Raw genomic sequence first — 127,500 nt, 5'->3', positions numbered from 1 at the left:
CAGTTGAGGAGTGACTGCTGTGGGTGTGTAATGAAACGTGGAAGCTGGGTGATCATTGTGCCGCTGTACAAAGGAAAAGGAGTAGAAATGATTATAACAGCTATGGGGGAATTATCTTTCTCAATGTGCCATGAAACGTTTATGGAAAGGGTTTAAATGGGAGATAATAATAAAAAAAAAAACAATAAAGCTGTTGCTATTAAGCAACGCCTCCGTGGTCCAGTGGTCAGCGTGCCTGGCTTCTACTCCGCGGGCCGATTTAGGAGAGGGGATGTATGGACCAGTTCTTTGCACTGAACAAGATAGTTGAAAAAGCACCCAGAGAAGGGTAGGAAACTGTTCACTGTTTTCATGAACCGATAACGCTTATGACAGGGTTGACAATTAGGGTTTATGGGATGTTATGGGAATATATGGCGTGGAAGGGTGACTAACTGAAGGTATCATTAGGCTACATAGACGTTAGTGCCTCTCTGCCAGTTAATGAGAAACTGAGTGAGTTCTGTGTTGGTGTTTGTGTGAAATCGGGGTGTGGGAAGTCACCATGGCTTTCAGTATATACATGGACGGTTGTATGAGAGATATGAAAGGCAAAGTAGGTGATTATGGTGCGGGGCTGAATTTAAGATACAAAATAGTCTGTAAAAAATTAAAAGATGCTGCAGAGAATTCTGGATAAATTTTACTTGGTGTGTAAGAGAAGAAATCTGAAAGCAATTGTAGACAAGAATAAGGTAACGGACTCTGTTACATTCATTAGAGACTAATGAACTGGAATGTTACACAACAATTACGAATACGCACAATGGAAATGAGGTACATAGAAGGAGCATGACGTGTGTAAAGATGGGATGGAGAACGAAATGATGTTGTGTATGAATTTGATGTGCGTGTTACAGCAAGGAGAGTGAATGGCGGAGTGGTTGAATGGGTGATGTATGGCTCTCTGAGGTGGTTTAGACATGTCGTGAGAATGCAAAAGGTAAGGTAAAGGTGGGGGCATACGCCATAATTGATCGTGGCCTCGGTACTAATCCCCATCACATAGGCCCTTGAGGCTGTGGCGGGTAATAGCTCATGACTCTGGATATCAACCTTACTTTGTCTATATGAAATTTGCAAATACGCACAGCCAACCCCCCCCCTTCCATCCCCCAAGTGTATATCATTGGCTAGCGCACAAACAGGTCACGCCCTTTCTCCAGCTATGCGTGATTGATTGACACTGGGTCAAGTTACATCATATCACTGGTTGCCGTGTTGGCGCGGGAGAGACCTATTTGCCAAGTTAAGTTGAACAGAGTCCGCAGCATGAATGGCGGTGTCCTGCGCAGAACACTAGCATGAAACAGTGTCAGTTTTGGCCAAAAGCAGCTCTTTTTTTTTTTTTTTTTTAAAGTTTAGATTGATTCCCTTGAGAGCAAACACAACGCTAAGAAACTCATTGTGTGCCCTGACGTGGATTAGGCACAGAGTTGTAACCCAAATAATAAAGGACAAGTAAATAGAACATGAGAGTTCAAAGCAGAACGACACAGCTACAGCTTACCCTGCTTAATAAATCCTTTGAAACGAGATAACTTCACTGAGTGTTTTATTTTTATTTTTTTGAGGGCAGTGTGTAGTTTACCACTCTCTCTCTCTCTCTCTCTCTCTCTCTCTCTATCTATCTATCTATCTATCTATCTATCTCTCTATCTCCACTTTATTTTGTCCGGAAGCAGAGACCAGTAGCCTTCAGAAGCTGTAATTAACGTCTCCAAAATTAGTGGCTAATTGTTGTGCCGCGAGGGGAGGGAAGGAACTCTCGAACCAAATCATTCTCCCTTTTTTGCTGGGCCTTGTCATGATTAAGCTGTTATAGACAGCACGCGACCTGCTGCCTCTCCCTGGGTATGTTATAGTGCTTGTATTGAAGGCATAGATGACTCAAGACAGGGAGAAGGTAGCTACGTATAGTGTTTCGAAACACACACAGTCTTTCATGTGTAGTTTTCAAGTGATAAGGAAAGAGAGATAAGAGTAGTGGTGGCGGGAGGCACGCAAGAACAGCCTGGCTTACTTGTGATAGCGGGAAATCTTGAGAGAGAGAGAGAGAGAGAGAGAGAGAGAGAGAGAGAGAGAGAGAGAGAGAGAGAGAGAGAGAGAGAGAGAGAGAGAGAGAGAGAGAGAGAGAGAGAGAGAGAGAGAGAGAGAGAGAGAGAGAGAGAGAGAGAGAGAGAGAGAGAGAGAGAGAGAGATGGGGCAGGTCAGACTGTTATGTGCTGGAGCCAGGCAGACACAAACAGAACGACAGACATGCAGACGGAGGAAGAGAGGTAGAAAAAGCCACAGCTGCAGACAGACTGAGAGGCAGACGGCACTAGGACCTGTGACTTTGTGCCTTGAACGACAGACAAGAAAGGCGATGGATACAACTTTTTCCTGTGATAATAATATCAATCAAAGCACAAAGTCAACTTGAACAGCAGGAACATACGAACAACAGCTTTCCTATTTATTTCTGACCATGGCATATATCCTCTTTGGCTACCTTCTTACGCCCTCTCACTCTCTCATTGCATGTTCAGCTTCCCCTTCCCTTCACCTCTTCGTCTCACATCTTTTTGCACCAGTCTTCCATTTGAATTGCGTGGTTTTCACCCTCTGAAGAGAGACAAAAAAATGCAAACTCGCTCCCTCCCACACACGCTCACTCTATCATGAATGTCTGCACATGATCATAAATTCATATAGGATCAGTTTTTTAACGAATTTATGCGTCGTCAAGCTTTCGTAATCCCTCCATCCATTCTCTTGCATTGCCTCGTAAATCCCTGCACTCCTACACGCACGACAGGCATTCAGAGCAGTCATACTGTTTTGTTTTCCTCCATGTACAGTATTTTTCCCTTTTCTTGCGTGTTCAACACTCAGTGGGTCATGCACGCCTTGCCGTCCTAAGTGGCCGGAAAATGTCACAATTTAATACTTTCTGAGAGCGTCAGCGACTCGTAGCCATGCACGCGAACAGGCTAAATTGCCTTCACGGCCAAGGAAAAGTGCTTTACGTTGCAGCCAAGAGAGGCAACATTGATACACGAAATTGTTCCTCAGTATAAGTTTTCCTTTAATTTAAGACTTGAAGACAGTAAAGCCGGTATTTCACGTGAACGATTTTGCTGGGAACCCAGACCTTCGGGCGGTGACTTTCGCTGAGCTGCTGTGGGAACATGACATGCACTAATTACACGAGGATGCTGCGTTTGATGGCCATTAGGCAATCTTGGTCTTAATCATGACTTTTAGCGACCGTATACTTACTTTCAAGTAGAAATAGACGTTGATTAATTTGTCAGTCATATTATGTTTTAATATAGTTATTCTTACACCGAAAACAAAAATGCATTTACATTAAATACACACCTCACCCATCCTCCCTCCCTTCCTCACCTCATCTAGATGAATGAGATAAATTTAAAAGTTGCTCAGTTGATACAAATACGGCTGGAGATTTAAGTATAATGGTTAACAGTTTTAAAAACAGAGAAGGCAGAATGTGAATGAATAACAAGCGTTCACGAGTAGTATTGTGGAGCGAAAACATTGGATTGCAAAAAACCTAATCAAAACCCAACTAGGAATAAATACGATATATGCAAAGTCCCTACCTATAAATATTCAAAGTAAATATTCAAAGTAGTATAAAGAGAGAGAGAGAGAGAGAGAGAGAGAGAGAGAGAGAGAGAGAGAGAGAGAGAGAGAGAGAGAGAGAGAGAGAGAGAGAGAGAGAGAGAGAGAGAGAGAGAGAGAGAGAGAGAGAGAGAGAGAATAGGAGAGAGAAGAGAGAGGAGAGAATGCGGGATCAAGCGAGAGCTGTTTATAAACTACTATAAATCAACTATCTATGAAGCTACATTTAAAAATTCAAAGTAGTACAAAAAAGTGGAGAGAGAGAGAGAGAGAGAGAGAGAGAGAGAGAGAGAGAGAGAGAGAGAGAGAGAGAGAGAGAGAGAGAGAGAGAGAGAGAGAGAGAGAGAGAGAGAGAGAGAGAGAGATTTACATAGATTTTGCATAGAAAATCAGACCACACATACCCCATGGTTCAGACTAGGTGTTCTGTCCTTAAACCTAAGTGATTCTACATTAATTAGATGGCTCCAAAACGTTGCATTTCAACTTTTGTTAATATTAAGTTCAAGGAAGTGACGGCTTATTCCATTCTCGCACTACAGCGTTGGTGAAGAAAAATTTGGTGCAGTCTGAATTTACTTGTCTACATTTGAATTTTATGCCATTGTTCCTCGTTCGCAAAGTGTCAGCGATCATAAACAATTTTGATCTGTCTACATTCGTGAAACCATTAAGTATTTTAAAACATTCGATCAGTTTTCCTCGGAGGCGACGTTTCTCAAGAGAGAACATGTTAAGGGTGGAAAGCCTTTCTTCGTAGGATTTTTTGCGCAAGGAAGGGATCATTTTTTTTTCCCGACGCTGAACACCCTTTAATTTAGCAATGTCCTTTGCATATTCCAAGTGGGGTCTGACTAAACTATTGTAGAGCGGGAGTATTACATCTTTATTCTTGAATAAAAAGTTTATTTTAATGAAGCCCAACATTCTGTTCGCTTTATTTGCTGCATCGATGCATTGCTGTGAGAATTTGAGGTTTGACGCGATTTTGACCCCAGGTTCTTAACGCATTGAACGCTTTTGAGTTTAACGCCTCGGACTTCTTATTTCTTGTTCCAACTTGAAGGACCTGGCACTTGTCTACGTTAAAGGGCATCTCCCATCTATCCGACCAAGCTGAAATTTTGTGCAAATCCTCTTGGAGGCTTTGCCTGTCTTCGTCAGTGAGAACCGAGTTACCAGTATCTTTGTGTCGTCTGCAAATTTACTAGTGCGATTATTGAGTCCAACATCCACATCGTTGATGTAAATAATGAAGAGCACTGGGCCAAGAACCGAGCCCTGAGGGACCCCACTAGTGACCGGCGCCCACTCTGAGTTAAATCCGTCAATCACCACTCTTTGTTGTCTGTTGCTCAACCAATTCGCGATCCATTGGTGTAATTGACCGCCAATACCTATTTGCTTTAATTTGTAAAGTAATTTATGATGTGGGGACTTTATCAAACGCTTTCTGGAAATCAAGATAGGCTATGTCTAATGATTTGGTTACGTCATAAACTGAGAAGAGGTCGTTGTAAAAGGTCAATAGGTTTGATAGGCAGGATCCTTTGTTACGGAAACCATGTTGTGAATCCCCAATTAATGAGTGACTTTCAAGGTAACTCACAATTTTGTCTAATTATGCTCTCAAGTAGCTTACCTACAACTGAAGTTAGACTAATGGGCCTGTAATTACCTGGTAATTTTTTGTCTCCTTTCTTAAAAATCGATGAAACGTTAGGCTTTTTCCAATCCGATGGGACGATTCCTTGTCGCAAGGACATATTGAATTGTGAGGGAGGAGAGTATTTCGCTCTTTTTCTCTTTGAGCAGAGTATTATATACTTTGTCAGGTCCAGGACTTTTATTTGTATTAGTGATTGGATGGCTTTAAGGACTTCATCGGTTGTTATTTCAAAGTTAGGCAATGCATGCTCAAGATTTACATTAGTACTGGTGTTGGTGGTAGTGGTTGGAAGACTGTTAGTATTAAATACCGAGGAAAAGTAATTGTTTGAGGTTTGCAATGTGTTGGCTGTCAGTCACTAGTGCACCGTCGCTGTTTGTTAAAGGCCCAATTCCACTTCTGATCGCCTTTCTGTTGTTTATGTAACTGAAGAAGGAATTCAGGTTATTTTACAGTTGGCCGCAATATTTTCTTCATATCTACGCTTTGCCTGACATATTAATCATTTTACCCGTCACCTGACATCATGATAAAGTCTAATGTTTTCGGGCGTGCTTTGTTCTTTCTTTAGCCTGTAAAACAATTTTCTCTCCTTGATTGAGTGTTTAATTTCGCTATTAAACCAAGGTGGGCTTTTATTAGTGTTACTTCGCTTCTCGCACAAAGGGACGAATGTGTTCTGCTGAGTGAGTAAATGATTTTTAAAACTTAGCCAGGCTTCCTCTACATTGCCGCCATCTGTTAGTTGCATTTGTTAGTTTTTGTCGGATTTCTACGAAGTTAGCTCTTTTGAAATTGGGGACCTTTACTTTATTTTCAGTCTCTGATGTTTGAGCTCTAATGTCGACGCGCACTAATTTATGAGCGCAAGAACCGAGGTGTTCTCCTACCGTGACATTACTGACTAGGTTATCTTGGGTCGTTATAACAAGGTCTAGTATGTTATTTTGCCGAGTTGGTTCAGAAACCATTTGGCTTAGATAATTTTATTCTAAAAAATCGATCATTCTATGTGACTCGTCTTCTGTACCAGACAGTGTCGCCCAAGAGAGAGAGAGAGAGAGAGAGAGAGAGAGAGAGAGAGACGAGACGAGACGAGACGAGACGACATTGAGGTGGGAGGAGCAGTTGAACCAGCCGGCGAATCAGGGTGAAGTGAGACGGCCGGGCTAACGTGACCGGGCTGCCTGAGAAGCAGAAAATAGCTACAGCCTATCCGCTCTAGCACCCCCTCAGGTCCATGAGCAAAGTCCCATCCGTGAGCTTTTGTTCACGGATGGGGCCTGCTGAACTAAAATCGTCCCCGTGAAATACCGCCTTAACGCGGGTTTTTCACGGGAACGATTTTGATTGAGCAGGCCCCTTCCGTAAGCAAATGCTGACAGATGGGACTCTACTCATGGACCATAGGGGGTACAAGAGCGGACAGGCTGGAGCTATTTTCTGCTTCTCAGGCAGCCTGCTCACGTTAACCCGGGCGCCTCACTTCACCCTGATTCTCCGGCTGGTTCTTATGCTCCTCCCACCTCAATGACGTCATCAGCCTCAAACACACACGCACACTCTCTCTCTCTCTCTCTCTCTCTTTTTATACTACTTCGAATATTTATAGGTAGGGACTTTGCATATATTGTTTTTATTCCTAGTTGGGTTCTGATTAAGTCTTTTGGAATCCAATGTTTTCGATCCACAGTATTACTCGTGAACGCTTGTTATTCATTCACATTCTGCCTTCTCTGTTTTTAAAACTGTTAACCATTATACTTAAATCTCCAGCCGTATTTGTATCAACTGAGCAACTCTTTAAATTCATTTCATTCATCCAGGTGAGGTGAGGAAGGGAGAAAAAGGATGAGGTGTGTTTAATGTAAATGCATTTTTGTTTTTCGGTGTAAAAATAACTTTATTAAAACATAATATGAATGACAGAAATTAATCAACATCTATTTCTACTTGAAAGTAGGTATACGGTCCATGAAAGTCAAGATCAAGACCAAGATTGCCCAGTGCCCATCAAACGTAGCATCCCCGTGTGATTAGTACATGTCATGTTTCCTCAGCAGCTCAGCGAAAGTTACCGCCCGAAGGTCCCGAGCAAAATCGTTCCCTTGAAATACCGGCTTAAGAATTTAAGAGGGTCAAGGGGAAGGGCATGAAGAGAGTCGGGTATAAAGTGTAATGATAAGAATAGTATCTGTGTGTGTGTGTGTGTGTGTGTGTGTGTGTGTGTGTGTGTGTGTGTGTGTGTGTGCATGTGAAGGTCGTCGGGCTCCATTCTTTGTAGCTTTCATCTCAGAGTTTGGTGTCCGTTTTCCTTTTCCTTCCTTCGTACTGTTGTTGCCTATTTGTTTTGAGTTCTTGCTGATGTATGTGTGCAGGCTTGCCTGCTTACTACTCGATGGAATATTATTGGTTTATATCTGGTTGGTCTCTAGGAACTAGATGGCTGCCGGCTGACTGGCGCACCTCGCTTGTATCTGCTTTCAACACGTCACCCCCGTGACTTGCGCCACCGGTGGTTCCAGCTATCGCGTGTTGCGCCGCTGGTGCCACAAATGCTTGAAAAAAAAATAACGTATAGTTTCTCTTATATACTTTTTTTTTATATGTCCTAAAGGACTTGATTCATTGAGCTCATGTTCAAATCATTAAACAATGACCAACAAAGACTATTGATTTTATTATTTTTAAGTACATAAATTTTCCCTTGAAGAAATCCAAAGAAAGAAGCATGCTTGAAAAAAATTCCTGCTTTACAAGTAGCTACGGGTATGTCACGTGACCACATACTAATAATTTCAGTCATTTGTCTCATCTTGACGCGCGTCCGTGCGGGGAAAATCTCTTTATTCCATTGAATCCGAATGTGTTTGTCATTATGAACCATGACCACCAAGACTACTGTTAGATTGGACACGTTGACTAGACTTATCATATTCATACTTCTATAGTTGAGTTTTAATGTGTGGTCAATAGATTTATCTATCTATCTATTTGTATATGTCTGTCTGTTTACCTATATTTTATCCATGTCGATATATAAAGCTATATATGCATCTCTATCTAGCTTTATATCTATCTATCTATCTACCTATCTACCTCAATGGATAAACAGTTTGCAGCATCAAGATATCTCTGAAACTACATAAACATAATCACTGTCTTCTGTCTTCATAACAGTGTTCTCATACAAGGAGTCTTCTGCTGTGGCTTTCTTTTTATATGTATGTCTTGCCCTTGGTCTGTCCTCTGTATCGTAAAAAAAAAAAAAAAAAAAAAAAAAATAGCTTCATCATTCCTTTCTCCTCGCCTGCAGAGCTCCGTGCGCTGGGCCTGGCCTACGAGGAGCTGCCGCCCATGTCCACGGTGGGGGCGAAGGGCAAGGACATAATGATCCCGTGCAAGCCGATCAGGACGGAGCAGGGCGCTGCCAACGTCACGTGGATCAGGAACGCGATGGTCATGAACGACGATCGTCGCTACGTGCTACCCAACGGAACGCTGCTCATCAAAACGGTACGTATAAGTCATCCAAGTTATACTATGAAAGTTCTCCAAGCTGCTCAGTCATCCAGGTTATGCTACGTAAGTCATTCAAGTTACGCAAGGCGTCAACGGCGCATACGTCATTTTAGGTACTACGTAAGTCATTCAAGTTATATCATGTAAATCGTCCAAGTTGTGCTACGTAAGGCATTAAAGATACGTGAGTCATTCACGGCGCCTACGTCATTCTAGATATCATGTAAGTCATTCAAATTATACGGTGTACTACGAAGTACTACGTAAATCATCCAAGTTTAACTGTGTAAGCCATTTAAGGTTGTACGTTGGTCATCCTAGTTATACGGCGTAAGTCATCTAAGGTTCTACGTGAGTCATTTCAGACATAATAGGTAAATCATGCTAGGTACGCAAGTCACCCAGCAAATGATCCGCTCATCCGCCCCTTACTCATTTCTCACCTCCTCTGCCCTTCACCCACCCATGCACGTCACCTCCCGTGTCCCTCACCCATCAAGGGGCGTAAGTCATCCAAGGAGCGTGTCGTCCCTCCATCCGCCCGTCACCAATCCATCACCTCACCTGCCCCTCACCACCCTCCTGTCACCGCCTTTGCCCCTCACATATCAAGTTACGTAAGTCATCCCGCCATCCTCCCTTTACCATCCTCGGTGACCCCAGTGCTCTCCACTCCCCATCCCCTGTGTCGCCTCTGCTCCCCGGCCTCGCATCACCAGCTGGTACTCCATTGATGACTCCTCCACATACGACCAGTCAGAAAAGGAAGTATTACCGCTCTTATCTGCTCGCTTTGATGTATTAAGTTATTTATATTTCTTTTAGACAGAAAAGTGTGTGTGTGTGTGTGTGTGTGTGTGTGTGTGTGTGTGTGTGTGTGTGTGTGTGTGTGTGTGTGTGTGTGTGTGTGTGTGTCATTCATTCGTCTTCTCTATATTCCAACTGTATTATATTTCATGCCCCTTTAGCAAGGATTATAATTTCCTTAATGTTGCTCTTTCATTCTGCTCAAATCACTTGTTTTCCTTAATTATTTATGTCTGTATTCTGTATGCATGTATGCATGTATATACATATGTATGCATGTGCATACCTTACTTTACCTCACCGGAGTACAAGTCCAATGACATCGGCGACCATGGAACGCCATTTATTCCTCTCAGATGCCATCCTCACAAAGTCTGCCACTTTCCTTCCTCCGCCAATATCTTTCAAAAGACTGTCCATGAATTTCATCCTTTGTTCACCGTTTGCTCTCACTCTTATCGCTCTCCACAAGTCACTCTCAGGACCTTTGTCTTTCTTAACATTACCCACAAACTTCAGCAGTCTGTTTTTGACACTGTTTGCCTGCTTTATGAATCCCTCTCGTGGGTTCATTCTTACTCTCAACCTCTGTCTTCTGGTTATTCCCATAATCTTTGTCTTCTTAAGAGTTTACCTTCAAACCTCTTCTCACCCATGATTCCTAAATCTCGTTTTGCAAACTCTACCTTCTTTTCAGAATACGTCCGTATATATATATATATATATATATATATATATATATATATATATATATATATATATATATATATATATATATATATTTATGTATATATATATGTATGTATATATTATATATATGTATGTATATATATATATATATATATATATATATATATCTATATATATATATATATATATATATATATATATATATATATATATACATATATATATATATATATATATATATATATATATATATATATATATATATATATATATATATGTATATATATATATATATATATATATATATATATATATATATATATATATATATATATATATATATATATATATATATATATATATATATATTGAAAATTATTCCCATTCCTTTCTCCAAAATTTAGTCTTTCCATGTCTTTCAGATCATTCATAGATTTTTACCAATACTTCGAAAATAAATATACATGGATGTCTCGCTTCTCTCTGGATGTCACCCCAGTATGTCTCCTCATCTTCTATCTTCACTGTTTCACTGTAATTGCAGTACTGTTTTCTCTCCACCCTTATGTCTTAACCATACAGTCCTATTTCCTGCAATATAACGATTTAATCAAGCCGCTCTATATCGAATGCTTTTTCAAACTCTACAGAGCAGATGTAAATATCCTTTCTCATTTCAATTGCCCTTTCTGCAAAAAAAAAAGTCAGTGAGAACATTGCATGAGTGGTCCCATTACTGGCAATCCTATTACGTAATCTGTTTCATATCCCTCTTAGAATTATTTTTCAGATACTTTAGCATATTTACACTTATGCTTCTCGTCCGATGATGTTCACGCTACGCTTTTCCTTCATCCTTTGGGAGAGTCATGAAAACTTATTCCCTCATTACTTCAGGAACATAACCCGCATCATTTATCCTACTCGCCAGATATTTTATTTTATTCGCAAGATCCTCAACCGCCTCCACCATTTCGACTGATATTTGATCCTCTCCGCAAATTTTCCTCTTTTAATTCTTCTGATTACTTTCTCTACTTCTTCCTGCAAAATTGATGGACTCTCTAATTCCCCACCCTCTCCGGCTTTTCACCTCTTGTCGCCATTCAGTTTTTTTTTTTTTTTCCCATCTCTTCAAAATATCCGATATATCCACCAATATATTTTTATGTTTATGTTTTGATAGTGAACTTCTTATAGATGTTTCCAGTTAGATCTTTGTTTTATACTTTTTGCCGTGCAACTGCATTTTATCAAGCTGTTCCATTCCGTCTTTTTTCCTCCATCTAAATCAAAAAAATTTCAGTCTTACCCCTCCCTTTTTATCTCCTCTGCCCTTCTGACACTTCCCTCCGCCACTCCCAACGCTACTTTCTGCATATTCTCCCAGATTTCCTCAATACCATCGGCTCTCTCTTCTTCTGCCTTAAAAAGATGTCAATCAATAATGCGGTGAAAGTACGGAGAGACAGAAGAGTTACTAAGCGGAGGGATATATATATATATATATATATATATATATATATATATATATATATATATATATATATATATATATATATATATATATATATATATATATATATATATATATATATAATTTAAATCATTACATATTTCACTCTTGATATAACACTTAAATCATTTTATATATAGTATATTTAATTTTTATTTAAATCATGATTCTTTTACTCTATACGTGTGTATGCGTGTATCTATATGTAGCTTTTTTAACCAGCTTTCAAACTATCTGTGATTTTACTATTAAATTAATATAAAATTAATGGTTAGTTAGTTCAAATCTCTGAGTCAAATCATTATTAATTTTCCTCTCTCTCTCTCTCTCTCTCTCTCTCTCTCTCTCTCTCTCTCTCTCTCTCTCTCTCTCTCTCTCTCTCTCTCTCTCTCTCTCTCTCTCTCTCTCTCTCTCTCTCTCTTTTTTTAATCAAGGGTATAGTACGAAGAGGAAGTGGGTTAGTGGTGAGGTACAGGTGGGGAATAGGAAAGACAGTAGGAGTGTACAGTTGTATGGTGTAGGTTCGTTGGTTGTTCTGGTGTAGTTATTGTTTATCGGGCACCTTATTTGTATACCCCCGGCGTGCTGGGGGTGTGTGTGTTTGAATTGTTTGTGTGTAGAGAGCTAAGCTAAGCTATGGCGTCACTTGTGTGAAGTGATGTGTGGGCGGTTGTTCTCGTAGTGACTTCAAGCTGCGCGGAAACCAGGGATGGACCAAGTTCGTGCTGCCATCAAGCTCCTTGACGTGGGTGTAGTTCACGTCGTCTTGCTGGTCTAGTTTCTCCCATATCTTTCCGGCGGCCTCCCGTAGCCTTGTGCTGACTAGTTGTATTCCGTGTCTGCGGTGTTGTGCTGCTGTGTTTTCCGTGTACGGGTATTTCTGTCCGGTGGCAAATCTCAGCGCTTTGTTCTGCAGCCTCTGAAGCTGTAACATCTTGGTGAGGGAAGCCATGTGTGTCGGGATGAGTGAATAGTCTAGTATAGAAAGGATCTTAGTCTTTACTACATACAGTTTGAGCCGCTCTGTGAAGTGCCAGAATCTGTTTAGAGATGTGAGGGCTGTTTTAACTTTCATGGTTTTGTCGTTGACATGTTTAACGATCAGGCCGGTGGATGTCACTGTGTGGCCTAATATCTGGCATTGTTTTTGGTGGGAGATGGTGTTGCCCTGTATTTGTATGTCATTTATTCTCTCTCTCTCTCTCTCTCTCTCTCTCTCTCTCTCTCTCTCTCTCTCTCTCTCTCTCTCTCTCTCTCTCTTTTTGCTATTGCGGCTAATTGGCTGTATGCACGCAGCCCTTATGCCGCCCAATCCCTTATCAGCGTCCGAAAATCGTCCCCTAAACGCTTGTTTGTGTTGCTGGTGGCAGGGTCATCATGTGTGCTTCCTGACTTGCACAACACCACCACGTTTCTACCGAACCCCACAACAACACCACGACCTTCCTCACCTTATGCTTTATGCCCCCACAACACCCCAGTCTTACACCCTTTGCCTCCTCTCCTACACCACCACGCCCTTTCTCACCCTATGTTTCCTGTCTTCATAACACTCCCGCCTTAAACCCTTTGCTTCCTAACCTGGCTTCACTATGCGCGTTACATGACGTTGTGCTGATATATGGTCCCACAGCGCTACCATGTGTACATCTAACTTTTCTAAACCCTTTGTTCTCGAATCTTGCCACACCATGCACTTTTGAACTCTGCTGCACCCTCTGTTTCATGACCCCACCCGAACAGCCTGTGCCTCTTTCACCATCATGTTCCTCGTGACCCCCACAACATGACTCCCTGGCCCTCCCGACCCTTCAACGCCACCCTGCATATTTCATGACCCTACCTACACCATGCGCCTCTAAACCTTGCTCTACCCTCTGCTTCATGACCCCACCCTACGGTAACAGCCTGTCTCCTACCTACACCACCACGTTCCTCATGACCTCATCCCTGGCCCTCCCGACCCCTCAACGCCACCCTGCACACTTCATGACCCGCCCACACAAACACCGAACATACGTCATATCTCACCACTTTCCTCGTAAGTTTTAACTCTGCGCCTGCTTGAAGGATTATCGAAGATGGAATGCACTTCGTAATTTTTTTATAAGACGCTGGATGCACGATGACTGAACTTCATGGTGGCGATGATGGTAGTGGTGGTCTTAGAGATATTAATCATGGAAGGCAGTGGTGGCTGAAGTGGTAAAACTGAAACTGATGGATGAGAGAGTTTGTAAGATGTAGCAGGACATGAAATAGGTGGTGGAAACATGTCTCAGAGGTGGAGAGGCGCGGAAAAAATTGGCGGGGAATAAAAAGGATGAAACAAAGAGGAAGAGAGCTGTGGAAAGCCTGTGAAGCCTAAAGATAAAAGGGATTGAATACAGGTGGACAGATGGAGGAGAGCATGTGGGATATGGAGGATGGATGTGATGAAACAGAAAGATAGAGAAGTGGAAGAGAGTCTGGAGTAGAGGCTAGGCAGTGAAAGGGATGGAACAGAGAGGTGTAGAAGTGAAGGAATGCTTGTGGAGTATGAAGTATAGAATAGGGAGGAGAGGGGATGGAATAGAGAGGAAGGGGTGGAAGAGAAGTTGTAGGGAATACGAATGAGACGGAGAGTATGGAGCAGTGACTGAGTGCATACTGGAAGAAAAGTTTAAGTGCTAAGGGAGAAGAAGGGTCTGTAATGGAAGTAGAAATTTAGGGTGTGAGCGAAGTGCTGGAGTGCTTGAGGGAGGAGGTAAAGAGACGTAGTAGTAGTAGTAGTAGTAGTAGTAGTAGTAGGAGGAGGAGGAGGAGGAGAAAGGAGTGAAACAATTGGTGGAGTGGAGTGTCTGAGGAAAGCGGTGAAGTAGAGAAGAGACGCAGGCAGTTAGTGAAGCGCAGACGAGTTTGATGTCGTTGATTGAGTGGAGGGGGCTTGAGGTAGGTGATGGAGAGGAGGCGGACTTGAGGCAGCAGCTGGAATGAATGTCTTTCAAGTAGGCGGTGGAGTGGGAAAGGGGCCGAGGCAGCTAAGTGGACCGGAAAGCCTTGGAGAAGGTTGTAGAGTGAAGCTAGACTTAAACAGGCAGTGGAGTGGAGGATCTTCGGTCAGATGGTCGAATGAGAATGAGCTGAGACTGGCATGTAAGTGATGGTAAGAAAGCGGAGGAGGAGGACTCTGAAGTACTATATATGTGTGTGAAAAGGATGAATAATTGTCAAGATTCTGAACACACACACACACACACACACACACACACACACACACACACACACACACACACACACACACACACACACACACACACACACACACACACACACACACACACACACACACACACACACACACACACACACACACACACACACACACACGCACACACATGAAAATTGTAGAAGTCAGGACATATAGAGAATCAGGTGAAGAGAAAGAAAATTAGAGCATTGGCCAGAGCACGATAGAATACACGGACACCAGGCAGAGATATGTGAAGGGCGTTAGGTAAAACCTTTGTCATGCAGTTTACTATATACCAAAAAATGATGATGATGATGATTGCCGTTGTATCTCACTGTCTGTCTTTGTTACAGGTGAATTTTTCCGACCAAGGAATGTACAGCTGCGTCCTCACCGTCGGCAACTACAGCGTCACCTCGCCATTCGTGTACCTGGTGTTAGCATGTAAGTTGATGTGTTTTACATTTTGTTTGCAAACAGTTTAAATGATCACTCTGCGTAAAGTCTAAACAAGTGCTTTTTGTGTGGTTTTCATGTAACAAATGAAGATCAGGTGGCGCAGAGTGAGAGTGGAAGGTGATTTCTAATATTTTTTATTCCTTGTGCTCTTGGACTCTAATCGTAGAGGGTAAGTTGGATCACTTTGTAGGAGGATTGTGCTCCGTGAGGATAAAGAGCTGCCTTGCCTCAAGAGTCTGACATATAGACCACCAGCAACAGGGAAGTAATGCTTTATGTTCTTAACACATCACTGAGTTTTCACAGTGTGTCTATGTCTTCCCTAAGGTGTTCATTGTAGTGAGATTAACTTATATATATATATATATATATATATATATATATATATATATATATATATATATATATATATATATATATATATATATATATATAGATAGATAGATAGATAGATAGATAGATAGATAGATAGATAGATAGATAGATAGATAGATAGATAGATAGATAGATAGATATATGGAGGAGGTGGCTGAGTGGTTAGCGTGCTGGTCCCGTGTTCGCTGCGTACTGGACGATGCAGATTCGAATTTGCCGCTACAACCTGGAAATTTTCAGCCATCACCGAGCGGCCTAAGACTAGGCACATGCTGTTCTGAAGACCACATATCAACCGGCACTCTAGAAGAATTGTCCGAGGGAAATCAAGAATGAGTTCCAGGGGGCAACATAAGCCAAGAAAAGATGGTGCCACTATAAACACTTGCCTACGCCACAATGGGCTGGGGCCGACCATCAGGCCCTACCAAGAGAGTCTACCGGCGCCACAGGCGAAAACGTAATATATATATATATATATATATATATATATATATATATATATATATATATATATATATATATATATATATATATATATATTGTTTCACCGCATAGAATGCATGGGAGGATTTGGAACCAGTGTCGTTGGGTAGTTTATTATCTCCACGAACCCCATCCCAGGCGACTATAATTTTTTAGGCGTTGTGTCGTAGGTGAGTCGTCCTTTTTATACGGTTGAGAAAACAGTTCAAGGGCAATAAACAAAAGCAAACAGAAGGAGTAACGCAAATTTCACCGCATTTTCTTGCACCATTTTCAAGAGATGTCTTTCTACCTCCCCTGATATTTCATTGTAATAGGTAATGTCAGTGGATAGTTTACTGTGTCAATGAACCTCACCCAGAGTCACGATGAGTCCTCAGGCGTTGTGTCGGGGCTGAATCCTTCCGAGGCTTAGTCCCAACATTTTCTCGGGCCATTTTTCAAAAGGTGGTTGGTTTTTCTGCATCGTGTGTGTATAAAATGCCCATCTCGCTTTACTTGTAGCCCATCACGGCCATCATGGAGCCGCCCTTCTTGTTAGCATTGTAATAGTAGCCCTGAAGCCGCTCACATCCCGCGGCCTAGCTTAGCAGCGAGTCATGTGCGTTCTTGCCTACGCCTCCTGCAGAGGTAATGACGCGGGGGTATTTAATTCTCAGGGGTAAGTACAACTTGCATCTTCGTCCGTCTAGCCGCGGCCCTTCTTGTAACTAGCAACTGAGTCTGGGCTGATATGTTCTGCGGCACAATGTTGTTTGCTGTTCCGCCTTGTCGTTCGTACTAAATAGTCTGTTATTGTCTTCAAGGGGCCTTCCCTGCAATGGCAAAGCTCATAATAGATACACGGCATAACCTGGCTTGTTTGTGGAGATTATAACACACTGCTTTCTATGTGTTCGTGCGTATGTGATTTTTTTTTGTGTGTGTGTAAGGAGGCGACACTAGAGAAAATATGCGAATTACTGCCTTGTTGACGCGTTACAGACCCTCTAATAGCGGGAAGTGAACCCCTAACTGACATGAAAGCCGTCCCAATAATCATTTATTGCTGTAAGGGGGAACATGACGCTAAGTGTGATTTTTACTGTGTGACAAGAGGAACCGAGGCTCGAGGGTGGTAGCGTCACGGCGGCACGTTAATTGATAAGGATAATCTCCTCACCTACGTGCGTGCGTGCGTGCGGGGACGTTTGCTTCCTTTATCAGTGTGGAGGTTCGTCTGTCTCACCTTCGTTACCGTCGTTTATTGATTAATGTTTGTTTATCAATTTATGAATTCATTTTTTTCATCCTTTTTATTTACTTATTTATTTTTTTTTTTTTTTACGTTCGCCTAACAATGTGTGTAATTACTGGACTGTTGTTAAGGAATGGAATCTATACACACACAAAAAAAAACAAAAAAAAACGCACACACACACACACACACACACACACACACACACACACACACACATATTTGCAACTCAATGTTTCTCTCTCATTAGCTTGCATATGTTTTACTCTTCGTCTTTTTCATCAGCGTTCCTATCAAACACTTATATCACACCTCTATCATGCAAACAACTTCTTGCCCTTTAAGCATTTCACTGTTTGTAAGAGTGGCGTGGTGTGAGTTTTCCTTAATTTGTTCAGCTCTTGCTCTGCTTCCTCCTATCGTAAGAAAATATAAATCAAACACTATAAGAGACGATTTGTTAAGGTTTCACTCTACACGAGGGAGGGGAACATGCTTTCTCCTTATCTGTGAACCCAATAACCCGCGTCTGAACTTCCTCCCTTCCCTCGGCCTGGGGTGGTCTGCCTCTCGTTACAACACATCCTTCAGCCTGACGCATTGCTCTTTTTCTTCGTAGTTCGCCTTACGTCATCACCATAACATGTACCAACTAATCTCCTTTTGGAACCTTTCTGTGTGTCCTTCCTAGGGGGTGGGGGATGGAGTGGGGGGTGATAAAAGGGTTGAGAAATATTAATCTACAGGTTGGGTGGGTCGAGTCATTAGTTGTTGTTAGAAAGAAAGTTAGGCTCCATAGATTGATTAATTAAAAGGGGGGATGGAATGATTCGTGAGAAGATGAATCGATGAATGGTTGGATGGGTAAAGATTGTAAAAAGAAAAGATAGTTGGGTAATAGTATGATACGTTGCGGGTTTTTCAATGCTTTCTTTGATCTGTTGTCTTCTTCTCCCGTGTATAAAAGAAAATCTCAGCATCGTCAACTTCTGTCATCGTCCTCCTGTAATATGTTTTCTTCTCCCGTATAGGAAAAAAATATAAACACCGTCAAGTCCAGTTATCGTCTTTTGGTCTGTTTTCTTCTCCCGAATATGAAAAAAAAAAAATATCAGCATCGTCAAATCCCGTCAACGTCCTCCCTCCCCTCACACGCCCCGCCTCAGTCTGTCTGTTCACGAGTATGACTGCATTTATATCTTGGTATTTTTTGCGGTTTTATTTTTTTCCCTAAACAAGTTGGGCAGTATACGATATGCGAGTTTGAACTCTCTAACGTCCTCTTTATTTTCTTATCGCACATATGACAACTCATGGCTATTTTTTCTTCTTTGTGATTGGTAGTGGTGATGTGCATGACACAGAAAAAACGAGAAAAAAATCGCAGAATTAGTCACCTAAAAGAACACAAAGAGTTAACACCGTTTGGGGTGAATGGGACATCCTTATCAAGAAGAAAAACATCAATAAAGTATTCATTTTCGGTGCTGTGTGTTGGCATGAGCGAGTCTCTTGGGAGAATGAAGCTCGTCCTTACGAACACACAACACCAAAAAAGAATGATATAAAAACACAACATCGAGAAATGGATAAAATGAACACATTTTATCCACCTAACGTCAACAAAGTTATAAGTGAAAAAACTCGCAGGACTAGTCACCTAAAAGAACAAATTTAACATCAAGGTGAGTCCCGTTTGGGGTGTATAAGACACGGCTTTATCAACAAGGGGAAAGGTAAAGTTGGAGGGATACGCTAAAGCTGCGCGTGGCCTCGGTCCTCATGTCCGTCACATGATCCCTTAAGCCCCACGCGGGGAATAACCAATCTCCCCGGGACGCAGGGCTATAGTGTGACATCCGGGTTACCGGAGTTACCTTCCCCAGGTATATATTTATCGATTGGCCCAAGTGGAAGGATAAACAGGTGGATGGACTGTTCACCGACTGCCTCTCCGGGATTCGAACCCAGGCCCACGGATTCTTAGCTAAGCATGCTAACTAATTTACCGCGGAGGCGTTATTATCAACAACAACAAAACAGCCAATACTTTTTTTTTTGGGGGGGGTGCGTGTTGGTATGAGTGAGTTTGGGGAGAATGAGGCTCGTTCATCTCAACACACAACACCAGAAAGTGATGTTACAAACACACAACATCAAGAAAATTAAAATATAAACACACATTATCCACCTTCAGGCCCCTTTCACACGGGGCCACTTAGCAGAGCTTCTCAGCAGCGCTGCAACAGAACTACTCACGCGCGTCGGTGGCGCTGCTAACGCACATCAGTTGTACTGCTAACGCGCGTCGGTGGCGCTGCAATCGCGCGTCAGTGGCGCTGCTATCGCGCGTCAGTGGCGCTGCAAACGCCCGACTCAGTTTTAGCAGCGCTGTTGAGAAGCGCTGATAAAGCCCCTTTCAGACGGGGCCACTTAGCAGCGCTTCTCAGCAGCGCTGCTAAAATTGAGTCGGGCGTTAGCAGCGCTACAGTCGCACCACTCACGCTCTGTTAAAATGTGACGCGGCTGCAGCTACGTGTGAAAGCTACCATTGAATGCCATGTATTGTGGCGAACAGCGCTTCTTTTTGTTGTCATCACCGACGGCGAAGACAGCCACTCAAAAGCGTCTGCAGCGCAACTTTTTGTGGTCGTGGCAGCATGTGAAAGCCTCCATTCATCTCCATTTTTTACCAGCGGCAGTTGTGCTCAGCAGCGCTGCTAAGTGGCCCCGTGTGAAAGGGGCTTTAGACTCTTAACGTCGTCAGTATATCGTATGGGTAAAATATAAATCTGGAGAGAGTGAGGCTCATCCATACCAACACAGAACACACACACAAAAACAAATGATATAGAAACACATCAAGAAAAGAAAATATTTAAAAACTCCTCACTGTCACCTTCTTCACTCATTCTCTCACCCATCCCTCTGGACCCTCACATCCTCTCACCCACCCTTACATGTTCCCCCCACCTACCCTCACCAATCCCTTCTACCCGCCCTCACCCATTCCTACATTGCCATCATTCCTTAACCATCCCTCTCTCCCACCCTCACGCCCATGGACCTACCCACGCCCTCATCCCCATTAGACCGCCCATACCGCTCTCACACCACCGCTGAGAATGACACATATGTATTCTCCCCCTTCCTTCTCTCCCTCCTTTCCTATCCTATCCACTTTGACCCTTTTATCTCGCCTTTCCATCCTCCCTATCCTTCTGCCTGCCATCCGTTTTTTTTTTTTTTTATCATTCTTCCCCTTTCCTTTCTTTCCTTCTCCCTCTTGCTCAGTCCACCTCTCATCGACTTCCATTTTTTCCCCTTCCATTTCTCCTGTTTCTTTTCTATTCATTCACCTCTTCGCTCCGCCTCAGCCCCTTCCTCCTTCCTTGTCTTCCTCATCAACCCTACCTCTCCTTTCTTCCCTTCTCATATCTTCCTACCTTTCCTCACCGTCACATTTTCGACGTTCCCACTGTTTTACTCCTCATCCATAATTCTACAGTGATTCCCTGATTAAGTAAGCCTTATTGGAGTGTTTATTTCGTTATATTCTGTATTTTCAGACTTTACGTTCTCTCAGTCGGCTCACCATGTACCTATTTTTCTTTCACCTTTGCTCCTGCCACACTATACTATTCCAGGGCTATTTTCACATCCTATCTTTCTTCTATTTCTTTTTCCCGTTCATCCACTCCTCCCCCCCTTCCCCCTCTCGCCTCTTCCCTTCCTTCCATCTACCAGCTGTCAGTCTCTTGCATTTCTCCTTCCTTCATATTTTTCGCTCGTTTTCCCGTTTTCTAATCCCTTCTCTCTCCTTCATTGAGATCAGTAGGGAATGTTATTTTAGGCTTGACTGCTATATGTGTAGGATGTGTAGTTTTTACGCACCTTGTTGATGCGGATATTGTTAGGGTTGTTGAGAGGATTGGAGGAGTGACTGACTGACGAGCATTGAAAGAACGGGAGGCAGAGAACACTTGTGTAAACTCTACGGAAACGTCGCGCCACTTAATACGTTTTATTGTATTGCTCCGAGAGAGAGAGAGAGAGAGAGAGAGAGAGAGAGAGAGGAAGTGTTGTTTTCCCCCACGTGTGCTCTGCTAATGTCTTTTTTTTCTTTTCTGACCACATCTTTATTCTTTTTTTCCTCCGTATTTATGCTTGGGAGAGCTTCGCTACGGCGTCTAATCCATAGGAGTGAGTGACTGTTAGCCGTCATGAAAAGGTGTGGCTGCAGGCAAGGGTGTCAATCAGTGTGTGTGTGTGTAATTATATTTCTCGTCTCCTTGGTGAAAAATACACAACACGCACATGCACATGCATATAATCGTGTACACACCCACCCACCCACCCACCCACACCCACCCACACACACACACACACACACACACACACATACATACACACACACACGTCTAAACGCAAACACACACAACAAAATCATTTGCCTATCTAATCGTATTCGAAGAAATACCAAAGAAAAAATGTTCCCTTTCCTCCTCGGCCTCCCCCTCCTGCTCCTACTCCTACTCCTGTTTCATTAATATGATGCCATCGTTGAAGGCGTAGCTGTACGAAGAACGATTCAAGCTACTCAACCTATTTTGCCCGGAAAAGTGACGGCTACGGAGGATTTGTCATACAAGTCAAATGGACTAAGATGAGATAACCATGCTAGGACGCCTAAGCAGGTCATACAATGACACTGTGATATTACAGAGGAAACTGTATGAGTGGTCCAAAAAAATGGATGACAAATGCAGCGTTCTATGTGTAGGAAAAAATAAACTCTAAATATACACACTGAATAACCCATTTCGAGGAGCTCCCATGAGTAAGCCTTTTGGCCACTTGGAGTCTCCTTAATTCCTTGTGTCTTCAGATACCTGAAGCTCATTAACATTAGTCACGCCTAGTTTCTCTAGCTCCAGAGTGTCCCGATTGTTAAAAATAAGGGTCTGGCAGTGAAAGAGAAGCGGTAATACAAGCATTGGGATGATTTTTTTTATCTCGAACACCTCCATCTGCAACAAACCCCATAGGAGTATCTAATATGAAACTGATTGGCTCGTTTAAGAATAACATTGACCGTTACTTCGTTGTTGCCATAAAAGTGCATTGATCGTCTCCGTACATAACTTACATTGAGCTTTAATATGTTTCGCAGGTCACTGAAATATCTGACAAATAGAGTAAATCACTAAAGCCAGGAGCCTTGTAACATCAGGCTTTCTCCTGCTTTTTCTCCCATGTTTCCATGTTTCTTCATTATCCCGGAAGCCATGCGTCACCCCGCCTCAGGGGTGGTGGCAGCACGTTGTGCCCAGGTTATCTACGGGGGTCCCGCCGCCATAGATCACCGGCTCCTGTAATAGCCTTCCGCCCGGCTTGGGAGAAGCGAGGCGACTCTGCTACTAAATGCTTTGCAACCCATTCTGTTTTTTTCCTTCTAAAGTTACTTTGATTTCATGACGGACTCTCTCCTTTACCGTCAACCCTTGTAAAACTGTTCGGTTTGGAAAAGCTGCCCTGTGTAGACCGACCAGCCTCTTACAGCCGACTCTTTATGTCCTTATGGTTTGTCCTTATCCCTTCATTGTTCGCCCCTTTCTTATTATTTTTCTTTTCATCATCATCATCATCATCTCCTCCTCCTCCTCCTCCAGCCAAAGCTTTCACTCATCACTACAACAGATGAGACGGAAATGAAAGAAAGTTGGAAGGAAAGAGAGCGAGAAGGAAAAAAGGAAGGAAGGAAGTAGGGAGAGAGCTGTAGCCGCTTACCTTCTAACAACTTTCATATGTTTGTTCAGTTGACTGTGGCGTCGTAGCGATCAGTTTCCTTCGCTCCTGCAGAAACGTGGGGATAATTTATGGCGTTGTGTCTCGAGTAGGACGCTTGACGTAGGGGCACCGGAAAGTAGTTTTTAAGGCCCTGGTGGTATATCTGCTGCTCTTCAAGGCGTTACTAGTGTTGCTGTTACACGCGGTTGAGTTGGTGGGAAGCGGACTGGCTGGCTGCATGGCGCGTGTGGGCAGCCGGGGAGAGGGAGGAGCGTGTGGTGGGGAGCTTCGAGGCTTGCCGATGTTAATAATTGTGATGGAGGTGAAGGGGGAGGGGGGGGTGGAGTAGAGATACATGTGGTGGTGAAGGAGTTGAAGGTGGATAACGAGGAGGAGAGAGTGGGATGTTTAGGGTAAAAAAAAACATACATTGAAGAAAATTATAATCAAGTCAAATAAATAACACTGGGATATTGCGTTCTCCATGCATTACTCCTGAAAAATGGTTGTTAAGCAAATAAGTGTCCTCTCCCGCAGCTCGGGTGAAGACGTGCAATTTCTTTTTGCCTTATGAGAAGAAAACATGCGTGCCGTAGCCTCACCTCGCCATAGGTCAACATCTTAAACCGACACCTCCATGTCAGGAAACGGTGGCTTGGCTGGAGGAGGAGGAGGGAGGGAGGGAGGGAGGGAGGGAGGGAAGGAAGGAGGAGGAGGAGGAGGAGGAGGAGGAAATAATAATATAATAATAAGTAAATGAAAGAGTAATGCCGCGCGGATGGAAGGCAGTGCGTTAGGGAGGGAGGAGGGGGAGAGGAGGAAGAGGCAGACAAGTGAGCCAACGCATGCAGTACACAGGACAGGATGTCAACCCACGCCGTTCTGTATAACGCTGCCCCGTGATCAATACAGCCACCGTCTGATCGCACGTCAACACCCACGATATCTCCAGCATGACCCTGAGCACACACACACACACACACACACACACACACACACACACACACACACACACACGATTGACTTTTGCATCTTTCTCTTTCCCGCTTCGCCCTACGGTTGATCAGTACTTCGGTGATATCACGCCCCGGATACTTCGATCCCTACGAGTGCACGATGCTTGTCTTGTTCAATCACAACTTCTTCCATGGCCTTTTCACCTCTTCGCCCATGATATCAACTCCTCTCATCCATTCATCTATTCCACGCCACCACGTCTCCCCTGCTATGCCCACACGACCCCTCCCACGACGCCTCCACCGCCACCACCACCATCCTCAAGACCTCCACCGCCAACCCTGCCACGTCCTCCTCTTCACCCCTCTTCCCGCTTACGACAGTTGATCTTTCATTCATCAGTCCATTCATCCCATGCCGTCACCCCCACCATGTTCTCACCCCCCCCCCCCCCCCCAACAGTTCGCTTTCTATCCAGCCAGCTAAACAGCCTATGCCACCTTCACCACCACCACTACCATAATATAGTACCATTTTGCTCCCTATGACTCCCCCATTCTCACGATAGCTCTTCCATCTGCCCATCCACCCACCCCACGCCAACACGCCTCCACTTAGCGCTTCCCACAACTCACCCACCATCCATCCAGCCAGTCAACCCACTCCGCCACCACCATCACAACGCCAGGTGTTGCTCTGCCCACAGGTTCACGGTGGTGGCCCGCAGACAACTATATCTCAGAGCAGACCACATCCGCTGTTATTATCCACACACACACACACACACACACACACACACACACACACACACACACACACACACTTCCCTGCTTATTATTACATCCAGACGTTCCTGTTCCCCTTTCCTTGTTCCGGCCTGCACACCTGGGACTCGCTTACCTTCCCTCCCAGCCACACCTGCAACACCTTGTTTCATCTACCTTAGGTCCGTGTTTGCAAGTGAATCACTATCTTTCTCTTTATATCTCCTGTACCTTAATCTCATCTCCACCGTGTATGTATGTATGTGTATCTCTTCCCTCCTTTACCCACCCACACCTGTAGCACTGTATCTTCCCACTTCTGACCCACTTTTAAGATCTTGTCAGAATCCTTCCTTTTATACCCGGCCGTAGTACCTTCGTTTTTCACCTTGTATGCATCCCTCGATAGACACCGGCTCCCTTCGCACCCCGTTGAATCTTCATCTTAATCCTGTCTCTTTTCTTACTGGCGAGTATTATTTTCCTTCTTGCATACATCAGTTCTCGTCTCCTGTTTGACTGTTACCCCTAACTAGGTAAAGGGACGGTCTGCCTTTAATCTTTCAACAATTTACCTCGCACAGACGTCGTAGAAGAGGTTGCTGTCGTTCTATTTGTGAGTCAGTTTTGTGTGAGATGAAGTTCCTTAGCGGATTATTTTGATGTATTATGGTGTGTGGTAGTTTATTGTGTTGGGCTCAGATAAATGTATTGTAGAATCTGTAACAACAAGATTCAGTTGGTAAATAATGAAGACAAAAGCATCCAAATTACACTTTTAAAGGGGTATTAGAAAAAAGTATCCCGGAACTGCACTAATGTTGCCCCCCCCCACCCCCCCTCTCTCTCTCTCTCTCTCTCTCTCTCTCTCTCTCTCTCTCTCTCTCTCTCTCTCTCTCTCTCTCTCTCTCTCTCTCTCTCTCTCTCTCTCTAGAGAGAGAGAGAGAGACACTTTTCTTGCCGCACTATCTCGAGGGAAATAATCAGTGGTGGGCACCGCTAACCGAACAGTAAGCTTCGCTCAGTTAGCTTCGCTAACTGGTAATCCACAAACTAAAACGTTAGCTTCGCTTACGCTAAACCGCTAAACTGATAAAGAAATTAGTGAAAACTAATGCTAACCACTAGCCGCTAACTTTTTTGTATGGATTTAGCTCCGGTTTAGTATTTTGGCTCTAAAACCTAAAAACAGATCTAGTGACCTGAAATTTCAACATCTTGTAGTTTAGACGTAGAGCGGTCCAGAAAGGTATAGCATGTCGAAATCAGATGATGATCAAACTGGGTGGCATGCGCTGGGTGTGTCTTCTTGACATGTGACTTCAAGTTGTAAAGGCTCGCCGTCAGTCCGTTAATGATGGCCTCCTTGGGGTGGCACATGATGCACCGGAAGTGCAAGATATTGGCGTTCGTGATATCTCTTGATTTAATTAAGGACAAAGTACTTCTCCAGGTGGGGCCACGGATTCTGGAACGTCTGGAACTCCTGGCCGTTAGCTTGAGAGTCCTCCGCCTCACCCACAGCTGCTGCCTGCTTCCTAACAGGGTCAGCATTCTCAGGCGGAACAAAAAAGTGCTCACTTTGGTCACCTTCCATGACGTCGATAACGATAAACAAGGCGACAATAATGAACGCGACTACACGGTGACAACGTCGCGGCTGAACTGAACAGAGCCCAAGCAACAAGAAGAGAAAGAAACCTCCAGTTTATCCTAAATCCGTATATTTTACACAAAATTTCCCGCAAATTTATGTATTTTTTTAACTTTTTTCCATAACTGACACTTTTTTTTTATTATTTTAAGTTTATTTCTTCCCAGGTGGAAAATATCGAATTCTTGTTATTAAATCCCGAGTTCAAAGAGTTGGAAATGGAAGATGCATTACCCTAAAATACCAAAAGTTTCCCTTGTAATTGACCAATTACCCTACTTTAAGACGTAATTTACCCAAAAGTGGAAGCCCTGAAATTATTGCGCCATGTGGCTCAACTGGTGCTGTGTCTGTCCACAACGGACATGAACAAACCTGTATGAAGTTTTTAGTGGACTTAAAGTTAGCGGAGGAGGAGGTCCGCTAACTGTTTCCAGAGTTAGCAAAAATGCTAATCAGCTAACGAAAAAGTTAGCTTCGCTAATTAGCGGTTAGCGGATTAGCGGAACCGTGCCCACCATGCACTGGAAATAATGAAGGGTAATGAACTGCGCTAGGATTAGCCGTGGAATTCGAACCCTCCATCTCTACTCTGCCTTCTTCCTGCCTTCCTTCTTCCCCGCAGAGCGATACCCCTCAAGCCTCCTCGATCTTGCCTCAGACGCCGCAGTTTAAAGGAATCGTGAACCAGTTCCTGGTTAAAAACGGAAAACTACACTTAGTATTTCCCATCAACTGCTGATCTCATACAGTAAAAATAAGTGTCATCTCGAAAAAGCCTATAATATAATTATACCAAATGAAAAGTAACTTTTTTTTCCCATAAACTAATCGAATAAAAATACAAAAAATGTTAAAGAATGTCTGCAAAGATACTGGATTTGTTTTCACATGATGAAGTCGCATACAAAGAAAGTGATTATCATAGAGTTGTCCTATACATAACCAAAGAACTTGACATTTTCTTTAAACTTAGTGAATATTCTTAAACTTCATTGGCGCCCAGGCACACAGATTTGATTAGGCTTTCATAGAAGCTGTGGACATTTTCGTGGAGGTAGTTCAACATAGCTTTGTAACATGAACGTGAAAAAAACTAATGAGAACCCGATTTATCACCTTTCCTGCCTTTGAAAATAATTATATTAGAGGAGGAAGCGTCGTAGAATAAAAGAGCTTGTAGGCTTTTACCTCTAGTAGTTTTTATCAGCACATGCATGTGCTAGAGACAGATAAACGAATAAATAAAGTAGTCGGTGAATAGAAAAATGGATGAATAAGTAGCAGCATAATTACGTCAATATTTTGTCTCCATCCACTTAACTCTTCGTGTTTCACCGAATGTCTGTGTAAGTGTCTATAAGCGTATGTGTGTGTATTTCGCCGAATTTGTGCGTGTGTGAGGGGAATTATCATTTTTGATTGTTCTAACTTCTTTAATCGTCTTTTCCTCTGGTTGTCCCTCATGCAAAAGTAATGTATACATGCATTGGCACAGATCCCTTTTTTCTCGATATCCTTTCCTGAATGTGCAATATTGTTTCAGAATCAGTAGTTTTTATTTTTTCTAATCTTACATATATGGTAAGTAAGAACAAGACGGATCATCACTTATCAGTCCCACCTTTTCAACGTGCACAGCGTTTCACTCGAAAGGGACTTGCGTTCTGATGATTTGCCTGATTTTGGTTTGCTGATGTGTTTGACCGACTGTTTGAATAGGTATGTCTCACTGTATAGCCGAGGAAACGTAAGGTGGGATACTGAAACGTGTGGAAGTCTTGCACTCAAAGGGAGGAATGACACCCCAGCTTGAACCCACCTACTGGAAGAATTCAGAATTACTCTGCAGGGGAACGACCTCACAGGCAGGCTTCGAAGACATCCCGTGGGCACTTAGCGTGGTTACGAAACTGTATCCGCTCTTCCTCTTACTCTTCTTTTTCTTCTTCCTCTTCTTTTATTATCATTATTGTTGTTGTTGTTGTTGTTGTTGTTAATAGTAGTAGTAGTAGTAGTAGTAGTAGTAGTAGTAGTAGTAGTAGTAGTAGTAGTAGTAGTAGTAGTAGTAGTAGCAGTTGCAGTAGTAGTGGTAGTAGCGGTAGTAGTAGTAGTAGTAGTAGTAGTAGCAGTAGTAGTAGTAGTAGTAGTAGTAGTAGTAGTAGTAGTAGCAGTTGCAGTAGTAGTAGTAGTAGTAGTAGTAGTAGTAGTAGTAGTAGTAGTAGTAGTAGGAGCAGTAGTAGTAGAAGTGTTCTTGTTCCTGTTTTCCTCCTCCTCCTCCTCCTCGTACTACTACTACTGCTACTACTACTACTACTACTACTACTACTACTACTACTACTTACAAAAAGATGCCTCCACCCATGTTCAATTTCCCGACACATAATCATGAAGGGCTCCATAAATTGAAGGTCATTAGCCCCAGCTCTGTTCACTAATGACTGTGGCATGCAACCATATCATTAATCCTACTTAGCACTAACTCTATACATAACATCTTATCCTCTCCTACCACTACTCCTTCCCTACTCATATCGCTCCCGACCCACCCTTATGTCACTCCACCACTGTGGCCTCACAGTCCATATTGGAAATGTCGGTGGCTTTTGGGCCAGAGTGTCTGGTGCCCCTGAGACATAGGATGGCCGACCTGAGCAGGGAGAACGAGAGGCGACACCTCATCCAGGCGACAACGTGGCTCCTTGGCTGATGCTTCTTTTCTGAGATCATTTCCGCGAGTCTTGCGTAGAAGCATCGGGCCCTGGAACCCATCCCGCCGGATGTGGTGAAGACGAGGGGAATGAAGCTGCCCTGATCCACATACTGGATTCTTTCACCGTGTACCCTTGTCTTCTGCACGTTCCTGTCGTGGGCGGCTTCCAGGGGCAGCTCACGATGACAGGCAGCCATCGGGTCGTATATGCGGATGTCCACGAATGCCTGCTGTCCGCGCACCCAGAATCCGCGTCCACCTACATCAACCCGTGCCTCATGTGAAGTATTGGCCGTCCTGTATCTAAAGCCCTATTCACACATAGGCGATCTTGGGACGTCAGCGCCACGATCCTGGTTCTTTCTGGTATCGTCGGAATTTGGTGCACTTAAGCCCGTCCCAGGGGTGTTGTAAAATTTGACACTACGCTTGTAGGAGTATTTCCCGAATGCTGGATGGAAGCTGCACAACCATAACGATGCCTGCCACACAGCTGTCCGGTTTCTGAACGATCGACGACGATCAATCTTGGAGATTTGGATTTAACGTTATTTTTAGGCGATGATTCCTGCCCGACTAGTGCCGGGCAAGAAAACGACAATAATGAACACTGCCCGATTGGTAAACCGATGCTGCTCGATCACCGGATGAATACACAACGACTCCTGACTTTTTCCCCTCCAGCAGGTATAAAACCACACCTCTGCGGCATCCCTCTACAGACCTCAGGTGAAGGCAGGAGGCGCAACACAGTTCCTACGTCAGGCCCAGTGTTCATTCGAAGTTACTCAACCATGGAGATAGTGTTGGACAGAATTTCAGGCCTATCATCAGCAGACAAGCCAGCCTACCTGGATAATTTTGTGGACGTGTGTGTGGAGCAAGCAAGATTGGACACTCTCATCCTCAAGATTCACAAGGTGAAACAGCAGGAAAAGAAGAAAGAAGAGTTGGGCGACGCACGTGTTGGGTGATGCCTTGGCATACACCTGCCGAAAGGCTTGCTCATGGACACTACGATGTTTTGCTAAAAAAACTCGCCAAATCAGACACAGAAGCCTATAAAAATTACCTTCGGGTTTATGAAGACTTCTTCAAAGAACTCCTGGGACGCATTGCACCTCGCATCGAGAAACAACACACCTTCTGGAGGCGCCCAATAGAACCTGGACTGTGTTTGGCCATTATCCTGCGATTTTTGGCAACAGGGGACGGTTACAAATCCCTAGGTTACAATTTCTTAGTGGCTCACAACACCGTCAGCCTTATAGTGCCAGAGACTTGCGAAGCAATCATCCTAGGTGCAGCAAATGGGAGTATCCTATACCTGACCAATCCTACCCATCACACACTCAATTAAATGCAGTTCAGTTTAATTCAATTCACAAAGACATAGAAGTAGGAGAAAAGACACAGAGAGGAATGAGGAAATTAATAACGGAATGTCTTTCTGAGTGTCTGAAGGACCTTCCGTTATTAATTTAAGACAAGAGTTGGAGGTTGTTATACTAGTGACACACACACACACACACACACACACACACACACACACACACACACACACACACACACACACACACACACACGCGTAACGTTGCACACAGGGGCGTCAGGAGCATAGGGTGGCAGGCAGCCACCTTGAAGAAAATATTCCAAAATACTGGCGCGGTGAGTCATTGTCGAGGACCACATGTTTAGCTGTCACTCAGCAATCGCTGAAGTGAAGGATTCGCCGGGAAGCTATCCCACGGCTGCTATGCAGCTATCGGGCAGCTATTATAACGGTCAAAATTCTTATTTTCATGCCCGATTACTGCCCAACATATCGCAATAGGTGCAAGACTACTACACGTTACCTGGAGGATCACTGCGAGTCCTGTTCGGTGCCTGAAACATTGCTGCCCGATCTTTGACAAGGTCGTCGACCACGCAGATGGTTGCCCGAAAAATAAGCGCAGCGCTTATTTTTCGTGCTCCTTGCCGACTCACCGTCCAACAGTCGTGGTGCACGGATTTCCTCAACGACGGCTAGAAGATGTGCTACGAGTATGATACCGAATGCTGCCGGAATGGCAGTCGGGCAGCTGCCGCGTTCAAATTCGTGTATGTGTGAAGGCCACTTAAGGTGTTCGTCGTCAAGGGGGAAGAGTGCCGGCTCGGTAGTGATGTGTTGGCATACCTCTCGAGCATGCTGGCTGTCAGATCCCTCACCTCATCATGTCGGATACAGGCGAAGCCTCCCTACTACTACTACTACTACTACTTTACTACTACTAACTATTACTACTACTACTACATTTATTTCTACGCCCTCTTATCACCACCGGCACTTACTCCAACACCTCGTCCACTCACCATCTATTACCATAACCTTCATATTCTATTTCGACTCTCGCCACTACCACAAACAGTTCCATTATTCTATGAGAGAGAGAGAGAGAGAGAGAGAGAGAGAGAGAGAGAGAGAGAGAGAGAGAGAGAGAGAGAGAGAGAGAGAGAGAGAGAGAGAGAGAGACTAGTTACCTATTCATCCCTTCATCCTGGAGCTTGACATTGGTGATCTGTAGGACGTTCCTTGCAGGTCTGTAGTACCTGAAGGAGCATGGTTATCATTAGAAAAATGATAAAAAAAAAGATTGGGCATAATGGAAAACTGCTTCTCAGGTGTGTGTGTGTGTGTGTGTGTGTGTGTGTGTGTGTGTGTGTGTGTGTGTGTGTGTGTGTGTGTGTGTGTGTGATCTACGTACTATTGGAAATTGTATATCATATATTCTGCATACAGTGAATAAGATTTGGCAGCGCTATGGCCAGGGAACTCCCCGAGCGGGCCCCGCCCGAACTGACTTCATGGCTAAGTCGGCCTTTAGAATCGGGCATCAAAAGTTCATAGACGTATCCAAAAGATTCCCCTCCCAAAATAAACGAGCAGTATCATGAATCAGTGGTAGCTGTAACTCAACAGTTAAAATGTTTGAAAAATTCGATTGTTTGTTCACTGGCTTCCTCTTCCTATCTGTTTTACTGAGCATTTAAGATTGAAATTCGGTTGCAGCAACCTAATTATGAATCGAGGGAATGAAGTTGACTTTTAAATTGATCTTTGGTGTTTCAAGGATGAAAAAAAAGTGCTTTACTATAACTCTCTTCTTTCCTCAGTTGTGTCGGCGTGGCAGCTTCAGCCTGAGAACAAGACGGTGGAGGAGGATCGCGCCGTCCGTCTAACCTGTCACATCGCCTCCCTGCCCGAGCCTACCTACATGTGGTTGAAGGACAATGAGACCCTGCCGGAGAATGAAACCAGGTAAGTGTAGTCTCCACGTATGCCCTTGTGTACCGTTCGTTCCTGAATGTGTGTGTGTGTGTGTTTGTGTGTGTATGTGTGGTATGTGTGTGTAATTCACCATGGCCTGATTAGATCTACTGGACTAGTCATCGCGGTGGCCGAAGTGATAGCGTACTGGACCCACATTCGCCGCGTGATGGACGACGCGGGTTCGAATCCTCACGCTACCACTCGGATTTTTCAGTCACCGCCGAGTGGCTTAAAATCACCCACATGCTGTCCTGAAGACCACCCATCAACCCGGACTCTAGAGGAAGCCGTCCAAGCGAATCAAGAACGAGTTCCGGGGGGTAGCATGAGCCAATGCAAGATGGCGCCACTATAAACACTCGCCTGCGCCAGAACGGGCTGGGCCGACCATCAGGCCCCACCTGGAAGAAGCCTTGGGCCGACCATCAGGCCCCACCGGGAAGATGCCTACCGGCGCAATAGGCAACGACGTAAAAAAAAAAAAAAAAAAAAAAAGTACATACTCTCCCGATTAAAGTAAGTCTATTATAGTCGATCTCTGGCTACTCCTAGGGCCTTCACACAAGACCCTTCATCTCCCTTGCCTTAGGGGGGACATTTACTACTTATCAGTGGAAAAATCTCGGTCACAGCTGGGCTCGAACCTCTGCCTGCCTGGCCGGAGCCGGAGCTATCGGAGGTGTGTGTGTGTGTGTGTGTGTGTCGGAGGTCTACGCGAGTATGCAGAAACGGGCGAAAGCCACAACATGTGAGGTAGATAGGCGAGAGGGTACTATAAACCTATCAAAGACCTTCCGGTGTCCTCATTTTCCGTTTTCCTAACGGCTCAGTAACACCAGAAAGCAGTTCAGCATGCTCTCTGAAGACAAATTATCTTGCTTTACACACACACACACACACACACACACACACACACACACACACACACACACACACACACACACACACACACACTTGCGAATTTATTATTTCGCAACACAGGTATGGCCAAAATCTTGCTACACTGACACCTGCGACATACAAGGACCTTCCTAAGAAATACCTTAAATAACCCTTCCCTTAGGCCTAAAGGTACAATATCTAAGGTATACTTATGTTTGGAAGGGTTTCAGTTAAGGTCGACTGAGGTGTCGGCGTCTGTAAGCCAGCCTGTGTGTAGTTAATATGTTGACGGCCACGTTGCTTGCTCGCGTTCGACAGCAGACTTTTTTACTAAGGTGTTGCCACGGAGGCGTCTCACGGTCTCACAGCTGACTGACTGCGGGCAGCTGAGCGCCTTGTGTAGCCGGACACCGGTATTTTCACCGGGTATTCCAGACTATTCTTTACATGTTTCGAAGCACGTTCCAATAGCAACTGCTAATTTCATTAAATTATTTTACTTAATGGCCTATATTAATCTCGCTTTATTTAGCAGTCATGCCTTTAGGGTAAATTACACTGATCTCTAATATAAACTGGATTGGTTGACTCCGTGCAAATCCTAAAGCCCGCAGCCGAGGAATATATGTAAAAAATTCGGCATCGACGCTCGCTGAGTGGCAGTAGCACGTGGTAAAACACTTCATTACGAAGTTACTAATTTAATGAATTTTTCTATGCCCTAGCAACTAGCTTTTTATTGCTTTATGGAAAAAAAACCCATTCATTACCCAGTCTCCATATTTGGCACAAAGCACTTCTTTATCCTGCGATTTGACTGTTACATCCTCTATATAGCATGTATGATATGTGTTTCCTTGCAAACTACTTTTTCAGTGGATTGGGAAATAACAAATGTTAATCATCATGAAATAAAACAGAAAAATGTAAGTTCTTTTCATATATTTCTTTTGGTTACCCATTAAAAAATTCTTCATATTCTAAATCTAAGATTTGAAACAGAAAACGAATCAAATTGATGAGTAACTAAAGCAGGTTCAACTAATTAACTAATTAACTAACTAACTAACTAACTAACTAACTATATATATATATATATATATATATATATATATATATATATATATATATATATATATATATATTTATTTATTATATAAAATACACGTACGTGACGTACATTGTTTTTTGCTTTTCTTGTAAACTGTAATATCTGTGTTGACTGCATTATATTCGTCATTTACACAAAAACTTCAACGTGGCCAACACGAATGATTAGGATCAAGCATCAGTATGTAGGTGATTGGTACCGTAGCCTATTATTGAAGTTCTATGCATAGCCTACATCACCCTTTTTCCAAATAAGTATGAGGAACAAATTATGAAATTATTATGGTCTTTTTAATGCTGAGCCTAATACATTCATACAACCACCCTGGCTGGCAGTTACCAGACAGAGTAAAAACTACAACACCCTTATGAGAACTGCAGCTGAGACTGTGTTGAATGAAAGAATCACAGTGTTGGCCACGTTGAAGTTTTTTGTTTTAATGACGAATATAATGCAGTCAACATAAATATTACAGTTTACAAGAAAAGCAAAAAAACAATGTACGTCACTACGTGTATTATATATGTAGTTAGTTAATTAATTGAACCTGCTTTAGTTACTCATCAAATTGATTCGTTATAATAGAGATCAGTGGTAAATTACTAAAGAGTTGATTATTAATGCAACTTCTGGGCAGTGAAGTATTGCCTTTATTGTGGAACAACTCAACCACCCAATTACCCACGGCTGCTCAGCTTCGCTTTCAGATCGCAGCTCACTTCTTAGACAACCCCTGATTCCTAACACTACCCACGGAAGATTGCAATTTTGAAATTGCAATGAACAATTTGAGGAATAAGACAATTATTTGGAGAGTTGTTCTAAATCTGTGATCTAAACTAGGACTAATTATTTTTCTTCTAATGCTCACTTTTATTGTAGTGTGAGGCACCATCCCCCAAATAATTTTATGGAGTTGCATTTAAATTAATCCTCACCTTTTATTTTTTTAAGGAAAGTGAAGCATTTTATATGCGTGTTATGCACCTGATAGGTGCCCTGCGCATTAATAATCCAGATCTAGATTTATAGCTATTCCTCACCTTTTATTTTTATTTAGCATTTTATTCTTAGATCCTCACTCTGAGGGTAATAGGTCAAGAGTGTAGCATTTATAAGGTAAGTCCTCACCCTGTCTTTAGTTTGTCAAAAGCGTACGGTAGCATGTAAACTTAGCCTAGACATCCTCACTCTGAATATAGTATATAAAGAGTGTAGCATTTTAAAGTAAAGAAGACTTATTTAGGAGGAGAAAAAGGACAAAAGCAGCGATGTAAGAAAGGCGACAAGGCCAGATGGAATATCAGGTTGGATCTTGAAAGAATGTAGTGAGCAACTTGCAGAGAAACTGCACTCCATAATGAGTGCCTCCCTGAGTGAAGGAAAGATACCGCAAGATTGGGAGAGAGCAAATATAGTACCGATTTTTAAGGAAGGCAAGAGAGAGGACCCATTAAATTACAGACCGGTATCACTCATTATAGTGTGGTTGCAAAGATTATCGTAAGATATGTGAGAGACTGGTTAAAAACAGGTGGTCGGATTTCTTAGAAAGTAAGAAAATTATCTCGGATTGCCAGTTTGGATTTAGGAGAGGGAGATCTTGCATCAACAACTTGATGTGTTACTACTCAAGGGTGACAGATTTAATACAGGAGCGAGAAGGCTGGGCGGATAGAGTGTACCTGGAATTGAAAAAGGCATTTGACAAAGTACCGCACAGAAGACTAATTTGGAAAATTAAAAATAGGGGTGGAGTGGGTGATAGACTGATTAAGTGGCTGGAGGACTTCCTAACTAACAGGGAAATGAGGATGATAATCAGAGACAAGATTTCCAACTGGTGCCCTGTGATGAGTGGAGTCCCGCAAGGTTCGGTATTGGTACCAATAATGTTTGCTGTTTATATAAATGATATGGTGGACAGAGTGTACAGCTGTGTGAGTTTGTTTGTATATGATGCAAAACTATTGAGACGTCTGAAAATGTGAAGGACTGTGAGGCATTGCATTGGGACCTGCATAGACTATGGGAGTGGAGTGGTACATGGCAAATGGAGTTCAACCTTGGGAAATGTAAGAAAATAGAGTTTGGTAGGAGAGGTAGAAGATGTGAATACGATTATAAGATAGGAAGTGAGATAATATGCAGAGGACTGGAAGAAAAAGATTTGGGAGTGACTGTCTCAGAGAACATGTCACCACACAAACACATCAACAGGATAACGGGACAAACTCTGAATTTGCTGAGGAACATAAGGACGGCATTTGTATACTTGGATGAGGAGATGATGAAGAAAATAATATTCACAATGATAAGGCCAAGGTTAGAGTATGCAGCAGTGGTCTGGTCTCCTCACGAAAAGAAGAACATAAGGAAGCTGGAAAGAGTGCAGAGAGTGGCAACTAAGATGGTACCAGAACTTCGAGATCGGACTTATGAAGAGAGACTCAATAGCATGGGGCTCACAACCCTGGAGAGAAAAAGAGAAAGAGGAGATCTGATAGTGGTGTACAGGGTGACGAGTGGAGTGGAGCATTTGGACAGAGAGGACCCGTGTGTGTGTGTGTGTGTGGAATGAGAGAGAAACAAGAGGATATGGAAAGAAGTTGAAGGCGACCACGTGTAGGCGAGATGTGAAAAAGTTTAGCTTCCCAAACAGAAGCATTGAGCTATTGAATAGAGTCAATAGACTGAAGGAGGAGGTGGTTTGTGCAAGAAACATTCATAATTTTAAGGAAAAGTTGGATAAGAGTGGATATGGATACGGGACAGCGTGAGTGGAGCTCTTGTAGTGTATGTCACAACTAGGTAAATATAACTAGGCAACTAGGTAAATACACACACACACACACACACACACACACACACCTGAGAAGCAGTTTTCCATTATGCCAAATTTTTTTTTATCATTTTTCTAATGATAACCATGCTCCTTCAGGTACTACAGACCTACAAGGAACGTCCTACAGATCACCAATGTCAAGCCCCAGGATAAAGGAATGTACAGGTAACAAGTCTCTCTCTCTCTCTCTCTCTCTCTCTCTCTCTCTCTCTCTCTCTCTCTCTCTCTCTCTCCTATACTGCTTAAAGAAACAAAGAGCGAAATAGTCTCCTCCCTCACAACCGTATTCAATATGTCCTTGCGACAAGGCATCGTCCCTTCGGATTGGAAAAAGACTAACGTGACACCGATTTTTAAGAAAGGAGACAAAAAAATACCAGGTAACTACCGACCCATTAGTCTAACTTCAATTGTAGGTAAGCTACTTGAGAGCATAATTAGAGACAAAATTGTGAGTTACCTCGAAAGCCACTCATTAATTGGGGATTCACAACATGGCTTCCGTAACAAAAGATCCTGCCTATCAAACCTATTGACCTTTTATAACGACCTCTTCTCAGTTTATGATGTAACCAAATCATTGGACGTAGTCTATCTTGATTTCCAGAAAGCGTTTGATAAAGTCCCACATCATAAATTACTTTATAAATTAAAGCAAATAGGTATTGACGGTCAAGTAAACCAATGGATCGCAAATTGGTTGAGCAACAGACAACAAAGAGTGGTGATTGACGGATTTAACTCAGAGTGGGCGCTGGTCACTAGTGGCGTCCCTCAGGGCTCGGTTCTTGGCCCAGTGCTCTTCATTATTTACATCAACGACATGGATGTTGGACTCAATAATCGCATTAGTAAATTTGCAGATGACACAAAGATTGGTAACTCGGTTCTCACTGACGAAGACAGGAAAAGCCTCCAAGTGGATTTGCACAAAATTTCAGCTTGGTCGGATAGAAGGGAGATGCCCTTTAACGTAGACAAGTGCCAGGTCCTTCAAGCTGGAACAAGAAATAAGAAGTTCGATTACGAAATGCGCGGCGTTAAACTCACAAGCGTTCAATGCATTAAGGACCTGGGGGTCAAAATCGCATCAAACCTCAAATTCTCACATCAATGTATCGATGCAGCAAATAGAGCGAACAGAATGTTGGGCTTCATTAAAAGAAACTTTTTATTCAAGAATAAAGATGTAATACTTCCGCTCTACAATAGTTTAGTGAGATCCCACTTGGAATATGCGGTACAGTTTTGGTCTCCTCACCATGCAAAGGACATTGCTAAATTAGAAGGTGTTCAGCGTCGGGCAACAAAAATGATCCCTTCCTTGCGCAACAAATCCTACGAAGAAAGGCTTTCCACCCTTAACATGTTCTCTCTTCAGAAACTTTGCCTCCGAGGAAAACTGATCGAATGTTTTAAAATACTTAATGGTTTCATGAATGTAGACAGAACAAAATTGTTTATGATCGATGACACTGTGCGAACGAGGAACAATGGCATAAAACTCAAATGTAGACAAGTAAATTCAGACTGCACCAAATTTTTCTTCACCAACGTTGTAGTGCGAGAATGGAATAAGCTCCCACCGTCAGTGGTCCAATGTAACACAATTGACTCCTTTAAAAACAAGCTCGACCGTCACTTCCTTGAACTTAATATTAACTCGAGTAGAAAAGCAACGTTTTGGAGCCATCTGATTAGTGTAGATTCACTTAGGTTTAAGGACAGACCACCTAGTCTGGACCATGGCGTCTGTGTGGTCTGATTTTCTATGTAATTTTCTCTCTCTCTCCAAAATTTACTAACAAAAACTTATTCTCAATTAGTGTTATTAATACTGCCAAAAACTAAATTATCCATGCATATTACAATGGCTCTCTGTGGATTGACAGAGACTCACCTTCGTCCCTTTGTTTCACTTAGCTGTCGGGCGGTGAACCAGTTGCTCAGCAAGGAGAATCATAGTCATGGTGGATACCTCTCCGTCGTCGCTCGTGAAGATCCTAACTATCAGCACGCCCTTCTAGCTGTCCCATCCAAGGTGTCGGCCAAAGTAGGAGAGAGGGCTGTGCTGGAGTGCATTAGTGATGATGAACACCCCTTTTTCCAGTGGTCCAGGCTAGGTTGGTTGACCTGGTATATCACATAACTGGTCCCCAAGCTTGTGCATTCATACTATTGTTATCTTTTGAGCTGCAGCACTGTTACACCCCAAGTTTCCCTGATACCTTGAAAAATAGTAAGTTATATTACCATAGATATAAGTCATAAGGAAATGAACCTGCAGCTTTTCACTCAGCTTAGACAGAGTAGCCACTTTTCATATCGTAGCATTTCATGTGAATCCTATTAAACCTGTACACCCTCTTAGTGAATTCCTGTCATGTTACGATGTCCATTACCCTTTTTGTCTGTTTCTCCTCTCCTTATAATCAAATTCATATGATTTATAATATATGTCAGTCAGATTTTTTTTCACTGAAGTAGCATTATTTTATATTCCAGATGGCATGCCCATTCCGGAGAACAGAACAAAAAGAATAGGGCAAGGGTCTCTTGAGTTCTCCAGCATCATGGAATATGACCGAGGTGTTTACAACTGTACTGCTCTAGACTTTAACAGAGAACATAGCAAGACCATGGTAATGTATCTCAAAGAGTTTACAGTTATTATTTAGTGACACGACTTGCCTGATGTGCGAGCCTCCCATAACCCTCTGGCTGCTGCATGTATCATAAGGTGGTGAAAGGTGATGTAAACCATTTTGTTCATCATATCTGCCTGTTGATACCCACACTCTTTCAGTATCCAATTTAAAACCCCATCAGGGTCTGGTGCCTTCCTTACACCATGGTTCTCTAATAGATTCTTCACTTCTTGTACTTTCACTTCAGTAACCTTTAAAATCTCTTCCTTTAAACCTGTCTCTTTTTCCATTGTCACTTTTCACTGAAAACTTGCTGAAAATGATTGTTCATTTCTTCTCGTTCCTTTGCATGTAACCAACATACACTTCCCCTTAGACTTTCAATTTACTGATCCCTCCTTTATGTTTCGTTTTACTTTGCCTTTGAGGAAAACTGATCGAATGTTTTAAAATACTTAATGGTTTCATGAAAGTAGACAGAACAAAATTGTTTATGATCAATGACACTTTGCGAACGAGGAACAATGGCATAAAACTCAAATGTAGACAAGTAAAGTCAGACTGCACCAAATTTTTCTTCACCAATGTTGTAGTGTGAGAATGGAATAAGCTCCCACTGTCAGTGGTCCAGTGTAACACGATTGATTCCTTTAAAAACAAGCTCGACCGTCACTTCCTTGAAATTAACTAGACTAGGAATGCAATGTTTTGGAGCCATCTGATTAATGTAGAATCACTTAGGTTTAAGGACAGACCACCTAGTCTGGACCATGGCCTGATGGGTGAGCCTCCCATAACCCACTTAACCACTGGGTTATGGGAGGCTCGCCCATCAGGCAAGTCAGCACTACATGTGTGGTCTTATTTTCTTTGTAAATCTATGTAAATCTTATCTCCCCCTCCGTACCGCCATGCTTACACATAACTGATCCAAGGTACTTAAACTCATTGACCTCCATTTCTTCACCATTCAAAATTATTTTGCATTCTTTTTCACATTTAATTCCCACTCTATATGGGCATACAAAATCTGCAACCTCGCTTCTACTTCGCTCACAAACCATCACTTTACTTTTGTTGACATTTGCTTTCAGCTTTCTCCTGTTTTAGACACTATCAAAAACACTGACCAAATTTTGTAGGTCACTTTCATTTTCTGCAATGAGCACCGTGTCATCAGCAAACAGTATCAAATTCAGTACCCACTTCCTTCCCTCATCGAACAGTCTTACTCCAACTTCTCCAACTTTGCCCTTAATTTCTCTAATAACACCATCCATATAAATATTGAATAACCATGGTGACATGACACACCCTTGTCTTAAGCCCACTTTTATCTCAAAATGTTCACTTGTTTCTCCAGTAATTTTGACACGTGCAGATGCATCCTCATAGAAAGACTTTATTGCACTAAGCAGTTTTCCTCCCACACCATAAATCTTTAAAACATCCCACAATTCAAGCCAATCGACTCTGTCATAAGCTTTTTCCAAATCCATGAAGGCAGCGTATAATTTCTTTCCTTTTGCTATTATTTTTTTCTACTACCATCCTGAAGGCAAATATCTGATCCACACATCCCCTTTCCTTCCTGAAGCCTCCTTGTTTTTCACTGATTTTCTCTTCTGTAAGTCTTTGCACCCTCTCTATTATGACTTTTCCATACACCTTTCTGGGTATGCTCAGGAGACTTATACCTCTATAGCTCCCATATTCCCCTCTCCTGCTCTTCCCCCTTTGAATAATAAAGTATAATGTACATGCAATCAGGTTTCCTCTTTCTTTTCTCCAAGATAGGCCTCACTCCCAAACCCAATCTTTCCAATCTCCTCATATATCATGTCTCAAGCTTGGTACCCATTTTGTTTCTTTTCTTCCTAATAATTTTCTTTCCATGAAGATATTATACCCATAGGTGGGCGTTATCGCGATAAGTTATCGTGATACTTTATCGCTGATAACAAAATTGGATTATCTACCATCCGCTACTTATTTAAATATATATCGGTATCTTCGTTACTTTTGTAACCAAACTAGCGATAATCGCTACTTTTTTTCCGCCTCTCAGAAAAAAACGTTGTCTCCCTACTGCGCATGCGTGGCCCGGTGTTGTATGAAAAAAACTTTGGGGTATGAAATATCTTCGGTGATGAGATTTCATACTTAGATCATGAAAATTAAAATACTAGGTTATTTTTTTATGCTACTCAAAAATCAATATATCATAGAGAAAAATCATTTAACTTTACCCCCAAAATGATTATTCACTGCCTCAAATTTGATATTCCATATTCGTTTGTGACCATGCCATGGTATTGAAGGCATCTGGTGTTGTGTTATTTGGTGTCCCATCGTCAATGTTTACAAACACTGGTCTCTCGTGAACTGCGCATGCTCAGACCATTAAGAGTAGACCTGTACAGTCTCACAATGCTTTTTTAACCCATTAAGAGTTGCTGGAAAGCTGAATCAAACATACAATTCCACCATCCTCACTGTTTCTAGAACGACGTACACTCTGTACATATAAATACAACTCGTACAGAGTGCTGTCCTAGTAACAGCGAGGACGGTGGTAGTTGTACTATATGTCTGATTCAGCCTTCCAGCAACTCTTTATTACGGTTTAAAAGCTTTGTGAGACTGTACAGGTCTACGCTTGCTGGTCTGAGCATGCACCGTTCATGAGAGACCAGTGTTTGTAAACAATTTTTGACGGTGGGGCCGCCAAATAACACAACACCGGTTCAGGCATTTCTAGTATTACCGTCCATATGTACGTGTCAACGTTTGGTTTTAAGGTTCTGTAAGTTTCCTAAAATACAGATAATGAAAATTTGAATTCATCAATGTTGTTCTATCTGAAATATCAATATAGTATCGTTTTCGCCTATCGGACTTATCGCTAGCTAGTATCGGAATTGTGGATTTATATCGGGTATCGGTTATCGGTTATCACCTATATTTGTGTCTCTAGTTAACGAATATCGGTTATCGCCGTTAAGGTTTTTCATTACCAGTTATCGGTTATCGGGAATAAGGTTTTCTGTTATCGTGCCCAGCTATGATTATACCACACCACGACTGCACACATCAATAATAGTTGAATCAATGACACGATCAGCTTATTAATCATATCCTCATCTTTGTAATTGATTAGGAGCTTATATGTTTCTCAAGTAATATTTATTATGTATTTTTCTGGGGACAAGATGTTTTGGAATATAACACCCAAATCCTTTTCTTCTTATGCTTTCTTAATTCGATCGCTCCCTATCTTAGAATTCACACAAGGTTTCCTGGTTCCTGTGCCCAATTAAAAAATACAAATCATGATGTTAAATTGAATTTTCCACTCTTGGCTCCAACTATTTAACCTATCAGTGTCTTCTTGCAACCTTATAGGTACAGTTCTCTCTCTCCACCACACTTCCCAGTACTGTGTGTGTGTGTGTGTGTGTGTGTGTGTGTGTGTGTGTGTGTGTGTGTGTGTGTGTGTGTATTTACCTAGTTGTATTTATCCAACTTTTCCTTAAAGCTTTGTACACTCCTTGCCGATACTACATCCTCACTCAGTCCATTCCAAACCTCTATATTTCTTTGCGGGAAGCTATATTTCTTTATGTCTCTCAAGCGTCTTTCCTTCCTCAGTTTTTTACTATGTCCTCTTGTGTTCCTGGTGGTGCTTCCTTCTTTTAGTAGTAACTCCTTGTTATCTACTTCTTCCATTTTGCTCAATAATTTATTGATTTGTATTAGGTCTCCCCCTTCTCTTCTTTGCTCTAGTGTTGGTAAGTCCATTTCCTTCAGTTTTTCCTCATATGTCAATCCCTCCAGCTCTGGAACCATTTTTGTTGCCATCCTTTGTATTCTTTCATGTTTCTTTATGTGTTTCTTCTTATGGGGAGACCACACTGCCTCCGCACATTCCAATTTTGGTCTGATCATAGTGGTAATTAATTTTCTCATTATATCCTTATCCATATAGTGGAATGCTATTCCTATATTTCTCACCATGTTATACGTATCACAGAATATCCGATTAACATGACTCTCTGGCTGTTTATTATCTAGCATTATTACTCCCAGATCTCTCTCCATGTACTTTCTTCAGTATTTCACCATCTCCCATTTATGTCCATTTTGGTCTTCCTTCACTTTTTCCTATTTCCATAACATGACATTTCTTCACATTGAATTTCATCTCCCATTCCATACTCCATTTCCAAATCTTGTTTAGGTCTTCTTGCAGAATTTCGCAGTCTTTACTGTTCCTTATGCGTCTTAGCAGTTTTGCATCGTCTGCAAACAGGCTCATATAACTATTTACTCCCTCTGGCATGTCATTAATATATACTAGGAAAAGTATTGGTGCCAATACTGATCCCTGAGGCACTCCACTCTCTACAGTCCTCCATTCTGATTTTATGTCCTTAACCACTGTTCTCATCTCTCTTCCCCTTAGGTAGCTTTCCATCCAGTTCTTCATTTTCCCTTTCAATCCTCCTGTATTTTCTAGTTTCCATAGCAGTCTTGTATGTGGAACTTTGTCGAACGCCTTCATCAGATCCAGGTAGACGCAATCAACCCATCCGTCCCTTTCCTGTATTTTATCTGTCATTCTCGAATAAAAGCTCAGTAAGTTTGTCACACATTAGCGCCCTTTTCTGAATCCATACTGTTTACTTGTGACTAAATTATGCTCTTCTAGTAATCTCGTCCATTGTTTCTTTATCACTTTCTCACATATTTTACATGCTACACTGGTCAATGATACAGATCTGTAGTTCAGGGGTTCTTCCTTCCTTCCACTTTTGTACATGGGGACCACTTCGGCCCTCCGCCACTCCTTTGGCACTACACCAGTTGTTAATGAGCATTTAATGATATCATATACTGGTCCAACCAGCTCATTCCTGCATTCTTTCAATATACGTATAACTTGAGACTCCATCCGGTCCTACTGCTTTCCTCTCTTCCAGCTCCCCCATCATTTTATATATCTCCTCTTTATTTACTGTGACTTCTTCCATATGAACATTTATCTTGTTTTCTTGTGGTTCGTTGAATTTTGACTCTTTTGTAAAAACTTGCTGGAACTTTTCGTTTAGTAGCTCAGTGATGTCTTTGGGATCTTTGATTATCACATTCCTGTCACTCAACCTTCTTATTGTTTCCCTTGGTTTGATCTTTCCATTTATGAATCTATAAAACAGTTTCAGTTGTTCCTCGCACTTTTCCACAATATCCTTTTCATATCCTTTCTCTTCTTCCCTCCTTATTTTCACATATTCATTTCTTGCTACCTTAAAATCTTCTTTATTCCTTTGGTTTTTATTTCTTTTCAGTCTTTTCCATACTTTGTCTTTTTTTTCTTTTGCCTTAGTACACTTTGCATTAAACCAGTCCTTTTTTCCTTTTTCTTTAGGTCTGTATTTTGGTACAAATTTCATAACTCCTGATTTATATGCCTCCATGAAAATATTATACTTTTCTTGCACTTCATTTGTTCCCTTTAACTCATCCCAGTCCAGCTCTCCATAATATTTCCTGAGATTTTCCACATCTGCCTTCCTATAGTTTAACCTGTTTCTTTTATATGATTCATCCCCTGCACTTCCTTCCTCCTCTGTTTCCATCTCTATTATCACGTGGTTACTCTTACCCAGGGGGCATCCATACCTTAATTCATTCATCAAGTGCATTCCCTTTGTTAACACTAAGTCCAGTCACGCCGGTTCGTCTTCACCTCTATATCTTGTATTTTCCTTCACCCATTGCATCATCAAGTTTTCCATCGTCAATCTTAATCTTTCCCCCCATGCTGTTTCACTACCTCCACTTTCAAATATCTCCCAATTTACTTTCTTACAGTTAAAATCACCAACTAATAGGACTCTTTTGTTCGCTTTGAGTAGTCTACTTAAACTCTGGATGGTATCTTCAATCATGGTCTCATATTCTTCTTTACTCCAAGACTTGTTTTTTGGTGGTGCATACATTGCTATAATCGTCAGCCTTTCTCTGTTTTTGTTCTTCAGATTTACACTCACTATTTCTGCCTTTCCTTCTCCATATACTACTGATTTTACTAATAACTCCTTCCTTGTCATTATCATAACCCCTCCACAACCTTTGCCCTTTCTATCTTTCCTCCATACATTGTAGTTACTATCAAACACTATTTGGATGACCTCATTCAGTTTAGTTTCTGTTAAGCATACAATCTTAGGCTCTTTCTCCTTCAAGTAGGCTTGTAATTCCAGTTTACTAGATATTATCTCGTCTACATTTGTATACATCACACTTAATCCCTTGTTAGTTACAATCCTGTCTCGCTTCTGGTTCCCTTGTTAGTTACAATCCTGTCTCGCTTCTGGTCTCTTTTGGCTTTTCCCTTATGTACCACTTCTTCACCCGTTTTCCCAGAATTCTCCAAAAAAATACGTCTTTCCTCTTCAGATCTTGCATTATTCCTTTCTTTGCCTCTGTTAGAAGTTCATTCCATTTCTTTCTTTCTTCTTCATTTTTGTTTTTTCTTTATATATATTTCCTTACAATCTTCTACTTCTCTTAGTTTAGTTGTTCTGTATAGTATTTCCTCCGTTACTTTCTGTGACTTCAGTCTTAGCTTAACCGGCCTTATGTGTGTGTGTGTGTGTGTGTGTGTGTGTGTGTGTGTGTGTGTTTTATGCACAAAGTAACCCACCTAAATCTGGCCCTGTAATATTTTTAAGATGTTTCACCATCTTAAGATGATATTTTGTTACTTCCACAGTTCCTTGTATGTAATTGTTCTGCAGTTAGATTCAGTGAAACAATAATCGACTACGTAAGTAGATAATGCCTGATTGGGAACTTTCATTAAGTATGCTCCAAACTTGTATTTCTTGTGTCTTCTTTATTTTGGGGCTGTGGACAAAAGATAAAAACTTAACCCACTCATGCACCATAAGTTTCCAATAAGTTTCTGTTCCACTCACCATGCATTTCTCAAGCCCGACCTGCCTTTTTTTGCCGCCGCGATACTCTACATTCCCGGACGTATTTTACCCTCACAGATATATCGTACCCCAATAAATTTGGTATCAATGGCTTCATAAAGACTTGTACTAGAACATGCTCAAATAAAAATAGAGGAAAATAAATAATACAAACTCGATTCAAGTCTCCGTATGGAGTATTGTTGACAATAAATCCTAAGTACCAACTCTTCCCCACTCGCTAGTTTGAAATTTTGTGAGCCAACTTTTTTAGCCAAATATATGTTTTGAAGCAGAATTTAGTGAGGATTCTTATGGTATCCTCAAAATCCTCATATGCCTATTAGTTCCCGAGTTACACCAAGAAAACTAATTTTTTTAAAATAATCTACAGAGTTGATGCTCCATCTCATTTTTTTTTTACTATTATGCGATGTTTTTTTTATCATTTTTAAATAAATTTTATAGCATTATATAGCTAATTTCATATGAAAAAAAGATGCCAGCTTCAAAACTACACCAACCCTTGTAGGTATCATGTGGTAATGTCGCCAATGAAGTTCCCCGAGCAATATACGCAACTTTCACTAGCCGTAACTAAGTACCGTATCTTCCCCCCTCGCTTTACGTATAACACACCACTACACTCATATAATTCACAAAACACTTGAATGTTTCTGGTGCAGGTTGTCTAGAGCCCATGCGCTCTCGGTTTAAAGGGACGGTGGGCAGAGGACACACCTCTCCCATCAGAGTAGGGTAACAACTAAAAATCACTCTGCGTTCCTCACCTATGCTCCTTAGAAAGGTTGCCATATGTTACCATTAAGAAACTTATCCCAACAAATGACACTCCCAAATTTGACGCACTTTCACCGAAAACTTAATTTTTAATCAATTTTTAAAACTCTTATGATGCGTTTCGCATCATCGTGTGCCAGGACCTTTTACCCTTGATAACACGAAACGTGTCATCATGCGCGAGAGGGTTAATTAGTGCACATTGGTCCACTGCCTATCATATATGTTCAAACAACCACTGATGTTGTGGGAGGACTGACAAGCCTGGCTGTGGCTAATTCATAATCAAGGACCGAAGCACCCAGGGATTGGCTCATAACTTAGTGTCTGACAGTTTTTTAAAGAAGCTTCTAAGTGGTGACATAATGTTTTACATTTTTTTTACCTTTCATATTTTTTTTTTTCTTTCTCTTGCTTACTTTTCTTATGTATATGTGCAGATGATCCAGCTGGATGTGTTGATACCACCCCGGATAGAGTTCTCCATGACGATCAGTTCCCGTCACGTATCTATGGCCAGCAAGATCAATAACGGCCAGTCTATACGGATCACTTGTGCTACATGGGGTAATCCCCGCCCATCCATTTCTTGGTTCAAGAATGGTGTTCTCCACTTAGAGTCAGGACGCCATCACTACACCAACAAAAACACATCCAGGGAGTTTGCTGCCGAGGACCTTTTCATTCGAATGATAATGTTTAGTGATATGGTGTGTAGCATCTATCTATTCATACCTAAGGGAAACAGATATAAATATAATAATAATTCGTACATCTTCAGGTCATTATAAATTTGTGGGTTCCTAGGATTGTCTTGCATTCATATTCTTGGGCACTATGATATAAAACTTTTCTTTAATTACTTTACTGAAATAAGGAAATACAGTCCTTTAAGCATTTCCTGACCTCATATTCTGCAGGGTTTGTATCAGTGTGTGACCAGAAATGAAGCAGGTGTGGCATCTGATGGCTTCATCCTGAAAATTGACAAGACCAACCTGCCTGCTCCACCCATTAACATCAGGGTGGTGGAAGTCCATCCTCACAACATCCGCTTGATATGGGAAGCTCCTCCCAAGAGCTCTGTCTCTGGCTACATTGTTCATTTTCTCCTAGGTAATGTATTGGAAATTTATGCTTATGTGGTATCTAAAGAAATGTGATTGATTAAAAATGCAAAAAGTTATATCAATGAAAATCCTATATGATACTGGAAACTGAATAATCAAAATATATTACCTTTCCATCTTATTTTTATCCATTTTTGCACTCCCCAGACAAAAAAAACCCGGAGGGTCAGGATCTCGTCAACAAGACTTCATTGCAGAAGAAAGAACTGAAATCCAATACCAATTACACTATCTACATCAGGTCTTTTCTCATCAAGAAAAATTCTGAAACACCTTTCATTGGTGAACCTTCAGAATACATCAGCATAAAAACTAAAGATGAATGTAATTATCATTTATCAAAGAGTGTCTCTGTAAATAGTAACCAACTAGTAATACAAATCTAGGGAATGATATGCAATTCTTGCTATAAAATCATGAAGACATTGAGGTACATGCTAGGCAAGTGAGTAAACAAACTAAGAAAGTGGAAAGACACCATCAGGTCAAGGAGAAAAACAAGTTAAAATTATGAATGAAAAAAACTATGAGGGTTAAGAAGGGGGTCTTCCTCAATTTTACCACCAAGGCAAGGAAGTCAGTAATATATATTTTTCTTATATAGTAGTTTAGTCTAGTCTAGTGCACATTTTAAGTAGTATAGTAAAGTATACATATTCCTTGCAGAAAATATTGTGAATGGGATAATTTTTGTGTTAATTTGCTGTATTTAGTTTACCCTCCAGATCCAACGGAGATGCCTCTGGTAAGGCTCATCCCAAAGTCCCCCACTGAACTGTACATGAACTGGACCCTTGAAGACTACAATAGCAACAACCCTATCATAGAACAAAAACTTCAGTATAAGGAGAAAAAAAAACACTTCCATTTACAAAAATTTTTATATGTAAATGTCACATCATATACTCTTAAAGGTATGTAGAATCACGTTTCTACAGCATATACTTGTTTTGTAAAACTAATAATTACAAAGCTGATGTTATTTATTAGTAATTTTCTGGGCTCACATGCATGATAAATTTTGAATGAGAGAAAATATAATGAAGGTCTCAGTGGAAACACACAACAAGGGACAACAACAATGCTTTCCAGGGTGTGTTTTCATAATATGCTTCATGATAATATGAGGCCGTGCGAGCGAAAACGTACAAAGCGCCATCTGGCCAAAAATGCGATTTTGTGGTATAACACTATTTTGACCCTTCCTTTATAAGCGAGGAATGTCGGTTTGTACAAAACTGCAGTGGAAATAGGCCTGGGAGTCCTTCAAAATAACCCTACATTATCACCTACGCAGTTGAAAGTGAGATAAGAAAGCAGTCATGTCGCGAAAATGTACAGAGCGCCAATAGCATCACTGCAAACGTGCAAGCTTTTCCGTCTAGCGCGTAGTGCAAACTCTTAGCATTTATTGTTTATTAGTATATTTTACGTTTTGTAACTTCCTTCATGTTCCGGATTATTATGAATATCATGAACTGTGTATGACATATTAAAAAGTTAATTAATATTGCACATCATGGATGTTTTTGAAAAACCTACTTTTTCGGACCTATATATATATTTTTTTTTATAACTGAGTACATGCCAATATTCTACATACCTTAACCTTCATTTTGGTCTTTGATTGAAGTGTCCACCTTAAAAACCAATGAAGTTATGATAATTTAAACATTGCAAAACTTTAAACGCGATTTCCCGCATTTAAAAAAATGGCGCTTTGTACGTTTTTGCTCGCACGGCCTCATATATATACTGCAAGAACATAAGGAGAAAGAGCGGGAAGAACAAAATTAGAACTAATTGTAATATTTTGAAGGTATTTCTTTATAATTCAGAGAGGATTGTACTGTTGAAGATCAGCAATTGGCAGTCATTTATATTTAGAAATGGCATTTTTTCTAAGGACTTGTATTTTTGACATGCAGTTTTTCAATACAGTTTTTTAGTTGACCATCTACTCCCCCATTCATTTTCCAATCAGAAAAAATATCTCGTTGCCTCAAAGGGAAACATTTTGTTAATGCTAATTTATTTTCAGTTTACTGAAGTACATTTGTTATTTTTCTTCTGACAGATCTTACCCCAAACAAATTTTACTCTGTGAGAGTCTTGATAGCCACCAATGCTGGGTATCCTGAACACATAATTCAGGTGCCCTGGTACCATATCAGGATGCCAAGAGGTGGCTCTAACATGCAGCTTGACACTACCTTACTTACTGTTCATCTTTCCACGTACAGTCAAAGACCCACTGAGATATTGGTAAGTAGCACGATTACATTAGTGTTCATGTTATCCAGAAAACATGTCATATACTATTAAGATTAATATACATTTCTGTGCTAAGACTATCCCCACAGGCCATGACTGTATACTTGAAGTGGGTACATCCACATTTCCCACCAATTATCAAAGTCACTTTTCAGGTAAATTGGACGCTTGATGCTTCTCTGCAAAAAGACGTCAGCCTCTACCGTGTGTTCTGCAACAATTCTGTTTCTTCCTCGCAGAATGAGCTGCAGACAACTAACACCTCCCTTATACTCACTAATCTTGGTAATTTATGCAGGGAAACACATTTCACTGCATATAATTGGAACAATATGACTACTTACATGATAATGCTCATTTCTACTCAGTGAGAGATGCTAAATATATAGTAACCTAGTATTTGGAACATATATGACTACTTACATCATATTGCTTATTTCCACTCAGTGAGAGAAGTTACATATATAGTGACCTGTTATTTGCTTGTCTTTCCCTAAGATCCAGAAAAATGCTATGCTGTCCAAGTTCAAGCAATCTTCCAAGGTAATCAAAACAGTACTGAATCTTTCCTGAAGACTCTCTGTACATTTCCTCTGTCATCTTTCCTGGTATCACAGCAGTCCAACACCAACAAGATTAAAGTGAAGAAACTGAAGGTTAGTGCTGTATTGTGCCTTTAAAGTTTAATGAATCTGGGAGCAGATGCTAAAGCTACACATGGCCTCAGTACTCATTTGAGTCACATTGGTCCTTGAGCCAGTGGTAGGATATAACCCATTACCCCAAGAGAGAGTGCCAGTGTGATGTCTGGATTACCACAGTTACCTTCCCCATGTTTCCCTAAGTACCTAGTTATCAACCATGGGCCAGATTCATCAAACATTTTTTGAGACCTCGTTAATAAGTCTTCTGGTAACTATCTACTACAAATGCTCTTGATCTTTAGGCGGCTTCGATGGTGATGAATGAAGTGGCGGCCAGAGCCACCAAAACAGGAGTGTTTGAAATGGACAGGTTTACCAGAAGATTTAATCATGACTTGTCTTGTAGATGGTTTGATGATTCCAGCTGCAGCATGAAAGGGAGGAGGAGCTGGGTGCCCAGACTTGGATTCAAACCCAGGCTCATAGATTCGTAACTAGGCGTGCTAACACAACATCATGGAAGCACTAATGTAACTGAATTTCCACTTTCCCTGACATCCACATGACCTCTATGTGTTACAAAAACACAGACACAAAATCAGAGCTGGGATTCTGTAGAAAAAATCTACCACCGGTATCGGTAGTCGGTAGCGAGCCGCGTCCAATCGGTATCGGTAGATCGGTAGATTTTTCAGAAATCTACCGATCGGTATAGATTCGGTATCGGTAGATTAAAAAACTCTATAATTATATAATAAAAAAATGCTTTTAAAGGCCCATAACACACTTTTTAAGTTATTTCTCTCTTATTTCGGTTAACTTAAGAATAGAAGTAAATTAGAGTCTTTTAATACCTTTTTTAAGTTCAAAAATACATAACTTATTTAATAAATGAATTTCTCCCTCAAAAAATAAACATCAAACTGAAAAAAAGTTAAATTTAAACAAACTAGACAATACAGCATTATTTATTAACTTTCACAAAATAAATTTCTTCCCAACACAAAAAAAAATTACAACTGAAGCAGTCTTGAGCCTCCTACTCCAGGTCGGTGTCGGCGCCCTTCTTGAGGTCCTCCTTGAGGAATGTCTTGAACTGCTCGCTGTTGCCCTTCAACATCACCAACTGCTCAAAGTTGGTGGACTTAAAAACACTGCCACTTAAAACACTAGGCGATGAGGCTGAGCACGTTGTCGAGAGCGTAGGAGCTAGAGCGTAGGTGTAGGCTACTCGCGTCGGCAGGCCAAACAAGAGTGGGGCTCCCGCCAAAAGAGAATCTGCTAGGTCGTGGCTGCCTCTGATTGGCTGAGAACGCCCAGAACGGCCGGTGATTGGCTAAGCGTGATGACGTCAAAGTAATACCTGGAATTTCCTGCTAACTGCTTCCCATAGATGCGCTCGAACGTGTTGAAACTTGTCCGTTTCATTTTGCCGGGGTCGTCTTCTCTTAAGTCTTAACAAAAAGTCCCTCGCTTTTTCAATCTACCGATACCGATTGACTGCCAATCATGCGATCGGTAGCGGTATTCGGTTGTTTCTTCAAAATACCGAATGATCGGTATCGGTAGCAGTAATCTACCGCCGGTAGTACCGATCCCAAATGTCAATCGGTAGTCCCAGCTCTGCACAAAATATATATATATATATATATATATATATATATATATATATATATATATATATATATATATATATATATATATATATATATACATACATACATACAGTCATACCTCGGTTTACGAGTTTAATTCGTTCTGGAATTTTGCTCGCACAACAAAACATTCATAAACCAAAACAAATATTCCCATTGAAATTAATGACACGGTGCTCATTGCAGAAAATGAAAGTGACCTACAAAATTTGGTCATTGTTTTTGATAGTGTCTGTAACAGGAGAAAACTGAAAGTAAATGTCAACAAAAGTAAAGTGATGGTTTGTGAGCGAAGTAGAAGTGAGGTTGTAGATTTTGTATGCCTATATAGAGTGGGAATTGAATGTGAAAAAGAATGCAAAATAATTTTGAATGGTGAAGAAATGGAGGAGGTCTATGAGTTTAAGTACCTTGGATCAGTTATGTGTAAGCATGGTGGTACGGAGGGAGAGATAAGAGAAAGGGCATTGCAAGGAAGAAGGGTGGTAGGGTCTTTGGGACGAATCATGAATGGCAGAAGTGTGAGCATGAAGGTAAAGAGGGATTTGAGAAATACAATAATAGTACCAACCCTCACATATGCAAGTGAAATGTGGGCTTGGAATGAAAGTCAGAGGTCTAGAGTGCAGGCAGTGGAAATGAGTTATTTGAGGAGTGCTTGCGGTATGAGTAGAATGGATGGAATGAGTAATGAAAGTGTGTACGAGCGTTTTGGAATGTGTCACGGGGGTGAAGGGAAGAAGTGTGGAGTGGTGGAAGAAGTGAAGCGACAGACTTTAAAGTGGTTTGGCCACATGGAGCGGTTGGAGGAGAGTAAGATGACCAGAAGGGTGTATGTGAGTGAGATAGAGGGAGGGAATGCTAGAGGACGACCTCCAGTGAAATGGAGGGATAGGGTGCAAGAGTACGTTAGGGAGAGGGGGGGAAAGATCTTTGAGAAACTTTGAGCAGGCAAGGAGGGAATGTCACACACGGCCAAGGTCGGTTGCCCGTATCCACATCCACAACGTAAACAAAGCATTTGCCCTGTATTGACATGGTGTCGTCTGCTAAAGTAAGGGCTGTCGCGGCTTGTGTTGCCATTACCCAAGTTATAGACTTGTTCCTGCAGTTAAATGGAAGGAAGAAGCGTTTGAGTGTGGCATGCCTGTGGTTCCTCCGTGCCAGAAATTCTCAATGTCACCTCTGGGCGTCCACGGCCAACCCACCCACCTAGACTCCGACCACATAAACACATGGATCGAGTAACAACAAACACATGCACACACCCAGACTCATAAGGAACCATGGTAGATGTTTCTGACAAACAGAAACGATTTCACCATTTCTTTGAGTGTGTTAGAAAGTATATGGTGAGTGGCTCACATGAACCAAACCTAACTCTTGGCAAGAAGGGAGCAGTGGTCTTTAACACTGCTCTCTTCTTGCCATTGGGTATGTTTGGTTCGTATGACCCATACACTCACCAAATAAGTTCTAACACACTCTCGGAAATGGTGAAGCCATTTCTGCTTGTCAGAAACATCTGCCATGGTTCTTAATGCGTCTGGTGTGTGTGTGTGTGTTGTTACTCGATCTGGGTAATGGCAGCACAAGCTGCGACAGCCCTTAATTTAGCAGACAACGCCATGTCGATACAGGGCAAGTGTTTTGTTTACGTTGTGGATGTGGATACGGGCAAGATCAAAGTAAGTAAGGTCGACCGAAGGGTTGCCCAAAATTCGTTCCATTCCGCGCATCCTTCCCTTCCTCTTCGTGACGTAACACAGTGTATAAAAACCGCAGAGCGAGGCAGCGAGGTGGCAACTCCATCAGTCATATTCACACCGGCATGTTCTCCGCTTGCTGTCTTTTAACTGCTCTCTCTCTCTCTCTCTCTCTCTCTCTCTCTCTCTCTCTCTCTCTCTCTCTCTGTGTGTGTGTGTGTGTACACACAGAGAGAGAGAGAGAGAGAGAGAGAGAGAGAGAGAGAGAGAGAGAGAGAGAGAGAGAGAGAGAGAGAGAGAGAGAGATACACTTCCTTCTTTGAAAATAATCTAGTTACTGCTGAATTGTGAAAGAGAATGGGAGAGGAACTGCCCCTGAGAGCTCCCTTCCTGTGACGTCATTGACGGGCTGTGCATCGGTCGACCTTTACTTACTTTGATCTTGAGAATGGGCAACCAACCTTGGCCATGTGTGACGCACACCCGGAAAAGTTGGAGTTGCCAGTTGCCCTAGCTGCCGCCTACGCGGTGGGAGGAAAAAGACCCAGTGTGACACCAGTTTAGTTATGGATAACTGACAACTCGCCCCCGGTGTGGCGTACGAGCTTTGTCCCTAGCTCCAACAGTTGGAGGAAAACGGCCAGTGTGACACCACCTTAGTTAAGGCAGTGAGGCCGCTGATTGAGTGATCGCCGGCAATGACGTCATCGGACTCCCAGCGAATCACAAGCGTGTTTTCAGAACTGTCAGCCAATGGTAAGGCAGCCGCCTTCAACTGCGGCTTCAAAACGACCCGTTCTCTCTTCCCATTTTCTTCCTTTTTCCAAGCTACGTATTTTGAGATAAAAAGGGAGTAAAAGGGAGAAAAAAAGTCATTTTCTCCACGGGTCAGAACAAATAAGCGCTTTTTCAGTGTTTTCAATACCCTGAGTTTCACGATCCTCGAGTTTAGCACTATACATACATTCGGAACAAAGCAAGCGTGAAACTCAGGAGGGTACTGTGTGTGTATATATATATATGTATATATATATATATGTATATATATATATATATATATATATATATATATATATAGATATATATATATATATAGATATATATATATATATATATATATATATATATATATATATATATATATATATATATATATATATATATATTATATATATATATATATATATATATATATATATATATCTATATATATATATATATATATATATATATATATATATATCTATATATATATATAACTATATATATATATATATATATATATATATATATATATACATATATATATATATACATATATATATATCTCTATATATATACATACAGGTAACTCTCGATTTACGCGAGTATTGTGTCCTTGAAGAGGTCGTGTAAATCAAAAACAATGTAAATCAAACAAGAGGTAGGTTTCTATCGAAAAATAAATATTCACTTCATTCAGTGGAGAGAGAGAGAGAGAGAGAGAGAGAGAGAGAGAGAGAGAGAGAGAGAGAGAGAGAGAGAGAGAGAGAGAGAGAGAGAGAGAGAGAGAGAATATCCATATCACCGAGATATCCACTCAGCACTCAGTCTCAGCTTCATGCGTGTGAGGAAGAAATGAGGGACACCATGAGCGACTGGCTATTATTGGTCCCGGTACCGAGCAGTCTGGTACCAGTACTGTACCGTATAGCTGGTACCGTTAGTACCGGTACTGGTACCGGTACCTGCCCACCCCTATTGTTGAGTAGTGTGGCAGCGTGGGTACTGTATTGTTGTTCAAGTGGCGCGCAGGAAGAACTGAGCTCGGCTGTGTGGCCGCGGCGTGTGAGTCCAGCTGCGTGAGACATCTGGTGGCCACTCCATGAAATATCACGTATAAGTGAAAAAAACGTGTAAATTAAACATATATTTGGATTTTGGACCCCGCGTTCTTTCAAAAACGCGTAAACCAAACTCGCATAAATCAAGAGTTACCTGTATATATATATATATATATATATATATATATATATATATATATATATATATATATATATATATATATATATATATATATATATATATATATATATTACACACACACACACACACACACACACACACACACCGGAGACGGGACCACACGAGCGTAAGCCCAGGCCCTGTAAAATTACAACTAGGTAAATACAACTAGGTAGGTAAACACACACACACACACACACACACACACACACATACACACACACACACACACCATACTGATTGTTGCCATCTGTCACAGGCCAAGATCCTTAACTCTACAAGTGTGCTCATCACATGGAGACACACATCCAGGAGGCTGCTGGTTAACTTCTACACCATCAGAATAGAGAATATCAAGTCTGACTGGGCTGACATAGCTGCTGAAGATGAGCTTGGCTGGAAGAGTGGAGTGAACTTTGAGCCAGGAGAGAAAGGTGTTCACAGCCCCAAGCCCACACAACATGAAGAAGAGGCCTCTGCCATGGTCAGTGCAAAACATCCTAGCTGTGCCCAAATAAAGTGTGATGAATACAGCTAGATCTGTTGCTGCAAACTAAATATATATATATATATATATATATATATATATATATATATATATATATATATATATATATATATATATATATATATATATATATATATATATATATATATATATATATATATATATTTTTTTTTTTTTTTGACACCTTATTTTCTCACAGGAACATTTCCCAGGTAGTCTTTTTATTTTAGTTTTTTTTATATATAAGTCCGTTGATATTAGTGTACGTTAACCTAAGCTTTTTCATTCCCTTTTCTTCCCTATTGTTGTTGCTTTTTACTTGTTCTTCTCTTCCCTCTTCCTGATTCACAACTTCATCACTTGTCATTTCGCACTCCTAAAAAAACCTTTTTCTGACTCTGTTCTTTCTTCATATCTGTACTTTGCTTCGTTCGCTATTTCCCTCATCTTAACTCTTTCCTTTATGTTCATATTCTTTCTTTTGCATGTTTCTTTATATTGTTCTATACCTTTTGGTATTCCACTCCGATTTATAATCATCTCGGTTTCCGTTTGTGACTTTAACTTCAGCTTAATTCATCTATTTTTCCCTTCCTCATATTTTCTTAGGCTGCAGTCACACAGGGAGTGAGAGCAAGAGCAGCAAGGCGAGCTTCTGTGGCCACCACAGACTTACATACTTTTTACATTATTGTTACAATTTTATGCTAGCCTGATGCATAATTTTCTCAGAAAGATGATGGTGGTCTCAGTTTTTCTAAAAAATGAATGTTGGGGTCAGGAAACAGGGTGGGAGTAAAGTGTGTGAAGTCGTCAGTTTTGGATGAACTTGGCACACCCACGGGCCCAGGCCGGCTTCACTCAGCACAATACAGGGAAATAGGGGACGAGCAGTCTAGTATGTAAGTCTGTGGTGGCCACACGAAAAGCGAGGCGAGGTGAGGGTTGTCATGGCAATGCGACCCGCAGTCTACAGACAGACCAACAGATGATATTCTGGACGTCATGGCATACGTGCTGAAATCGCTTTTACTAGAGAATAGTATGATGAAGTGCCAAGTGTTCTCATGGCTCAAGAAAATGTGAGATGTCAGTGCTTAATACCAAAGCTGTAGGGCCTATGCATATTTTATATGATAAATGAGGAAGAGGGTGTCAAGTCAGTAACTGATGTAACAGAAAAACTGACAACTTGCAGACGATACATGGGGCTTAATTAAAAAGCTACTCAAGTATTGGCAAACACGTAAGAGAATCGGAGCATGTTCCTGCTCCTCGCTGCTCCTATAAAAAGAATCAAAAGAGGTGGCTGAAAGAGAGGTCAATTTTGGGAGGAGAGGTGTCCTGATACCCTCCTCTTGAAAGAGTTCAAGTCGTAGGCAGGAGGAAATACAGATGAATTAAGATTGTTCCAGAGTTTACCAACGTGAGGGATGAAAGAGTGAAGATGCTGTTAACTCTTGCATAAGGGGTTTGGACAGTATAGGGCATAGCTAGGCACGATAACAGAAAACCTTATTCCTGATAACTGATAATGTAAAACCTTATCGGTGATAACCGATATTCGTTAACTGGAGACACAAATATAGCCGATAACCGATAATCGATACCCGATATAAATCCACAATTCCGATACTAGCTAGCGATAAGTCCGATAGGCGAAAATTATACTAGATTGATATTTCAAATAAAAAACATAGATGAATTCAAATTTTCATTATCTGTATTTTAGAAAACTTACAAAACCTGAAAGCCACACGTTGAAACGTACATATGATGGACGGTAATACTAGAAACGCCTGAACCGGTGTTGTGTTATTTGGCGTCCCCACCGTCAAAAGCTGGCACTTTTATTTACAAACACCGGTCTCTCGTGAACTGCGCATGCTCAGACCAGCAAGCGTAGACCTGTACAGTCTCACAAAGCTTTTTAACCGTAATTAAGAGTTGCTGGAAGTCTGAATCAGACATACAGTACCACTACCACCATCCCCGCTGTTTCTAGAACGACACTCTGTACGAGTTGTATTTATATGTACAAAGTGTCATTCTAGAAACAGCGAGGATGGTGATACTGTATGTCTGATTCAGCCTTCTAGCAACTCTTATGTGTTAAAAAGCTTTGTGAGACTGTACAGGTCTACGCTTACTGGTCTGAACATGCGCAGTTCACGAGAGACCAGTGTTTGTAAACAAAAGCGCCAGTTTTTGACGATGGGACACCAAATCACACAACACCGGGTGCCTTCAATACCATGGCATGCTCACAAACGAATATGGAATATTTGAGGCAGTGAATAATCATTTGGGGGGCAAAGTTAAATGATTTTTCTTTGATATATTGATTTTTGATGAGTCTAACATAAAAAATAACCTAGTGTTTTAATGTTGATGATCTAAGTATGAAATCTCTTCACCGAAGATATTTCATACCCCGAAGTTTTTTTATACAACACCGGGCGCCCGGGCCACGCATGCGCAGTAAGGAGGAGACAACGTTTTTTTTCTGAGAGGCGGAAAAAGTATCGATTATCGCTGGTTTGGTTACAAAAGTAATGAAGATACTGATATATATTTAAATAAGTAGCGGATGGCTGATAACCCGATTTTGTTATCAGTGATAAAGTATCACGATAACTTATCGCGATAACGCCCAGCTATGGTATAGGGATGAGCATGAGTAGAAAGTCGTGTGCAGCGGGGCCACGGGAGGGGGGGAGGCATGCAGTTAGCAACTTCAGAAGAGCAGTCAGCATGAAAATAGCGATAGAAGATAGAAAGAGAGGCAACATCGCTTTCGGAATTTTAGAGGTAGAAGACTATCAGTAGGAGGAGAGTTGATGAAACGAAGAGCCTTAGATTCCACTCTGTCCAGAAGAGCTGTGTGAGTGGAGCCCCCCCACACGTGAGATGCATACTCCATACGAGGGCGGACAAGGCCCCTGTATATGGATAGCAACTGTGTGGGGGAGAAGAACTGGTGGAGACGATACAGAATGCCCAACCTTGAGGAAGCTGATTTAGTAAGAGTAATGCTCTAAGTTCCCCAGATATGAAGATAAAGTGGAAAGACCTACAGCCTGGAGTCATGTAATTCCTGTTGAGAGGGTCTTCTGTTGAAAGAAGTTGAATAATGCAGAGTGGAGTCATCAGCGTATGAGTGGATAGGACAGTTTGTTATGGAAAGATCATTGATGAATAACAGGAAGAGAGTGGGTGATAGGACAGAGCCCTGTGGAACACCACTGTTGATAGGTTTAGGGGAAGAACAGTGACCGTCTACCACTGCAGAGGTAGAACGGCCGGAAAGGAAACTGGAGATAAAGGAACAGAGAGAGAGATAGAATCTGAAAGAGGGCAGTTTAGAGAGCAAAGACTTGTGCCAGACTCTATCCAAGGCTTTCGATATGTCTAGCGCAACTGAGAAAGTGTCACCGAAATGGCTAAGAGAGGATGACCAAGAGTCAGTTAAGAGAGCAAGAAAATCGCCAGTAGAACGCCCCTTGCGGAACCCATACTGGCGATCAGATAGGAGGTTAGAAGTGGAAAGGTGCTTTTGAATCTTCCGGTTAAGGATTGATTCAAAAGCTTTAGATAGACAAGAAAGTAAAGCTATAGGGTGGTAGTTTGAGGGATTGGAACGGTCACCCTTCTTAGGCACAGGCTGTACAAAGGCATACTTCCAGCAGGAAGGAAAGGTAGATGTTGATAGGCAGAGATGAAAGAGTTTGACCAGGCAGGGTGTCAGCACGGAAGCACAGTTTTTAAGGACAATAGGAGGCACTCCATTAGGTCCATAAGCCTTCTGAGAGTTGAGGCCAGAGAGGGCATAGAAGACATCATTCTTAAGAATCTTAATAACAGGCATGAAAGAGTCAGAGGAGGGATGAGTAGGAGGAATATGCCCAGAATCGTCCAGGGTGGAGTTCTTACAGAAAGTTTGAGCGAAGAGTTCAGTCTTAGAGATAGATGAGACGTCAGTACTCCTGTCAGGATTAAGGAGAGGAGGGAAAGAGGAAGAAGTGAAATTGGTGGAGATATTTTTGGCTAGGTGCCAGAAGTCACAGGAAGCATTAGAAGAAGCAAGGTGTTGACATTTTCTATTGATGAAAGAGGTTTTGGTAAGTCGGAGAATAGATTTGGCACGATTCCGGGCTGAAATGTAAAGTTCATGGTTAGAAGGAGTGCGAATGCTCTGGAACCTTTTGTGAGCTGCCTCTCTATCTTTAACAGCACGAGAACAAGCATGATTAAACCAAGGCTTTTTAGCATGAGTAGAGAAAGAACGTGGAATGTATGCCTCCATTCCAGAGACAATCACCTCTGTGATGCACTGGGCGCACACAGATGGGTCTCTCTCCTGGAAGCAGTAATCATTCCACGGGAAATCGGAAAAGTACATCCTCAGGTCGTCCCACCGAGCTGAGGCAAAATGCCAGAAGCATCGCCTCTTTGGTGGGTCCAGAGGATGAACAGGAGCGATAGGACAGGATACGGAAATGTTTTAATAAATAGTTCCGAGCTCTACTTATTCAGCGTTTTAAGAAAAATCTGTATACACCATCGTATTCAGGAGGCTTTTCTCTATAAGATGGATTTGTTTATTTTAGTACTCATTTCATAGCCGCTGCAAATGGTAGTTATATGTAAAATGTTTATAAACATTACGGAATGATCTTTTAACTTCAACTCGTCACTATTTATTTAGTTTTTGTTTTATTGAGTTTTCACAAACATATTCAGGTTCTGCAATTACTGCTGCATTTAACAGTGTTAACCAAAATGCCCTATCTAATGTATGAGGTGAGTTACGGCAAATAATAGAGAAGCATGTCTGTGATGTCACTCCTTCTAACTAAGCGATCTCGCGTGAGAAAAGTTAATCGTCAACTCTTCTCGCTATTTCGCCTACCAGCTCACTTTCTTGCTCCTTGTGTGGCCGTGGCCACACTGGGAGTGAGAAAGCGAGCTAGAGCGAGAGTGAAAAACTTTAATACATTATAATCAAAGCAGGTGGCCACACTGGCAGTGAGCAAGTAATGGTGAGAAAGCGAGGTGGTAGGCGAGAAAGGGAGAAGAGTTGACAATTAACTTTTCTCGCACGAGATCGCTCGGTGATAAGGAATGACATCACAGACATGCTTCTCTATTATTTGCCATAACTCACCCCATACATTAGATGGGGCATTTTGGTTAACAATGTTTTAAACGCAGCAGTGATTGCAGAATTTGAATATGTTTGTAAAAACTCAATAAAACAAAAACTAACTAAATAGTAATGAGTTGAAGTTAAATAATCACTCCGTAATGTTTATAACACATTTTTCATATAATTACCATTTGCAGTGGCTATGAAATTAGTACTAAAATAAACAATTCCATCTTATAGAGAAAAGCCTCCTAAACACGATGGTGTTTACAGATTTTTCTTAAAACGCTGAATAAGTAAAGCACGGAACTACTCATAAAAACATTTCACCTCATCCCTTGTGTGCGCTGATGGGGGTGGGGGCAATGGACAATGTGTGCACTGTTGCTAGGCTATTATATAGTGTTGCCAGGGTACGTACTTCTCCTTTAGGGCAGGAACATGCTCTGATTCTCTCACATGTTTGCCAATACTTGAGTAACTTTTTAAACCCCTGTATTATCTGCAAGTTGTTAGTTTTTCTGTTATACATCAGTTACTGACTTGACACCCTCTTCTTCGTTTATCATATAAAATATGCATAGGCCCTACAGCTTTGGTATTATGCACTGACATCTCACATTTTCTTGAGCCATGAGAACACTTGGCACTTCATTATACTATTCTCTTGTAAAAGCGATTTCAGCATGTATGCCATGACGTCCAGAGTATCATCTGATGGTATGTCTGTAGACTGCGGGTCGCGTTGCCATGACAACTCTCGCCTCGCCTCACTTTTCGTGTGGCCAAAGAAACTCGCCTTGCCACTTTCGCTCTTGCTCTCGCTCACTTTCTCGCTCCCTGTGTAGCCGCGGCCTTAGTCTCATTACCTCGTCCACCTCCTCTGTCAGCCTTCCGGCTCTTCATCTAGCTTTGTCAGTATTTCTATTTCTTTCACTACTAATTTCATATCTCTCTGTGTGCCCTCATTATGATTTTCTCTTCTTTGACACCCATGATTATCACACATTTTTTCTCTCCTGCCAGTTCTCCAACCAAGTCTTCCTTCTTTCTTATTACTGGAACAAACTCACGTTCCATCTCTACTTTTCTTTCTCTTTCTTGATGTTTCAGAATTTCTTTGAAACTACGTTTTTCTTTCCCTTTTCTTTTTTCCATATATTTATTTCAGTGGTGGATCCAGGAGGGGGGGCAGGAAGGGCGACCCCCCCCCCAAAGATTCACTGAGATCTGTGGGGGTATCATTCCTGTGAACACTACTACTAGCCTGCTAATTATAATGATAATAATAACAACAGTACTACTACCTACTACTACTACTACTACTATTACTATTACTACTACTAGTGAAACCTTTACATATGGAACGGATACTTGCCCCAGCTTTGTCATTAAGTCGCGGATTTTGTAAAATCAACCGTTTTGGTGCGAATCGCAATAACTCCCTTATTTCTGGGGCTAAAGAAAAAATATTGGTATCAATCGACGGCAAAATGCAAGGGCTATATTTTTTTGTTAGAAACCGGCTCAAACACCGACTCAAAAGGGTCGAAAATCGAATAAATTCACAAAAAACAACAAAAAAATAATCGAATTTTTGAGTTCCCAACCTTGAGACCCACTCATTTTTTGAGAATTTCAAAACACTTATTTAACAAATTATTTAACCCTGCCAATATGCTTTCCAAAATGGTGCATAACGTTTCCCTACTCCCAGTAGTTTCGTCGCTAGATCTCGAAACGCAAACCCTGTTGAGAGCAATTTTGACGAACTCCATACATTTTGCCGTTTTTGTCTAGTGTGGCCTTGCTGTTGCCTCTAGAAGGCTGTAATTTGGCATGTAGCCCCTCTTGGTAATGTAGTTTTACCCACTCAAAAAATATTTTGATAGCTCGATTCTAAGGTCGTCGTTGAACCGTCACAAAATAACCTGTTTTTCGGCCCTTTTGCCGCGATTTGGACACGTCTATTTTGTGACGGCTCGACGATGACATATAATCGAGGTACAAAAATATCCTTCGAGTTGGTCAAACAACATTGCCAAGAGGGGCTACATGCCAAATTACAGCCTTCTATAGGCAATAGCAAGGCCACACTTGACAAAAACGGCAAAATGTCTGGAGTTTGTCAAAATCGCTCTCAACAGGGTTTACGTCTTGAGATCTAGCGACGAAACTAGTGGGAGTATGGAAACGTTATGCTCCATTTTGGAAAGTACATTGCTAGGGCTAAATCATTTGTTAAATATGTTTTCTTGGAATTTCGAAAAATGAGTTGGTCTCATGGTTGGGAACTCAAAAATGTGGGTTTTTTTCGAGTCTTTTTTTTTTTGTGCGAATTTATTCGATATTTGACCCTTTCGAGTCATTTTTTGAGCCCGGTCGCTAATTACAAAATATAGGCCTTGCATTTTGCCGTCGATTGATACCAATAACTTTTCTGTACCCCCAGAAATAAGGGAGTTATAGCGATTCGCACCAAAGCGGTTGATTTTTCAAAATTCGCAGCTTAATGACAAGGGTGCCGCAAAATCAAAAGAGAAAGATGTACATTACTTGAGATGTTTCTGCTACTACTACTACTACTACTACTACTACTACTACTACTACTACTACTACTACTACTACTACTACTACTACTACTACTACTAATAATAATAATAATAATAATAATAATAATAATAAAAGAAATAATAAACATACAAAACAAATAAAAGAAAGTTCGAACATTATTGTATTTATATTTGTAAAAAAAAAAGAAAAAAATGCGCGCCTAGTGGCGCCAGATGGATTTGGCTACTGTACTATATATATATATATATATATATATATATATATATATATATATATATATATATATATATATATATATATATATATATATATATATATATATATATATATATATATATATATATATATATATATATATATATATATATATATATATATATATACATACAGATGTTGTTATATATATTATCACAATTAGGTATACTCTTTCCTTAATCTTATTTTCCATGTCCATTTCACCATCACTACTTCCCCCTACTCTTTTTTTATATTTCTTCCTTGACCACTGCCTTTATCTTGTCATCAATGTTATCATCTGTGGCACTTCCCTTTTTCAGTTTTTCGTTTTTTCCCTTACATTTCTGACTTCTTCACCTCTGGCTACTAGTTCCTTTTTCTGGTCATCGACGATGTTAACTAATCACCTCAAACCATCTCTCAGACCCCTTGCCTAATCCTTTGAATCCTCTTTGAATCCTGAATCCTCTACTTCTGTCTCTAATCATCTCATTCGTGACCATAATCACGGGGTTGACATTTGGTCTGGCAAGAAACCAGAAAAGCCCTCCCCTCCCTCCGCTTCAAATATTTCTTCTTGATATCTTTTTGCCATTTTCGCCCAGGCAAGTTTGGCTTCGGTACTTTTCACTCACGTTGGCACACTTTTCTTAATTTTTTTCCTGTCTGTTTTCTTTTGGGAGACAGGCCTTATCCCCAGGCCCTGATCCCACAATATAAGTAATTCATCGTATTTCCTGGTTCTTTAAAATAGGTGGGAGAAGATCGGCAGCGATGTTTACGCTCCAGCAGCTGACGGCAGTGTATTTACCTACTTGTAGCATACAGGGCCTGAGCTCAAGCTCAGACAGTCCTGTCTCCCAATCTATATTTGTCCAGCTTTTCCTTCATTTTATGGACACTGCCCGCTTCAACAATGTCTTTGCCAAGTCCATTCCATGTATCCACACTCTTGTATGGAAAACTGAACTTCATTAAATCTTTCAAACAAGTCCTCTTTCTCAATTTCTTACTGTGTCCTCTTATAGTGTGGCTACTCTTAAATGGCGCATGTACTATATAATCTTCCCCGTGTGCTGTTGCCGCTTCTCTGTCAAACTGACTGACGTTTGTTCCACCTGCCACGGTCCACCATGCGTGTGTGTGTTTGTGTGTGTGTTTGTGACTGCACTTATTGGATGATAAGTGGAGAAGTTAGTGGAAGGTTTAGTGGATAGGCTATTCTACCTTAGGGCGTGGAGAGAAGGTAAAATCACGTCGCCCTGCTCCCAGAGATCAAAAGGAGGGCCGTTGTCTCATGTGGGCAGCCATGGGTGACCTTGGGGCGAGCGTGTGTAGGTGGGTGTAGGTGGGGGAAGGGGATGGGGTATCTGGTGCCCATCGACCACCTGTGTGAGAGTGAAAGAATAAGAGAGAGAGAGAGAGAGAGAGAGAGAGAGAGAGAGAGAGAGAGAGAGAGAGAGAGAGAGAGAGAGAGAGAGAGAGACCTACCTAGTGACTGGCCGCCCAGCAACACCGCACAAGCGGGGTGTCACGTGTTATATCAAGTTCTCTATATTCACCAACAAGAAGCGATTACACTTAAAAAACATGGATAGATTTATGTTCAAATATATAAACACAGAATATTTTGACGCAATTTACAGAGGAAGAAAAAGTATAGGGTGCTAAAAGAAGGGGTGGTATGACAGAGGCGGCAGTAGTGCTCCTAGAGGATTAAACATCACATGTGCCATTTAAGAGTAGCCAGACTATAGTTGCCTCCTCCCTTCCATCTTGATTAAATCATATGTATCCAACTCTCGATTAAATAATTTCTATCCAACTTCCATTCCACACATATTCCTGTTCATGCTATCAGGTCTCCTCTTTCTCTTCTTTATTCCAGTATTGGTAAGCACAGTTCCTCTAATCTAGTCTTGTAGGGCAGGCTTGATAGTTCTGGTACCATCTTAGTTGCAATCCTTTGAATCCTTTCAAGTTTCCTTATGTCCTTTTTCTTGTGTAGTGACCAGACAACTACCGCATACTCTAGCCTTGGTCTAATCAATGTTATTATTTTCTTCATCATGTCCCCATCCAAGTAGCGAAATGCCACTCTACTATTTTGCAGCAAACTATTAATGGTTCTCTGAATATCTTGTTCATGTGCTACTCAGGTGGCAGTGTATCTTGTATTATAATTCCTAATTTTTTTTCTTCCTTTTCTGTGTTGATGATTGTCCCTCCCATCTTATACATTCCATTTGATCTATTCTTACTCTTGCCCATTTTCATTGTGTGACACTTTTCATTGAACTCCGTTTCCCATTTTTTTTACTCCATTTATGTATCTCATTTTAATTTTCCTGCAGTTTGTTACAATCATCCTCATCTCTTATTTTTCTAAGCAGTTTTGTGTCATCTGCAAACATACTCATGTAACTCTCTAACTTTTCTGGCATATCATTTATATATATTAAAAATATTATAAGTGCTTACACTAATCCCTGTGGAACTCCACTTGTGACCGTTCTCCATTCTGATATCTCATCTTTCATCATGGTTCTCATTTCTCTGTTTGCTAGGTAATTTTTCATCCATTCTGTCATTTTTCTCCCCGATCCTTCTCTATTTTCTAATTTCCACAGCAGTCTCTTATGTGGAACTTTTATCAAAAGCCTTTTTTAGGTCCAAAAATATTCAGTCCGCCCATCCGTCTTTCTCCTGCACTATATCTATTACTCTTGAGTAAAAACATATTAGATTTTTGACACAAGATTTACCTTGTTTGAATCCAAATTGACTTTTATTTGTTATCTTCTCTCTTTCTAGATGGTCTACCCACTGTCTTTTAATTGTCTTCTCACACAGAGGTTCTTTTTTGTTTCCGCCCTTTTATAATGGGACCACATGTGACCTTTTCCTCTGTACTGGGAATTCCCTGGTCTTGATTGAACAACTAATATCATGTATTGGTTCATTACCTGGTCACTACACCCTTTTAGTACTTGACCTGATATTTCATCTGGACCCCATTACCTTCTTATCATCTAGTGATTTTAATAGCTTTATCATCTCCTCTCTATCCACTTTTATGCTGAAGCTACAGAGACCTGAACAGTCTGGGTTCACACCTGGTAAGTCGACAACTGACCGTATCCTACCGCTTCACGTACTGGTGGAGCGCCGACGTGAGTTTCGACAGGGGATGCTTGCAGACTATGTCCATCTCAAGAAGGTGTTTGACTCAGTGCATCTCGAGGTTGAGGCAGGGCTGTGTCCTTGCCTCATCGCTTTTTAACATTTGTATGGACTGGGTACTAGGCAGAGTTGTGGACCAGTCATTGTGGAGCATCCATTGGCAATACCAGGGTCACCAACCTTGTTTTTGCCGATGATACAGTAATCCTGGCGGAGTTGCTGGAGATTTTGGTGATGGCTTTCGAAGCCCTGCATGAGGAGGCAAAGCCCTTGGAACTTCAGGTCTCCTGGGCCAAGACCAAGGTACAGGTGTTTGGAGGCTTGCTGGATGAAAGAGTACAATCTGTTCATGCATGTGGCGAGGACATTGAGATCTCGAAACATTTCACATACCTTGGTAGTGTAGTTCATAACAACGGTGAGTCTCACCAGAAAGTCTTATGGTGGATTAGTGTGGCCCACGGTGTTATGGACTTGTTCAGCACGAGTATATGGCGTTGTTGATACCTGTGCAGAAGGACAAAGATCCGGATCTTCAAGTCCCTTGTGCTCCCTGTCTTACTTTATGGCTGTGAGACATGGACACTAAATGGAGACTTGGAGAGGCAGATTGCCTTTGATAATAAATGTCTATGCAGTATCATGGGATATCGCTGGAATGACTTTGTGTCAAACCAGCGACTACTCCGTCATACTGATTTGGCATATATTACCTGCATGGTCCGTCATTGCCAACTCCAGCTATATGGGCACATGGCATGTTACCCAGAAGCTGATCCTGTTCATTGGGTTATCTCTGTAAGAGACAATTCTGAGTGGAGGAGGCCAAGGGAACGCCCACGGAGTTCGTGGGTTTAGCAAGTCGGTAGATTCTGCCATGAGGTACTCAGAAAGGGAAGGGGGACCTGCATAGAGACTTGCCTGGAGGGACCCTCAGGCTTGGTGTCGTAGGGTGGATGAAGGGATGCGCCCCCCAACGTATGCCCCCACTGATTGACTGTTTCAGTCTCTTGACAGTTCTCTCTTCATTCCTCTTTTTAACCCGTAAGAGGTCAGCATTAATTTACCTATCATATACTCGTCCAGGTCACTAAAAATCCAATTTTCTTTTTTGATCTCATACAACTCAAAATGGTTACAAAAATATAAAAAAAGTTGAAGTTCGAAACTGCCATTTTTAAATGTCCCACTGGGGCTTTAAATTTGTCTCGCTCAGCGATGCTGCCAGACATATGATTTTGGAGCGAGGCTACATTTCTTTTTTGCATCGTTTTATCAATATTTTTTCATCTACGAAATATATGTGTATAATGGATACTTATTCATAAAGAAAAACACGTTTTCATACAAAAATTATGCAATATGCAAAATTAGAGTACTTTTTCACAAAATGTTTTTATTTTATTTTTTAAACTTACATACTCTACCCAAGCTTCTCAGAATTGCAGCAGGGTATGGTATTCTTCAAAACAAGGCTCAATGCATAGAGGTATATCACACTCATGGCAGTAGTAGTGAGTGTCGCTCCGTTTTCTTGGTCGTCTGTTTGTGCGACTGTTTTCATCCCAGAAATAATTGTAAAATTCACACTCCCGGCTATCTGCTCTGAGTGCTTGCACTTTTATTCCCGAGCTTGACTCGTCAAAATTGTAAACTTGTGGCTCAAAATCTGTCCCATCTATCCAGTCCCATCTGCCAGCAGGCCTAACTGGGTTAGGTGCAGCAGATACCCTTCCCCTATCCCAGCAAAGTGGTGTTTTGTGGCGGGTGGATAACAAAGGGCAAGTTATGTTTGCCCATGTGCCACGTATCTCATCACTGCTTGGCTGCTGTGTGGATGTACTACTTGAGTCAAGGTCATCAAACTCATTATCATCATCTTCACTTGGGACAACAGATGAATGTTGTCTTCCACATGAAAATAGCCTAGACTCCCTTCTTTTCTTCCTCGTGCTGGGTGCATACAGTCAGTCAGATGTAGTGGAAGGAGCAGATAAGGCAGAGGCATGTGACCATAGGTGGGCACGATAACAAAAACCCTTATTCCCGATACCCGATAACTGATAATGGAAAACCTTATCGGTGATAACCGATATTCGTTAACTTGAGACACAAATATAGGCGATAACCGATAACCGAAACCCGATATAAATCCACAATTCCGATACTAGCTAGCGATAAGCCTGATAGGCGAAAACGATACTATATTGATATTTCAAATAAAAACAGATGAATTAAAATTTTCATTATCTATATTTTTGAAAACTTACAAAACCTGAAAACCACACGTTAACATGTACATGTAGGTGGTAATACTAGAAACGCCTGAACTGGTGTTGTGTTATTTGGCGTTCCCACCGTCAAAAGCTGGCGCTTTTGTTTACAAACACTGGTCTCTTATGAATTGGCCCATCACTACTTATTCAGTTATTCTTACTGATCACCATTAACACTTTAACAGTCACTTCAGTAAAGAAGCACTGAAGCACTGGGAACCGGAACACTGGCACTCACTCCGTCACTTGAGACGCAAAGGCCACGCCGCCACGTGATAACAAGCCACTGGTCTCTGTTTGCGCTCTTTACAACGGGATCACAAATTTCAGGCAGTGAATAATCATTTTTTGGGCAAAGTTAAATTATTTTTCTCTCTGATATAAGTGATTTTTGAGTCTAACAAAAAAAAAAAAAAAAATAACCTAGTGTTTTAATGTTGTGATCTAAGTATGAAATCTCTTCACGAAACATATTTCACACCCCGAAGTTTTTTTCATACAACACCGGGCGCCCGGGCCACACATGAGCAGTAGGGAGGAGACAATGTTTTTTTTTTCGGAGTGGCGGAAAAAAATAGCGATTATCGCTAGAATTGTTACAAAAGTAACGAAGATACCAATATTTATATAAATAAGTAGCGGATGACCGATAACCCGATTTTGTTATCAGCGATAAAGTATCGCGATAACTTATTGTGATAACGCCCAGCTATGCATGTGACGGCCCAGCAGTGGGAGAGGGTGGAGTGTGTGGAGGTGGCGGGAACACACCAAAGTATTCTGCCTCAAGTTCATCCTCCTCCTCCTCCATTTGCTGATCAAATACATAGTCAGGATCAGCATCATTATCATCAATGCTTATATCAGTTTTGATCAACAATAGATTCCTCAAAAGATAATTGCTCAATAATTTCAGCAATAGTTAGAGAACGGAGATGCCTGCCTGCCATCGTAACTCAGAGCCAGAGGCAATTGACAGGCCCGGGTTGGCACCAAGGCGGGGTGGCGGGAAGCGGGAGGGAGGGGGTGGGGGTGATGGCTTACCCATGTGTCAAAATGGCAGGAAACTGTGCTGATATATGTTAGACACTTCAAGGAACATAATTGGTGTAGCTAGCGGGAATTTCAAATGTGTAGGAAACGAGAAAGGGAAGAACGTACTTATACGTGATTGACCACAGATAGTAACCACGGGTTTCACGTACATGTACCGTGGTTGACCTCTTACGGGTTAAATTCTGTCTCTTGGGTAAATACTTTCTGAAAGTTTTCATTTAATATTTCACATCTTTCCTTTGTATCCTCATAGACTTGGTCACCCACTTTGATTGCATTCACAGTTTCTTATTTCCTTAATTTCTTATAGATGTATCTATTAAAAAAAAGTTTGGGGTTCTCCTTACATTTTTCTATTATATTTTTTTCACTTTCTTTCTTCTCTCCTCACTGGTGTAATCATTTCTAGCTTGTTTATAGCCTTCCCTATTTGTGGCATTCCTTTTCCTTTTTAAATTTCTCCATGCTTTATCTTTCTTCTTCTTTGCTTCTAGACATCTTGTATTAAACCACTTTTCTTTTTCTCTCTTTTCTTTATTACATAATTAGGTACCCACTTTACCACACCTTCAGTATAAGTTTTAAGGAAGTAATCTTATTTTTGTTGTACTTTTCTCAGCTTTTTCATTTCTGACCAATTTATACTTAGTAAAAATATGCTCTCAATTCATTATACTTAGCTTTATTGTAATTCCTTCTTTTCTCTTTATGGTTTTCTAATCCATTTTTCACATTCTTCGTCAATTTCTATTTCTAATACTTCATGGTCACTTTTTCCCAATGGGCATTCATGTCGCACTCCACTTAACAAGTCTGTTCCTTTAGTGAAAAAGTAGGTCCAATCTTGCTGGTTCATCCTCTCCTCTAAATCTCGTCTCTTCCTTCACTCATTGTGTCATGAGGTTTTCTGTTTCTAGTTTTAATACTTTAGCTCCCCATGTATTTTCTTCACCTTCCACTTCAAAGTTTTCCCATTTGACATTTTTACAGTTGAAGTCCCGTGCTAGAATTACATTCTTGCTATTTCTAATAATGTTCTCTAATGCTTTACTTGTACCTTCCTACAGGTTGTTATAAATTTCATAAGTCCAGCTTGCTGTGTGTGTGTGTGTGTGTGTGTGTATTTTCCTAGTTGTATCTACCTAGTTGTGATATACAGGAAGTGAGCTATGCTCGTTTGGTCCTGTCTCTGAGTCTCAAATGGTCAAACTTCGCTTTAAACTAGTTTATGTTTCTGGATTGAACAACATCTTTGTCTAGGCTGTTCTACTGGTTGATGCATCTGTTGGGGTAGCTATATTTCTTTACATCTTTTAAGCATCTTGTCTTTCTCAGCTTCCTTTCGTGTCTTTTCGTTGCTCTCCCATCCCATACAAACAGATCCTCTCCATCGATTTTATCTATTCTCTTCATCACCCTGAAAACTGCAATCATATCACCTCTCTCTCTTCTTTCTTTTAAAGATGGTAGTTTCAACTTTTTCAATTTTTCTTGGTATGTTAAGTCCACCAAGCTAGGGACCATCTTGGTGGCTGCTTTCTGGATTCTTTTGATCTTGTGTATGTGTTTTTTTTATGTTGGGACCATATTACTGTTGCATATTCCAGTCTTGGACAAATCACAGTTACTATCAGTTTCATCATCATCTCTTCATCCATGAAGTGAAATGCCATTCTTATATTCGTCAACAACTTATATGTTTCTCCAACAATCTTGTTAATATATTTCTCTGGTGTCACATTATCCTGGATCAACACTCCCAGGTCTTTTTCCCCTTTTGGCATTTGGATATTTTCCTTTCCCATCGAGTAGCTCTATGTCGGCCTTTTAGTACTGGTACCCAGTTCTAATGCCTTGCATTTCTTTGTATTAAATTTAATTTCCCACTCCTGGCTTCATTCAAAAATTCTGTTAAAATCTTCCTGCAGCCCTTTGCAGTCCTCCGTTTTTATTTCATGATTTTTGCATCATCTGCAAACAGGCTGGCATAACTGTTTGTCCCTTCCACCATGTCGTTGATGTAAATCAGAAACATTACTGGTGCCAGTACTGAGCCCTGTGGAACTCCACTTGTTATTTCCCTCCACCCTGACATGCTCTTTCATTACTGTCCTCATCTGTTGGTCTTTTCGGAAGTCCCTCACCCACTCCAGGCTTCCTATATGCTCTAACTACCATGTGTGTGTGTGTGTGTGTGTGTGTGTGTGTGTGTGTGTGTGTGTTTAATTTGCATTAGTTCACATTCTCATGCACCTGCAGGACAGTCAAGACAATCAGTCTGAGGTGCCAGTGAGGAAAGATGTGAGGTTCCATCGAGTCACCAGCAAAAGGCTTATTGTCACCAATTTGAAACCTCTTCACAACTACAGCATCACTGTCACTGCATCCACCACCACATTCACTGGCCCTCCATCTGTCACCTTTGTTACTCCAGATGAAGGAGGTAGGAATAATGATCGTTGCAGCTCAAAATAACATTCATTACATGATAAAGTATGCTAGTGGTATGTTCCATTATAAAAATATTTAGCTTGCTTACATTGTTGATTATTTATTGTAAGTGCACTAAAATTATACCACAGTACTAGTTCCTCAAATTTCCCATTTCCCATATAGCAGTATAGTAGTTGGAGTAGTAGAAAGATACCTATATAGTAGTAGGAGTAGGTAGAAAGACACCTATATATTAGAAGGAGTAGGTAGAAAAACACCTACCGAAACAGGCGTAAGCCACTCCTGGTGAGGTATATATGGGAAGCGAGGAGGGTGCTGAAGCCCTCAAAAGACCCTTCCCATGTCCTCACTTTCCATTTCCCTATTGTCTCATCAACACCAGAGAGTAGTTCAGCATGCTCTCTAAAGACAGATTCTCTCTCTTTCCACACCACACTACATTCACACAACATACACACCATCTCCCAAAATTTTACAAATTCAAAATGGCGAAAATTAGCATTGCCTCGGAGTCCCCGCCTTGGGGGGGACCACAAATTGCCCAATGGAGGACTCCGCTTTTGGCTGCCGACTTGAGAGGTGTCCTGATAACTCCTCAGACCTTTTTCTGATCAATTTCTGCAACATTCACAGTATTCGTTCCAGTATCCATTCTGTGGAGCACCATCTCACCTCTTCCTCACCGAAACACAAGTCTCGGCAGCTACTGACAGCAACCTCTACTCTGTTCCCTCCTACTATCTCTGTCCTAAATTTCAATCCAAAGCTGGATGTTGCGCCTACATGCACAACGACATCACTTGCTCTCGTGCCCACAACCTTGACTCTTCTGAATTTTCCACCATCTGGCTTAGACTTCATTGTCATTCTATTACTAAATACATCTGTGCTGTTTATCTATCACTTAACTCCACTAACTATGTCAAATTCTTTGACTACTTGAGCTCGCACATCTTAACCCACAATCTTCCTTCACTGAAATCTCCATCCTAGGAGATTTTAATGTTCACCACCAGCTTTGGCTTTCATCCTCTTTCACTGACCAGCCTGGTGAACAAGCCTTCAACTTTGCTCTCCTCAATGATCTAGAGCAGTTGGTTCAGCACCCTATACATATTCCCAACCGTCTTGGAGACAGGGCCAACATACTAGACCTCTTCCTTAATTCTAACCCTTCTACTTACTCTGTCAAACTGTTCTCTCCATTGGGCTCCTCCGATCACAACCTTAATATTGTATCCTGTCCTATCGCTACTGTACACCCTCTGGACCCACCGAAGAGGCAATGCTTCTGGTATTTTGCTTCAGCTCGTTGGGACGACCTGAGGATGTGTTTTTCCGATTTCCCGTGGAATGATTACTGCTTTCAGGAGAGAGACCCCTCTGTGTGTGCCCAGTGCATCATAGAGGTGATTGTCTCTGGAATGAAGGCACACATTCCACATACTTTCTCTACCTCTCATGCTAAAAAGTCTTGGTTTAATCACACTTGTTCTTGTTCTTGTGCTATCAAAGATAGAGAGGCAGCTCACAACAGGTACCAGAGCCTTAGCACTACTGCTAACCATGATCTTTACGTTTCTGTCTGGAATTGTGCCAAATTTATTCTTTGACTTATCAAAAGCTCTTTCATCCATAGGAAATGTCAAAACCATGCTCTTTCTAATTCTTCCAGAGACTTCTGGTACCTAGCTAAAAATATCTCCTCCAATTTCACTTCTTCATCTTTCCCTCCTCTCCTTAACCCTGACGGCAGCGCTGCTGTCTCATCTATCTCTAAGGCTGAACTCTTCTCTCAAACTTTACGTAAAAATTCCACTCTGGACAGTTCTGGGCATATTCCTCCTAATCATCCCCCCTCTGACTCCTTTATGCCTGTTAAGATTCTTAAGAATGATGTTTTCTATGCCCTCTCTGGCCTCAACTCTCAGAAGGCTTATGGACCTGATGGAGTGCCTCCTATTGTCCTTAAAAACTCTGCTTCCATGCTGACACCCTGCATGGTCAAACTCTTTCGTCTCTGCCTATCAACATCTACTTTTCCTTCCTGCTGGAAGTACGCCTTCATATAGCTATGCCTAAGAAGGGTGACCATTCCAATCCCTCAAACTCCCGCCCTATAGCTTTTCTTTCCTGTATATCTTAAGCTTTTGAATCAATCCTTAACCTGAAGATTCAAAAGCACCTTTCCACTTCTGACCTTGGTCAGTATGGGTTCCGCAAGGGACATTCTACTGCCGATCTTCTTACTTTCTTAACTGACTCTTGGTCATCCTCTCTTAGTCGTTTTGGTGAAACTTTCTTTGTTGTGCTAGACATATCAAAAGCTTTCGATAGTCTGGCACAACTCTTTGCTTTCTAAACTGCCCTCTTACGGTTTCTATCCTTCTCTCTTCCTTTATCTCCAGTTTCCTTTCTGGCCAATCTATCTCTGTTGCAGTAGATGGTCACTGTTCTTCCCCTAAACCTATCAACAGTGATGTTCCACAGGGCTCTGTCCTATCACCCACTCTCTTCCTGTTACTCACCAGTGATCTTTCCATAACAAACTGTCCTATCCACTCATACGCTGACAACTCCACTCTGCATTTTTCAACTCCTTTCAACAGAAGACCCTCTCAACAGGAATTACAAGACTCCAGACTGGAGGCTGCAGAACGCTTAACCTCAGACTTTGCTATCATTTCTGATTGGGGTAAAAGGAACCTTGTCTCCTTCAATGCCTCAAAAACCCAATATCTCCACCTATCAACTCAACACAATCTTCCAAACACCTATCCCCTATTCTTCAACAACACACAACTGTCACCTTCTTCAACACTAAACATCCTCAGTCTATCCTTAACTCAAAATTTTAACTGGAAACTTCGCATCTCTTCTCTCACTAAATCAGCTTTCTCGAGGTTGGGCATTCTGTATTGTCTCCGCCAGTTCTTCTCCCCCGCACGGTTGCTATCCATGTACAGGGGCCTTGTCCACCCTCGTATGGAGTATGCATCTCACGTGTGGGGGAGCTCCACTCACACAGCTCTCTTGGACAGAATGGAGTCTAATGCTCTTTGTCTCATCAGCTCTCCTCTTACTGATAGTCTTCTACCTCTTAAATTCCGCCGCCATGTTGCCTCTCTTTCTATCTTCTATCGATATTTTCACGCTGACTGCTCTTCTGAACTTGCTAACTGCATGCCTTCCCCCTCCCTCAGCCCCGCTGCATGCGACTTTCTACTCATGCTCATCCCTATACTGTCCAAATCCCTTATGCACGAGTTAACCAGCATCTTCACTCTTTCATCCCTCACGCTGGTAAACTCTGGAACAATCTTCCTTCATCTGTATTTCCTCCTGCCTATGACTTGAACTCTTTCAAGAGGAGGGTATCAGGACACCTCTCCTTCTGAAGTTGATCTCTATTTTGGCCACTTCTCTGAGCGCTTTTTGTGGGAGCAGCAAATAGCTTTTTTTTTTTTTTTTTTTTTCCTTCCTAGAGCTGCTTCCATTCCTATATATATATATATATATATATATATATATATATATATATATATATATATATATATATATATATATATATATATATATATATATATATATATATATATATATATATATATATATATATATATATATATATATATATATATATATATATATATATATATATATATATATATATATATATATATATATATATATATATATATATATATATATATATATATATATATATATATATATATATATATATATATATATATATATATATATATATATATATATATATATATATATAAAAAGACCCCCATAAATATGAAATACAGACTTTACATAATATATATACTTGTGCAAAATGTGCCAAAAAATACTATGTTGACTAGTCCCCTTGAAGAATGTAATTAGTCAGCCTTAATACCTTATCTTATTGCTTCATTTTCCCCTCAGTTCCCACACCACCACTCAATGTGACATGGGTGCCTGCAAGCCCTAAGGATGCCATTCTCACCTGGAATCCGCCACGTCTTGTCAATGGCCATCTGCTTAAGTACCTTGTAGCGTTCTCCCACGATGAACAGGAATGGCGCAATCAAACCATAGACCCCTATCTCACAACTACTCAGGTCAGTTCTCACCACTCTCTCACCACCCTTCTATCATCCATTCTTCCTCATTCTGGCATGTGTCAAGTTTAAGTTAAGCAAAGCACAAAAATTATTAATATCAAAGTAGAGACACAAAGTTCTGTATCCTTTAACCAAAGATCACTGGCAGTGGCAGTGGTCAAGTGGTCAGCAAGTGGGTGTGGTGAGCCTGATGACCTAGGTTCAAGTTCCACCAATGCATGCTAACAATTTTCAACCAGTGCCGAGTAACAGAAGATTACCCATATGCTGCCCAGATCTTCAATTAATCCTAACTTCATTGACTTCATTCAAATGGAGCACTGGGGGCAGCATGGGCCAAGCAAAAATACCGTATTTCCTGCCATATAAGACACAATTTTTTTCTTTTCTTAAAGAAGATTAGAAAATTCAGCCTTCATCTTAAACCCGATGGTCAGGTTTTGGTGGACTCAGGGGTTATTGTTACATGGTACGAGACCAACATCTAAAACACCTCCGTTTAACACAATAGTTCCCAGATGTCCCCAGAATGAAATATATATGTTTATAAATTATTAGATGTCGATTACAAATGAAAATAATGCTACAATATAAAATTAATATAGAGTGTGTTAGATTGTTCTCTTGATGCTTTAGATGTGAGATGCCCATTGTTGGCGTAGATACAAGATGGCTGTTGTTATTATTGGTGTTAACACCTTATAAAGACAAAACATGGCATCATTGTATACACCTGTCATCCCCGACCCCGTAGAGGACCACCACCACCGCCGCCCCACCCCACACATTACGCCGGGCCCCATAGATGACCACCCCCCACTGCCACACTACCCTACCCATTACCCCTGGCCCCATAGAGGACCACCCCCACTGCCGCCCCACCCCCACCCATTACCCCCGGCCCCGTAGAGGACCACCCCCACCACCGCCCTGCCCCACCCATTACCCCCGGCCTCGTAGAAGACCACCCCCACCGCCGCCCCGCCCCACCTATTACCCCTGGCCCTGTAGAAGACCAACCCCACCCATTACCCCCGGCCCCGTAGACGACCCCCCCCCCCCCCTTACCCCTCCCCACCCATTACCTCCTGCCCCGTAGACGACAAACATCGCCGCCCTGCTCCGCCCCACCCGTTATCCCCGGCCCCGTAGATGACCACCCCCGCTGCCCTGCCCCGCCCCAACCGTTATCCCCGGCCCCGTAGATAACCACCCCCGCCGCCCTGCCCCGCCCCACCTGTTACCCCCGCCCCTGTAGATGACCACCACCGCTGCCCTGCCCCACCTCACCCATTACCCCGGCCCCGTGAGGACCACCTCTGTAGTTGCCCGCCCATCCATTACCCGGCCCGTGAAGACCACTCCCACCGCCACCCCGCCCCCCATTACCCCCGTCCCTGTAGAAGACCACCGCCCTGCCCCACCCATTACCCCCGGCCCTGTAGAGGACCACCCCACCCATTACCCCCAGCCCGTGAGCGACCCTCTGACCCCTGCCTTACCCCGCCCCACCCGTTACCTCCAGCCCCGTAGAGTACCACCCCCACCGCCACCCCGCCCCACCCATTACCCCCAGCCCCATAGAGGACCACCCCACTGCCGCCCGCCCACCCATTACCCCGTCCTTGAAGACCACCCCCACTGCCACCCCGCCCACCCATTACCCCGTCCCCGAAGAAGACCACCCCCACCACCGCCCCGCCCCCACCCATTTCCCTCGGCCTTGTAGACGACCATCCCCCCCCGCCTTACCCTTCCCACCTGTTACCCCCGGCCCGTGAGCGACCACCCCGCTGCCCTGCCCCGCCCACCTGTTAGCCCGGCCCAGTTGAGGACCACCTCTGCTGTTGTCCCGCCCCACCCGTTAGCCCGGCCCGTGGATGACCACCCCGCTGCCCTGCCCCACCCATTAGCCCCGGCCCCGTAGATGACCACCCCCGCTACCCTGCCCGGCCCCACCCATTACCCCCGGCCCCGTAGAGGATCACCTTTGCTGTTGCCTCGACCCACCTATTACCCCGGCCCCGTACTGGACCACCCCCATCGCCATGCCCCACCCCGCCCCACCCGTCACTCCTGGCCCCATAGTGGACCACCCTCTCCATCCCGCCCTGCTCCTCCCACATATCCCCCGGCCCCTTAGCTGACCACCCTCGCGACCCTGCCCCCCCACCCGTCACCCCTGACCGTGTAGTGGATCGGGTGACGGGTTCGGCTATATATATGTGTGTACTAAAATGTTTGTTTATAATAAAGTAAGGTGGTCAAATGTAATACTGCATATACATTAGGTCCAATGAAAATGTGGATTTTTTTTTCTTAAAATACCGTATTTCCCGCCATATAAGTTGCATTTTTTCAGAAAAGAAGATTCAAAATATCACCCTGTGTCTTATATGCTGATGGTTAAGTTTTTGTAGGCCTAGGGTTATTATTACCGGTATGAAACCAACACCTAAAACACCTCCATTTGACACATTAGTTTCCAGATGTCCCCAGAATGAAATATACCATATTTTGCGGTGTGTAATGCGCTCTTTTTTCACTCAGAAAATGCCAAAAACTTACCCCTGCACGGCATATGCCAAAGGTACAAATTTTGATTGATATAAATAATTTGATGCAATAGAAAAGGAAAGTGTGAATAAGCAAAAGAGAGGAGGAGGACATGTGAAGCGATAAAACCATACAGGTCACGAGAAGAAAAAGACACATCACATGTGAAAGCTGTGGTGCGGCGAGAACACGAAACACAAAACACAACAACGCCGCGGTGCACCAATCACCAGTGTGGCGGGTATCTCGGCAGTGATGGTTAAATCGGCTATTACATGGGAACAATATTGGTAGAGCAAGGTGCTGCCTGACATGACTCTACTCGGTGGCCATGGGGCGGACTTGGGCAGATTAATCTGGAGGGATTTCTGCTGTGCAGTGGCCCAGTCAGCTGATGTTTTCTGTGATACATGTTTGAAAGAACGGATATCCGTGGATGACTCAAGTGTTTATTGTAAATGCATTTTTGTTTCTCTTTGTAAAAATAACTATATTAAAACATAATATGATTGACAGAAATTAATCAACATTATTTCTACCTAAAAGTAGGTATACGGTCCCTGAAAGTCAAGATCAAGACCAGAATTGCCCATCGAACGTAGCGCCCCTTGCCAAATTATAGGTGCGTCTTATACTCCGGTGTGTCTTTTGTGGCGGGAAATACGGTAATACATCACGGCAGCCCCTACCAATAAAATTTGCCTGCACTACTAACAGGCTGGGGTTATTCCCCCAAGAAAGCCTACCATAACTATAGGCAGCACCTAAAAAAGAAAAAAACTGTCTAACCTCTCCTTTTTACATGCTTCTTACAGATACAAGACCTGGTCTCCAACACCAATTACACCCTACGCATTGCAGGGGTGACAAGGAAGGGTGTTGGAGCATCCACCACAGTCTTCATATACATCCGGGCAACACTGGAGGGTGAGCCGCAGATAACCACTGAGTGTAAGTCAATCCAAGGTCACACATTGGAAAGTTTGAAAGGCAAAGGCATTCCTAGTGTGTATTTACTTAACTGTGTTTATCTAGTTGTGATATACAGGAAGTGAGCTACCCTCATGGAGTCCTGTCTCCAAATTCCAGATTATCAAGTTTAACTAAATTCATGAATAGTTCTGGCTTGAACTATCTCTTTTTTTGAGCTCATTTCAGGTGTCATTACATCGGGGATGAACCACATTTCCAATGACACATTTCCCACACATCACAGCTCCTCCAACTTTAGCAGTTTTTATAGTAGTGACATATTTCCTACAAAGATACACCACATCTACACACAAAAAACTATTGTAACATTTCCTACACCAAGAAAGGCAGCATATCACAAATCCTACAGGTCAGTCAGTCTACATAATGAGAAAAGTCAGGTTCACATTCAGACATGAGTTGAGTCAAGTTAAGGCTCGACCTAACACTGTTCTTTTCTCAGTTCATAGGGCAAGGAAGGACAAGGAAGGATGACACCAACTTTTCCCCACCTAAGGAGATATGAAATTTTTGGGCCTTATGCTCCACTACAGTTACCCTGGCCAGGACAGTGGTTCTTGTGTCCTGCTGACACGCTGCCTCCTGTGCAGACTGCATAACTACTCTTGTGGCCACAGCAGATTATAACCCTGTAAAACATGCTGCATGTCATACTCTCATTCATGGCAGGCTTTAGGCATTCATTTGAAAAGTTCCTTTGAAATGAATGTGCTCACGAAATCCAATTTCAACTTGTTTTACATTTTCATTTGATACACTTATGTTGTAAAAATAAATGCGGTGAGTAGGGGAAAATAATAAAATAAATGGTTAAATGTGTGTGTTCTTTTCAGGTCTCTTCTGTGCCTCCTGTGTCACCAGTGAGGAAGAACCACATGGAAGGAGTAGAGGCGAGTTGAGTGTGCGACACATGTCACACACTCACCTGAGATTTGAAGGCAGGACCCCATGAGGGTAGCTCGCTTCCCACATATCTACTGTGTTGTGTACTGTTGAATATGAGTAACTAATGGCTAAAACGCTGGTGTGACACTGCTCTCGCATTTTACACTCAACTTGCTTCTACTCCTTCCATGTGGTTCATCCTCTCTGGCAACACAGGAGGTGCAGAAGAGACCTGAAAAGGACACACACACACACACACACCGCCACCGAGATTGGACGTGTGGGCGAGGGGTCTCCCAACTACCCGTGTAAAAATCAGCTGACTCGTCGTCCAGGGTTGTGTTTTGCTATGGCTGGGCCATGCTTCAGTGTTGGAATCGTCTCCAGTGAAGTGTTGTAGGATGAGTGGGAGGGAGGATGATTTGGAGTGGATAACACCAAGAAGAGGAGGAAGAGGAGCACGAATGAAAGAACAAAGGATGGATATAGGGAGCAGTGAAGACAAGAGTGGAGAGGAAAGGTACGAGAAAAAATTTTTTGGATTTGCGAGTACAGGTAACTCTTGATTTATGCGAGTATTGTGTCCTTGAAGAGGTCGCGTAAATCAAAAACAATGTAAATCAAACAAGAGGAAGGTTCCTATCGAAAAATAAATATTCACTTCATTCAGTGAAGAGAGAGAGAGAGAGAGAGAGAGATCCATATCACCAAGATATCCACTCAGGCACTCAGTTTCAGCCTCACTCGTGTGAGGAAGAAATGAGCGACTGGCTAGTATTGGTACCAGTACCGAGCAGTCTGGTACCAGTACCATACCGTATAGCTGGTACCGTTAGTACCGGTACCTGCCCACCCCTATTGTTGAGTAGCGTGGCAGCGTAGGTACTGTATTGTTATTCAAGTGGCGCGCAGGAAGAAATGAGCTCAGCTGTGTGGCCACAGCGCCGTGTGAGTCCAGTTGCATGAGACATCTGGTGGCCACTCCATAAAATATCGCGTATAAGTGGAAAAAATGTGTAAATTAAACATTTATTATGATTTTGGACCCCGCGTTATTTAAAAAACGTGTAAACCAAACTTGCGTAAATCGAGTTACCTGTAAGGAATCCGCTATATATAAAAGAATTCTGCTTATGGAAAGGAAACTAGACAAATGGATCAGAATAGTCAAGAGCAGAGACGAGGAGGACTTACAAAATAGGGAGCAACAAAGGGATCTCCAATCACGAATGCGTAATTTGGAAGATGGAAAAAAAACTGATTCAGGAAAATGAAGAGTTGAAAGAGAAGTGGGCAAAATATGAAAAAATGATGAAGGAAGGCCTAGGAGTGGCAAGAAAGGAAAATGAAGATCTGAAAGAAATAGTGAGCAGGGAGGAACAGAGGGTCAGAGAAGAAGTGTTGGGTGAAATGAAAACCTGGGGCTAGATTCACAAAGGCTTTGTGCATAGTTTTGGGCTCTTAGTGCATAGTTTTGAGAACATTGCAATACACAAAGCTTACGCGGTAATAACTACCCAACTAATCGATGATGTCACGGGTTAGCGCGCGGATTTACAAAGGTTTAACGCGCTCTGTGTGACGCTAAATATGTTTTTAAATAACTACTGCCTCGAAGGTGTAGTAAACGCTAACAATATTATCATATTTACATATATATGCTTATAAATCACATTTTTCAGCTTGAAATATAACTTTGCGAGTAGAGGAAGCCCATTTCTTTATAAAATGATGAGATATAAACACTTTGAGAGGCATATGATAAGTGTGGGCGGTATGGCAACACCGACGCCTGGCCGGGGGATTGCCAGACCTCCCTCCTCCTTCATCTTCCTACCTCCTCATCCATTTGATCATCCATCCATCTCTACATTTGTCCCTCCGTGGGACCACGGACCTTTGTCGGGTGACAGCCCATGAGTTGGGCTGCAGATATGGCAAGACAGTCTTAACTTTTCCTCGTTCCTTCCTTCCGTCTTTGTCTGCCTTGGTATTTATATGTGCCACATTATTTTTAATTTGCTCTCTTCCTGCCTCAATCTCCTTTTTATCTTCTTTTTCTTCCCCTTAAGCATGTTCTTAGATAACAAGACATCGAACAGCAGAGTTACCTTGACGTTAATGTGCAACAAACGACAAAATAGTTAAGTTCCTAGATTACGATTTAGTGCAGTTTGCCTTAGAAGGAAGAAAATGGGAAAAGAGAACGGGTTCTTTTGAAGCGGCAGCTGGAGGGGGCTCCCTACGATTGGCTGACGGTTTTGTGAACATGCTTGTGATTCGCTGTAAGGCCAATGACATCATCAACCAATCAGCAGCCTCGCTGACTCAGCGCGCCTCTAACTACCATCTAAGGTTTGCTTTGTGAATCTGACGCTAACGTTGGTCGCTAAATCAATAGTGCGTAGTTATGTTAGTTCGTAGTTAGTGAGTATGTTTGTGAATTCCGCCCCTGGAAAGTTGAAAATGAAAAAGCTAATGTAAACCTCAAAGAAGTAATTGAAAAGCAACTGAAAGGAGAGAAGGAAAATATAGGTAACTCTCAATTTACGCGAGTATTGTGTCCTTGAAGAGGTCGCGTAAATCAAAAACTGTAAATCAAACAAGAGGTAGGTTTCTATTGAAAAAATAAATATTCACTTCATTCAGTGGAGAGAGAGAGAGAGAGAGAGAGAGAGAGAGAGAGAGAGAGAGAGAGAATATCCATATCACCGAGATATCCACTCAGGCACTCAGTCTCAGCCTCACTCGTGTGAGGAAGAAATGAGGGACATTATGAGCGACTGGATAGTATTGGTACCGGTACCAAGCAGTCTGGTACCGGTACTGTACCGTATAGCTGGTACCATTAGTACCGGTACCTGCCCACCCCTATTGTTGAGTAGCGTGGCAGCGTGGGTACTGTATTGTTGTTCAAGTGGTGCGTGGGAAGAACTGAGCTCAGCTGTGTGGCCGCGGCGCCGTGAGTCCAATTGCGTGAGACATCTGGTGGCCACTTCATAAAATATTGCGCATAAGTGAAGAAAACATGTAAATTAAACATTTATTTGGATTTTGGACCCCGCGTTATTTAAAAAACGCGTAAACCAAACTCGCGTAAATCGAGTTACCTGTATAGAGAAAGAGGTGGTTAAGGGGAAAAAAAAAAAGTGATCTTGATCTTGATGTCACAGGTGGCTTGGGATTTCTCCCCAGCCAGGCCTTTGTATCGGCAGCTCCTGAGAAGGAAAAAACAAAAACATACAGAAAGTTGGTATTCTGCTCGGGGCAAGGTATCATTGCCTACATCTTGCACGCCACATGCTCTCCAGGAACTCTTTCACTGCCTCAATCACTCGTCCATTCGTCTCTCCACTGAGCCCCAGCAGCAGCACCATCCACTCCCATACCATCCTCCCATTCACTCCACATCCCATCTCACTCAGAAACACCTGTATCACCTTCATTCTCTCCCTGTCATACTTTTTACATTCCAGCACTACATGCTGCACAGTCTCGTCCACACCCATCACACATCTGGCACACTTTGCTGCGGGACTCAGACCATCTATAGTTCCTTTCATTTACATCCAGACACTGTGCTCTAGCACGGAAAAGAAGATTACCTCCCAGGCTACCCTCATACCACACCTCACACTTTGGGGCCTCTTTCTCCCTGTACCAGTTGAGGGTTTCCTTTCTTTCCATCTCATTTTTCCACTTGCTCAATCCCTCATCCTTTACTGCCATGTCTATCACATTCTTCCATTCCACTCAAACTCCTCTCCATTTCTGTTTGTTATTCTCCATTCAAACACATTTTGCCTATCTTCAAAGGGTAGGTATACCCACCTACTTAGCGCAACATTCCTGTATCATTCGCCCACATTCTACATTATCACTGTCACTCATCCTCTCACCTTTTAGGAATCTATACCATTCATGGCCACTCTCAAGCCCCTTCTCTCTCAGGCTCTGAATCACACCTCTTTCGCAGTCAACCTTCGCACTCCTAATCGTTCGTTTCATCAGTCGCTGCTGCCTAACATATCCTTCCCATGCATTCTGATACGCACCCTCAGCTTCCTTGCTATCATGCCTCTTTCTCCTCAGCCACCGACACAGTTTATTCAACCTCTTCTGCTCCTTCCTTGCTTCCCTAACACTTGCATTCCACCACGGTTTGCTCACACGCTTTCTACCATTCATTTTGATATACCCAATGTTGCGGACTGCAGCTTTTCTTACATTCTCTACAAGCCTCTCATTCAGTGCATCCACATCCTGCACACCATCAAACTCCCAGTTTCTTTCTCTCAGATCTGCCTGGAAATTCTCCCATCCTACATCTCTTAGCCTCCACTTTTTTCTGACCTCTTTTGTCATTTCATTCTTACCCATCAACATTCACTCTACTGTCAACATATTATGGTCAGACACAATATCAATCATTCTCTCCTCATCTATCCACATGCGAGACACACATTCACACATTCCTCCATTCACCAACATATAGTCAATCGCCAACTCCTGGTCTCTCGCACTCCAGGTCACCCATCCCTCTGCCATAGTTTCATTCAGGTTCTCCAGATCCATATCACTAGCAAACTCAGCTAACATTTCCCCATTCCTGTTCATGCGCTCACCTAGCATACCCATGTGTGTGTTCATGTCACCTAAAACAATCACTCACTCTCCTGCATGCTTCCTCATAATTTTCCTAATAGTGTTGTACTTCACCCTGTTCTCTCTAGCTGCCCTTTCACCCTCCACAGTCATGTACACAACAACCATTACTACTCTCACTGGTCTGCCCTTCCTATCCTTGCATTCCACTCTCAAAGCCAAAACATCCTCACTGCCAGCACTGTTTCCTACATCCAACTCTTCCATATTCAAGTGCTTTCGGTGGAGAAAGGCTACGCCTCCTCCCATCATCGTCTGTTTCTCGCGGCCCTTTCCTAACATCACACACTCACTCTCCTCAAACTGTACCCTACCTCTAAGGTGTGTTCAGTCAGACCAACCACATAATACTTCCATTCATTCAGCTCCTTGCACACGTCCTCATACTTCCCCACACCCCTGCCTCACATTCAAACATCCAATTTTCATGCATTCGCTCGCCTGGTTGGTGTCTTCACTTCTCCGCACTAGGGCACTCGAGCCCATTCATACAGCCTCTACCGGACGGAGGGACTTCATCTAATGCTTTAGCAGCCTTTTCTTTGGTGCATTTTTCAAATTATGAGAATTTAACAGTGCAGGTGAAGATGATCTTGCTATGAAGTCTAGTATCAGAGAAAGCAGCGCTGGGTAATCGAGCCCCTCTGGTTAGCATTGCCATGTCATCAGTTGAACCCCTGATGATGTTTTGGAACACTCTTCACACTGCTTCTAATTATTTCATGGTAGCTATCGAATTACTACCACTTGTTTCCTAATTCAAGTTGTTTAGATCAATAATGATAAAAATATACAATATATACAGACGGAATGATTTTCACATGTATGTATCTCTAAATATGTTGTTTCTTTGTTTTCAGGTGACAAGTCATTCTGAATTATTACCATAGCTGGGCGTTATCGCGATAAGTTACCGCGATACTTTATCGCTGATAACAAAATCGGATTATCGACCATCCGCTACTTATTCAAATATATATCGGTATCTTCGTTACTTTTGTAACCAAACTAGCGATAATCGCTACTTTTTTTCCGCCTCTCAGGAAATTTTTTTTGTCTCCTTACTGCGCATGCGTGGCCCGGTGTTGTATGAAAAAACTTCGCGGTATGAAATATCTTCGGTGATGAGATTTCATACTTAGGTCATGAAAATTAAAACACTAGGTTATTTTTTTTTATGCTACTCAAAAATCAATATATCATAGAGAAAAATCATTTAACTTTGCCCCCAAAATGATTATTCACTGCCTCAAATTTAATATTCCATATTCATTTGTGACCATGCCATGATACTGAAGGCACCCGGTGTTGTGTTATTTGGTGTCCCATCGTCAAAAGCTGGCGCTTTTGTGTACAAACACTGGTCTCTCGTGAACTGCGCATGCTCAGACCATTAAGTGTAGCCCTGTACAGTCTCACAATGCTTTTTTAACACATTAAGAGTTGCTGGAAAGCTAAATCAAACATACAGTACCACCATCCTCGCTGTTTCTAGAACGACGTACACTCTGTACATATAAATACGACTCGTACAGAGTGTCGTCCTAGAAACAGCAAGGATGGTGGTAGTTGTACTATATGTCTGATTAAGCCTCCCAACAACTCTTAATTACAGTTTAAAATCTTTGTGAGACTGTACAGGTCTACGCTTGCTGGTCTGAGCATGCACCGTTCATGAGAGACCAGTGTTTGTAAACAATTTTTGACGGTGGGGACGCCAAATAACACAACACCGGTTCAGGCATTTCTAGTATTAACGTCCATATGTACGTGTCAATGTGTGGTTTTAAGGTTTTGTAAGTTTCCTAAAATACAGATAATGAAAATTTGAATTCATCAATGTAGTTCTATCTGAAATATCAATATAGTATTGTTTTCGCCTATCGGACTTATCGCTAGCTAGTATCGGAATTGTGGATTTATATCGGGTATCGGTTATCGGTTATCGCCTATATTTGTGTCTCTAGTTAACAAATATCGGTTATCGCCGTTAAGGTTTTTCATTATCAGTTAACGGTTATCGGGAATAAGGTTTTCTGTTATCGTGCCCAGCTATGATTATTACCCCCAGATCTTTTTCCACTTTTTCTTTCACCATAATATCTCCCAATTTATAGGTGTATGCAGGTCTCATTTCACTTCTCCCTATATGCAGAACATGACTTGTTTTCATTATATTCCATTTATCAGGTTTTGCTTCATTCATACATCATCTTCCTGCAATTCTTCACTATCCTTCTTGTATCTTATTTTCCCGAATAATTTTGCATCATCCGCAAATACTCTTGTAGCTGTTAACTTCTTCTGGCATATCATTTATATAGATTATGTGTGTGTGTGTGTGTGTAAGGGGGCTATGTTTATCTATTCATATGCAACATTCCAATTTGTGCTCACATCAAAATATTATGAAATAAGCTGATATATAAAAGTGAAACATTATGGAAATTATCTTTAGTTCATGAAACTTAATTTTTTTACTTTGATATTTAAACTTCAGCAAATTTCTTTCCAGTTTAATTTTTTCATTAACCCCTAAAGGACAAGTGACCAGCAGGCAAAAATATTGGTGGATTCCATAAAAGGACAAGTGCCCCACGTGGTCTCCGTTTTGTATTACTTCCCTCGTTTCCTCGTAACTTTTGCTATTGCTCTACATCTGAAATATGTACACTAATCTACAACCTTAGGCCTAAATACATGCATACATAGGCTCAGAGGCTCACATGACTATTTACAAGGCAATTTGCACATGAAGTCAAGCCCTTTACCTCATGTGCACACATAGACCTTATTTGTTTATTTCTAATTGTTGTTATAAGTTATTTTACTATGATTTTCCTTGTTAAGTATCACATGAGTTTTTACTAGATGTATTTTTTAAAAATGGCCATTTTTTGTGTTCTTGGGAGTCGCTCCTTAGATTTGTTGCAACCTTTAGGGGTTGAGATGAGTGCTAATTTGAATGATGTGTACAGCTTGGCAGGCATACTCTATGAATTCCTTGAAAGGTTTTTAATTTCTCTATGAAACTTTCTCATGATCTCTGCAATCCTCATATAACTTTGCAAACTAACAACTAATCTTTTGTGTTTGTGTTTGGCAGCAGTGGTGGTGATCAGCGTGGTGTCTCTACTGGCAGTAGTGACCTGCGTTGTAGCAGTGTTGCTCTGCTTCAAAATCCTGCGTCTAAGAAACAACTCACCGTCAGTGTTCCAGGTAAGAGTGCTTTCTCCCCTCTTTCTTTCCTGCTCTTGCTACTGCTAATTGTAATGATGATTATGCTGCTGCCGATGAGAATAATGACATTCATGCAGTATTTTTGATTAATATGAATGAGGCATGAATTTGCTAAAACACCCGAAGCTACCTACTAAAGGGATGGCTCTCCTCATCAAGCATGAAAAATTGAATGCTGAATTAATGCACAATTATGATAATTAGATTCTGACTGGAGACAACCCCATAAATTCCTAAACACTGCTGATTTCATGATAGTTGTTGACACCTTGCTACATAAATTTGCTAACTGAGAATGTCATGAATGACCATAAACATGTGAATGGTCTGTGGTGGTGATGAACTAGTAACTTTCAGGGCAATGGACAATGCCGCATGGTGTACGCCAATGGGGTAAAGTCCTCAGGCAGGGATCATGGCACAGAACCTGATGATTACAAGCCCATGCTAGCCTCTCTACCCCCTGCCACACAAAATCATCACTTAGACACAAAGGTAAGGAATCTCTAACCCTGCCAGCATAAACTAAATGGAATGAGAGCGCATGACCTTTTTGTCTCAGCTGTCTCTCGCCTTGAATCTTTATTTGTACAGTATAAACACCTGATAGATGTATTCTAGAAAACTAACACTTCCTTATCTGGAATGAGCTACTGACAAGTGTTCATGTTTTACAGGGAGGCCCTGGTTCGCATGACGATGGCATTGTGGCTAACAGCTTATTCGACTCCAGTGCAATTCAAATGAACCAGGTAGCGTTTAGCCCTCACTCTTCTGCTGTTCCATACGCATCTCTCTCCTAGGGGTGTGTGATGTTTGTGGCCACCCCTAACTTGCTCCTCCCACCTCCAGGCCGACGGGACCAGTGAGTGCATGGAGCCTTTGCGGGACGGTCTCAGCCAGCACAGGATGTTGGACACCTTGGATGACATTGCTGATGCTAATGATGCCTCAAGGAGACTGCTGCAGAGCATGTCCACAGCACAGCCAGTATATTCCAAGAATATGAAAGAATTTGACCACCCAAGACCTATGTATAACTCCACTCAGGTTGATCACCACTCCTCAACTGAAGATGCTGGGATGGACCCAGCAGTTTCCTCCTAGAACATGCATTAGCCTTGATTCACGGGTGAAGGCACGGGTTTAGTGAGTACTTTTGATAGTAGGAGTCCCTTCTAAGTATGGATTACATTTTAGGGGTGATTTGTGGCATAATATTGGTCAGAATTCACTGATTATTGAAGTGGGGGAGGCAATGGATCTGTCCAGCTTGATACTACACCAAGCACTGTCCCTCATCCAAATGTGTTCCCACTTGGCGTGACAGATGGCTGTTAAAATATTATCTTGTGCTCCAAGGTTATGTGGGAGTGACAGGGATCACTAGTTTTTTATAAGGTATGATGATTGCTTGATAAATTATATAATTTATGCATGTGACCTATATAGATTACTGAAGGCATTTTATTTTCTTCCTCTCATGCCTCATATATTAAATACCCATTATCAGTCCCATCAAGTCTTGCAGGAAAACAAAGATGCCTTCTGAAACTGGTAACCAAGTATTACATTTTGCATGGCTGTTTTTTTCCATCACTGAAGGGCATGCTGCTTTTCCACCATAAGTGTTACGTTACGAGTAAATCTCAATATATTGGTTACTCCAAGAGAACATATGAGTACACCAAGGATTACTAACTGAAACTCGGTTTTCAGTCAGTTCTTAAGCAACTTTTTAATTTAAACATATAAATCGGAGGCTCATATAGGGTGACCTGAATAAATAAAGTAACATGGGAGACTATTTTTGTTATTGGGTACATTGTAACATGGACTAGTCTGAACTCCTTTGTTACTGTTTTCTTTTTCTGAATGCTATGAAGATGGGGAATAGTTTTCAGCACAGTGGTTGGGTTAACCATACGCTTCAATCATTTGGATAGATAAGCTGAGCTATCACATTTATTAATAGAGATGCTGTAAGGATCAGTGCTGAAAGATGCAGAAGGGTCAATGCTGGACATGGACTGTTTCCTGAAAGCACCATGTTCATCCGTTTTAACTTCCCTCCCCTCAAAACTGTTCTTGTAATGAAGTGAATAGTGGGTGTGTGATATGGGGATGTGATTATTTCACCCTCCTTTGCATATTTGCTTAGATTCTTTTATCTAATTTTATAGAATATTGCTATTTTTATACATTATAGAGAAAAACAAAAAATATCTCACAAAACATAAATCTTGTGCGGTCATTTTTCTGTGGTAGTCTGCAGTTACTCCCTCATCAGTAATAAGACCCTGAAGCACAGTACCTTGTACCATATTGTTTCCATACCATACAGTACTTTTTTTTTTTTTAGGATTAGGGTCAGTTTCATGTAATTCACCATAGATCAGATCAACTTGTTGCTACATAGGTGTTGAGTCAGATGTCTTTGTGCATTGTCCACAGTGAGCTTGGTCTTGTGGTGGTCAGGCCCCAAGCACTTGGTGGGAGGAAACAGTAATGACCTGGATGAGTTCAAGGATGTTTTCAGGGTGACTGAGAAGATGATCCATGCTTCAAATCTCACAGAAATGCCTCATACCGTAGTTAGAGTTTGTTGACATGTAGCCTCTTAGTATAAATATAGATTATATAATTCTGAAATGTCTCAGGAAAGCCATGTCAAGAAAGAGACTCGCCTAACATTTTGGGTGACTCGTGCATCTGCATTTCATATTATATCCCGGCATAAATAATTGTTACTATTTAATTAAAGAAGAAAGTATGTTCCAAGGATGCACATTCCAACAGTAACCTCTCGCAAGATTCTGCCAAGCACCTATCTTACAGCAGGTCGTAACCAATTGAAATGCATTTCTCTTCCCTTCTTGAGGAAACAGATATACAACTTGCTTCTAATCATCTTCCACAGTGTATGAATACCTTCCTAATTTCACAGCTGACCTTACATTTTATGAGGTTATGTGCTATGTGTGGGGTTTGTCTTGACAAGTCTAGAAATACCCAAATATATAAGAGATGGTTCCTATGTGGCAACCAATTAACCACTGAGTGAATAGGTACCATATTCATCAAATATGTAATAGTTTCGAAAATATGACCACCACACACCTCAAGTTCAAATAATGCCATTTTAAAATACAGGCTCAACTTATGCCTCTAGGCACGTACAAGTTCACACTACTTTTTATGACATTTAAGAGTTCCATCCTGATGTATGGCTTTATGCACCATCAAATACTTTAGATATATATATTTTTTTTATATATGCTACATAGATTTCTAAATGATTACAATTTCTTCAGACGTATACTCAAGGTATATTTTGTTTGTTTTATTCCCATTAGAGAAAATCATTGTGTATAACATTGTCTGGAAGAAAGAGATGAAACCCATACCCAAAATTAATTTATTATTCTAATGTAAGGTTCAGGGAGTGCTGGATAAGTCTGGGATTTGATAGGCTCAGATCAAAATTCATGTGATGTCAATTAACTGTTTTTGAGTTTTGAAAAACACTGGTAAAAGAGAGGTTGAACTTGTGAAAGTTTGACTAAGGTTAAAACTGTGATTATTTAGCCTTTGTATAATAGGTGCGAAAAAGAAACTCCTCTATCTTTGTATCTAAAAAGCTGCCAATTATGTCATTTGCTTCTATGTTTGAAAAGCTGCCAATTATATGAGACTTTGTAAGGGAAACATTCTGAATCCTATAGTATAACTGTCATTGTTAGTGACAGTGTTGCATACAGGGATTCCTTGCTTGATACTCCCTGAGCATGATGGCTCCATAGCGAGTCATCGGAGTTGGAAAGTGAGTGTTATGACCATGGCTTTTTTGTCAGAGCCATCAGGTGTTCTAGGTGTTTCTTAATGTTGTGATCCATTTGTATCCTTTATATTTAAAGTCTTTGATAACATCTCAAAGGCAGGAGTGGCTAGGTGGGTACTGCATGAAAGCAGGGCATGGCTGACAAACCCTATTATTACTGTTAACTACTAGGGCATTAAGTGGCAGTGTGTAGGGAGACCCATGGATCAACCTCAGAATGGGCCAACTGCTGGCTGTTTGGCTCCTCAGCACTGAGATGAGGCCCCAAAGCACATTTGTCATGGTCTCCCTAATCTCCTCCCTCCAGGTGACAGTTATGTACCTTAAAAAGCCCAACCAGCAAGCTTCTCCTGCCTTCAGCGTCCAGTGAGGCTCCACAACGCATCAGTCCATCAGAGTAGCTCAACATAGTGATCTGCCTGTGCCTTAAACCGGTCAAACGTCAATGTAAGGAACACTGCTGGTCACATAGGTCAGTCTCTTAGGAAAAGAGTGCTTTAAGAAACAGACTGATCCAGTAGCAATTATTTGTCAGCAGGTCATAGGACTGTGGTCACTGTAGACAGTGAATGAAGACATCAGTGAACCCCTGTCCATGGAAGGCAAATAATTTGTTCACTATCACACATGTCAAAAGTTGCCTGCTAAATGGTGCACATTATCTTGAAATCATGGAAACAGTAATTCTACCCACCAAGAAATCATTAACCAATATATAAACTGGTATGTGAGGAAACTGATATAAGTAAGGCTTTGTTTACTTAAGTTGTTGAGGTGAACAAAAAATGTTGCACTTTTTTTCCTCTTGTACAGCTAGAGAAAAGGCCTCTAAAAAAATTCACAGAAAAAGAATTATCAATTCAACAAAAGGTCAAGGTCATTTTCCAGTTCCATGTAACCATGTAAGTGTCTTGAAAGGCGTGCAAGGAGGATAGTGCCCTGCCCTCCCTCACCTCCCCCTGGCAGCCCTGCCCTTGCATTAGTCACTCAGTACCTGGGAGGCTGTGGCCCCTCACTCACTCCTTGCCCCCTTGAAATGTCTTGTGTATCTAAGAATTTTTGGCATTAATGTGACACTCTATTTTCTTTCACAGAACTTATTCCTCTTCACAGTGTAACCCCTGGACCCAGTTTATATTGTATAAATTATCTTGTAATTTTTTTATTAACTATTTTCCATTTGTTTGTATAATATACATTGGTGTAGCTCAATAAAGTGTGAGTCATGTGTTTCAATCAGGCAAAATGAAGGCCAGGCTATGGTCCTGGGCAGGAGTTACAATTCATCATTCTCTTGTTTTAACTGTTTTCATACCTCACAGTATAGCCGTAAGCCAATTTGTACAGTTAACATCAAGTATTAACAGATTTCTTCCCAGACATTCCATGGGAGTAGTGGTACTGGTGGGTGAGGCAAGCCAGGGGAGTGATCTGCCCTGCCCCACCCTGCCCCACCCCCGGAAGCCATGGATAAAATACATACAAGATAAAGCTGTGAATGGTGTTTTACTTAGCCAGGAGTAACACAAAAAAAGACAAGGATTACTTTGGCAGTGTACATAAACTACTCTCAAAAAATGGTGGCACACATGTGCACCTTGCACATCTCATAGCAAAGAAGGTGAGCTTGTTTCCTCTGTCTTCAGTTTTCTTCGTGGAGGGCAATTTATGGAGGTGATGCATCCATGATGAAGATACATATTAGCCAAAGTATACAATTTTCGTTTCCATCTTAGGCCAGAAATATTACCTTAACAACCTCCTTCACAACCATCAAATTCTCAACCCCCACAGCTTCCTCATAGAGCTCTAAAATCTCTTTATTGACCTTCACAACCCACCCCTGATGACCAGACTCTTCTCGACTTATATAACCTCCTCATCGACCCTCACAAACTCTTCTCCAACCTCTACAACCTCCTCAATTTTTACAATCTACTTGGTCGGGGGATTTATCCTCTCTAGAGTTATGTCTGTGGCCAAGTCTATCAGTCAGTGCAACCCCTGATTATGGACTGGCTATGGTGAGGCATGCATTCCCTACCTATTTATGAATTAAGTGCCTAAAGCAAACTAAAAGCAAGGCTCCATGGTGCAGTAGTTAGCGTGGCTAATCTGAAGGCCTGGGTTCAAATCCTGGCCCGGGCAAACGGCTCACATCCCACCCAGTTGTTTATCATTCCTTCCAGGATAGTCGATAAATAACTACTACCTGGGGAAACCTGGGGAAGGTAAACTGTGGTAACCCAGATGTTGCACTGGCCCTGTATCCATTGGTAATGGGTTCTCACCTACTACAGGCTCAAGGGTCAATGGTACAGAGATGAGCATTGCGGCCATATGCAGCTAATAGCGTATGCTCCAAACTTTACCCTACCTCCTTGCCCCATTTGGTTCGGGGTCAAAATGAACTAAACCACCTGCCCATATCTAGCAGTCAGTCCAACCCTTATTTTAGGTTGGGTGTGTCGTGGGAGGTTTTCCACTTCTTAAAGCATATACATTGATCTTTTTTTTCCAAACATTCCTCCCAGAATTTGAAACCAGTCCCCCAGGACAGAAGATGAACACCCTTAGCATCAAACCATAGGGATTCTCGTGGCTTATGGCCTTTTGGGCCCACTATCCATATCTTGATGACTTCCCTTCTCAGATTTTAATAAATTCCTATTTTGCCTCAATTTTTCAAAAGTTATTCTTCAAATCATCACATTTTCTATGGGAATGAGACTAGACCCTTCATAAGACATGGGGGTATCCATCCGAGCTACAGACCATATCCATGGCTGGCGACCATGGCTATCAGTTCGCCTCTTCGCTACTCGAGGCGTGCATCTCTATGGCAACAGTGACTCTTTACTCTTTGTTTACCAACTTTTTTTCACAGTTTCTACGTTGCCTACTGCATCATCATTTATGTTAGACATTTGTTTTAAGATTAGACATCAAAATAACCAAACCTTCAGAAATGATACCCCTCTAACATCAAAATTATATTATACTTGGGATGTTAAAAAGCAAAATAACCATGAACGAAATATGCAGGAGACGAAATTTAACATATGTTGCCTTCTTGACTGGACTTGGGCATTCACAAGGTACATAGGGGCCTGCATACATTCGCCACTCAGTGATCACATATACCATAAATCAACGCAAGCCTTATAACTTTTGAGCATTGGGTAATATTTATATTTTTCCTGACCAGGAAGTACTGTGTTTGGACATTTGGCTCCAACCAATAACTAGTATTCCAGAATGCAGAAATAGTAAAAAGTACGGATTCATTTGGGCAAGGAGGTATTTCTAAACAGTTCTCTGGGTGGTGCTGCATGTATAGCTACTGAGGTCTATTTCATGCCCTCCATGGAGAAACAACACATGAATGGATTCACCTCTAGCCACCTAGTGTCAAGGAGGTTTTCCACTTCTCGAAGAACATGAGAAATTTATCTGCTCAGGAGAATAAAGCTTTCCCAACACTTTTTGAGTCTTTATCCGTGTCTTGGGGTCGTATTTTAATTTTTAAAACATTTCGTCGCCCAAGTTCACATATTTGACATGGCTTTCGTAAGAGCTGTAGGCCTTTCCAGGGGTAGTTTTATGACCCTGGTGGTAGTTTGACCCTTCTTCTGTGCCATGAACCTTAAAAACACTCATGAAAACCCGATTGATCCCCTCTTTGACCTTTAGAAATAGTTGATGTGAGAAGCGATGGTGTCTTAAAATACAGCCCTTGGGCCCTACAACCCATATTTGTAAAAAGAATGATTCCACCAAAAACAAAAAATATTGAGATAGTCAGTCTCCTTAGCCCATTAGGTCTGTCTCCAAATTAGACTACTTCATGTGAGTCTCACCTGCTATATAAACACTCCCACTCCTCGATGAGCCTGCTGTGTCTATACAGTGGAACCTCGGTTCACGAACGCCTCTCATTATGAACACATAGGTTCACGAACAAATTTTCCGAACAAAAAACGTCTCAGATGACGAACGGTGTCTTGAGCTACGAACGCACAATCTGGCAACATCATGGGGCAGCAAGCCGGGAGCATCGGCTCAATGCAGGAGCAGTGTTGCCAGATTAGCTATATTCCAGCTAGATTTAGATGAATTTAGCTGAATCTAGCCAGAAAATATTGCTTTTTAGCCGACAGTTGGAAAAGGCAGCCGGAAACCCACAATGTTTAGTAATTTTTTAGCCAATGTTTGGTAATAAAGAAATACGGGGAGGTGGTGGCTGAGTGGTTAGCATGCCAGTGTGGCGTTAAGTCTCATCACCTTGATTTAGTCTGTCCGCCTTGTTTACACACACACAGGGGTGGATAAGTTTCGGCACAGTACCGTGTCTGTTGTCGACGGCTTGTCATACAAGGGGTGCAGGTTGTCTCATTTATCACATTTACTGACATACAAAGGGTGTAGGTCAGTGGTTCTTAACCTGGGGTACCTGTACCCCCAAGGGGTACGAAACCTTAAACCTGGGGGTACGAGACATGATAGCCAGTGCAATGGTACTGTATATTTACCATGAGAAAGTAAAACATATATTTTCCAAATTTTTCTCTTACTATATTTGTCTCAATTACTTTTTTAAAGTTAATGCTGTAAACAATTTTCTTACCTTTTCAATGGTTTCATATATTCTTGATTTAATTGTAGTGGTACGCTGTCAAAGCTAGGTTTTGTGCCAGCTGAGAAACCTTTGTTGCAAGCATCTTATGAAGTTGCCCTTTTGTGTGCAAAGAAGAAAAAAAAGCTCACACTATTGCAGAGGAGCTTGTTAACCCTTTCATTGCTAAATGCTCACAGCGAGCGTTAGGCATATTTGCTGGTGGTGCTAAACGCTCGCTGTGAGCTCCAGTCGCACTCAAATCTCCCGCGTATGAGAGTGTTCCAACACTATTTCTCACAACACAGGATTGCCAATTGAGTGGGTTCTCCACTAAATTTGGTGGAAAATCATCTCAGCCCAACACGGAAAATCTATGGACGAGCAACTGGTGGATGTTGTTGTTCAATATAGCGACATTTTTGCATAGCTTCACCTGTCACATGACTGATATTTTGACCAAACAGTTGTAAATTTTGCAGTTGGCAATACTGCCCTGCCAGCACCCCATCATCAAGAAATCTACAGTAGTTGCCTTACGGCTGACCGTTGCGCACGTATAAATGTACGTCTTCATAGGCAACACCCCCTGAACGTGCCTGTACGTTCACAGGAGAGGCTTACATAACCAAATCTTATAGATCTTGGCCTCCTCTTTCCAATGGTGTTTTTGTTTTTTTAGCTGTGATGAATAGTTTTTGAGATACAGAGGTTAAAAGAGCAAGCACTAGCGTCACTTGCTGGTGGTGCTAAAAGCTCGCTGCGAGCGCCAGTCGCACCCACTGCCAAAAAAAACCCCTGAACGTGCCTGTACGTTCGCAGGAGAGGCTTACATAACCGAATTTTATAAATCTTGGCCTCCTCTTTCCAATGGTGTTTTTGTTTTGTAGCTGTGATGAATAGTTTTTGAGATACAGCGGTTAAAAGAGATCCCCTTCCCCCGCTGGGTTGCCCGAGTGCGCCTGAGGGGATAGTCTCGTTGTGAGCGCTTAGCAAGGAAAGGGTTAAACCTTGTGCATTAGAAATGGCAAAAATAGTGTTAGAGACAAGCTGAAAAGAAGCTTAAACAGGTACTTCTGTCAAATGACTATCCATTCAAGGATTAATGATATGAGTCAAGATATCTTGCAGCAGGGGATAACAGGTGAATTACAGGGGATAAGCTAGTCCTGTCAAAGTGAGTATTCAGCTGGATGAGTCAACTGACGTTAGTTTTTGCAGTCAGTTGATGGCATTTGTTTGGTATATGAAGGAGAAAGAAGTGGCGGAAGAATTCTTATTTTGTAAACCTCTGAAAAGTACTGCAAAAGCAATCGATGTGTTCAATCTTGTGAAAGAGTTTTTCTTGGAACATGGAATGACTCTCAACAGGTGTGGGTCAATTTGCACTGATGGAGCCCCTGTCATGCTTGGAAATAAATCAGGCCTTGCTACCCTGGTGAAAGAAGAGGTTCCCCATGTAACTGTCACTCACTGTGTGTTGCATCGTCATGCACTTGCTACAAAGACACTGCCAGAAAAATTGAAGACTGTTTTATCAGTTGTTGTGCGTGCCGTATCAGAGGACGGGCAGTGAATCACCACCGTCTTTTTGCATCTTTTTGTGAAGAAATTGGAGCTGAGCACATGCAGTGTTCTTTACCACACAGAAGTGAGGTGGCTTTCCCGTGGCAGGGTATTTACAAGTGTCTTTGAACTTCATGAAGATATTATGCAGTTTCTTAGAAATCAAGGCAGTGAAATTGCTGACCATTTTGAAAACAGGAGGTTCATTTTCTCTCTGGCATATCTGGCAGATGTATTCACGCACCTCAATGAACTGAATGTCTCTATGCAAGGAACAGGAATGAACATGATAACTGCCAGAGAAAAGTTATCTTCCCTCACCAAGAAGCTTTCAATGTAGATAAAGTGCATTGAAAATGGAAATTTTGCTAATTTCCCTTCTCTTGATGAGGCTGCTAGTGCTTAAGAAGAGCTGCCCATCGTGAATGAAGTCAAAGAATATTTGCAAGAACTGATTCAGTCCTTCCAAGGGTATTTTAACCTTGGAGAAGTTTCTGTGGCACAAAGATGGATACAGGATCAATTTCTTATCAACCTTGATTCCATGGATGATAATGATATGATGAAAGATGATCTTGTAGAGATGCAGACCAATGACAGAATCCGAATGGAGTTGAAAAAATGCAACTGGATATGTTTTGGTGTGCATGACTCAAAACATTCCCACAGTTAGCAGGGAGAGCTTTGGAGGTCCTTGTGCCATTTGCAATTACATACTTATGCGAGACAGGTTTTTCAACGCTCCTACACATCAAGACAAAAGCCAGAAACCGTTTGGATGCAAGTGATGACATGCGTCTGGCACTTTCAAAGCAGGAACTCGTTTGAACATCATCATAAATGAGAAACAACAACAAAAGAGCCACTAAAAATGTGTTGGTGTGCACTATGTAGTATTACTCATAATTACTGTTATAATGTGCATTCATTGTATCCTACTAATTGACACTTTTCATTTGAAATAAAAAAAGTAACTTTGTTCAGTAATTGAATACATCTAATAATTTCTCAGCAAGGTTTGTATCACTAATCCTTTTCATATGTTTGTATTGTATTTATATTGGATGGGGGTACGAGAAAATATTCTGAGATTTCAAGGGGTACAGCCACTGGAAAAGGTTAAGAACCACTGGTGTAGGTTATCTCATTTATCACATTTACCTGCACACAAGAGGTGCAGGGACAAACTTTCATATATCAAGCATTTTCCAAATTCAAAACATGTTATTTACTTTTATATACAGTACCCTCTCAAGTTTTGCGCTCGCTTCGTTCCGAAGGCATAGCTCTAAACTCGAGGATCGCGAAACTTGAGGTATTGAAAACACTGAAAAAGCGCTTATTTGTACAGACCCATGGAGATTTTTTTTTTTTTTTTTTTTTGTGGCCTATGGCGCCGGTAGACTATCCATCTGGGTCTGATGGTCGGCCCCGAGCTTGTCATGGCACAGGCAGCTGTTTCTAGTGGCGCCATTATAATTGGCTCATGCTGCCCCCCACAGCTCACTTTTTTTCCTTCTTTACTCCCTTGTTATCTCAAAATACGTAGGCTACCTTAGAAAAAGGAAGAAAACAGGAAGAGAGAACGTGTCGTTTTAAGGCCACAGATGAAGCCTTATGATTGGCTGAGCCCTGAAAACATGCTTGAGATTCCCTGGGAGTCCGATGACGTCATCGCCGGCGCTAACCCAATCAGCGGCCTCGCTGCCTTAAGGCGGTGTCACTGACCATTTTCCTCTAACCGTTGTGGCTACTGGCGACGCCCGTACGCCCATCCAGGAGCGAGTTGTCGGTTGTCCGTAAGCTGGTGTCACACTGGGCTTTTTTCTTCCCGCCGCGTTGGCGGCAGCTTGGGCAACCGGCAACTTTTCCGGGTGTGCGTCACACACATAAGGGGAAATTAGAAGGGTGTGGGGGGGAGGGGTAGAAGGGAGTCAGGTCAGGTCATGACACACACACACACAGAAAGGAAAATGAGAAGGGTGGGGGGAGGGAGGGGCAGAAGGGAGAGTCAGGTCATGTCTTGACCCGAGTCAGGTCATATTCAAACCAAAGCCCTGATCTGACTCCTTTCTCCCCCTCCCTCCCCACACCATTCTCATTCCCCTTGTGTGTGTGTGTGTGTGTGTTTGTGACAAGTCAGGACATGACCTGACCTGAGTCCGGTCATGTTTTGTCCAAAGCCCTGATCTGACTCTCCTTTCTGCCCCATCCTTCTCATTTCACCTTTGTGTGTGTGTGACAGGTATGGACATGACGTGACCTGAGTCAGGTCATGTCCTGACCAAAGCCCTGACCTGACTCCTTTCTGACCCTCCCTCCCCACACCCTTCTCCTTTCTCCTTGTTTTCATCCTCTCTATCTCACCTTTCACGAGAGGGGCCCAAAACCAGAGTGAAGCTACACACCTCCTCTCGAGTTGGGGTTCGCGTGGTATTGAGGCTGCGTCGAGTTGAACCAAACGCGACAGGGAAGAGGCGGCGGGAAGTTCAAACGCGGTTAACGTGTTAATAAGTCTCTCTCTCTCTCTCTCTCTCTCTCTCTCTCTCTCTCTTGCCATAGCCACAATGTTTGGAGGAAAACGTCCAGTGTGATACTACCTTTTAAGGTAGCGTGTATGACGCCGATGGTAAGTAGACGTGACCCGTACATGTCAAAGCAGCGTGAAACTCGGGGTGATAATGCGCGAAAGTCGGGATGGTAAGAATTTAGGACTAACCGCAAAACTCGAGGATAGCGAAACTCAGATAGCACTAAACTCGAGAGGGTACTGCATATAAAAAAAAAAAAAAATCTTGGGTGGGACAATGTTGGTAAATGTGACAAATAAGACCTCTACCCCTTGTATGTCGGTAAATATGATAAATGAGACAACCTGCACCCCTTGTATGTAAAAAAACATAAAAGTGGACTTGCATCGAAAAGAAGAGCTCTGAGGGCGGGGTTGTCCCGTGTGGGCCAAGGAAGTTTTGCACATTCACACAAAATCTTGCGGCACTCAGTTCCATACACATTACAATAAATGTAATGTCCGGACCATCCCACTGTCCGAATCATCACCGCTCTCCCCTACTTGGTGTTTCTGTATACTACCAGTGACAGTGGTACACTTCTACATACTGCCCTATGTACTTCCAACTCTCTCGCTCCAATATATACAAGAAAAATTCATTTGTCACATATACGTTGATTGCTCGGGAGCTGCGGATTTTAAGCGAAGAACCGCCATCACTATCCATTGGTCTTCACTGTTTTGAATATATATATATATATATATATATATATATATATATATATATATATATATATATATATATATATATATATATATATATATATGAAGTGCAATCAATATTTAAGCTGGCAAGCAATAACAAGAAACAATTCAAATAGTACATCCGACCAATGAAAAGGCAGATCTGAACAGGTAGAAATCATCACCATACGAGCATTCAAAGAAAACTAAACGTTTATTTCGATATATAAGCAGGAAGGGTGATCATAATACAGGTCATATATAAATTACAAACCTAACCTTTACAAAAAAGAGTTAATATGTAAAATTAAACACAGCTGAAGATAAAAAGGAATTCTTATAGGGCTTCTTTTACATGGGATTGAGGTAACACATTTGCAAAGCTTGGCTGATCTAAAGAAATATATTTGCAAATTCCCAAGTATTCAACAAGTGCCTCACTAAGCAAAGAGTAGTCGGCGGGATTTTTCGCCAAATTTGCTTATCACTCTCGACTGAAATGGGAATATCATAGTGGACACAGAGGAAGGCAAGTCCGTTCAGGCGCTCTTGGCCGACGGTACTCCTCTGATAGATTTTCAGCCTTTTCAATGCTGAGAAAGACCCCTCGGCTTCCGCGTTGGAGACTGGAAGCGTCAACAGAGTTTTCAAGAGAATGGCGAGATTGGGGAACATGCTGGTGCTGGTGTGTGCCTGGGCTTCTTTGATAGTTTGGAAGACCGGAACAGAAAATGCCCAGCGCTCCGCTTACGCCTTCACGAGTGTCAGGGATTCGATGTCAAGCTCGTAAAGCTTCGCCGCTTGAAGCACATCCGCAACATCCGTTTCGGGGCCTTTGAGGAGTTGCTTGAGCTGAAGTGCGACAGGCACTGTGTCGTCGCCGAACCGACTCTTCAACTCAGCCAAGACGTGGTCCACAAACGGAATGTACACCGCCCAGCGGTAGTACTCCTCAGCATTCTCGCACAGAATATTTGATCGCTGGGTCTGTCATCCACAGAGTCGTGGCACAGGGATGGTGTCATGCGATGACCCCACCTCGACCAAAAGCTCTTCTGCTTTCATGAACACGTCGTGGAAATGATTCTCCGCATCTGCTCTGAACTTGGCAAAAATGGTCTCGATGCCACACATCGTGGCATAGGCTGACACCAGGTCGCCATCTTTTCTCTGAAGAGTTTGGCTCGGCTCAAGAGTATGCGCCAATATACACTCCACTACAACCAGTCCAATGAGAAAGTGGGAAACACGTATGGCAATGAGAAGGAGCCCAGCGGTGGCATCAAGTTCCTCCTCGAGAAAAACAGCGATGACAGGCAGAAATTCAACGAAAACCAGCACTGCGTCATGCCTCTCAATCCACCTGGTGGGGCACAGGGGAACAAGCTTTTCGCGCTTGGCCGAGGTAAGCTTGACAACCTCTGTGAAACGGAGAGAGCGCATATTCGAAGAATGAATGAAGTTGTACACCTCAGTCAGTGTTTGAAGAGTGATCTTCACTTCCTTGACGTCACACGCCTTCGTCAGTACTAGATTCTGCCGGTGATTAAAGCAGTGGATTGGCTTGGCCAGGGTGTACTTCATGAGTACTGCGGCACACCTTTGAATTTTCCCATCATGGCACTTGCTCCATCGAAACCAAGTCCCCTGCACTTGGACATGTCCAATCTGAGGTCTTCAACGGTGCGCAAAAGGAGCCAGGCTAAACCTTTACCGGTGAGGTCTTCTTAAGCTTATCTATCTCATCCTGGACTACTTGGTAATGATTATATCCCTCAATCTGTCACCATCCCTGCCCTCGACACCTAAACCCTTTCCGGAATAGTCGTTCGATCCTCTTGTGTGAATACTGATAGGAAGTAGTCGTTGAACAATGTGCTCATATTTTCGTAATTTTCCACTATAGTCCGGCAAATCTTAAGTGGCGGCTCTGACGTAGACAGCCCGCTTGACCCTGTTGCCACGTTTCCAACTGACCTCGCACACCATACCTCTCACACCCTTCTCTCTCTCTCTCTCTCTCTCTCTCTCTCTCTCTCTCTCTCTCTCTCTCTGTGTGTGTGTGTGTGTGTGTGTGTGTGTGTATGTGTGTGCGAGAAAAGTGGGGGTGTACTCTCATTCGGGGAGTATGGTGCACGACAATGCATAATACTAATAATATTAATAATAAACCTCTTTAAAAAATGCATCAAGACTCTTTACCCCTTGGGTGGTGTGGAAATAAGGTCAAAGTGTAATATTTTAATGTTCTTAGCGACCACTCCTTCCCCACTCCCTAGCCATCCCCAGCGGAACCTCACCATTCACCTGGATGATTCACATCAAAATTTGCTTGACGGTCCTGGCATTACATATACAGGTACAATCTCCATATTTTGTCATAATTATGCCATATGGCTGATATTGTATGGCAGATGGCAGACACACACCAAAAAATGGCAGAAATGCGATAATTAAAGCAGGCAGAGCAACTGGCAACTGCGGTGTGTTGGGTTGACTTGAGCTGACACCGTCGCGGTGGCAACGCTGCCAAGTGTTGTACAAATTTCTTTGTATTCACTCACAGATAGAGAATCAATCATAAAAACCATATTTGTTTTTATTCTAGAGTGAGAGAGAAAGAGAGAGACACGAGGAGAGAGAGAGAGAAAAGGGTGTGTAAGGCACGGTGCGCGAGGTCAGTTGGAGACATAGCACCAGTGTCTAGCGGGCTGTCTACGTCAGAGCCGCCACTTAAGATTTGCCGGACTATAGCTCGCCTGTGTTTGCTTTCTGCGGTCCAATTTTCTCCCTTGTTTTTGTTTTATACATCTGAAAGAAGCCTTTAGGATTACTTTTCGCCTCTTTTGCTATTTTAATCTCATACATAGTTCCTTTTTGCTACCCTGGTGTTTTTCGTCACTAATCTAGATAGTTCGACATACCGGCCCCTGAGATGTGTTTCACCATTCTTTATTTTCTTATAAATTCTCTTCTTAAAACCTATCTCATGTTTTAGCCCACGAATCAACCACTTAGGGTTATTGTTTTCTTTTCTAAGTGTTCGCTGGGGTATATGCTGTCCCTGCGCCTCTACTATCACCATAGTTGGGCGTTATCGCGATAAGTTATTGCGATACTTTATCGCTGATAACAAAATCGGGTTATCGGCCATCCGCTACTTATTTAAATATATATTGGTATCTTCGTTACTTTTGTAACCAAACTAGCGATAATCGCTACTTTTTTCCGCCTCTCAGAAAAAAAAACGTTGTCTCCCTACTGCACATGCGTGGCCCGGTGTTTTATGAAAAAACTTCGGTGTATGAAATATCTTCAGTGAAGAGATTTCATACTTAGATCATCAACATTAAAACACTAAGTTATTTTTTTATGTTACTAAAAAATCAATGTATCAAAGAAAAAAATCATTTAACTTTGCCCATATAATGATTATTCACTGCCTCAAATTTGATATTCCATATTCGTTTGTGAGCATGCCATGGTATTGAAGGCACCCGATGTTGTGTTATTTGGTGTCCCATCGTCAAAAGCTGGCACTTTTGTTTACAAACACTGGTCTCTTGTGAACTGCGCATGCTCAGACCAGTAAGCGTAGACCTGTACAGTCTCACAAAGCTTTTTAACACATTAAGAGTTGCTGGAAAGCTGAATCAGACATGCAGTACCACCATCCTCGCTGTTTCTAGAACGACACTCTGTACATGCAAATACAACTCGTACAGAGTGTCGTTCTAGAAACAGCAGGGATGGTGGCAGTGGTACTGTATGTCTGATTCAGCCTTCCAGCAACTCTTAATTACGGTTAAAAAGCTTTGTAAGACTGTACAGGTTGCTGCTGTCTGAGCATGCTCGAGAGACAAGTGTTTGTAAACAAAAGCGCCAGCTTTTGACGGTGGGGAAGCCAAATAACACAACACCGGTTCAGGCGTTCCTAGTATTACCGTCCATATGTACGTGTTAACGTGTGGTTTTCAGGTTTTGTAAGTTTTCTAAAATACAGATAATGAAAATTTGAATTCATCTATGTTTTTCTATCTGAAATATCAATATAGTATCGTTTTCGCCTATCGGACTTATCGCTAGCTAGTACCGGAATTGTGGATTTATATCGGGTATCGGTTATCGCCTATATTTGTGTCTCCAGTTAACGAATATCGGTTATCACTGATAAGTTTTTTTTTTCGTTATCGGTTATCGGGAATAAGGTTTTCTGTTATCGTGCCCAGCTATGACTATTACTCTAACTAAATCATTTTAAGTTATTTCTATCTGGTTCTCCTAGCTCTCCAACCCACACAGTTCTGGCCCTCATGAATCCCTAAATTTTCCCAGTTTACCTCTTCAAGATGTCTTCAAAGCCCCTCGTAGTTTGCTCTTCTAAAATCTGGCACCAACACTGGGTTTGGTTCGCGGGTTACCGCCCAGTCTAAGCTAAAACAAACCGTTCTGTGGTCACTATTTCCTCTGTGACCTGTTTCCTTAAATAATCTCTTTCAATGTATATATATTTTCCAGCCCTTTAAGTACGCGCTCAGCCACCGCAAGTAATTGGGATCCGGTGCAGCGGCCTTTAGCTTCATTCAATTGAATGTGCCGGGGTCGTTGCATTGGGCCCTGACGATTGCTTTGGCTGGGTGCCTACTTGTTCCATTCCCCGGCCATTAATCAGGGGTCGGATCATTTAGCTCCCCTGCAATGAATGATTTGAGGAATATTTGTAAGTAATTTTAAGTAAAATTTTATTGGTAAACCATAAACACACTTTAATAAATCTTTAACCATGTCTGGAACTAGTAAGGAGAATTTGAATGATGAGAAGTACTTTTATGATGAACTTGATTCTCAGGTAGAATACTCGGTGCAAACCTTGGACTTGGATCAGTATTACGTGAATGCTCAAGGAGACATTGCCAGTAATACTTCAGCTGATAAATTCCTGGATGTAATGACAAACTTAAACTTAGGGGAAAGTAAGCCTCCCCCTCTTCAGGAAAGGAGAAGGATAAATTCGCCTTCAATACCTTTCTAACACAGTTTAATAATGTTATTGGTTCCAGAAAAAAGAAAAAAAATTAAAGACTCTGCTAAACAATCCTACCTGTATGGGTATTTAAGGAATTATGCTCTTTCAGTAGTCAAACACTTAAATATCTCTGATGCCAACTACCACTTGGCCATTCAGATGCTTAACTCTTAAAGCAAGGGTGTCGACAGTAGTCGACAGCTGGTGCCTGGGCTCAAACCGCGGGTGTCGACAATAGTCGACAAGGCATTTTTTGACTTAGCGTGCCGCCAAATTTATTTTGTTTATGCTGAAGTAGGGTAAGCATGTCGTTTTCTTTCAAACAATACCCAACCATGCTCTCTTGACTAATTATTGGTCAGTGTATGACCTGTCTTATCTTTGAAATGATGTCCGCTAGACATCCCACCTCTTTTCACCTTACAATGAATTTCATCCACAAGATGGGGGCCCTTTGACCTCAATACCCATCAAGGCCATCAAGATGGCCTAGAAGTGAAGTTATTTTGGGGTGTGGTTCACATAAACTGTATACAAGTTATGCTTCTTATTACTAAATCATAGAAGGGAAGTCCACTCGGGGTGGAAAACTGTCTATAAAAATGTGCTCTCAGTGATCCTAATTCAATATTCCGTACGCGCTCTACCAAAGGTCGTATAGTCTTTAACTAAATGTCAATAAACAGTTAAGGGTATGTACTTTACAATGGTATTTCATTCAGTTACGTGAGTTAAGTAGAAGTGAAGGCATGAAAGGTTGAAGTGAGGTATGTTTTTGCCTGAATATGCCCACACTTTGAGGGTTAAACAAGAGTTTCTGGATGTGAAATACATCACAGATGAAACTTACAAGAACATTTTAAAAGCAGCACCTACTGGGGAATTTGACTCTGATTATGTTTCTGTTAAAGTTTATCTGAATGAAATGAGGTCTTACCTACATGAGTTAAAGGCTCATGATGTTGATCTAAGCAGAAGAAACTGCTGGACACTCCTTAATCAGTCACATTGTTTTCAACAAACTACCAGTGGCCTTAAAGAAAGAGTTGGTACATAGGTTGTCCAATAATTACCCAACCTTAACTGACATTTTTGCTAACAGTAACAAGGCAATAAAAACTTAAATTAATACTGCACCAGTTAAGAAAAAGACCTTTGACAAACCCAATAATAAGCCTTCAAGTATATATACAAAATCAATAAGTCCCAGTAAAAATAAGGATGATAAAGAAAGTAAGAGCACAATGCAAAACTTTAGCCATTCAATAAGGCTCAAATATCAACTTATAAGTTTGTGTGATTCAAAAGGGCATTCTCTGGGTAATTTTTTTTTTTACATCAAAGGATGCAGCTCGGGCAAAAAAAAAAAAAAAAAAAAAAAAACCCGCTACTCGCCACTCCCACAAAAGTAAAAAGTAAAGAGTAGCCAAAAGAGAGGTCAATTATGGGTGGAGAGGTGTCTTGATACACTCTTATTGAAAGAGGTCAAGTCATAGGTAGGAGGAAATACAGAAGAAGGAAGACTGTTCCAGAGTTTACCAGTGAAGGGGATGAAAGAATTGAGTTGCTGGTTAACTCTTGCATAAGGAGTTTGGACAGTATAGGGATGAGTATGAGTAGAAAGTCGTGTGCAGCGGGGCCATGGGAAGGGGGGAGGCATGCAGTTAGCAAGTTCAGAAGAGCAGTCAGCATGAAAATATCGATAGAAGATAGAAAGTGAAGCAACATGGAATTTAAGAGGTAGAAGGCTGTCAGTAAGAGGAGGAGAGGTGATGAGACGAAGAGCCTTAGACTCCACTCTGTCCAGAAGAGCTGTGTGAGTGGAGCCCCCCCAAACGTGAGATGCATACTCCATACGAGGGCGGACAAGGCCCCTATATATGGAAAGCATCTGTGCAGGGGAGAAGAACTGGCGGAGACGATACAGAATGCCCAACCTCGAGGAAGCTGATTTAGTAAGAGTAATGCTCTAAGTTCCCCAAATATGAAGATAAAGTGTAAAGACTGAGATTTGTCCTTATGTACAAGGTGTGCTGGTTCAGGAAATGTTGAATCTGCTTGTTATGGCATGCAAAATAAATTAAAGTTTGCATGTCAGCAGTGTAAAAGGAAGGAACACACAACTCCTCTGTGTCCTTTGCAGAATAATTCAGACCTCAGGGAAACCTTGATTCATCTAAGTTGCTTCCTACTCTGACATTGAATTTAAAGAATGGAAAGAAATGTAGGAAAGTAAGATGCTTAATAGACACAGGAAGCCAAAGGTCTTACATATCTGAAACACCTGCTAAAGATCTGTGCCAGGATGTCAATGGATTACATATGTAGCCTTGGAATGTGAAGTAGGCACATACCTAGGCCAAGAAACAAAGAGAATTTAAGCAAATGTCCACAGGGATAAAACTAGATAAAAGATTAGTTTTTGTCCCTTTGTTAGTAGATAGATCTTTAAACATAACCTTTGAAGTCCCAGGAATGAATGAATTCATTAATAACTTCAAACTTAAGAACATTGGCCTTTTAGATGAGACCTATGAAAAAGGAAATCATGAAACAATAACTGTGCATATGCTGTTGGGAATTGACATCTTCCAGTACATGTCCTAAGTAACATGGAAGGAACTTCCAGGTGGTTCCTGTCTAGTATTAAATAACAAAGCTGCCCAAGTGGGAACAGTATTTAACTTTTTCAATAACAACCAGAGTAAATCTTTGATAAAGTCCTTGAAAAAGAGCAATGAAGAGTCACTAAGCCCTCAAACTAAATCAATGATCAACCTAGTAATGGATCCTCTCAAATCATACTTTAACCCGTTAGAACATATTTTGGATGACAGTGAGGTTGATAATGGACTACAACATCTCTTTAGTTTAGAATCCATGGGTATAAAGAAGGACCAAGAATTGGTGTCCTTTGATAAAGACCAAATTGATAAATTTAGAGAAGGTATAACTTTCAAGGATGGATACTATAATGTAGAATTGCCCTGGTATCCTGATAAAATAAATTCAGTCCCTTCAAATCAATTTGTTGCTCTAAAGGTATTAGACTGGACAGTGGATCACCTAAAAAGAAAAGGGCTCATCAACAAATACCAAGAGGTGTTTGATAGACAACCTGAGGATGGAATAATAGAAGAAATTAAAGTAAAGCCTTCTGATTATGATAGATATATTTAGATTCCTCATAGGCCAGTCATCAAGATGGAAGAACAGGTAACAACTAAAATAAGACCTGTCTTTAATTGTTCTTTGAAAACCAATAAAGAATTACCCTCGCTTAATGAGGCAGCTTATCCTGGAATAGACTTAATGGGTTCTATCTTAAAATTGCTTTTTTACTTTAGAACTAATAAAACTGTAATGCTGAGTGATATAAAGCAAGCTTTCCTAATGGTCAAATTAAAGAATGAAGCTGACCAAAAAAGGTTTTGCTTCTTCTTGATGAAGGGAGATAAACTAGTAACTTATTATAAAAGTATAGTTTTTGGCAATACTTCATCTCCTTTCATTTTAAACTATGTCATGAAACATCATGCAGAAGCATTTCCAGAAGACAAATGCAAGCAGGTGCTAACAAATCATTTTTACGAGGACAATTTACTAATAACTGGCAATGATCAAACTGAAATGAAAGACTTGTATCAGCTAGCATTTGAAAGAATGAGCCAAGGAGGATTTATATTGAGGTCTTGGAACTTTAATTCAACCAAATTGAGAGACCAAATGGCTTCTGATGGTAGGTTAGTAGAGCATACATGTGAAGAGAATAAAGTTCTAGGATACAGATACAATGTAAAGAAGGATACAATGAGTCTTGCCCCTTGTCAGATAGACTCAGAGGCAGATACTTAAAGAAAAAGTGTCTCAAACATCCAAGGTATTCAATCCATTAAATATAGTACGTACTTCCTGTCACAATAAGGGGTAGAATTCTAATGAGAAAAATATGGAAGCAAGATGTTGGCTGGGATGAAAAATTACCCAAAAGAAATAAAAGACGAAATGAAAAGTTTGAGCAGAGACTTAGAAATGTTGTCTGAACTTACCTTCCCCAGACAAGCACTCAATGAGCAAAATTCTTATGGACTGCAGATCTATTGTGATAGCTCGGCAGAGTCCTATGGCTTTGTAGCATATGCTCTGAGTGAAGATAATAAGGCCTCATACCTCTTTTCTGAAGCAAAGGTAGCTCCTCTAAATAAGAGAAATGAGCACAGTACACCCACTCTTGAATTGATGGGTGTAACTTTAGCCTTTAAATGTTTACCAGTAATACTAGAAGCCAACAGTAATATACAATTCCAATTTATAAACATCTCTGTTAATGCCCAGGTTCTCCTAAATTGGCTGATTACCAAGGAACCCAAAGTAAAGTCCAAATTTGTCAGAAACAGAGTATTGGAGGTAGAAAGCCTGAAGAGTGAAATAATGAAAATTCAAATTCCCTGTGGTATATCACTATGTAAACACAGCAGAAAATCCTGCTGATATGACCACCAAGGGATTAATGTACAGCAAGTACCTAAGCAAACTAAAATTCTGGCTTGAAGGTCCAGCTTGGCTAACATATCATTTTGAGAAGTGGCCTCAATACCCTTTGCCAAGCATTTCTCCTGATCATAAACATCAGATAAGTACTACCTTTACTTCCCAAAATAATAAGTAAATACAGGCATACTAAATATAAATAAATATTCTGATTATGATCAATCATTGAGAAGCACAGGATACTTGTTTAAGTTCCTATGCAAATTAAAGGGTTATGATCCTAAAAGGAAAGCCAATGAATACTGCATCAATATAGTTCAAGCAGAATGTTTTGCTGATGAAATTGCCTAATTGAAAGAGTGCAACCAATAATGTTATAGTTCCTCCTTTAGTAATGAATCTTAACTTATTCCTACATGAAAAGGGAATCCTGAGATCTAGAGGCAGGATAGCAAAGTGTTTGTACTTCAATTTCAATGTGCGTAACCCTATAATGCTCCCCAGAAAGCATAGGTTCACATCATCACTAATAAATTACTGCCACTTGAAAGTACAACATTTAGACATAGGCACTACTCTAAATTACCTAAGAGAACAAAGATATTGGATCCCTGAAGGTAGGGCAGCAGTCAAGTCCAAGTTGAGCAACTGCACCACATGTACCAAATTAGGCCTATAATGCATTAGCATTCAAGTATCCTAAATTTACTAACATGCCCAAGCACCACATGAACCTGGTAAAGCCCTTTCTGCATGTAGGTGAAGACTACACAGGTCACTTTTGGGTTGAAGAAGAAAGCAATGACAGCAGTAAAAATGTTTATATTGGTATTTACCTGTCTCAATATAAGAGCTGTCCACTTTGAACTACTCCCTGATATGTCCTCAAAAAACTTCGTTATGGCTTTTCAAAGATTCTGCAATAGGTACTCCATACCACAGTACTTGTATAGTGATAATGCCAAGTCATTTTTAAAAGGTGGTTCTATACTTGAAAACTCTCTACAGTCCGAGGAATTTCAATCCGAGCTGGAGAAATGTAATATTAAACATATTAGAATTCCTTTATACTCAGCTTGGGAAAGACTGATCAGAGGAATGAAAGGCAGCCTTGATAAGGCAGTAGGAAGATCCAAGTTGACATATTTTAAGCTACTGACAACACTCTCTGACATTCAACTTGCTATAAATTCAAGGCCTTTGACATATAGATCTAGCTCTGATAGTCTAGAGTTCATAACACCTAGCCTACTTCCTTCCTAAGACTACATGGCAATTCCTCGCTTATACTAAGAGAAGATGCTAGTGATATCTGGACTGACGATCAAAGCCAACCATCACTAGAAAGGACCTTAGAAGTACAAGAGGAAATAATTGAAAATTTTAAGAAGCTATGGTATGCAAGCTATTTGCTAAGCCTTGGAGAACATAGTAAAAATTTATATCAGAGTGGCTGGGAAAACAGAATTAAAGTAAGAGACACAGTATTAATTAAGGCCCTGAATAAACCTAGACCCTTTTGGATGATGGGCAAGGTTTTGGAATTAGTTGCTGGTTATGATGGCAAAATAAGGACGGTGTAATGGGTCTATTCAATACCATTCAATTATCGTAAAAAATTTGTTTCTCTGGGACTTGAAATAATTACTTCACTTCAATACAATAAGTGATAGTATTGTTAATAATAATATAGAATATTATAATATAGTTGATCATTTTTGTTGCTTTATTTATTGGTAAACGAGAGAATATAAATGACCGATGAAAGGTTTTCCTCTTTGAAAATATGTCTTGCATGAAAACCCTGCAAAATCAAGCAGAATTGAACTTTTTAAAAATTCTATTTATATTACAGTATTTGCCAAGAATCTGCTTAGGGTGACTCGGTCTCGCCTTTGACAAAATTAATAAAAAAAACATTAGGGCACCAAACAACTTGACAACCCACCCCCTAACACTAGGAACACAGGTATTTGAGTCTGCTTCCAGCAGATTACACTCTGCCCTCAAATGACTGCTGGTTGTTGTGTGGGGTGGACCAAGCCCTTGGGTGGACTCCTGCTGCTACCAAGAGGGTGGGCAGGTCAAAATTGGTGGCATTTAAGGGCAGGAGTTGTGCAGAATATACCACTGGACGTGGAACCCAGTGTAGCCCATGGAAATCAAACAATGGATGTTACGGTTTCCGGCAAGATGCTTGACCCCTTAATGTTCTTGATAAGTTATCCTTTTGCATTCGATGTATTTTTAAACTTGTCATAGAATGAAGCTTCCCTCTACAGTTCCAGTGAACCCGGGCCCGTCCCTCCGTTGGTTTTGCTGGAAATCTGGACTCGGTAGCATCAAAGTGGATGAAATCTACTTTCAATTCCCTTCTGAGGGCACGGTTGATTGAATCCCGAACCCGGTGTTATTTGGTTCAAGGACGTAGGGGGGTACGATCAGAGGGTATCTGGGTTCGATTACGCAAAGTTCCTTGGACCCAGACTATGGCTGACAATAGCCATCTTGTACTGCCCCTGACACTGTACTTCCTCACTTCGGGCACCAAAATGTGGGGAAAATTAGGGAGATAGACAGGAATAGGCTACCACTTCAAAGGAGGTGAGGTACTGCTAAACTCCCTAGCTCCTACCTCAGGCATAGACAAATAGAATTAGCCAATACTAATTACGTACCTTGGCTTAAGAGTCCCAGTGTGTAGGGAGAAAAAGGGTGGAGGTATCAGACAGACGTCCTGGGAATGGTGACTGACGGGATTAATGGTGTTAGCAGCTAGCTCCAAGAGCTTTTTAGCGGCGGCTAAATTTAGACTACACCGGGCATTTTCAGATTGCTCTCGGCCTTTTCTTAAAAATGTTTCTCAAGGAATGAGAATGACTATAAAAATAATAATCTGGAGTTGGAGGTGTGAAGATGTGTTACGTAGCCTACAGGCGCTGTCTACCATCAGAACAGCGGTGTGTTCAAGAAGTTTAAAACTATAAGATATAGATGGAATCTATAGTTTTATGTTTGCGTTTGAGGGAGGGTCTTGAAGCAGACACCCTGGACTGAGGCCACATTTGTTTCCTAGGGGTACGAGACGATAAGTGATCAATAGGCCCTATTATATTAATGTGTGTAAATTAACTTGGGGTATATCCCCAACGAAATACCAAAAAAAAAAAAAAAAAAAAAAATCCCTGATATCCATATCCCATCCCATCCATCGGTCATGACCCAAGGGGGCACTGAGGTCGAAAAGAAAAGAAAAAAAAAAGCATTCACATTTCAGACGAGATTTTCAGGATATGTTCGGAATATAATTTCCTTCATTGTGTATGCATATAAATGTTTTACATGCATGACGTTTAGGAAATGGGAATTTGGAACCAACATCCCGGCCAGTTCTCGCGTGGATCGTGTGCACTGTGAAGTATCGTTTCTCGCTCTCGTACTTCATCGTTATTTTCTGGTGCTTGGTGACGTCCGCTGCCTTGGGGTGTCAACGCGGGGCCGTGAGGCAGGCGTCGCCGTGAGGGTGAGTAGTGAGGGCTGGGGGAGCACTGCTACATGTGACAAATGGGTACAAAAGTCACAGTCACAGTGCTGGGTGTCGGAGGTGTTTTAAGAAGGGATGTCGGCGGCGGGGCGGAACCCGACGCAATATTCTTTCATTATTTTCTTAATTTTAGTGCCATGTTATGAATTAAGGGTTGTACAGGTGGTGAAGGTAATCCAGTACCGAAGCGGATCATCCGAAATTAACAGTTGCCATTCGAATGCTCCTCGAACAAGAAGGTTTTAGAATGTTCCGTAAAGTGCCTGTCACACCTTGACGATTAAGACAACGAATGCCTAGCGTATGTGCAACGTTGGCGTACGCTGAACTCTTCGTTTTTCGGCCCGTTTTCGACGTATGCAGAGCGTATGCCCAAAATCTAAATATAACAAGTCTGGTCACTTACCGCGAAAATCTCGTCGGGCTCGCGCATGACGTCACGCTGCCTTCAGAGGCGGGGACCGTTGCGTAGAACGAGTCAGTCTGCAACGAGACGGGATCGGGTGCACAGCGTTGACGTGGTCCAGGATGCCATATATAAATGTGCTGTAGGTGGCTGCACATCCAATAGGCGCACCTAACATCACCAAATGTGGGGTACAAACTTGGCGGAGGGACTGTTTTTGTGCCGGGAGAGGCGGTAGTTGGCTAAAGAGTAGCCTATCCGGATATTTTGTTTTTATTTATTAATGATCCACGAGACATCCTGGAGTTAAATCAAAGTATATGCTTATCTTTGTATTCATTCATACACAAATTGGTCATATTTCTTTGGGGTCTGATTCACTTATTTGTGTGAAATTCTGTTGTGAAAATCAGTCACAAATTCGTGTCTCTATAGTAAAAATGAAACATGTAATGTAAGTTTTGCCACCATGAAATATACACAAATAGATAAATATGAAAGCTCACGAAATCACAATAAGTGACATCACCTGCTTTGCGCGGTAAAAATATGCTATTTATGGTATCTGATACTCGCAAAATGGCGTGGGCGCTGCCTCTGACCTCGGAGCTACAGACTCAACGTTGCCAGATTGTCGTACTTAGCCGATCATATTTCCCGACTTCCTACCCCTAAACTACATGTCTTCTGGTCTCCAATAACGAAACTCATCTATAGTTATCGTTAAAAGAGTTAGATTCTGATGTTTCTTGGCTCTAACCCTTCTGCTTACTCTGTCAAACTGTTCTCTCCGTTGGGCTCCTCCGACCACAACTTTATTTCTGTATTCTGTCCTATCGCTCCTGTACACCCTCTGGACCCACCGAAGAGGCGTTGCTTCTGGCATTTTGCTTCAGCTCGGTGGTACGACCTGAGGATGTACTTTTCCGATTTCCCGTGGAATGATTACTGCTTCCAGGATAGAGACCCCTCTGTGTGTGCCCAGCGCATCACAGAGGTAATTGTCTCAGGAATGGAGGCATACATTCCACGTACTTTCTCTACTCCCCATGCTAAAAAGCCTTGGTTTAATCACGCTTGTACTCGTGCTGTCAAAGATAGAGAGGCAGCTCACAAAAGGTGCCAGAGCCTTCGAACTCCCGCTAACCATGACCTTTACATTTCCGCCCGGAATCGTGCCAAATCTATTCTTCGACTTACCAAAAACTCCTTTATCTATAGCAAATGTCAACACCTTGCTTTCTCTAATTCTTCCAGAGACTTCTGGCACTTAGCCAAAAATATCTCCTCCAATTTCACTTCTTCCTCTTTCCCGCCTCTTCTTAACCCAGACGGCAGCACTGCCGTCTCTTCTATCTCTAAGGCTGAACTCTTCGCTCAAACTTTCTGTAACAACTCCACTCTGGACGATTCTGGGCATATTCCTCTTACTCATCCCCCTTCCGACTCCTTTATGCCTGTTATTAGGATTCTTCCTAATGATGTCTTCTATGCCCTCTCTGGCCTCAACTCTCAGAAGGCTTATGGACCTGATGGAGTGCCTCCTATTGTCCTTCAATACTGTGCTCCCGTGCTGACACCCTGCCTGGTCAAACTCTTTCGCCTCTGCCTATCAACATCTTCCTTTCCTTCCTGCTGGAAGTACGCCTTCGTACAGCCTGTGCCTAAGAAGGGTGACCGTTCCAATCCCTCAAATTACCTCCCTATAGCTTTACTTTCCTGTCTATCTAAAGCTTTTGAATCAATCCTTAACCGGAAGATTCAAAAGCACCTTTCCACTTCTAACCTTCAATCTGATCGCCAGTATGGGTTCCGCAAGGGGCGTTCTACTGGTGATCTTGCTCTCTTAACTGATTCTTGGTCATCCTCTCTTAGCCGTTTCGGTGGAACTTTCTCAGTTGCACTAGACATATCGAAAGCCTTCGATAGAGTCTGGCACAAGTCTTTGCTCTCTAAACTGCCCTCTTTCGGATTCTATCCTTCTCTCTGTTCCTTTATCTCCAGTTTCCTTTCCGGCCGTTCTATGTCTGCTGTGGTAGACGGTCACTGTTCTTCTCATAAACCTATTAACAGTGGTGTTCCACATGGCTCTGTCCTATCACCCACTTTCTTCCTGTTATTCATCAATGATCTTTCCATAACAAACTGTCCTATCCACTCATACGCTGATGACTCCACTCTGCATTATTCAACTTCTTTCAACAGAAGACCCTCTCAACAGGAATTACATGACTCCAGGCTGGAGGCTGCAGAACGCTTGACCTCGGACCTTACTATCATTTCCGATTGGGGTAAAAGGAACCTTGTGTCCTTCAATGCCTCAAAAACCCAATTTCTCCACCTATTAACTCGACACAATCTTCCAAACACCAATCCCCTATTCTTCGACAGCACTCAGCTGTCACCATCTTCAACACTAAACATCCTCGGTCTATCCTTAACTCAAAATCTTAACTGGAAACTTCACATCTCTTCTCTCACTAAATCAGCTTCCTCGAGGTTGGGCGTTCTGTATCGTCTCCGCCAGTTCTTCTCCCCCGCACAGTTGCTATCCATATACAGGGGCATTGTCCGCCCTCGTATGGAGTATGCATCTCACGTGTGGGGGGGCTCCACTCACACAGCTCTCTTGGACAGAGTGGAGTCTAAGGCTCTTCGTCTCATCAGCTCTCCTCCTCCTACTAATAGTCTTCTACCTCTTAATTTCCGCCGCCATGTTGCCTCTCTTTCTATCTTCTATCGATATTTTCATGCTGACTGCTCTTCTGAACTTGCTAACTGCATGCCTCCCCCCCTCCCGCGGCCCCGCTGCACGCGACTTTCTACTTATGCTCATCCCTATACTGTCCAAACCCCTTATGCAAGAGATAACCAGCATCTTCACTCCTTCATCCCTCACGCTGGTAAACTCTGGAACAATCTTCCTTCTTCTGTATTTCCTCCTACCTACGACTTGAACTCTTTCAAGAGAAGGGTATCTTTGCACCTCTCCCGTGGTGAGTCGCCGCGCTGATCAGATGTGCTGCGCCTTGCTTGCGAAAGCGCTGTGTCGACATGGCTGGCCGAACCAAGAACTCGGTGGAGTTCTGTTACGTTTGTGCGGATCCCACAGGCGATAAATGGATAGGGTGCTGTCTGTGCCCTAAATGGTGTCATGTGAAGTGTGCTCATCTGTCTGGAATTAAGTCGGAGAATATACCTAAAATAAATTGGATTTGCAACCCATGCCTTCATAAAGCATCTCTGGCTACCAAAATTGTGTAAAAAATGGAAGAATTCAAGCTAGAATTATCTAAGGAAATATCAGAAGTGAAACAAGAAGTTGAGTCACGAGCAGTGAGCGTGAAGGAGGAGTTGGGGGAGGTGGCGCAGGAGGTGGCGGACGCATGAGCATGTGGAGTCAGCAGATGCAACTTGGGCTGAGGTCATCAAACGTAAGAGGAAAGTTCAGAAGAATTTACTTGTTGTCAAGGCCTCTACACAGGAAAAGAAGGTAACAGACATGAAGGATGAAGTCTCCCAGGCATTGAATGGTATTCAAATAACTGATTCAAGATTTACAAATAGAGGTAACATTGTCATGAACTTTGATAATGAGAACACAAGGGATGAGGCTGCTCAAAAACTGGAGTCTGTTGAGCAAATTAATACCAAGAGTGTTAGAAAGATGAAACCAAAGATCATGATATGCAATGTGCATAAAGAGGAGACCAAGGAAAAAATAAAGGAGACAATCTTAGACCGCAATGAGTTCTTACACGCCATTGGGATAAGATTGAGCTGGTTTTTAGCAAGCCTGCGGCTGGTGGCACGATGCACTACATTTTGAGGTGTGACCCAACTGTAAGAGAGCTGATTCACAAGAATCACGACAAGCTAAAATTAGAATGGAGAATATACACAGTGAGAGACAGATACCATGCAATTATATGCTATCATTGTCAGAGATATGGCCATCTTGAGGCCAACTGTACTGCCAAGACCAATGGAGACGTTCCAAATTGTTTCAAACGCGCTGGCAATCATAAATCACAGGAGTGCACCATGGCTGAGAAGAAATGCATAAATTGTGTGAGATACAGGAAGCCTGAAATCAACCACTCAGCGAATGACCAGTGTTGTGTAGTTCTCCAGACTGAAATTGAGAGAATTCGTAACATGACCGATCATGGCTATTAATCAGTGTCTGTACTCAAAGATAAATTGTGTGTGATGAAGGTTCAGTGTGCTGGAAATAATTGTTGGATATTTAATTGTGATACTATAATGAACATAGCAGACATGAACACTGAACTAATTATTATGTGATTTTATTCGTGAAAGAAATTAAGACACTCACTCACTCACTACGATGTTTGAGAATAAGTGCATCGAAGACTATTATTGAGGCTAACGTTGAAATTGTTGACGGCCCTCGTAGAGCGCTGCATCAGCGGCGGAGCAGGGCCTGAAACCTCATCAACGGTAACGGTAACGGTAATTGACCTCTCTTTCGGCCACCTCTTTTGATTCTTTTTGTGAGCAGCGAGTAGCGGGCTTTTTTTTTAATTATTGTTTACTTTTTTGTGCCCTTGAGCTGTCTCCTTTGTTGTAAAAAAAAAAAAAAAAAAAAAGTTAAGCGTCAGAAACCGGTAAATACTATGCTCTGAGTGCGACAATCTGGCGTTTATTCAATGTTGTCTTCAAGAAAAAGAATACTCAATAACACATAATTTTAGTTGGTTTTTCTTTACGAGGATTCTTTACGAAATACAATTATAACATTACCTCCTACTAGTTTGGAAACGTACTGAATCCTAGATCGGCTACAGTGATGTTAGGTGCGCCTATTATAAACACAAACGTGGAATTGTTTTTCACAGTTAAATAAGAATGGTATACCTGGAGTTAATAAAGAAATAATAAAATGACTGAAAAGGTAGTATACAGTGGACAAAAAAAAAAAAAAAAAAAAATACAAGTCACCCATCAATTACTCCGTTTTCTGTCATCGGAGCATGGAGGTAGAATTTGTGGAGTCGACATCAGCCCTAAAAAGTGAATCCGCTTAACTGTCATTGTTGTGGACACCTGCCAGGTATCAGGTGATGTCAGGTCAGGCTGCTCCTTAATGGGTTCGGCCAGGCTGCCAGGTGTTGTCAGGTCAGGTATTTATGAAATAGATCTACCGCAACAATAAATGTACAGTACTCAAAAAACACCACCATCATAATGAATGAGACGGGGTCTGGAGTTAACAATTAAGGTAGTGGACGTGAGCTCTCACCCGGGTATCCCTCATCTTGCGGCCCTAAAAGTGACAGTTCGGCGGCTTCACCTCAATGAATGGGATTAGCGGGCCGTGTCGACTCTACCAGTTCTACCTCCAGCGCCTCGGACCCACCAAGGCAGCATGACGTCACCTCTTTGCCACGCCTCTCCTGCGCGTGAACAGACTTGGTATGATTAGTCTTTGCGTATGCTTATCGTATGGGTAGCGTACGAGTAGCAAACTGAACGTGTCCATAACGTATTGTGAACTGAAATGAAACGATTACGTACCGTATGGCAACGAATGAGGAACGTACTGACCGCGTGAGGAACGTGTGAGAAACGAACGGGTAACGATCGAGTAGCATACGCGTAACGATCGAGTCGACCTAATAATAAAAATGATAATAATAATTCATTCAGAGGGCTTTTCTCCAGTACGTATCTTCATTTGCCAACAATATTTACAAAATACACACACACACACACACACACACACACACACATATATATATATATATATATATATATATATATATATATATATATATATATATATATATATATATATATATATATATATATATATATATATATACCTGCATTTCTTTTAGTTCTCTGCAGCTGATACAGTGTCAAATCTATGAGGTCATTCTGATGTTGCAGGACAGCAAGCTGGTACTTTCTTCTCAGCACTTCCGGACACTCCATTTCTTCACAGAGGATTCTACCTGCAGGATGAGGGTTTCTTCTGAAAAAGAGGCCTTCTTATAGGCCAACCCCTCTAAAACGTTCCAAACACGGTATTCACGCAATGAGTACGTTTGCAACACGTTATGTACGTTTTGCATTGGTTGCCATCACGTCCAACGCGTTGGTATGCGTTGCATGTACGGTGCACATAGGTTCGCTACACGTCCAGTGATCGTTACAAACACGACAACAGTGCGTTCTGGGCACGCTGGCCCAAGATCAACAGAATATACCAGGTCTCCCCACGCGCAGAATTTGACGTCAGCAGCAGTATGATAGAGAGAGTAGGCGGAGAATAATAAAGAAAACGAGTGGTATTTCGTGGGATACTGAAACCTTTTAAGTTTTCGTGTGTGTGTGTGTGTGTGTGTGTGTGTGTGTGTGTGTGTGTGTGTGTGTGTGTGTGTGTGTGTTTGGGCCCGGCTGGGAGGGGGTATTGGGTTACTTTTTGGGGAAGAACAACCTGGTAACTAAAACAGGTGAGTCGGGGTGTGTGATCCTGGCCTTACAAGTGTATTGCGAACAATAAATTCGCAATATAATTTCAGAACAGTAGTATAACAATCGGTAAAATAACCAGCCTGGCAACGGCCGCGTTGCCGCGACACTCAGTCAGCCTGCCGACTCCTCTTCAAAGAGGCAGCCTCCATTTCTATTCAATTATCTCTGTTGCCTTGTTTTTGATTATAAATCTAAAGGTTAGCTGCGCAATGCGGGTGTATTAGTCGGCCACTCGTACGTAAAACAAATTGGAGCGGCTGCCAGGGTGGCAAGAAACTGACCTTGGGCGATGGGGAAGATGTAGAGCTCGAATTTGAGTTCTTGTCCCAGCCCGGAAAGGATTACCAATACTTTCTGGACAACCCGGGGGAAATTGATGCCATAAGCAACCTCAATCCCGAAGTGGTAATTACCATTCTGGGAGGAAATTCTATTGTCAATTCAGTGACTAATAGTGAAATATAAACAACAGAGCTAGTCCCTTCTACACAAGGTTGAATCAAGTAGTTGGCCCGAACTGCCTGAAACTAGCAGTTCAAATAGAACAGAGGTTCTGCTCCGGTGGCAGCAGAGCTTGTTGAGTTTAACCTCCGGAGACAGGTGTTGAATAATTACCTGAATAAGTCCTTGAAAAAAACATAAATTCATAGATAATATAATACTGCTGGGGGCGGCCAACTAGTTGAATCACCCCAATTTTTTTTAAGGACGAAGTCCATCTAAAAAAGATTACTCAGATACCATATGGCCATCATGGGAGGATTAAGTACGCTCTCAGCCACCGCAAGTAATTTGGCTTCGGTGCGACGGCTTTTGGCCTCATTAAATTGAATGTGCCGGGGTCGTTGCATTGAATCCTAAGGATTGCTTTGGCTGGGTGCGTGCTTTGTTCTATTCCCCTGCACATAACTGGGTATTATATTATTTAGCTCCCCTGCAGTGAATGATTTCAGGAATTTTAGTAGGTGATTTTTAAGTTAAAATTTATTGGTAAATACATTTTTATAAATTTTTAATCATGTCTGGATCTGCTGAGGAAAAACTGAATGAGGAGGTTGACCCCAAGGAATTGATTAATTCATTACGCAGAAAAGGGGGTGTTCACAAACGCAAGGTCACAATTAACATCAACAAGTTAAATGAATGAAGCTATCCAGTTGACACCTTCTTTCTGTAAAAACCGATTAAAGGAAATTGAAGCTGAAATATCCCAAGTCAAGAATTATGATAAAGAAATTAATGACCTAGCCTAATGGAACAATATGATTTGAGTATTCATGATGAGGAGTACTACGATAATGAACTAGATTCCCAAGTAGAATATTTAGTGTAAACCAGCACGGACTTGGATCAGTATTACGTAAATGCACAAAGAGACCTTGCTATAGTCCGTTTCATTCCGTCTGGCTACCAACAAAGCGGGAATTTTGATGGATGTGGCACCTGCGCATTTCTAGTTCATGTATGCGTGAAAATCAACTGTTGTGATAGACATTCAAGCTTATTTTTCAATTATAGCCTATATTTGAATATTTATGTATACAAACAACAACTTTGTCGTTTGCATCGATAACCTAACATACAAGCACGGGAAAAGACAAGACTGTATCAAATAACATAGTCACATAATGCTCGAACGATCTGTGGTTTTTCAGATTCTTTGATTGATAGCTCATTTCAGGTATATTAAAAGACATCTGGTTGTGCAAGTGCAAATAAAGGGCAGAGGTGGGCGCGGTACTGAAAAATCAGTAGTGCGGTTGCGGTAGTGCTGTACTTTTTCCGGAGTAGTGCGGTTGCGTTAGTGCGGTCCCATTTTTTTCTATGCGGTGTGCTGTACTGCGGTAGCGGTAGTCAAAATAAAAAAAAATACTTCAGTGCCTATCCTGGGTATCCAAACAAAGGAAACATTCTTAAAATAGTACAATTGCCTTAATTTACAATAGATTTTCCCAAAATAAAAGCAATAATAAATCAAACAGCTTCAAATGCACTTTTGGAATCAATTTATTTAATATGTATCATATATATATATATATATATATATATATATATATATATATATATATATATATATATATATATATATAAATATAAATATATATATATATATATATATATATATATATATATATATATATCCTTTCCCCAGTCCTCCTTTATTTTTTGTATCTATATATATATCTATATATATATATATATATATATATATATATATATATATATATATATATATATATATATATAGATACAAAAAAAATAAAGGAGGACTGGGGGAGGAAGGGAGGGAGGACGGGGAGGGGAGGAGAGGGAGGGAAGGGAATGGGGAGGAGGGGATGGGGCAGAAAAGGACAGGGAGGGGGAGGGAAAGATATCTGTGTGGGACATGTAATTTTTTATTTTTTTTTATTTATTTATTTATTTTTATTTTTTGGTCCATACTGCAACTTTCCGAGGGAGGAGGGAGGGGACAGGGAAAGGGGAAGAGGAGAGATCAGCGTCATGTGAGAGAGGAGGAAGTGGGGGGTGGGAAAGAAGGAAGGAAGGAAGGAAGGAAGGGTGGTGCGACCTTGAATAACAGCTGCAGTAGCCAGGGAGGAAAGGTAGGGAGGATATAGGGGAGTGAAAGGGAAGGGGAGGAATTCTCCGGCGTTTGAGCGAAAACGAAAGCTTACTAATATAGGAAAGTCATGACGGGAACAGTGTGAAACATTATTCAAACTGTCAAACATATTAAGACAAAACACATCAACTGGTAATAGCGAGACATCGACCTTGGGAAAGCTCTTAAGCACTGGCATCTCGCCCCAGCGAAGCA

The 127,500-nt window shown here is 41.8% G+C and overlaps 1 protein-coding gene across 9 annotated transcripts; it reads left to right on the top strand.

The window, feature by feature from the left end:
* The first annotated feature begins 8,593 nt into the window (after nt 1-8,593).
* LOC126996653 (protogenin-like) lies at nt 8,594-96,773 on the top strand. Of its 9 annotated transcripts, none has more exons than XM_050857337.1 (21): nt 8,598-8,857; nt 15,462-15,552; nt 32,700-32,844; nt 37,791-37,859; nt 39,618-39,817; nt 40,200-40,336; nt 48,567-48,836; nt 49,047-49,242; nt 49,404-49,580; nt 49,982-50,170; nt 51,334-51,521; nt 51,686-51,815; nt 52,029-52,186; nt 57,799-58,023; nt 74,782-74,965; nt 78,916-79,091; nt 82,466-82,601; nt 91,300-91,412; nt 91,791-91,928; nt 92,111-92,185; nt 92,286-96,773. In XM_050857337.1, the coding sequence occupies exons 1-21, from the start codon at nt 8,699-8,701 to the stop codon at nt 92,538-92,540; spliced, it is 3,411 nt and encodes a 1,136-aa protein (XP_050713294.1). In that variant the 5' UTR covers nt 8,598-8,698; the 3' UTR covers nt 92,541-96,773. The 9 variants fall into 9 exon arrangements, with proteins under 9 accessions (XP_050713297.1, XP_050713296.1, XP_050713295.1 ...); XM_050857336.1 differs by having other exon boundaries at nt 49,970-50,170; nt 91,303-91,412; XM_050857335.1 differs by having other exon boundaries at nt 49,970-50,170.
* Nucleotides 96,774-127,500: the final 30,727 nt, after the last annotated feature.

The sequence above is a fragment of the Eriocheir sinensis genome, chromosome 10 (genome assembly GCF_024679095.1).
Source record: "Eriocheir sinensis breed Jianghai 21 chromosome 10, ASM2467909v1, whole genome shotgun sequence".
NCBI classification, from domain to species: Eukaryota; Metazoa; Arthropoda; class Malacostraca; order Decapoda; family Varunidae; genus Eriocheir; species Eriocheir sinensis.
This window is presented reverse-complemented; position numbering and strand designations above follow the sequence as displayed.

What these genes read in the sequence shown, in the direction of transcription:
- LOC126996653 (XM_050857335.1), top strand. Translation starts at nt 8,699, where the DNA reads ATGTCCACGGTGGGGGCGAAGGGCAAGGACATAATGATCCCGTGCAAG. An exon ending in AAGAAGAGGCCTCTGCCATG is followed by an intron (nt 58,024 to 74,781) that starts GTCAGTGCAAAA and finishes ATGCACCTGCAG; the next exon opens with GACAGTCAAGACAATCAGTC. An exon ending in ACTCACCGTCAGTGTTCCAG is followed by an intron (nt 91,413 to 91,790) that starts GTAAGAGTGCTT and finishes AGTAACTTTCAG; the next exon opens with GGCAATGGACAATGCCGCAT.